At 49.2% G+C, this 141,856-nt stretch overlaps 4 protein-coding genes and 1 long non-coding RNA gene across 6 annotated transcripts in view; 2 read left to right on the top strand and 3 right to left on the bottom strand.

The window, feature by feature from the left end:
• Nucleotides 1-9,390, top strand: part of CRX (cone-rod homeobox) — a 10,053-nt gene extending 663 nt beyond the window's left edge. The window contains exons 2-4 of the mRNA XM_032613898.1: nt 6,795-6,929; nt 7,665-7,816; nt 8,739-9,390. Coding sequence (XP_032469789.1) covers nt 6,830-6,929; nt 7,665-7,816; nt 8,739-9,386 — 900 coding nt within the window. The 5' untranslated portion in view covers nt 6,795-6,829 and the 3' untranslated portion in view covers nt 9,387-9,390. The remainder of the gene's footprint in view (nt 1-6,794; nt 6,930-7,664; nt 7,817-8,738) is intronic.
• Nucleotides 9,391-40,512: 31,122 nt separating this feature from the next.
• Nucleotides 40,513-51,158, bottom strand: CABP5 (calcium binding protein 5). Its single transcript, XM_032613560.1, has 6 exons — nt 50,967-51,158; nt 48,876-48,906; nt 48,235-48,378; nt 47,168-47,277; nt 43,884-44,031; nt 40,513-41,636 (listed from the first exon to the last, which is right to left on the bottom strand). Exons 1-6 carry the CDS (start codon nt 51,027-51,029, stop codon nt 41,611-41,613), a joined length of 522 nt encoding a protein of 173 aa, XP_032469451.1. The 5' UTR covers nt 51,030-51,158; the 3' UTR covers nt 40,513-41,610.
• A 3,695-nt stretch (nt 51,159-54,853) lies between these two features.
• Nucleotides 54,854-96,550, bottom strand: LIG1 (DNA ligase 1). 2 transcript variants are annotated; one of them, XM_032613798.1, is made up of 28 exons: nt 96,426-96,550; nt 86,726-86,796; nt 84,126-84,215; nt 81,578-81,716; nt 80,310-80,436; nt 78,478-78,588; nt 76,631-76,738; nt 75,454-75,570; nt 75,190-75,265; nt 72,308-72,388; nt 71,960-72,016; nt 70,994-71,166; nt 67,940-68,106; nt 67,438-67,514; nt 66,491-66,582; nt 66,158-66,257; nt 65,030-65,115; nt 64,430-64,545; nt 63,336-63,431; nt 61,239-61,349; nt 60,631-60,702; nt 60,062-60,206; nt 59,825-59,907; nt 58,085-58,237; nt 57,921-57,974; nt 57,111-57,254; nt 55,272-55,364; nt 54,854-55,117 (listed from the first exon to the last, which is right to left on the bottom strand). In XM_032613798.1, the coding sequence occupies exons 2-28, from the start codon at nt 86,740-86,742 to the stop codon at nt 55,034-55,036; spliced, it is 2,769 nt and encodes a 922-aa protein (XP_032469689.1). In that variant the 5' UTR covers nt 86,743-86,796; nt 96,426-96,550; the 3' UTR covers nt 54,854-55,033. The 2 variants fall into 2 exon arrangements, with proteins under 2 accessions (XP_032469689.1, XP_032469690.1); XM_032613799.1 differs by lacking the exon at nt 75,454-75,570.
• Nucleotides 96,551-96,692: 142 nt separating this feature from the next.
• Nucleotides 96,693-121,809, top strand: ZSWIM9 (zinc finger SWIM-type containing 9). Its single transcript, XM_032613797.1, has 4 exons — nt 96,693-96,895; nt 97,993-98,268; nt 107,145-107,457; nt 119,253-121,809. The coding sequence occupies exons 1-4, from the start codon at nt 96,711-96,713 to the stop codon at nt 121,440-121,442; spliced, it is 2,964 nt and encodes a 987-aa protein (XP_032469688.1). The 5' UTR covers nt 96,693-96,710; the 3' UTR covers nt 121,443-121,809.
• Nucleotides 121,810-126,955: 5,146 nt separating this feature from the next.
• On the bottom strand, nt 126,956-128,801 carry LOC116743658. Its single transcript, XR_004346831.1, has 2 exons — nt 128,639-128,801; nt 126,956-127,689 (listed from the first exon to the last, which is right to left on the bottom strand). It is a non-coding gene; the product is annotated as an uncharacterized LOC116743658 (long non-coding RNA).
• Between the last annotated feature and the right edge of the window lie 13,055 nt (nt 128,802-141,856).

Here is a 141,856-nt window from a genome sequence, read left to right as displayed (position 1 = left end):
AGACTGCCCGAGGGGGCTGGGAATGCACTGATTTGGGGATAAAGTGGCGGTGAATTGCTTACCTGGGGACCTCATTTTCCCCAGAGGCTCTGGCTTTTCCCAGGTCCAATCTTGGGTGATGAGCACGACACCCTCCTTGTCTCCAGCTGGACAAAGCTGGGGGCGGAGTCTGGCTGGGCTGATGTGGAGCCCCGTGGGTCTGTGCCAGGTCACTCTGAGTCTCAGTTTCCTCATCTGCAAAGTGGGGACAATGACAAGTTGCCACGGTGATCTAGTCAGATGACTCACGGGAAGCCCATGTCACAGGCCTGGGCAGCAGTGACAGAGGAGGGGGCTGGCTTCATCCTGCTTTGGGGGACCCCAAGTAGATTTGGGGAGTCAAGGGCAGGGCTCTGGGGCCCAGATATCTGGTTTCTATTCCTGGCTGTGCCACTCGCCCCCGTGTGTCCTCGAGAATTGACAGAACCTTTCTCAGCTTCAGTTTCCTCATCTGAGAAATGGGCATCTGAGCTCCGCGGGGCTGTGGTGAGCATCCCATCCTAAGAGGTCATGTAGCTTGGTGGTCAAGAGGGCGCAGGCTGGGGGGGCAGGTGCTGGCTCAGCCGCTGACGCGTGTGATGGGATCAGGGACTCTGCTTCTCTGAGCCTCAGTTTCCTCCTCTGTGGAGTGGAGATGACAATAGGACGTACCTCGTGGGAAGCTGTCACTGGATTATTGTTCCCCGAGATCTTATTTCCAAGGTGCCGTGTCTGAACAGTTAGGGATTCCAGCTGGAGGTCCTTATGGTTGGAGGATCTCCTGCCTGACCTGGGGCAGAGACCTTCCTCCCCTCAAGGTTTCGTTTCACCAACCGTAGATTATCTCCAGGACCACCCACAAGATGGGTGTGAGCCTTCAAGCCTCACTTGTCCGAGCACCTGCTCAGGTGAGATCCTGGACCCAGCGGCTGCTGAACCCCAGGAGCCCAGGCACCACCCTAGGGCCCCACTAGTTGGTTCCCAGGGCAGGGATGGTGATTTCCCTGGCTCCACCATTTGGGATTATGAAACATCGTTGCCTTGAAATTCACCCGGCAGGATGAAAAAGGGTTGCTGTCTGGCTCACCGTAAATTGTCAATGAAAGACAGACATTGTAGTCGCTGTCTGTGCCCCTGGGCATTGACACACAAAGCTGTTCAGAGGAGAGAAGCTCTGGAAGCCTCATCCTGTTGCCTAACCCAGAGAAAGGCTTTGGTGGGCATCCGATATCATTTTTGTTGTTATCATTCTTTGCCAACATCGTTTCCACCAAGCGCTTCCTTTTTTTTTAATATATAAGTTTATTTATTTTTTATTTTTGACTGCGTTGGGTCTCCGTTGCTGCACGCGGGCTTTCTCTAGTCGCGGCGGGTGGGGGCTACTCTTCGTTGTGGTGCGCGGGCTTCTCATTGCGGTGGCTTCTCTTGTGGAGCATGGGCTCTAGGTGCGTGGGCTACAGTAGTTGTGGCGCACGGGCTCAGTAGTTGTGGCTCATGGGCTCTAGAGCACAGGCTCAGTAGTTGTGGCGCACGGGCTCAGTAGTTGTGGCTCATGGGCTCTAGAGCGCAGGCTCAGTAGTTGTGGCGCATGGGCTTAGTTGCTCCGTGGCACGTGGGATCTTCCCAGACCAGGGTTCGAACCAGTGTCCCCTGCATTGGCAGGTGGATTCTTAACCACCAGGGAGGTCCCGCTCTTCCTTATTTGATGATCTGAGGAGTGGGCAAACCCTCAGTCTTGGAGGTCATTATCATTATCAGCTGCTTGATTTTGGTCGAGCACCCACCTCCCCCTGAGGCTCAGATCTTCTGCCCGTAGGGTGGGATCAGCCCAGTGAGAGAGATCTAGGCTTTCCTGGAAGACCAACGCCTTAGCCGGGTAACTCCATGTAGATTCTGTGGTAAAGACAGATTCAGTGGAAGTGGAGGCTCTTGTTCCAAGCCCTGCAAATTGTCCCTAGAGGGCAAATTCACCAGCCTCCCTGTTTCCACTCTCTCCGGAGGCTCCAGTGAGAGATCATCACTCCTTGAAGAGGAAGAGGACAGAGGGGACTCAGACTGGGGGCTGGGAGAGCAGGGCCTCCAGGAGGTCCCCAGGGTTGGACTCCTGGGTCCCCACTCACAGCCTGTGAGTGACCCTGGGCAGGTCATAGCACTTGAGACTGAAGATGTTCTTACCTGTAAAATGTGAACATATTAGTAATAGCAGTCTCTCCCTCCCAAGGTTGTGCTGAGGGCTCAATGCCATCCTGCACTGGGAATTATTGTATTAGTTATCTGTGGCTGTGTAACAAGTTAGCCCCAAACTTAGTAGCTTAAAACAATAAATATCTATGATGTTGTATAGTTTCTGAGGTCACAGGAATCCAGGCATGGTGTTGCTGGATGATTCTGGCTCATGGTGTCTCGTGCTGTTGTAGTCAGATGTTATTCGGGGCTGCAGTCATTTGAAGACTCCGCTGAGGCTGGAGAATCAGCTTCCCTGGGGGTTCATTCCCATGGCTGTTGGCAGGAGGCCTCAGTTCTTGCCACACAGACCTCTCCATAGATAGGACTGCTCAAGCATCCTCACCATGGCAGCTCGATTTCCTAGAGAGAGAGGGCCAGCCTCAGAAGTCACACTGTCATTTCCACAATATCCGGTTGGTTGCACACATAGCCCTGCTCCGTGGAAGGAGACAACTTTAGGGTGTAAATACCAGTCACTACCTAGGACACCACTTGATTCTTAGGATTTATGTGGTGGTTTTTACTTTTATGGTTATCATCAGCACTGAGCATCCCCGTGACTTTCCTATCAGGTCCTACATAATCTTAGTCCACTTTCTGCCCTGGTCACTCTGCTCCAGTAACACTGGACACCTTGATTCTCCTCCATAAGACAAAACGATTCCAGCCTCCAGAGCTTTGCACCTGCTGTTCCCTCTGCCTGGAGACCTCAACCCCGAGGTCCTCCCACGGCTGATGTGGAGTCCTGCAGCTCCAAAGTCACCTTCTTAGAGAGACGTCTTCCCCTGATCATTCACCTAAATTAGATGCCTCACCCTCACCCCAAACCCTGTCACTCTCCTATTACCGCATTTAATTTTTCTTGGAGTTCTTGAAATTTTCCGAAAGCATTTTTTTTTCTCTTTTCTTTTTTTTTTAATCCGAAAGCATTTTGATTCTCTAAAAAAAAAAATCTCTTTCCTTGTCCACTATTTGTTTCCCTGACCAGGAACTCGAAGTTCAATCTCATGAGAACAGAGATGCTCGGTGTCTTATTTCTTGCTGTATCCCTAATGACTAGAACTCTCAAAAATATTTACTGAATGGACAGCAGAACTTCAATTTATGATAAATAGAACTCTGCCTACCAAGGGAGGGTTGAGAAGGACAGGGCAGTGAGAGAAGGAAGGGGTGGGAGCTCAAATAAATGTCATCCATTTTTTAAGCATTTATTTATTTTTCAGATATTTATTGGGGGGCACTGGGGACACCGCAGGGAGTGAAACATTCCTAGTCTCTGTTCTCAGGTAGCTGACAGCATTGGGGGAGACGGGTAAACTCATAAATATGGCATATTTAACAGGTGTGATTCCTGAAGAACAGGAGAAAGAAAGTGTGTGTGTGTGTGTGTGTGTGTGTGTGTGTGTGTGTGTGTGTGTGTGTGTGTCTGTAATCCCGTTTAGGGTATGGGCTGGCTTTCCTGGGAAGTTATGTTTGAGTTGTGACCTGGAGGAGGAGAAGAGGTGAGTTAGCTGGTGAGGGGGGTCTTTGGACTGGGGGTAGAGGAGGCATTCCTGGCCTGGAACAGCTTATTGGAAGTTTCCGGAGAGGCCGAGAGGTCTCCTGAGGCCATCTTAACTAGGGCGATAGGGAGCCCTGGAAAGGTTCTTTCTCTCCCTTTTATTTAATTATTTATTTTTTAAAGGAGAACTTTAAATATTTATTTACTTATTATTTATTTCTTTTGGCTGTACCGGGTCTTAGCTGTGGCATGCGGGATCTTCTAGTTGCGGCATGCGGACTTCTTAGTTGTGGCATGCATATGCCATCTAGTTCCCCGACCAGGGATGGAACCCGGGCCCCCTGCATTGGGAGCACAGAGTCTACCCACTGGACCACCAGGGAAGTCTCTCTCTCTCTTTTAAATAGATGGTATTCTTGGTTTTGTTGTTGAAAAGGTAACATACTCACTCATGGTTAAAAAGTAATCCAAACTGTAAAAACAAGGTATGGATATAACACAACTCCCCAGAGGCAGCCACTTTTACTACATATTGTGTCCTTCCTGGGAATTTTCTATGCAGATACAGATATACATTTATATAAATATATTTTATATGTATATATTGCTGCCTTGTTTTTAAAAATCACAAATGGTAGCATGCTATACACACTGTTTTTTTCCTTTGAAATATATATATATATTCAAAGGATATATTCCTTTGAATATAATATATATTGTATATATAATTTGGTAATATATGATATCTAATACAGACACACACGTACCTATTGCCTAAGTGTAATAAAAAATTAAACGCCTGACTCTTAGGCACATGTAATAAGTGCAGGTCAAAGATTTATTTAAATCATGAATGAAGGAACTGGCTGTTTCAAAGGAGAATTCAAAGAACAGAGGTTAATACCATTATTCAGGAAAGGCATGCCAAAAAAAGTTGGTCACTTTAGATATGAAGCTAGTTCAAGTCCTACAGGGCAGCAAAACTAACCTCTGAGGTTATCTTTTCTACCAGAGGCAAATGATTGATAACCAAACTTCTGGAAGTTACCATTTACCTTGTCAGTGTCTGGATCCTAATCGGTAGTGGACAATCAATTGAAAAAAAGTACAGTCCCCTAGAAAAGGAAATAATGCTTGGGTTGGTCTGCTAGATGAGGCTCCAGGACAACCAGGAAGTGACATGCTGTCATCCTTTTGTCTCATTGCCAAGTTTAAGATAATCTTTCTTAACTATATACTAGAGGTCTTTTCAAATCCATTCATAGAGGACAACCTTATACCTTTTAAATGACTTCATAGTATTCTCTTGCATGGATGTGCCATAACCTTAACATAACTTACCTGATTTACATAATTTACTGACTATGTCCCCTTTGGTGGTCATATAGGCTGCTTCCACATTTTGGCAATTATAAATATGCTACATTAAAAGTCCTAGCTTGGGTGGGGAGGAATAAATTAGGAGTTTGGGATTAACAGATATACACTACTCTATATAAAAGAGATAAACAACAAGGACCTACTGTATAGCTCAGGAAACTATATTCAATATCTTGTAATAAACTATAATGGAAAAGAATATGAAAAAAATATATATGTAGAACTGAATCACTTTGCTGTACACCAGAAACTAACACAACATCGTAAATGAACTATACTCCAATAAAAGAAAAATCCTAGCATAAAGTCTATGCAAACATCTGCTTGCAAATAATAATAACTGACCACAGTTTTGTAGCATTTACTACGTGTCAGGTGTTATTTTAAGTATCTGATGCAGATTAATTCATTTGACCCTCACATCAACCTAAAGATGTAAGTTCCATTTTCATTCCCATTTTCTTTTTTTATAAATTTATTTATTTATTTTGTGGCTGTGTTGGGTCTTCATCGTGGCATGTGGGCTTTTCATTGCGGTGACTTCTCTTCTTGCAGATCATGGGCTCTAGGCGCACAGGCTTCAGTAGTTGTGGCACGTGGGCTCAGTAGTTGTGGCTCACGGGCTCTAGAGTGCAGGCTCAGTAGTTGTGGTGCACGGGCTTAGTTGCTTAGTGGCATGTGGGATCTTCTTGGACCAGGGCTTGAACCTGTGTCCCCTGCAGTGGCAGGTGGATTCTTAGCCACTGTGCCACCAGGGAAGTCCCTCATTCCCATTTTCTGATGAGGTGACCGAGGCACATTGAAGGCAAGTTCCTGGCACCAAGGAAAGATGGCATTTTTCTTTGATAAACGTTTCCAATTAGTTCCATCCACATTGCCACCGCCCTGACATGGGAAACCTGTTTCTCCACTCTGAGGCCGGCCCTGGAGTTACCAATCCTCTTTGTTTGATTTTTTTTTTTTAAATGATATTTTATTTATTTATTTTTGGCTGCTTTAGGTCTTTGTTACTGCGCACAGGCTTTCTCTAGTTACGGCGAGCGGGGGCTACTCTTCTTTGCGGTGCGTGGGCTTCTCATTGCAGTGCTTCTCGGCTTCTCTTGTTGCAGAGCACAGGCTGTAGGCGCGCGGGTACCAAGCCTCTTTGATCTTTGCCAAGCTGATGGGTCAAAAACGGTTGCAGAGGATCATCGCTTACTGTCGTTTGACTGTGACTCTCCCTTTGGGTGACCATCTATCCCGATTTATCTGGGACTCTTCCAGATTTGGCACTGAAATTCCACATCCCTAGAAACCCTTCCATCCCTGGCAGACAGGGACAACTGGTCACCCTACTTACCATGATTCTGCGTGAGGCTGAACGTCTTTTTTGTGGTTCTAGAAGAAAAAAGATCTCAGACAAGGGAGTGGCAGGAAGATTTTTTAAAGGATAGAGTAGGAATAAGAGCTTCCATTTACATGCCCGTTACAGCTTTCGCTCTCTGCCTTACAGAGTCTCACTGAAGCTTTGATGACCTTAAGCAGAGGGCTCTTTTATAGGTGGGGAAACTGAGGCAGAGAGAGGGGGATAAGTTGCCCAAGGTCACACACCTAAGAAGAGACTGAGGCAGGATTTGAACCACGTGGTGATGAACTGGGGAGTGTTTGAGTACCCACCCTTCTCTTGCAGGCCCACTGACCTGGGCCCCAGCATCCCTGAGGACCATGATGGCGTATATGAACCCGGGGCCCCACTATTCCGTCAACGCCTTGGCCCTGAGTGGCCCTAGTGTGGATCTGATGCACCAAGCTGTGCCCTACCCAAGTGAGTACCGTCCGTCTCCCTGCCACCCCCAGCTGGCCCCCATCTTCTGGGGGCCTCTGGGGTCCCTTGCCTTCAGGAGTAGGATGGGCACTTACAGGGGTGACATGAGGGCCATACACCAGCCAGATGTGTTCACCTGTAAATGCCAAACACCCCTCCACATCTCTTAGGGATGCAGGCAAGCATAGGGCCAGTCATAGAAATGGAGGATGGTCGTTCCCTCTGGGGTGAAGGAGGGAAGCGATCTGGAAGGGGGACCCAGAGGAATCCCCACCTGTTAGCAATGCTTTATTTCTCAAGGAAGGAAGCACTCTGGTTTTGGTGGCATTATTCTTTAGGTGTTTTTTAAAAACTTGATTAAGTTGACTGTTATGGACCTGCCACTTTTATAGGCTGTATATCCAAGATGTCATGTTTCAACTGCATGTGTTAGTGCAGAAGAAATTTTAGAAAGGGGATGAAGATCAAACTCATATACCTCCTTACATGGCTAAAGCCAGTTCTCCTCAGGGAGAAGCATGAGCCCCCCAATGACAGACAAAGGGGGACCCCATTTCCCAGGGGGACAGAGTGAGGTCTAGAAGTTCAGGGAATCGGCACCCCCTTAGTTTGGGCAGTTGAACACCCAGAAGGAGCTTCTCGGCATCCCATGTACGCTCAGGACCTCACATCAGCAGATGAAGAGAACGGGGTCTCAGGTCACCTGAAGGTCCCATTTTCCCATCCCTACACCAGGCGCCCCGAGAAAGCAGCGGCGGGAACGGACCACCTTCACACGAAGCCAGTTGGAGGAGCTGGAGGCCCTGTTTGCTAAGACTCAGTACCCAGACGTGTATGCCCGTGAGGAGGTGGCTCTGAAGATCAATCTGCCTGAGTCCAGGGTTCAGGTGGGATGTTCTGGTCTCTGGACTCCTCTGGTCCTTCCTGGGACCCAGAGTGAAGGGAAGGGGGAGAGGTTGCAAAGTCACGGCCAAAGTCATAAAGTGTCCTAGTAATCCCTCGCCTCTATTTTTTCGCTGGCGTCTTCTCTTACACTCCTATCCCTTCTCACTCTACTCCAGCAACACTGGCCCCTGGTCCTTCCTCTAGCATGCCCACCAAGCACACTCCTGCCTCAGGACCTTTGCACTCTCTGTTCCCTCTACCTGGAAGGTATATTCCCCATCACCGTCTTCAAGTCTTTATCCACCAATCAAGTCACCTTGCTAGTCAATGAGACCTACACCCCCTTTGGCATTTGAAGCCGCAACCTTCCCCTGCCACCCCACCCTGCTGCCCGCCCTTATCCTGATCAACTGGTTCTTTCATAGTATTTATCACTTTCTAAATACTATGTGATTTGTTTACTTCCTGTTTGTTTTTAGCCTGTCTCTCTCAACTAGAATGTCAGCTTCACTTGTGTGTCCCCAGAGTAGTAGAAGATGGTTAATCCATGCTTATTAACCAATTGGATGGATGGATGGATGGATGGGTAAATGTGTATATGTGCGTTTGTATGATAGTATGTGTGTACATATGGTTGGATGGATGACTGTGTTTATGTATGTATTATTGTATGTATATACGCACATATGTATGTATGTATGATTGTATGTATGTGCATATGGTTGCCTGTATGTGTGTGTGTGTACAGCTCTATGTATGAATGATTGGATGGATGAATGGGTGAGCGCCACATAACTGATTGCAAAGTGGAGAGCTGTGACTCTGGCATGTCTCACCAGTAAGCATCACCATTCCTGGGCACCATGAAGGCTCCCCTGGGCCTCCTTCCCACTCACCCACCCCGACCTCCCCTCTCACCCCCAGGTTTGGTTCAAGAACCGCAGGGCTAAGTGTCGACAGCAGCGGCAGCAGCAGAAACAGCAACAGCAGCCCCCAGGGGCACAAGCCAAGGCTCGTCCTGCCAAGAGGAAGGCAGGCACCTCTCCAAGATCGTCCACGGATGTCTGTCCAGACCCGCTGGGCATCTCAGATTCCTACAGCCCCCCTCTACCCGGGCCCTCAGGCTCCCCCACCACGGCAGTGGCCACGGTGTCCATTTGGAGTCCGGCCTCAGAGTCCCCTTTGCCCGAGGCACAGCGGGCTGGGCTAGTGGCCTCGGGCCCTTCTCTGACGTCGGCGCCCTACGCCATGACCTACGCCCCCGCCTCTGCTTTCTGCTCCTCCCCCTCGGCGTATGGGTCGCCGAGCTCCTATTTCAGTGGCCTGGATCCCTACCTTTCTCCCATGGTGCCCCAGTTGGGGGGCCCGGCTCTCAGCCCCCTTTCTGGTCCCTCCATGGGGCCCTCACTGACCCAGTCCCCCACCTCCCTGTCAGGCCAGAGCTATGGCACCTACAGCCCTGTGGACAGCTTAGAATTCAAGGACCCCACAGGCACCTGGAAATTCACCTACAACCCCATGGATCCCCTGGACTACAAGGATCAGAGTGCCTGGAAGTTTCAGATCTTGTAGAAGATTCTCCTTCTCCACCCCTTGTCCCAACTGCCTCCTTGCACATTGTCTCAACCTGCCCTGGGGCGGCATCCCTGAGAAGGTGGCAGGAGCTGACCATCCCTTCCAAAAGGTCATGGCCTCTTTGGCTCCAGTGCAACTTAACCTAACCCAGTCTACCCCTTTGCTCCTGGGGAGCCCCATAAGTCTTAGTCATTCTCTCAACCCCAGTGCCGTCTCACATGGAGTCCAACCGGCATTTCAAACCATGAGCCCCAGACTCCAGAAACTGGTGCTGAGAATTTGCCCTGAGACAAAATTAAACCAAACGTGCAGCTGATTTGGGGTAATGTTTAGGTCAGAATCACGGTGTCCTTGAACAAACAGGGAGGGAGGCTCGATTCCTTCACTTTCCATTTGGGACACATCTTTAGCATATGAGTAGAGATCCTTCTAGAAACTCCAAAGACAGACTTTACAAAGCCCCAGGATGGAACCTTAGGCCAATTATACAGTTAAGTTCAGAAATTCATTTGACAATTTTACATATTTCATAAATGTCAGGTTTACATGATAGGCTTAGGGGGCTGTTTGATATATATATATTTTTCTTTTCTTCTTCTTCTTCTTCTTAGTTTCTTCTTAAAGACATTTCATCATTCATTCATTTGGACATCGGAAATGGGCATACTTGGTGGAAGAATGGAAGGCAAGTTGCCTGTTTCACATGTTTTGTTTTCTTTTGTTTTTGCATTTTCTAAAGGTGAACTCCACCCACACATTGGAGGAATCGTCATTGTTGTCGTGTGGGGTGCACCGACTATGGTTGTGGGTATTTCAAAGAGAAGAAGAGGTGGACAGGCTTCCCACCTGCAAATATACAAGAGGCGGGGGTGAGAAATGGATTTGGAGGCAGCCCCACATCCCAAACACACATTCCCTCTTCTAGATGTTCTGTTTTCAGTTTCGATTGTGGGATTGGACAATAAATAGAGCTTGGCCTGGGAAGTTTTCCTGGGGCAGCACCATATTTCTTTCAATGCCGTCTGACCCATGGCCACAGAGACAAGCAGTGTGAGAATTTGAAGAAGGATTCAGGCATTCTGACACTCTTGGAAGTTTGGTACTTTGGCACCTACCTCCTCAATCTGAGTTCTCCTTTCATTTTTGGGTGGGGAAGGCAGCAGCCATGAGCCTTTCACTGGCGGGGGGGCGTTTCACAAGGCAAGGGGTGAAAGAAAGTAAGGGGGTGGTGTGCTGGGAGATGCTTAACAATGGATTCCTGAAAGAAGAGGAAAGCCCTGATTTGTAGTGGTTGCCCATTTCCATGGTGTAAATACTGCCACCGTGGCTGATTTCAGGGCATCAAGCTGAGGTCCCTGAACTCAGAGGTGGGAAGAGACACTTGTAGTCTGCGCTCATGAGCCAGGACAAGCAGGCTCCAGGCCCCCAGTGCAGGAAGGAATGTCAGGAGGAAGGCACGGTACAAAGAGAGGCTGACAGCCATCGGACGATTCTTCCGGGTCCAGGTCAGGAAAGGTCCACACAGCCTAGACCCTGGAGGGCACACTGCAATCATTAGAGCCCACAAAGGTGGTTTACTCAATACTTCTCGATCATCTCTCATGGGTCTGAGTCATGCTGGGACATTAGGCCCAGAGTCCACTGTGGGATGCAATGAATAAAGAGAGAAGGACGGTATATGTTGGGGTACGAGATGGGGGATCCAGGCAAAATTTTCAGGGTAGAGACAGGTAGGAGACGACACTGTGCTCTGGATCTGTGCAAAAGTTGGGACCGGGATGCCACGTCCGTCAGTCATTTTGCAGAGACTCCCACTCTCTGAGCTGGAGGCTGGGGTCTCAGGTGTTCCCCATTTATAGAGGAGGGTGTGTCTTGTGCAAACAATTCAAAGGCAGCTCAATAAGGAGGTCCAGGGAGGGCTTGGAGGATGGACATGATGTTCTGGAGGAGGGTGGAAAGTAATAGTGGCTGGATGGGGGAGTCACAGTCACAGGTCAAGACTTCAAGAGACCCCTGTCCTGGTGTCTTCTGAGAGTTCTCTAGGAGTTGGACAGAGGGAGGAGTTGAATCTTTTGGGAGATTCCAGGTTCCTTTCCCTGGGCCAGCCTCCTGAACATTGGTTCTTCAGATGTCCATTGGGGATTCCTAAAGCCAGGAAGAGTGACAAGGGAATTGGGGACAGAGCAAAAGGCAAGGGGCCTCCCTCACTCTGTGTCAGGCCCACTGTCCTCCCCTTTCCCACTCACTGGAACTCCAGGTCTCCCTTCGCTGGCCACCTGTGGAGTGAAAATGATTAAAATGTTGAATCCCGCTTAAAGTCTGGGTGATTTTTTTTTTTGTTTCCATGTAGGTGCAGACCTGAGGAAGTAAAAACAAGGTTTGCTCTGTCCCCACCCCCTCTCCCCCACCTTCTTTCTCTGGGGGCATGGGTGCGTCCATGTGCTTTCTCTGTCTGGTCACCGTCTTTTCCATGATATCTCCCTAAAGCCAATTAGGCAGGGACATGGGCTCCAGACGGCCAGCTTCCACCTGCTGTTACCTCACTGGGCCCCTCCCTCGCTGCAAGGGAGTGATGACCATGCTTCTTGCCTCAGTGGTCCATGTGAGGTTTATTTATTTATAACTGCGTTGGGTCTTGTTGCTGCATGCGGGCTTTTTCTAGTTGCAGCGAGCGGGGGCTACTCTTTGTTGCGGTGCACAGGCTTCTCATTGAGGTAGCTTCTCTTGTCACAGAGCACAGGCTCTAGGCACACGGGCTTTAGTAGTTGCGGCACGCGGGCTCTGTAGTTGCGGCTCATGGGCTTAGTTGTTTCGTGGCATGTGGGATCTTCCCAGACCAGGGATCGAACCCATGTGCCCTGCATTGGCAGGCAGATTCTTAACCACTGCGCCACCAGGGAAGTCCCGGTCCATGTGAGGTTCAAGCCCTCCTCATCAGCCTCTAGACCTCTGCAGCTTCATCTCACACTCCTCCTTTCCCCTTCCATCCTTGCCACTTTCGATTTCCCACCCTTTCTCTTCCATCTCTCTTCTTTTCTCTTTCCTTTTTTTCTTTTCCCGTCCTGACTATTGAGTCTCAGTCTCCCAGGTCCCCATTTCTTTTAGATGATTTTTGTCTTTTTCTTTCTTTCCCCTTATTCTCTTTTCCTTAGTCTTTGCCTTTCTGTTTCTCCAACTCCAAGTCATCAAGCTCTTCTTCTGTCCCTGTCAATTGCTGTGCCCTGGGTTAAAATGTGTGTGTGTGTGTGTGTGTGTGTGTGTGTGTGTGTGTGTGTATCAAACACTGAATTGGTGAGGTCAGACAAACTTGCTCTCTGAGCCTGGCTCAGCCACTTCTGGTCCTATGACCTTGGGCAATTAGTTTCTCCCAACCTCAGTTTCCCCATCTGTAACATGAGGCATTGAGAAGACCTACCTCAAGAGAATTTAATGACATCATATGTTAAGTACTTGGTCCTGAAGCCTGGTCCATGCTAAGAGCCCAGTAAGCGCTTATTTATTTTTATGGTAAGATACACATCGCATGTAATTGACCATTATTAAATTTTAAAGTGTGCAACTCAGTGGTATTAAATACATTCACAGAAGAAACAAGGCATGCAAAGCTATATATCATGTGAATCCATTTATATGAAAAGTCCAGAATAGGTAAATCCATAGAGATGGAAAGCAGATTAGAGTTTGCCAGGGGCTGGGGGAGGGGGGGAAACTGGGGAGTGACTGCTTAATGGGTGAAGGGGTTTCTCTTTGGGGTGATGAAAAAGTTCTGGAATTAGATAATGACCCAGCAATTCCACTTCTAAGTATATACCCCAAAGAATTGAAAACAGGTGCTCAAACAAAAACACGTGCACTCGTGTTCATAGCAGCACTATTCACAATACCCCAAAGGATGGAAACAATCCAAATGCTTACCTTGAAGACATTATGCTAAATGTTTATCTTAACCTAAAATGTTTCCTGAAATTCTACTTGCGCCACGCATAGCACCTTTATTCACAATGGCCTCAAACTGGAAACAATCCAAACGTCCATTAACAGGTGAATGGCTAAAAAAACTGGTGCAACCAGACAATGGAATACTCCTCAGTGGAAGAAACCAGGCTCAAAGCAGAGTCCATATGATATGATTCCACTTACACGAAATTCTAGTAAAGATAAAACCATAGTGGCCGAAAGTGAATAGTGATTGGCAGGATCTGGGGAATCAGTGGATTAGATTCACCGCAAAGGGACAAAAGGGGCCCTTTTTGAGGTACTAGAAATATTCTATATCTTGACTATGGTGGTATTTTCACCCCTGTATGTGATTGCCCAAATTCATCAAGTTGTATGGTTAAAATAGGTGGAATTTATAGTATGTAAATTATAACTCAATACATTGGAAGGGAAAGAAAAGAAAAAATTTACTGAGCAGGTACTATTTGCCAGGACTGGAGAAAGCCAGTCCTAACTCTTTCAATTCTCAAAACAATCCACCAGAAAGATGCTATTATTATCAGATCGATGCTGTGATTATTCTCACTTCACAGATGAGCAAACTGAGGCAAAGGGAGGTCAGGTGACCTGCCCAAGGTCCCACAACTAAGAGGAGGTAGAACTAGGATTATAGTCCTTGTGTTAGGATGCAGACCTTCAGGACGTTCCTGACATTTCCCCCTTCCTCCCCATTTTTGATCCTGTCACTCTCGCTTCTTTCTTGCCTGTCTCTTTCTTCTTTGGTCTCAAGCTCAAGGGTATTTCTCTCTTCTCTTTTCCTCTCTTCGTCTCTCTCCTCACCCCCATACGTCTCTGACCTCCCTCGTGTTCCTCCTGATCTCTGAGCCCCTCCCTGGATGTTTCCTCTGTCCCTGAACAGGACTAATTTAGCAAATGCTCCAATCCTCTTATGATGGTCCAGCCTCAGCAGAACGGCAGGAGAATTAGCGGGGATTAGACACAGACGCATGACCCATGGGGGAAAGGTACTTTGTGGAGACAACTGAATTTTAACCAAGTGAAGCCCTCCTCCACCCTTATCCCCTCCATGTGAAATCATGCCCGGGACACACAATGATAATAAAATCACAGCTAAACTCTTTACGGAGCTCTTTACTATGTGCCAGCCACTTCTCCCGTATTAAATTTCATTACAACCTCACGAAGTAAGGGCCACCCCCCCACCTCCCCTGTTTTATGGCTCAGGAGGGGTTAAGTCACCTTCCCAAGATGATCGGGATCCTGTTCCAGCCATCCCGGTGCTTTTCAAGTTAAAGATGAAGAAACAGAGACTGCGAGATGAGAATGGAATGGCCCTGGGACCACACAGGTTGCAGATGCGCCCCCTGTTTGGTGACTTCAGAGATGATGCTTTCCGCCCCTCAAAATATGGAGAACATGAAAAAGAGGGAAAGAAGTCAAGAGGGTGCAGAAACAGAGCAGAAAATACGTTCTGAGAAAGAGGAACAGAAAGCAGAGCAGAGGAGGAGACTCATTAGGGAAAGAAATGACAAGACAGATGTCAGGAGGGGGAGTGTGTACAAGGTATTATTTCTTCTTTAACTATGTGATAGAATTCAACAGTGAAGCATATGAGCCTGGAGGAGTTTTTTTTGAGGAAGGTTAATTATGTATTTCATTTATTTAACATACATGTAATTGTTCATATTTTTAAATTTCTTTCTGTGTCAGTTTCAGAAAGTTGTATTTCTCCAGGAGTTTGTACATTTCCTCTAAGTTGCCAAGTTTATTGGCATACACTTGTTCATAATATCCTAATTTCCATTTGATTTATCTATAGTATTAAGTGATATGTCAGACATCAGATAAGAAGGAAGATTAAAATCAACCATCTTTAACATCATCTCAATAAGTTAGAAATGAGGGAATAAAGATGAGAGCAGAAATTAATAAAACTAAAAATGTACAACAGAAGAAACAACAAAGACGTAAGTTTTGTTAGAGACTAATAAAATCAATAGCTCCTGAAGTGGCTGGGCCCGTGGGCCGTGGCTGCTGGGCCTGCACGTCCGGAGCCTGTGCTCTGCAACGGGAGAGGCCATGGCGGTGAGAGGCCCGCGTACCACAAAAAAAAAAAAAAAAAATCAATAGCTCCTGAAAAGACTAAGAGAAAAAGAAAGAAATTACCAATATAAAGAAGGGAAAGGGGACATTACTAAAGATCCTACACTAAAAACATTAATGATCATAAGAGGATATTGTGAACAATTTTATGGCAAGAAATTTGAAAATTTAGATGACAAGATCCTAGGAGAACACAACTTACCAAGGCAAGAACACACAAAAATAGAAAATCTGAATAGTGCTATTAAAGAAGAGTAATCCGTAATTTAAGTTTTTCACACAAAGGACACTTCATGCCCATTTGTCTTCACAACAAATTCCACAAAACAATTGAGAAAGAAATTACATTGGTTTTATGCAAACTTCCAGAGAATTGAAAGAGAAGGAACATTTTTCCTTTTATGAGGCCTGTGTAACCTTGATATCAAAAACATGGCAAGAACATTAAAATAAAGGAAAATTATAGGTCATGAGCTTAGATATAGAAACCTTAGACAAAACATTACTAAATGGAATACAGCATATATTACAGAGGAGGGATAATACCTGACCAAGCTGAGTTTATTCCAGGAATGCAAGGGTGGCTTAATATTAAAAAACCAAGGAAGGTAATTTGACACATTAATATAATAAGGAGAAGATAATATCATTTCAATATATGCAGGGGAAGCATTTGATAAAAGTCAAAATCCATTTTTAAGCCATTTTAAATTTTATTTATTTATTTATTTGGCTGTTCCGAGTCCTAGTTGCAGCACATGGGATCTCCGTTGCTGCATACAGGAGCTGTGCTGCAGCATACGGATCTTTAGTTGTGGCATGTGGGATCTTTAGTTGCAGCATGAGAACTCTTAGTTGTGGCATGTGGGATCTAGTTCCCTGACCAGAGATCGAACCCAGGCCCCCTGCATTGGAAGGGTGGAGTCTTAGCCTCTGGACCACCAGGGAAGTCCCTCAAAATCCATTTTTGACTAAAAAGAACAAACTCTTAGAAAAGAGGAACAGAAGCAAATACCTTAATTTAATAAAGGGTATCTGCAAAAAATCTCATAGAAAACATTATGTTTCATGTTTTCTTTTGTTTTGTTTGTTTGTTTTTTGCGATACGCGGGCCTCTCACTGTTGTGGCCTCTCCCGTTGCGGAGGCTCCGGACGCACAGGCTCCGCGGCATGTGGGATCTTCGCGGATCGGGGCACGAACCCGTGTGCCCCGCATCGGCAGGCGGACTCTCAACCACTGCGCCACCAGGGAAGTCCAATCCTGGTGCTTTCTTGATGGTCTCTGGCCGACTGTATTGGCAGCAATCACCAAGTCTGTCTCAAAAACAAACCTAAACTCCCAAAACATGAGAAAACCAGATTCCCAAACCCCTCAGCTACCAATTCAAGGCATGGAGCCTCTTCTCAATCTTTGCTCATCTAGGGACTTCCCTGGTGGTCCAGTGGTAAAGAATCCGCCTTCCAATGCAGGGGACGCGGGTTCGATCCCTGGTTGAGGAACTAAGATCCCACAGGCCACGGGGCAACTAAGCCCGCTCACCACAACTACTGAGCTCGCACGCCTCAACTAGAGAGCCTGCGTGCCACAACTACAGAACCCACATGTCCTGGAGCCTGCGTGCCACAGCTAGAGAAGAGAAAACCTGCACGCCACTACTAGGGAGAAGCCCGCGTGCCAAAAGAAGAGCCCACTCGCCGCAACTAAGACCTGATGCAGCCAAAAAGATATATATATATATATCTTTGCCCAGCTAGACATCACAATGTTCCATTTAATTTCCTTTAAAAAGTAGGGAGGGCTTTATCTACCTTGGTGCAAGGTGGACGGAAGAAAAATCTCCCATGAGAATTCATAACCACGAGCCAGTTATTCATACCATTTGTGCCCTAAATTTACTCTTCCTATGTGGGGGAAAAAATCTAGAGCTAAGAATTGAGTTTAAAGTGCTCCCGGTGTGTAATCCCCAAGGCAAACGGCAGAAGCAAATTTAAATCCTTTTAACCCAAAACTTTGTTGCATGTTCGAATTTCTAAAGTTTAATGGGGAAAAAAAAAAAGGCAGCAAGTGTGTATAAATTCCAAAATGGTAGTGTGGGAAAAATGGGTTGAAAAAAAAAAAATCTAAGGGAAAAAACCACACACAAAAAGTAGGGAGACTGTCGGGGGGGTAGTGGGGAGGGCAAGGGAAAGATAGGGAGTCTGGGATTAGCAGATGCAAACTATTATATATAGAATGGATAAACAACAAGGTCCGACTGTATAGCACAGGGAACTGGATTCAGTATCCTGTGATAAACCATAATGGAAAAGAATATGAAAAACAATGTCTATATATGTATAACTGAATCATTGTGCTGTAGAGCAGAAATTAACACAACATTGTAAATCAACTATACTTCAATAAAATAAAATTTAAAAAAGTAGGGAGAAGGCGGCCTCGAGTCACGTCTTACAGATCAAGGACATTACTAGATTCTCCCCTGTCGACAGCAGCACCATCGACTGTCTCGGTGACCAATGTGTTCCCAGCTGCCCAAGGAGCAGAAAAGGTGTCCACTTATGGCAGAATGTTGCCAGAAACGGAGCTGAGTATATGTCCACTTATGGTAGAATGTTCCCATGGGCAGCAGTTCAGAGTGACGTAAATCGAATAACAAGTTCTCTCTGCTTTGTTTCACGTTGTACTTGATCACTTGTTTCATTGTCATCTCCCACTGATGATAAGAAAAGTCCCCTGGGGATGAGCATATTAAGCTGTGTCCCCCCCTGACCCCAGGAGACCCTGACACAAGCCAGGAGTTCAGTCTGATGTTTAGCTCCAGGTCTATGCAGCCGGGAGAGGCAGAAAGCTGGGCTCCTGAGACCCAAGATCCTGAGTCACACAGGCAATCCAGACCCAGTTCATTCATCCCAAAAGGGAAGAGGGCAGGACCCAGGCTGTCTTAACACACAGGGCTATTAGCAGCTCCCAGGAAAGGCCCAGCGAGTAGTAGCTGCTCAATAAAGAAAGGATTAATCAATGATTGCATCTCCTGCAAGGGAGTGAGTCTGAGGGTGGGGCAAGACAGGGTGGGTTCCAGGACCCTTAGGGTGTGCCCAGGTGGGCACAGCATAAAGCTGGGATGCAAGCCCCAGGCCCTGTGAGCAGAGCCTCAGATGCAGACGCAGAGCAGCAGTGAGGAGGAAGCGAGAACCCAAGTCGCTCATGGGTGAGTCTGGGCCGCCAGGAGGGCTCTGGGCCGGCGGTGGGGTTGTGCAAGGGGTGTCCTAGGGCCAAGGCTGGGAGGCCTCCTGGGCATCCAGAGAAGGGCTCAGCTGTCTGAGAGCGCTTCTTGCGCTGTGCTGTGGGGAGGGCTTAGCGGAGTCTGGGGAATGGAATTACATTACTGGGGTGAGATGAGCAGAGAGCCTGGCACGCAGTGGTCCCCTGTAAACGTCAGGGTGGCTCCAGCCCTTGGATGGGAGAGGGGGAGCCCTAAGGAGCCTGTCCTGCGTGCCTTCCCAGGCTGGGAGACCTGGAGTACTCCAGGAGCTGTGATCAGGCCCATTTCAAAGCTGTGTTCACTGAGGCCCAGAGAGGTACAGGGGCTGGGGCTGAAGTACAGAGAACTTGAGTCTGACCAAGAACATCTGGTCCCGATGCCTCAGGCTTCTCCACGCACTGCCTGCCGCCCTCAGGCCTGAGCCCCCTCACAAGGCGCTCCAGCTGCTCACAAGGGCCTGGCGCAGGTAGGGAGAGGGTGCCAGGCGGGCTGGGGGCTGTTGCTGGGGCTTATGTGACCCTGCTTCCCCCTTGGCCAGGCCCCACACGGAGTTCAGGACCCCCAAAGAGGAAGCGGCAGGAGCGCACGGTGTACACCAAAGAGCAACTGGACGTGCTCAAGGAATACTTCCAGAAGAATGAATACCCCGGCTACCAGGACCGCCTGCGCCTGGCGACCAGGCTCAGCCTAGAGGAGCACAAACTGCAGGTCTGACGCGCCCCCCACCAGGCCCCGCCCTTCCCCGCCCCCCGCAAGACGCGCTCCCACCTCGCCGCCTATCAAGTGCCCTGCCCCTGGGCCACCTTTCCGCCCTCTCCCCTCTGCAGGAGGGGATCAGCAAGGCCAAAGCGGTCCGGTGCTGCCCTGGGTCACGCAGCAAGCAAGGGGTCTCCCGGGTGCGGACCCAGGGCTGGACCCCGAGTCCGCCTCAACCCTGTGCCATACAAGCCCTCCAACCCCACCCGGCCGGGACTGACGCCCCCCGTGGTCTCCCCGTGCCCAGACCTCAGGGCCTCTGAACCCGCGAACCTCTCGGTCAGACCCCTTCCTGGGCCCCAGGCCCTCCTGCCCTCTGCACCCCTCCCCGGCGGCCTCCTGAACACCACGGGCAACAAATTAGGTCTGGCAGGGGGAGGGGGAGGGATGGCCGGTTTCTCACCGGGACGGGGCGACTTCACACCCGGGGCAGAGGAGAATGCGCGTAGCCTCTTGCCTCTTACGCCTCGTCCCGGTCCCCTGTGTACCCAGGTGTGGTTCAAGAACCGCCGGGCCCAACGCTCCCGGCTGGAGCGACTGGCCAAGGGCCGAAGCCAGAGGGCCCGCGTTGCTCCCACGGACCCCGGGATCCCCTGCGCCCCCGGCCCCGCGCCTGCCCCTGTCATTGCCGCTGCCGCCGCAGTTGCCGGCCCCGCATTCCCAGACTGCCCGGGATTCCGCAGCCTGCCTCCGCGCAGCCCCGCGGGGATGCTCCCAGAGCCAGAGCCCAGCATCTCCAGCCACGGCCGGGCCATGTGGGCCCCGGCACAAGGCGCCCAGGCGCCCGTCCAGGCTGCTTCAGCCCCGGCCCCGGCCCCAGTCTGGCCTCTGGACCCCTACGCCCCCAACTTTGGCCCAGATCCTTTTCCAATTCCAGTGATATTCTCACGCCAAGACCCTTCCTTGCCGACGTCTGGGTACCAAACAGAAGATAGCTTTGTGGATGAGAACGACTTAGGCCCCGGCCGGTTACTGAATTTATAGGGTCATCTTTCTCCGCAAAGTCCTGCAGACCCCGCGAGGCCAGAGAGAACTAGCGCGTTATGGGCGCGGATGCGGGAAGCGGTGGCCGCTTGTCTTCACAGCTCGTTACTCTCAGCCACTTGTCCGCACCTCCCTTGATCCAGCCTGGGGAGGGGGCATTTTTGCGTCACTGTGAGGCCATCACGGGTCGCGCAGCTCTGAATGTCGTCCCCCCCGTTAGTATTTGGGGGGCACGTGGGCATTTCTGTCAATGCCTCAGTCAGAGGTGGAATTACTTTCGCAGTGTACATTTCGCTTTCGTGGATGCTCCCAAGAACTTTCTATAGGACCTTCACCGGCCTCATAGTGAATTTAATTAAAATCGCGTTAAATCTTTATCTTCCCTGGATGTCTAGAAATTTTTGTTTTGGCTTGTACCTACCCTTGCTTGTAGTTTCAAATAAGTGTGAATTTGAAAAGGTGCATTAGGGCTTCCCTGGTGGCGCAGTGGTTGAGAGTCCGCCTGCCGGTGCAGGGGACACGGGTTCGCGTCCCGGTCCGGGAAGATCTCACATGCCGCGGAGCGGCTGGGCCCGTGAGCCATGGCCACTGAGCCTGCGCGTCCGGAGCCTGTGCGCCGCAACGGGAGAGGCCACAACAGTGAGAGGCCCGCGTACCGCATAAAAACAAAACAAAACAAAAAAAGTGCATTAAATCCATAAACGGTTTTGGAATTAATTGATATCTTTACAATACTGAGCTTTCCTATCTAGGTATATTACTTATTTATTCATCCATTTGGTTGCCTACAAAGACTCTCCATTAAGTGTTATTATTTAACCACAGTAGTCTTACGTATATCTCTCTGTAGGTTTATTTCTAGCACTTTGTTATTGCCTGACATTTTAGATGGTATTGAAATGTTATTTTATAATTTTTATTTTATGATTATAATTTAATTTTACATTTTAAATTAGAAATTTTTAATTTTATATAGGATATGACTGAAATGTTTATTTTGTATCCAGGGACCTGGCTCAGTTTTTTTAAAAATTCTAACAACTTATCTGGATGTTGTTTTGGCCTTGGTAATTTGAAAATTCATAAAGTTCATGGTCATCTGGTAAACACTGTTTCCTACAGAGCCAGGGAGTGTTATCCCCTCCTTTGGTTTTACCAAACGCTGTAGGAATATCTCTCATCTTTTCTCTGCCCCACTGTCTTTCCGTCTCCTCATTCCGCTACCGCCCTCCTGTGGCCATCCTGGCCCCTGAGTGTCCCCACAGCCGGTCCTCTGACCCTGTCCTGGTCCCATTTAGCAAATGCTCCAATCCTCTTAGGCCAGGCCGGCCTCAGCAGAGCAGAGAGAGAATTAGATCAGATTTGGTAGGGGGACACTCACGTGACAGGCTCTGGGGTGGAGTGCTGGGGGGAAGGGAGAGGCAGACTGCCAGGATATAATGAAAGCCCCTTTTGCTTACCCGACAGACTCTGGTGAGAATGTACACACACAAGACCACCGAAACCCCACCCACTCAAACCCTGACATTGTAGCCAAGGGCAGGGAGGATCTAATTTTCCGTCTATTCCAGGAGAAGAAGCTGAGGTGGGGAAGTCCCTATGGGCATTCTGGGGACAGGGGAGGAGGGAGATAAGATTCAGCTTCACCCTGGGCAGGTTGAGTCAATCACCAGTGGGCAATGATTTAATCAATTATGCTTATGTAATGAAGCCTCCATAAAAACCTAAAAGGATGGGAGGGTTCAGAGAGCTTCTATGTTGGTGAACCAAGACACAGCCAAAGGCTGCCTAGCCAGGTCCAAACTCTTGAGTACAGAAGCTCTTTTGTTTGGGTCCTATGTATCTCTCCATCCAACTGTTGATTTTCTTTAATATCCTTTGTAATAAACTAGTAATCTAGTAAGTGAACTGGTTTCCTGAGTTCTATGAGCCACTAGCAAATTAATCAAACCCAAGCAGTGGGGTCATGGGAACCTCTGATTTATATCCAGGTGGTCAGAAGCACAGACAACCTGGGTTTGTGACCGAAGTAAGGACAGTCTTGTGGGACTGAGGTCTTAACCTACGGAATCTGATGCTTTCTCTGGGTAGATAGTATCAGAATTGAGTTGAATTGTAGGACACCCAGCTTGTGTCGGGAGAAATGTGGGGAAAAAACCCCGCATACCACATATCAGAATTGGTGTCAGGATTGTATCCTAGCTTGGAAAAGAAGCTTTCTGTGTTTCTATCTGTGCTTCAGTTCTTCTCTCCTAGAAAAACATTCTCACTTTCTCTATATCCTGTGTTCTCAGCTTATCTATCATAATTTGCTCAAACATGGGCCAAAGGCACTTGACCTTGATATGAAATTTATAACTTCCCCTTTTACTATGGAAATGTCTTTTGAACAGATTTTTGAAAAGATATAACAGGGAATTCCCTGGAAGTCCAGTGGTTAGGAATGGCGTTTTCACTGTAATGGCCTGGGTTCAATCCCTGGTCAGGGAACGAAGGTCTGGGACCAGTTGGTATCTGTGAATCATCCTTGAAGCTCATGCTGGAATCATCCATGTAGACAAAAGCGTCTGGCTAGGAATTCTCTTGGGCTATTTTTTTCGTCAGGGGTGCTGACATCTGGCAAGGAAAACCTGTCATGAATTCCCTTGGAGTGCCCATTTTCCAGCCCCCTTGATGTATCTCTCTGGAAATGCAGTTCCTTTAGTGTCCTAAGGTTTTGTTATCATGTATAAGCCAGAACTCTGCTACAAGACCCAAGGTCCAGAGCAGGACCTCTGTTGCTTGGGTCTAAGGTCAATATTTCCTGGGACTTAAATTTCCAAGGTTTCTTCATTGGTACGTGGAAAAGGGTTAAAATCGACTTTCTGCAGGGCTGCAGACAAGTCAGGATATTGGTATTAGTTGACAGCAATAAAGAGTTTGGTATTGGTCGTTCTTGATTGGATAAGAAACAGGTGTGTGTGGGATTGTTAGGGCACAAATAAGCAAGATATTGGGACAGTGGTAAGGTTTACAGGATATGTCTTCATCACCCACCACTATTGATTGGACTTTCCTGGATTTCCCGTGAGAGCTGAAGCACAGTCCAGACTACTTTATACACCAAATGGCAAGATCAAATATAGCATTGAAGGGGGGGGGTGTTCTCTTCATGTCTGGGTTTCCATCATGTAGTTTAACTATTGCTCTTTTTCTGAAAGAGCTGCTTGACGCTAAGCAGTGGCTAGGGCTGCAAAGTTCACCCAGGATCAGTTCAATAAGAAATAGGACCTCCAACCTTTGAAGACTGGACTTCAATGCTGGGCAAAAAAAAAGTCAGGGAACGTGAACTGTTCAATATAGAACAGATGACTGCAACATAGCCTAGAAGGGTCAAAGAACAGGCAGACGAGGACACCAATAAAGATTCCATAATGTTACTCTAGGTGACAAGTAACGGTGGCTCTGGTTAGTAAAGCACCGATGGAAGGGGTGGAAAATAAATACTCGTTAACAAAGGTGTATTAGCTGGTTACTATGTGGCAAGCACCGCTCTAGGGCCTGGAGTCAACAACGAACAACTCAAAGAACTTAAATTTTAGTGGGGAGACACATGGAATAAACAAATCAATAGAATACGTACTCATCAGTGATGAGTTTTTTTGAGAAAAACCGCCAAATTTCAAGTATCCGAGAACGCCTAGAAATTCTGCATAATTAAAAGTATAGAGATCCTACGGCAATGCATACATTTTGAGACAGATAGGACAAGAGAATTAAGGGAGTTTTAGAAAGATGCATCTGAAAAATGGTGGAGAGTCAGGACTGTATTGTCCAGGAAGCCAATGAAAGCTGACTTTCAGAAAGCCACAAATTAGGAGAGTAGAGGAGAAGAATATGAGTGCTCTGTGTTAGTATAAGAGAGGTCCTGGAGACTCAGAAAACAGCTAGGATAGTTTCTGATGGGGTAGGCATAAAGGTTGGCTGAGGCTCTGCTGTTTTGCAAGATAGGTATGTGGACTTAGAAAATTCAGGTTCCAATGGTGATGGAGCCTTATAACCACGCGTTGGTGAGATGTAGAGACATCAAGTTGGGTTAAAAAAAAAAAAAAAAAAGAGGTCTGATGCAACAGTCTGGCAACCCCAGCTTCCATATTTTATATTCACTCACCATTTCTTTGGATGAACCATTCAAAATATTGTTCCAGGGACTCTGGTCTCTTAACAAATGTTGCAATCCTCCAGAAAAAAATAACCAGACACAAAAAACATCTCTGGGATTTCTGGTGAGGTAAATCACCTTAAAGAGAAAAATAGGATAATGAAAAATCAATACAGTCATTTTCCAACCTTCTTGAACTTCATAAAAATGGAGATTCCTAGAAAATGCCCTTTAAATATCAATGGATTCTTTTCATAAATTAGTTATTGCACTCATTCATCAAATATGTATTTTAAAGTTCCTACGAACCAGTCACTGGGGTGATACTAAGGATATGACAAAGGAAGAGAAAAGTATTGTCTTTCCCCTCTGGGATATTATAGTCTACTTATAATGGGAAGCACTGGAAGGTTTTAATATGTGAGTGATATTATATTTGTGTACTATAGTTTAAAGATTACTAATAGGAGAATACATTAACAAATTATGCTATCCTTATAGATACACAGCAATATATATCCAAACATACACACAACATCATGAATGAATCTCATGGACCTTATCGTTGGGGGAAATCATGGAGGTTTGACCCATTGAGGCATTGACCCGTGAGCTGGACCCAGGCAATTGGAGGCACCTTACCCCTCCCCCTGTCCTTGGAAGGCGTGTTCCACTTGCTCTCCCTGCACTAGAAGCTGCCTAAGGATAGAGCCTTGAGATAGCGATGTGGTGTTGAAACCATCCGGATTGTGTACATGACTCAAGCCAGGTAAAGTCTATATAAACTTTTAAGATTGGGTGAGCAGGTGAAGAAATCAACCCGTCTTGTGGCTGCCTAAGACCTGCCTCATAAGCAAGTTCCCTTGCTTATTAAACCTGCCACCTACCAACCTGGAACGGTCTGCCTCTTTCCTTGATCTCTTCCCGCCCTCTGCCTATGCGGTCCAGTTTCAGATTATACCCAGCAAGCTCTTGAGGAGGCTGTGCACCAACAACTACGTTGAGTGAAAGAAGTCAGATGTTCATAGGGCATGAGTCTACGTATATGAAGTTCAAGGACAAGCAGAACTAATCTATAGAATTAAAAGTCAGGAGAGGGACTTCCCTGGTGGTCCAGTGCTTAAGACTTCGCCTTCCAATGCAGGGGGCAAGGGTTCAATCTCTGGTCGGGGAACAAAGATCCCACATGCCTCACGGCCAAAAAACCAAAACATAAAACAGAAGCATATTGTAACAAATTCAATAAAGACTTTAGAAATGGTCCACATCAAAATAAAAATCTAAAAAAAAAAAAAAGTCAGGGGAGTGGTTTACCTCTGTGGGTGGGCATTGATTGGGGAGGAGCATGAGGAAACATTCTGGGGGAGTAGAAATGCTCTAAATCTGGATCTGAAAGGTAGTCACCTAGTTATGTACGTATGTAAAGATTCAACAAGCTAATACCTAAGATTAGTGCACATACACAGACACATACACAGGCAAGAATGCCTGGCATTGGTATATCTGAGTTATACTCTGGATTCTGCATCAGCTTTCTTTGCAACATTATTCTAGGCCCCATCTCTCTCTAGGCCTCATTTTCCCCATGCAGGCATTTAACAAACACCGATAAGTCACACGTCAATAAGTGTATTATAAATAATCTTGGAAAGTGATGGGTTAAAAAGAAAAAACTTAATTGTGTTGTGACACACTGTAAAATTTCCGAAGGGCTGAATATTATTCTAAGCTTCACATTTATTTTTTAAAATTGAAGTAGAGTTCATTTACAATATTATATTAGCTTCAAGGGTACAACATAGTGGTTCAATAGTTTTATAGATTATACCTCATTTAAAATTATTAAAAAATAATGGCTAGGACTTCCCTAGTGGTTGAGACTTCACCTTCCAATGAGGGGGATGCGGGTTGGATCCCCGGTCGGGGAGCTAGAATCCCACATGCCTCATGGCCAAAGGGCCAAAGCATAAAACAGAAGCAATATTGTAACAGATTCAATAAAGACTTGAAAACAAATCCACATTAAAAAAAAAAAGTCCAAAAAGAAAAAGTAATGGCTATACTTCCTTGTGCTGTACAATGTATCCTTGTTGCTTCACGATCTAATTTAAGCGTAAAACATTAAAAAAAAATCACAAACCAATTAGCACCTTCCAGGAAATTATGTTTCTAAAAACAATCTGAGATATGCTAGATCCTGGATATTCATGGTCCCTTCTGGGCATCATCTGTCAGCCCCATGAGAGAGTCATGTGTCTGTTAAACTCAATAGACAGCTGTATATAGAAAGACATAGTGGTTAGAAAAACCAGCCATGGGCTTCCCTGGTGGCACAGTGGTTAAGAATCTGCCTGCCATTGCAGGGGACACGGGTTCGAGCCCTGGTCCGGGAACATCTCACATGTCGCGAAGTAAGCTCGTGTGCCACAACTGCTGAAGCCTGCGCGTCTAGAGCCCGTGCTCCACAACAAGAGAAGCCACCGCAATGAGAAGCCCGCGCACCGCAACGAAGAGCAGCCTCCGCTCGCCGCAACTAGAGAAAGCTTGCGTGCAGCAACGAAGACCCAATGCAGCCAATAAATAAATAAAATTTAAAAATTCTTTTTAAAGGCTGGAAGAAAATTACACTGAGATACCTGCCCAGCAATTGCTTGAGACAACAGTTAAATCAACTAATCAAGTTAAAGATTGACAAATGTCCTGAGTCCCTTTGCTTGACCCCTCACTGGGGACCTCAAAGCCTTCTACACAAAAATGGATAAAATGGCTGGGGGATCAAAAGGAAACTTTCTGGGACTCCTTGTAAGACCAAGACTTGTTGATGGGGCCCTAACGGAAGCTGAAGATAAAGGTATAAGTGTTGATAGAATTGAGATGAAAGTTTATAATGATCGGTGTATTTGAAAGGGCTTTATATAAGATGGTTACCTCTCTCTTGCCTAACTATATTATGGGATAGACATTATGTCTTACTGGGGAATGGTTCCCCTGCCTGATGTTATAAGACAGGGCATATAAATCTGCTCCTCAGGCAACATATTTTTTAAATTTGCTTTTGGCTGTGTTGGGTCTTTGCTGCTGCGTGTGGACTTTCTCTAGTGGCGGCGAGCAGGGGCTACTTGTAGTTGCAGCACGTGGGCTCAGTAGTTGTGGCTCACAGGCTCTAGAGTGCAGGCTCAGTAGTTGTAGTGCACGGGCTTAGTTGCTCCATGGCATGTGGGATCTTCCTGCACCAGGGCTCAAACCCGTGTTCCCTACATTGGCAGGTGGATTCTTAACCACTGCGCCACCAGGGAAGCCCTGCTTCTCAGGCAATATTAATTAAACATACTAAAGGAAACCAATAGGGTTACCTGAGCCCACACACTATAAAGTAAAAACTGGGAGCTCATATTCAGGGACCAATAAAAGCAAATTTTAGGGCTTCCCTGGTGGCGCAGTGGTTGAGAGTCCACCTGCCGATGCAGGGGACACGGGTTCGTGCCCCGGTCCAGGAATATCCCGCATGCTGCGGAGCGCCTGGGCCCGTGAGCCATGGCCACTGAGCCTGCGTGTCCGGAGCCTGTGTTCCTCAGCGGGAGAGGAAAAAAAAAAAAAGCAAATTTTAAAAAACGTAGTTGGGTAAATCAATCTTTTGATAACAATTAGGAAGCAGACCAGTTCTTTGGGAAATTAAAAGCAACTGTCTTTGTCTTGCAAATCTCTACAAATCAGAAATGTAAATATAGCCCACAATGACATGAGACTGAACCTAATTCACTCAATCAGGTAGAATCTGAAACCAAAGGAAAAAAAGGATTAGGGGAGTAAATGAGGTCTTTTTTTTTTTTTTTTAAACAAATTTTAAAACCATTTGAAAAATAAAATGTCTATAAATAGGTTTTTTATGATCACTTTTTTTCACAATCCCTTTATCTTTGTTATAGTATATAAAGATGTAATCTATTAGGAAAGCATCCGATAAAACACTAAAAAGGAAAATATTGGTGCTATAAACTCAAGTACACATAAACATGTGTATATACATTTATATTTCCTTGTTTTTTGTTTGTTTTTTTTTCCTTGCCCCCTCCCCTCCTATTTCCTTGTATTTTCCAATAAGGTAATAAACTGCAAACATTCTAAAAGGACAATAGAAAACTTTTTAAATATCCTTGGAACCTTCAGAGAACATTTTTGTTTTGTTGAGACTTCCCAGCTCCTCATGAAGTTCCAAAACGATAAATAATTGAGCAATTTCAATTGTTGTTTTGCCAAAAGGTACTGTGTGTGTTTTTCTGTTCATCCATCATGACTTGTGAAATTCAGCTGTGTCCTTTGTCCTAGCTAGCTAGAGCTGGGAAAATACAAAGCCATTCCATTATGGCTCAGAGAGGACTTTAAAAAATTTTTTTATTTTATTGAAGTGTAGTTGATTTACAATGTTGTATTAATTTCTGCTGTACAGCAAAGTGATTCATATAATATGTATATATATATCTGTATATATATATATTTTAACATTCTTTCCCTTTATGGTTTATTACAGGATATTGAATATAGTTCCCTGTGCCATACAGTAGCACCTTGTTTATCCATCCTATATATAATAGTTTACATCTGCTAATACCAAACTCCCAATCCATCCCTCCCCCCCACTCTTGGCAACCACAGGTCTGTTCTCTATATCTGTACTTCTGTTTCTGTTTCATAGATGAGTTCATTGGTGTCATATTTTAGATTCCACACATAAGTGATATCATATGTTATTTGCTTTTTTCTTTCTAACTTCACTTAGTATGATAATCTTTAGGTCCATCCATATTGCTGCAAACGGCATTATTTCATTCAAAAAGAGGCCTTTTTAAACTCAAACTGCTGCAAAGTCTCCCTCACCCCAAACTGAATTCACAGAGAAATATGTTTAGGACTATTAATAAATAATGTTTGTTGCCACACTAAAAAGTTTTCTGTAAAAAAGCACAAGTTTTTAGAAATCATAAATAGTGTCTATAATTTTGCCAATCTACAGAATGCTCATGTAAAAGACAGTTTGTAATTGCTTACACCTTAGTTAAAATAAAATTTGAGTAAATACATTTTAATATTAAAAGTAAGCTGGTACAAAACTAGAATTTTATGTTCTCTCTGTGTTAAGGGAACAAAGGTTTTTTGGAATATTGATCTGCTTTTGACAACGGACTGTAAAGTTTCTTTACCTTTTCAATAATCTGTGGTAGCTTTCTGTATTGCCTTTAAATTTTTTTATTGTCACTTTGGTTGAATGAATAAGTACTGTTTCACAATAACCTATGATCTTATTTGACCAACATGGTCAAATAAGAGGTGATAAACCTTCTTAGGTTATACTGTATGAGTAAATATCATTAATACAGATATTCCAAAATTTATATGGAATTCTTAAAAATCTGGTATGTCCTGGTGTAATGTTATCAGTAATAATTCTAGTTATTGTCTTAAAATGTTGTATGTCACAGAAATAACCAAGTTTCTTTTCAATTGCGTTATAATCAGATCTTTAACCATGCCACTTTAAGTCTTTTGTCATTTATAGACAGTCATTGTTTTACTCCGATGCTCTTACAAAAGGAGGATCTTCAAGACGGTTCATAAAATCGACTTTTTGACAAATAAGGTTTCTGATGACTTTCAGATCGTACCATTGAACTGGGTAAGAAATTAAAAATTCTAATGGAAAACCTGATGGCTTCCTCCAGATCAATAGGAATTAATTCCATGGGACTGAATGAACTGATAAATATGATTTATAATCTTATGACTGCCTGAAATATTACTGGCTTTAATCTTTGTTTTCCAGAAGCCCTGTCCTCTTATGCGAAATATATCTTACAGCAAAATGATAAACTGTACCTTTGTAAACAAAGATGAAACATTTATCTTTTTCTCTCTACCTGATCCCTCCAGATTTTGGCTTCTCCAGCTGACTCCCCTCCGGACTTGATGGCTTATTGCGATCCAGATTAAAACTAGTTATACTAATCATTTTAATTTGCTCTCTCTTTGTGGTTTTCAAACTGTTTATGCTTTGTGTCTTTCTCTGCTATACTATGACCTTATTAATGTTACTAGCTATATTATTTATATCCTGTCTATTCTATAAGATTGCTGTCTCTTGCATTACCCAAGGTGTAATCGGGCCTCTGACAAAATGAATGATGGCCGAATGTCTTAAGGCAATTGATCACATATACAACTATATAGAATAATTGTAATTGTGCAACTCTAGGTATAGGAGGAAGCAACAAGGGAAAACAGTATCAGCATCACGATGGACTAGTAAGACAGACAATCCAGAAAACTTTAGTTTATCAACAGGGTCTAATCCAAAAATAGCATATTGAGTCTCCTATCAATGAAATTCTCCTCTGACCTAGGAATGAGACATCATAGAGCTGTGATACAAATTGGTCACCAGATGCCTCCCAAACCTTGGTCAGAGTTATGACCAACAGGGGATACTGTAAACAAAGAATATTGCCTGCCATTCCAGTTCTACAAGGATCAAGCCATTAGCCCCTGCAGCTGCCCACCCATGGTACACCTCAAGAGAATTCAGGATGGAGAAAAACAGGCAGAATTCTTTGCTTTGGATACTGGCCCTAGATAGTTAAGACTGCATATCTAAGGAATAATTTCAACGAATCCAGATTCTTGCATCTTCCCATAGATAAAAAGGCACCAAAGTGATTAACTTGCGAAATCTGTTCTTTGTAATTCACAGTACTCTCTTGATGTTCAACTACATGTTTTTCTTTCCAGCAACAACAAGAACAAACAAAAACACCTGGTGTATATCTTTGCTCCTCTCTTACCTCTTTGGAGCAGTTCCTCAGAGCTATATAAAGGCTGTCTCCCAGGCTAGAGTCCTCACTCAGTAAGATCCCTGAATAAAACTTAACTCACAAGATTTCAGTCGTGCGTTTTTCTTTGGTTGAGAGTTCCAATGGATAGCGCTGAGTATGTGATATTCAAGCAAACGCTAATTTATTCTTTTATCCTATCAAGGAAATTGTGCAAGGAAACGATATAACCTATGATCTTATTTGACCAAGTATTTTAAAAACCTTTTGATATCTTTAACAAACTTCCCCAAGTCAAATTCTAAATGAATTTCTTTTGCTTAGGAGGTGGAGGTATGAAACAGATTCAGTCCCTGATCTCCCTGAACTTCTGGGGGGGGACAGGTGAGAATGCAGGTCATTTCAAAGTAGCAGGTGAAAACATTGAAGAGCCTGAGGAAGCCCTCAGGGGAGCCCCTCGCCCAAGCCTTGTGAGAGAGGTGCAAGGGCTAGAGCAAGCCTTAGACCTCAGTCTGGGCATTGTGGACATTTTGGCCCAGATCGTCCTTTGTCGTGCAGGCTGTCCTGTGTACCTATAGCATGCTTAGCAGTATTCCTGGTCTCTACCCACTAGATGGCAGTAGCACCCCTTCCCCCAGTTAGGACAACCAAAAACGTTCCACATGGCCCCTGGTAGAGAATCAGTGTCTTGAGGAAGGTATGTGAAAGCTGATATTCTCAAGAATAAGGACAAGTTACCCAGGCAAAGTGGGTGAGTGCCTCTCTGAGGCAGAGAGAAAGGACAGACTATCACCTGGAAGTATATTATAATAGATGCCATCTTCCAAATGGACACATATTTCCATCTTTCACGTTCATTATTCTGAATCCTGAAAGCAAGAACATACTGCAATTGCAATAGCAATAATATAAACAACAACAGCAACAATAGCTGGTGTATTTGAGGTCTTCATGCTATTGATTACCAGCCTTCAGTAAGAGAAGGAAGTGGATTTACACATTGGCTGTCTGAATCCAGAATGCATGCTCTTAATTACAACACTGTAATTATCAGTTTGATCCAACAGGAAGAAAGAGAGGAGATGAGAAAGAATGAAAGAGGACTTCCCTGGTGGCGCAGTGGTTGAGAGTCCGCCTGCCGCTGCAGGAGACGCGGGTTCGTGCCCCGGTCTGGGAAGATCCCACGTGCCGCGGAGCGGCTGGCCCCATGAGCCATGGCCACTGAGCCTGCGCGTCCGGAGCCTGTGCTCCGCAACGGGAGAGGCCACAGCGGTGAGAGGCCCGCGTACCGCAAAACAAAAACAAAAACAAAACAAAAAAACAAAGAAAGGCAAAACCAGCTTTAGCCTCCTGGATAAGTAAGGCTCAGAAAGGCTAAGCATTGTGGCTTGTGGTCAGCCAGTATGTGGAGAGGACAGATCTTAATCCCAGTTCCTATGCATGGGGTTGTTCCACTTTAGAATTCCTTTCCCATCTGCCATCTCCGGAGGGATCTGGGAAGAGCGCTTTATAAGAGAGAGAAGGGATTGGAAGAGTGACTTCCCTTAAGGAGGCAGGTATCCTGGTGCAGGGCAATCCGAGATGAGGAACAAACCATCCCGGAGATCAAGCATCATAACAACGTCAGGAAGGGAGGGGATTAATGCTCATCCTTCAGCGCCTGTCTGTGCTGAGATCTTTGCAGACATTACTTCACTTATGCCCCATTTGCAAAACGTAGGAAAACTGGGTACTGCTTAGAAACACATTTGTCTTTTCTAAATAGAGATGAGAAAACAGAATACAGGAGACGTGGAAGAACTGATAAAGGCATGGAGAAGCTGAGTCTCTCCTGTCTGACACGTAGGATCTTTCTTTTTCTATTTCTCTATTTTGCTGGACTGATAGATCTTTTTGGGGCTCTCCCGTTGCGGAGCACAGGCTCCGGACGCGCAGGCTCAGCGGCCGTGGCTCACGGGCCCAGCCGCTCCGCGGCATGTGGGACCTTCCCAGACCGGGGCACGAACCCGTGTCCCACGGCATCGGCAGGCGGACTCTCAACCACTGCGCCACCAGGGAAGGCCTGGACTGATAGATCTTAACAGAACCTCTGGCTGCTCTGCAGGTAATGAGGTCACCTGTCAATCATGAGTAAGCCACGTGGCTGACATCACGTGCAGAGCTGAGAGACATCTCACGCAACTTCATGGCGTGGGAATCATATCCCCGGTTTGACATCTGGGGAAACTGAGGCTCCAAGAGGCAACATCATTTGTCAGAGTTACGTGGCTTGTGCCGATGTGGAAGGGCACAGATTCAATCCGGGCAGTCTGACATCAAGCCGTCTTGCTCTTCCCCAACCCATTGTTAGCGAGGTCTTACAGGTCCCTTCATAGGAAGCCTGGTCTCTTCAGAGTCACAAGTTCAACTCTTACTCTGTACCCATGAACGTACTTCATCGCTGACACTTGCTAGTAGTTTTACAGTAGCTCTGGAAAACCACTTTTGCTCTCTGAGCTTGCACGCCAGATCTCTAAAACGTTTGGGCTACCTGCATCCAATTTGAGAGCCCAGTGAATACTCTTTTTTTTTTTTTGTAATTCCAATTAATCATCTCCCATCACACCATAGTCTATCACTCTTACTGTCCAGGATACCTACCAACAAAATCAGTGGAATGTGAGGCCAGTTTTCCATACCTATTATAATTATTATTTTCTATACCTATTATTTAATGGGCTAATATTTGTGGCAGATATTTGAGTTCTTGTCATTGATTAGGGAAGATAGTTTGTGCATCTTTGACTTTGTCTCTTTTTTTTTTTTTTTGGTGAATTTTAAAAAATACTCAGTGCTAATTATAACTTCTCCCCAAGATAATGGGAGGTTATATTCCTGAATAGTTAGGTTACAGAGGCGGTGATGAATGTGTGCTGAGTTGGTGAGGTACATTCTAGAGATTCATCCCACCCCACACCCTAAAGCCATGGGCAGGATACTGCGAGCGGGACCCAGAACATCCAACCACCTGGACGGGCTGAAGTAAACATCAGAGAGAAACCATTATTCCTTTCTTGTTCAACTGAATAGTCATTATGCTCCAAGGTGTTCAACCAACTGTGATAAACTATTTTTCAAAACCAAAGTTGGTGTCTAGCCAACAGTACTGGGAGGGATGGGGTGAGGATGAAAAGACAACTTGACCGAAGTCATGAATGTACCAAGAGGCAGAGCTTGACTTGCACTCTAGAGATTCCATATGCATACCTCTAACCACAGGGAATGGATGGTCTGGTTACCTGTTGGGATGCATGGCCTTCCTCCTCTACTCCTGTGAAACAAGTGGAGGTGAGTATACTGGGAAATGATGGGGAGGGTTTGGAAACTGGAAAGAATGAATGGACCAAAGTAAAGATTACTGGATCCAAGTAGAGAGGAGATACCTTAGTAGAAATCTCAGACAGACATGGGGTTTGGACCATGGATCTGCCACTTTTTCTCTGTGTGACCTTGGTCATGCAATGTAACCTCTCTGAAGTCAGTTCTCAACCTTGAAAGAGGAATAATGGCATTTACCTAATGGCTATTTTTTTTTTTTTTTTTTGCGGTACACGGGCCTCTTACCGCTGTGGCCTCTCCCGTTGTGGAGCACAGGCTCCGGACGCGCAGGCTCAGCGGCCATGGCTCACGGGCCCAGCCGCTCCGCGGCATGTGGGATCTTCCCGGACCGGGGCATGAACCCGCATCCCCTGCATCGGCAGGCGGACTCTCAACCACTGCGTCACCAGGGAAGCCCTAATGGGGCTATTTTTAAGATTAAATAAAATAACAAGACATAAGCATCTTTCATAGACTCAGCACGGGGTAGGGGGAATGCAAATATTTTAATTTAAAAGGGGGGACTCTATAATTCCAATGGACTGAAACTTCAGACCCCCCTACTTGGACACTCCTTTTATATTCATTTTTTTTTAATTGTGGTAGAACATAAAATATACCATCTTAACCATTTTTTAAGTGTACAATGCAGTAGTGTTAAGTACATTCATTTGTTGTGCAACCAATATCTCCAGCACTCTTCATTTTGCAAAATTAAAGCTCTGTACCCATTATACAACTCCCACCCCCCCTCCCTCTTGTCCTTGGCAACCACCATTATATTTTCTGACTCTATAAATTTGACTGCTCTAGGTACCTCATACAAGTGGAATCAGACAGTATTTGTCTTTTTGTGATTGGCTTGTTTCACTCAGTATAACGTCAACAGGATTTATCCATGTTGTAGAACGTGTCAGAATTTCCTTTCCTTTTAAAGATGGTTGATGTTGCTTTGTATATGGATATATACACCACATTTTGTTTATCCATTCACTCATTGAAGGACACTTGGCTTCTTTCCACCATTTGGCTGTTGTGGAAAATGCTGTTATGAACACGGGTGTTACAAGTATCTCTTTGAGAACCTGCTTTCAACTCTTTTGAGTGTACGCTCAGAATTGCTGTGTCATGTGGTAATTCTCTTTTTAATTTTTGGAGGGACTACCATACTAATTTCCATAGCAGCTGTACCATTTTACATTCCCACCGGCAGTGCATTAAGGTTCCAAATTTTCCACATCCTTGCCAACTTGTTATTCTCTGCTTTTTTAAAAAATAAGATCCATTCTGATGGGTGTGAGGCTACACACAATGTACCCAGGAATCTAAATTAACCACTCAAAGATTGTATGGTAAGTGTGGAGGCAGAACAAAGAGAGACCTCGATTATACATAGTTCTCTCAAGCTATGGTGAAACATTCTCCATATTAGAGTCTTTTTCTGCCCGACACAATTTTCTCCCTTGGATAAGGTTCAAGAAACATTCCCATATTCATGCACTTTGATCCCATGAAGTCTCTTCAACGATCACATTCGATATTCCAGAGATTCCTAGTTTGGAGCCACTTGGCAAGCACTAGAGTCCATGAAGCCCTGGATCTGCATAGAAGAGATGTCTAATTGCCAGCATAGTGAGGATATGTACTGTAACAGACACACTGCAAATTATCAGCTGCTTAACACAATAATGATTTATTTCTTGTTCCTACAAAGTCCAATGAGTGTACAACCGGTCAGCAGGGATCCAAGCTCCTTCCATCCCAGGGCTCCACCATCCCCTAGGGCATCAGAGGACTCTGTGGATTTTTTGCTTTTAGCTGATAGACAAGGATCAAGAGAGCCTGGAGCGTCTTGGAGGAGAGTTTTTTTGGCCAGGACCCACATGATCCTTAACTGCAAGGGAGTCTGGGAAATGTAGTTTAGCAGTGGGTTTGGGAGGGAAACAAAGCTGGTTTTCGTAAACACACAACAGTCTCTACCACAAGAGCATACGAGCGATTTCCTAGAAAGAAGGGTCGGGTTCTCAAAAGAACTGACAAGTCCCTAGAAGGTTAAGAATGTACAGTTTATTCAGACAATGTACTTGAGTGTCAGCTTTTCTAGTTATTGTCTCATTTTGGTCCTGCCTTCCTGAGACCCTACCCCCGTTCCTGCGCTGAAACTTGGTATCCCCAAGTCCCCCGTGCACATATTTACAGACTAATTTATTCAATACACATTTACTGAGCGATTCCTCAGTGCCAGGCTCTGTGCTATGGGCCAGAAACATAGCAAGAAATAAAACTCATGCCCTCCACTCAGAGAGCTCACAGTGAATGGAAGTGATAGATACATAAACAGATAATATTATTTTAAAAATTGGTAAGTACATTTATAAAGATTGGATCAGAGTATTTTTTTTTTTTTTTGCGGTACGCAGGCCTCTCACTGTTGCGGCCTCTCCCATTGCGGAGCACAGGCTCCGGACGTGCAGGCTCAGTGGCCATGGCTCATGGGCCCAGCCACTCCGCGGCATGTGGGATCTTCCCGGACCGGGGCACGAACCCGTGTCCCCTGCATCGGCAGGCGGACTCTCAACCACTGCGCCACCAGGGAAGCCCTGGATCAGAGTATTATAAGGATGAGGAAGAGTATTCATCCGGGCTGAACCAAGTCTTAATGAATGAGTAGCAGGGAGGAGAGTCATTGTGGAGAGGATGAAGGGCATGAGAAAAACTCTAAAGACAAAGAACTCTTTGTAAGGTCAAGAAAATGTTAATCTGGGAGTGAGAACAGAGAGGTCAGCAGGGCTCCGATTATGGAAGAGTTTAAGCCAGTTAAGAAGATTAGACCATCTGCTGGATTACTTTACAGATGGCTAATAGTATCTATTATGTGTTGATTTTTACTAACAACTCCCAAGGATAAACTTAATCCTATGTACAGGGGGTACCTGCCTGCCCTCCCTGCTACCACCAGCATCCCCAGTGTTCCTGGTTGAGGAAAATCACTGATGATGATGATAGCTGACTTTGGTTGAGTAGCAGTAATGCTCCAGCTACCCTTCTAAGAACTTTCTAGATATTAACCGGTTTCAACTTTACCAAACTAAGACCAAACAGTTCTGAGACCCAGAAGAGATCCAGAGGTGGAAGATTCAATTTACTTAAGGATTCCTAATTGCATCAACCCATTGGTGAGTCTCAAAAATGGAGGTCTGCCGTTTCTACTCTCTCCCAACCCATCTCTCATCCCTATCATGGCCTCTAATCAGGGTAAGGATCTGATCCAGAGCAACAATGGGGCTACTAGGTTATAGATCTTGAAGAGAGAGACCGTGTCTTGCCCATCTGTATTAGTAACGGACTAACTGCTGTAATAAACAATTCCCAAATGTCAGTGGATTAACTCAACAGAGGTTCACGTTGAACTTGTCTAAACTTCAGCGTGGGTGTTTGGTGGGCCGCCTCTTTTGTTGTGATTCAGAGACACAGGATCCTTCCGTTTTGTGGCTCCACCATCCCCTAGGGCCTCAGCATTCTCGGCAGGGTCCTCTTTATCAGAGTTTCTCAGCGTTGGCACTGTTGACATTTGGGATGACTCTTTGCTCGGAACTCCTGTTTTGTGCATGGTAAGATGTTTAGCAATATCCCTGCCCTTTACCCAGTAGATATCAGTAGCACAGCTACCAGTTCCTCCCTCTACCTCTTGTAACAACCAAAACTGTCACCAAACATTGTCTAATTGTCTCATATCCTCTGGGGGGGCGGTCATAATTGCCCCTTCTCCATTGGGAACCACTATTCTATACCCAGTTGGCAGACAGAGGAACAAAGGAGTATGGAGGGCTGCTTGGGACTTGTGTATTTTATGAGCCAGGAAATTATAACATCATTTTCACCCACATTCTATGAATCATAATTTAGTCCATGGCCCCACCTGACTAAAAGAGAGGCTGAAAAATGGATTCTAGCTATTAGCTCAGAAAGAAAAGGATGCTGGGTTTGGGTAGTACATGGAAGCTTTGCCTCACCATCTCTGTAACATGAGCTAACATACATGCACACACATGCAGGAAGACAGGCACGTACATACATGCACACATGTGCGTGCACACAACCTATCAGAGTATCTTACACATAGTACTCCATCATTATATCTTTGAGGGAGGGAGGGAGGAAGGAGGAAACGCGGCGAGGGGAAGGCAAGGAGGGAAGCTGTAATCCTGAACTAGCAGGTGAAAAGTCCAAGTCCTCCTTCTGGTTCTGCTCCAAAAAAAGGTATTAACTTTAAATCATTCCTTATCTTATATGGGTCTTCATTTCCTTCTCCACGAAATGAAGAATTTGGGCTAGAACCGCACTTCTTAAGATGTGTTTCGGGGACCATTAGTCTCTAGCACTATTGAGTAGTGGGGAAAAAAAAAAAGAATATCTCAGTATACTCTATACCACTCCTGTTAATACAATCCTCAACTGCATATGGACCCTTCTGATGAATCCCTCATTAAAAAAACTTGTTTAACTCTATTTCACGTGGTGTTTCCCAAACTTATTTTATTGTCAGTTATTTCTCGAACATCTGCTATGAGTAAGTCACTATTCTAGGTTCTGAGGATACGTGGTGTAAAAGATCAAGCCCCTGTCCTCGTACAGAAGAATAGAAAGGTCAAGAGTTGTGTTTCCTAAACTTCTAAGTGTCACCCCCTCCGTCCTTGCCACATCGGCATGCCACCAGAAATATTCTGTACTCAACATTTTTCTTCGAATGTGCTCACTTCAATACATTTATTTTTTCAATTTATTTATTTTTGGCTGTGTTGGGTCTTCGTTGCTGTGTGAGGGCTTTCTCTAGTTGTGGTGAGCGGGGGCTACTCTGTAGTCGTGGTGCGCGGGCTTCTCATTGTCGTGGCTTCTCTTATTGCGGAGCGGGGGCTCTAGGTGCATGGGCTTCGGTAGTTGTGGCACGTGGACTCAGTAGTTGTGGCTCATAGGCTCTAGAGCGCAGGTTCAGTAGTTGTGGTGCAAGGGCTTAGTTGCTGCGCGGCATGTGGGATCTTCCCGGACCGGGGCACGGACCCGTGTCCCCTGCATCGGCAGGCGGACTCTCAAACACTGCACCACCAGGGAAGCACCGACATTTTTTTTAAATGCTAGAAAAGAGGTCCCCAGGGAATTCCTTGGCGATCCAGTGGTTAGGACTCTGCGTTTCCACTGCAGGGGACATGGGTTCAATCCCTGGTCGGGGAAGTAAGATCCCACAATCCGCCTGGTGCGGCCATAAAAAAAAGAATTAAAAAAAAAAAGTCCCCAAACATGCTTAAGACATATAAATGGGGGCAAAGTTCTGCCAAAAGTACATATACGGACACAGTCAGGGCCGAGAGATAGTTAATTCCATATCACTGTTTTGAACAAAGTAAAGAATGCAACCCCTGCTTTTTTTAAAAAATAAATTTATTTATTTATTTATCTTTGGCTGCATTGGGTTTTTGTTGCAGTGCGCGGGCTTCTCATTGCGGTGGCTTCTCTTGTTGCAGAGCACGGGCTCTAGGTGTGCGGGTTTCAGTAGTTGTGGCACACGGGCTCGGTAGTTGTGGCTCGCGGGATCTAGAGCACAGGTTCAGTAGTTGTGGCGCAAGGGCTCAGTTGCTGCGCAGCATGTGGGATCTTCCCGGACCAGGGCTCGAACCAGTGTCCCCTGCGTTGGCAGGTGGATTCTTAACCACTGCGCCACCGGGGAAGCCCTGGTTCCACTTGTTTAAATTTAAATTAAAATTTTAGAAAAGGAGGCTATTAAACCAGGTGACCCATTCTCTACGTCTACTTAATGGACTTCAAAAGTGAGAAAAACTCAGAGGAAGGTGTCAAATGAACTCTTTATTTGGAGGACCTTTGAGTTACTAAAGTGTCCTGCTAGCAGGCAGAGGTAAGGAGGAATATATCTTTCCAGTTTCCCAGCACAGATCAGGGTCAGGAGGTGAGGGATGGAATCTAACAGAGGGAACCTCCCTGAGCGGCCCAGGGCAGAGCCACACAGAGGCAGGGGGCATCCAGGAATGGCTTTGCAGGACCGGCTGAGCCGAGGATTTGGAAGAACCCATCCTCTCTCTCTGCATGATGTCATTTCCAGGGGGATTAATTCCCTGGGGGATCAGCTTGCTCTAAACCTTGATAATCCAGATCTGTGATTTAATTCAGTGGCCTGAGTATCTGACACAAGGAGAAGGAAGTAGGAGGCTAGAGAGATAAAAACAGACTGTGCTTCCAAGAAATCAAGGAGAGGTGGGGGGCGGGCGGTAACCTCACTTGGATGCCTCTTTAATTAACCAGTCCCATGCCCAGCCTTATCAAGAACACTGTTTCTAGCCTCATGACTGACATGCCTCCTTCCACTGAGAGAAAGAAACTGAGGAGATTTGAAGCAGGTGAAGCAAGAAGGGGGAATGGTAGACTCTGTGCTGAACTCTTTGAGTCTAACGGGAAAAGACGACGTTAACCCAGAGGAACTGCGGGAAGAGGCTCTGGCAGGTTATAGGGATTTAGGATGACGTGAAGTCCAAAGATGTCATTAGTCTTTGGAATCTGGGGAGCGGCAACTAGACTGTTCCGTTCACATTTCCACACGCAGACTCTTCCTTCTTAAACCAGTTCCAGAGATGTAACTCCTACCCCACCTAAACCCACCTAACCCCTACGATAGCCAAAGCTTTCGTTTCTAGTCTAACCTCAATCCATAGCGCTGCAATGCCAGTCTCCCACCCTCTCTCCTTTGAGGGCCCATGGGGATGTGGTCCTCCACTAGGGCTTGATCCGCGTTGACCAGGTGGAGAGTGACGTGGGATTCCAGAACCTCCTCAACGAGACAACATCTTCACAAACTCTGCAAAACCAAAATTTCTGGTGAGGCACCTCTTTGTTGGTTTTTTTTTTTTTCTTCATTTGCTTTTTAAAATAATTTTTTTATTGGAGTATAGTTGATTTACAGTGTTGTGTTAGTTTCAGGTGTACAGCAAAGTGATTCAGTTATACATATAGATATATTCTTCCTTTTTCAGATTGTTTTCCCTTTAGATTACTACAGAACATTGAGTAGAGTTCCCTGTGCTACTGCAGTAGGTCCTTGTTGTTTATGTCTTTTATATATAGTAGTGTGTGTGTATGTTAATCCCAAGCTCCTAATTTATCCCTCCCCCCTCAGTGAGGTACCTATTTGTAAGAGTATCTGCCATTATTTTTTCCAGCCTTTACTATGTGTCAGGAAGCACTGGTGATCTTTGGGAAATTAATAACTTGACCCCTCTATGCCTTGATTTCTTCATCTACAAAATGGGAATCATAGGCTTGCTATTTACCTTCTATGATTTTTAAGATGGTTAAACAATAGAATGCTTAGAAGACACAGTCAGTGTTCAATAAATAGCCATTATGAGTCTCTGATTTCAACTTTTCAACCGATCTTGGAGGGGTAAGTACCATTTCACAGGTAAGCAAACTGAGGCTGGTGAGGTTAACCAACATGGCTGAGATCACGTGGATGGTGAATGGAGAACCCTGGAATGAACCCATGACTTTGCTAGGACTCAATGTCAGGTGGACTTATTGGTCCCACCCAGGTCTCGAGGCCCCTCTGTCCTTCCCTTGCCTGTGATTGGCCTGAGGAACTATTGCCTCAAACCATTGTACCTCTCCCAGATTTTCATTGATTCCTACTCTGCACCTGAGCCTGGCTAGATCCAGCAGGCATCCAGCAAACATTTGCTATGTCGCAGCCATGCAACAAACGTCTACTAAGTTTCTGTGCTGGGAATTTCACAGCAGAGATGGGTTAGAGAACTCCCTCTGCCCCACAGAAATTCACAACCCAGGAGGCAAATGTAACTCAAGGTCTGCAGTCATAACTTCCTTTGGAGAAGAAGAGAAAAATCCCTGTAAGTCTTCACAGCTGGGACTACTACACCACATAAGGATGAAGGGAAGCATCTTAGCAGAGGTTGCACTGGCACAAACTCCTGAGAGATGGATAGGATTTGAAAATGCATTGATAACACGGGAAAAGTGTGGTAAGTGGAAGGAACATCAGGGAGAAAGGAACAGAAGTTGGAGAACACGGAGCAGTACCAAGTGTACACCAGAGCATAAAAATTCAGAGAGTGGTTGTAGAAGATAGAGGCTGGGTGGGTGGGTAACTGGGGCAGCATCATGGATGCACTTGAATATCAGACTAAGAATTTGAACCAGAGAATGTCACGATGAGAACTTGACGTGCCCTATTGATGTCTCCCACAAAAATGATCCCCCCCTCCCATCCGCTCAAGACTCCAATATTTCTCATTTATCCAATCACTCAAAACACATGTGCTGAGCTCTCTGCTGGGAATTGGGGTATAATGATGAAAGATTTAGTCTGTGGCCTCAGAAGGAAACAGGCAATCAACGATTGGAAGCTATTGTGATGTCATGTGCCAGTATCACTGCAGAGGCAAGTGTGGGTGTTACGGGGGCACCGAGGGATCCCGAGCCTGGAAAGAAAGATGGGGCCCCAACCAGGGGCATAACTAAGACTTAGCCAGAGGAAAGAGGAAAGGGTTTTACAGACAGGACATGAGAAATGACAGCAAGGGGTCCTTAGTGCATGATTTCTTTTAGTTTTTCTCTAAAATTGGGAAGAAAGGTATCATCTTTACTCCTGTTTTGCAGATGTGAAAACTGACACTACAAGAGAGGAAGTGACTAGGATAAGGCCACCTAGTTAGTAAGAGGTGATCCTGAATTTGAAACCCATGAATCTGACCCCAGCATCCCAGCGGCTAACTAATCCACTCTCCCTCTGATGGGACATTATTTTCCTATGATAAAGGCATGCAGGGAACAAAGAAGGGATGGGAGAGGTGGAGTAGGAATGGGCTTCTGGACAGGGTGTTCCAAGGAGTGGCCAAGACAGAAACAAGGAGAGGTGAGAGGCACTGAGCTCTTGGAAATGACATGGGCAGAAAGGGATGAAACAAACACCTCCAAAATCTAACCCCCCTCCTCCAACCTCAAACTGGGGGAAGAGTGAGAAGGAATGGCTGACTTGCAAAAGAGTCACACTGGGGAGATGGAGGTGGCTGCCCCTACACAACATCACCTTCAAAGTCGACGGTGCCATCTCCGTTAATGTCGGCTTCCTGGACAACCTCGGAGATCTCCTGGGGAGTGAGCTTGTCCCCCAGGAGCCTCTGCATGGCCTGCTGCAGCTCCCCCAGGGTGATCTCCCCGTCTCCGTTGGCATCAAACTGAATTGGAGCACAGGGGATAATATTAGCAACAATGACCACAACAATAATAATAATAGCACTGTTTATTAATCACTTACTGTGAGTCAAGAACTCAGCTAAAGACAACCAACAAGGGCTTCCCTGGTGGCGCAGTGGTTGAGAGTCTGCCTGGCGATGCAGGGGACACAGGTTCGTGCCCCGGTCTGGGAAGATCCCACATGCTGTGGAGCGGCTGGGCCTGTGAGCCATGGCCGCTGAGCCTGTGCATCCGGAGCCTGTGCTCCGCAACAGGAGAGGCCACAACAGTGAGAGGCCGTGTACCACAAAAAAAAAAAAAAAAAAAAAAAAAAAAAAAGACAACCAACAAGGACCTACTGTATAGCACAGGGAGCTATACTCAGTATGTTGTAATGACCTATAATGGAAGGGAATGAAAAAAAAAAAGAATATATACATTTATATATTAAAACAAGAATATATACCTTTATATATATATATAACTGAATCACTTTACTGAATACCTGAAACTAACACGACATTGTAAATCATTGTAAATTTCACCGCTGTGGCCCTGGGTCCAATCCCCATAGGGGAACTACAATCCCACAAGCCACGTGGTGTAGCCAAAACAAACAAACAAAACTCAGCTGAGAGCTTTTGCACAAGCTCCTTGAAGGCAGGTTCAAGGAGTCTCGTTCCTTGCTCCATGCTTAGCCCTCTCTATGCTGCACACCTTTAACTAATCCACTAGAAAGTCTTAGAACATAAGTTCTATGTCCAAACGTATCTGGGAGCCAACTGCCCTTCTCCAGCTACATCGATGCTAACTAACCTGGTTCAAACCACGATCACCTTGTGCCTGATTATGGCGACAGCCTCCTACTTGGTCTTCCAGCTCCCACTGTGGTCCTACATAATCTGTCCTCCACACGTTGGGACTTGGCATTCGTGTTCATTTAAAACACCAATCAGATCTTGTCCCTCCCTGGCTTAAAGTCCTCTGGTGGCTTCCTATCCCACTCAGAAGAAAATCCTGACACCGCTCTGTGACACGCAAACTCCTATGGGATGGGGTCCTGGCTTTAGCAACTCTTGTTTATTTCATGCTGCTCTCTCCAGCTCATGCCTCTCCAAATACTCCAGGCTTCTTGCTCTTCCTCAGACATGCCTTCCTGCCTTTCAGTGTTTGTACCTGCTGCTTTCTAATCCTGGGGTGTGATTTCCCCTAGAGCAGTGCACTGCCCAAAGGAAATACAATGTGAACCTCATGGGTAATTTAAAATTTTCTAACAGCCTCCTACTGCCACATACACAAATTTTAAGGGAACAAGTGAAATTAATTTTTTATAATTGATTTTACTTAATCTAGCTAATATATCATTTAAAAAATTTTAAATGTAGTCAGTTTAAAAATTATTAATGAACTATGTTACATTCTCTTTTTTTTTCTGGGATCAAACCATTTTATTTACCCAACGTCCTTCTTCTGGCTGGGATCTCTCCAGCTTCACAGTCACTGAAAAGCTGTTATATTCCTTTTATGCATACTGGATTTCATAAGACTTAGTTTAATACCATGCTAAGGACTTACTTAGTATTCCTTAGCATGGTTAGTTAACACACCTACCCTCCAAAGATACTTAAACTAAGCTACTAAATCTTAATCCAGCGTGTATTTTATACTCACAGCACGTCTCAATTCAGACACTAAATGTTATCAGAAATACTTGATCTGCATGTAGGTTTCATGAAATATATAGTTGAAAAGGTAGATTTGCATACCCAAGTTGTTCCAAATGAAAGTTTTCCGATAATTGCATTGAGTATTCATTTTTAGATTCAAATGAATTGAAATTATACTCAATTGAATACAAATGGAAATTAATTTAATTGAAACGAATCAAAATTAAATACAATTACGTGTATACAATGGAATATTACTCAGCCATAAAAACGAATGAAATAATGCCATTTGCAGCAACATGGATGGATCTAGAGATTATCATACTAAGTGAAGTAAGTCAGAAAGAGAAAGACAAATATCATATGATATCACTTATATGTGGAATCTAAAATACGACACAAATGAACATATCTATGAAACAAAAACAGACTCGAAGACACAGAGAACAGACTTGTGGTTGCCAAGGGGGAGGGGGTGGGGGAGGGAAGGATTGGGAGTTTGGGATTAGCAGGTGCAAACTGTTATATAAAGGATGGATAAACATGGTCCTCCTGTATAGCACGGGGAACAATATTCAATATTCTGTGATAAACCATAATGGAAAAGAATAGGAAAAGGAATGTCTATATATGTATAACTGAATCATTGTGCTGTACAGCAGAAATTAACACAGCATTGTAAATCAACTATACTTCAATAAAATTTTTAAAAATTAAGTACAATTAAAAATTCAGTCACACAAGCCACATTTCAGGCCAGCGGCTACCACTGTGGACAGAGCATTTTCATGATCACAGGAAGTTCTATTGGACGATGCAGCTCTAGATCTTTACATGAAGCTGAGACAGAAAACCACACAGCTAGTAGGCAGAGATCCTCCTGGGATTTGGACCCATGTTTGCCTGACTCCAGGGTGTCCCCTTCCCAACACTATACTCTTCTTTATTTTTGCCTCACATAGTTGAAAGCTGTCTGAGAGAGAAGGGCATTTTATCAAGGAATCTAAGTGAATTTCAGCAAGCCCCTTACCCTCCCTGGATCTCATCTTTTTAAAGCATCCCTACAACAAGTACTTTCAACCAGACGATGTCTTGCAGCTTCTTTCTGGGATCTCAAATTCTTGGATTCCCTCTTCCTGTCACAGGCATGAGGATTAGAGGTTCTAGCATGTGTTTCGTAGATTGCAGGATCTTGGATAAGGTACGCAATTTCCATGAGCCTCAGTTTCCTCATATGTAGTATTGGGATACATGACTACTTACTCCTAGTGTTACTTGTGAGGACAAAATTAGATGAAATAGGTAGAGGACCTTGTCCATTGCAGGTGCTTGAAATATGTTATTTTCCTTCCCTATAAATCCCACCATAGTTAGAAAAAATAACTGGTTTTGGTGGGTTCTGTCCATGGTTAATGGCTAATCATAGACCTCTTGGGTCTCCCTCAACCACCTCCAACATTATGAAACTTACTTCCTTGAAAGCATCTCGCATCTCCTGGACACCAATCATCCCAGCTGTTTCTGCAAGCAATTTGGGGGCCATCAGCTCCACAAAATCGTCAAAATCTACACGGCCACCCACTGAGGACAGAAGAGGCAGGTCTAGTGAGATTCCATATGCCCCCAACCCTCCATTACCTCACTTTGCCCTTCAACTCTGTTCAAGAAATAGATCTGCTCCAATCTCTCTGCCTTCTAAGAGCTTCCTTTCTTAGCCAACTCATGCCCTCCTGTCCCTCTCATCTAAACAGGAGTGGATGGGGTGCCGTATGGTGGAAGTAACTAACTGTTGGTGCGACCTTGAGAAAATCTCTTAACTGGTTCAGATCTAGGTTCCCTCCTCTGCAGATCTGGAGAAGGGAGAATATGAATTAAATGAGCACTAAATCCCTTCCCGATATGAATACTATCACCTCCTTGAATCTAGCATTGTTTACTCAGTAACATGCCCAGAAGCAAACCCCGTAGCAATTTTATCCCAGCTTCGGTGACAAAACCAGCTTGTCTCCATCTAAAAACCCATCTTTTTTGTAACATTATTCACCAACGTTAGGCTCCAACTCCAAGTTTGTTTCCAGCATCAACTACAGCTCCAACGTTGCCCTCCACTGACGAATCTTAGTGATGATAGTAATAACTTACATTTAATAAGCATTTACTAGAAGCTAAGCCTTTACCTGTGTTAACATCTTTATCCCTTCCTTTCTACAATCCCACAAGGTAAGGAGTGATATCATCTTCACTGAGTGGATGGGGAAACTGAGACTCAAGAGTGGGGGCTAACTCCACTTCTTATACGACTACAATTAGTAAATAACAGAACTGGGACTTGAACTCAAATCTATCCCTAAAAGTCACGCTTTTAACCACTTCAAATGTTGCCTCCCTAAGTAGAGTCTGAACTGTTTCCTTCCAGACTTCTGGCCCCTCTTCCCTCCTCCCTATCTCCAACTCTACTCTCAACCTCCATATATCCTTCCCAAGTCCACCCTTAGCCCTCCCCTAAACCCAGTCATTCCTCCCACCACCTGGCCTCACAGTTCATGCGGATTTGCTGGCCCAGTTCAATCAGTTCCATCTCCGTGGGCATGTAACCCATTGTCCTCATGAGATTCCCCAAATCCTTACAAGAGATGAACCCATCTCGGTCCTTGTCAAACTCAAGAAATGCTTCCCGGAGCTCTGAAAGTTAAGAGAGAAGAACTTTGGGGAAGTTGAAACAGTCACTGGGGAAGAGTAGCATCGCTTGAAACTACCAGTGAGGCACTGACTAAAGACTCCTCAAAAAAGAATACATTATAAAATTTTTTAAAAGGAGTGATGTGTGAAATGTGTTAGCAAAAAGAATAGTTCCTGAGACCACTAAACGACAGCACTGAAGTCCTTCACATTTTTGGGTGAAGTTATGGGAAACTTTGAAACTACCAAGAGAAAAAAACAAGTTTGGACTCATCCTAAAACTCAGGCATCATTTGTGGATCTCTGAGACACTTGGGCATGGGGATGGTTTCTAAACACTTGGGGAAGTACTTAAACTGCCACAAAATCACAGTTGAGTGGGAAGAGAGTGTGATGTAAAATTTTCATGTCAAGGGGTTTATATTGAAATGCACAAAGGAACAGAGAGCAGGTAAGTGGGTGGATGGCAAAGTGGGGGCATTTAGGGGAGAGAGCTTTACCTTCAATCTCATCTGGTCCCAGTGGTCTTTCCTAGAAAGGAATGCAGGGGGCAGGGGATTTGGAGAGAGGATCAGGGATCCACATTCACTTCTTGAAACACATCTCATCCTCATCCTTTCCTGTTTCTCTTCCCTTCTTGCTCCCGTCTACCCCTCTCACCTTCTTTCTCCCAGCTCCTGACTCCCATTCCATGGCTATGTTTTCCTCCTGTTTTTCCTCACCCCTTCTCATTTCCTCTCTCCCATCCTTGAATCTTGGTCTCTCTCCTCCTGCCTTTCCCAAATAGACATCCATCCTGCTGTGCTGAAATGGGTCCTGGAGGCCATGGAATCCAATCCCCTTCTTCTCCAGATGAAGAAAGCCAGACTTAGAATCACAGCTCACATATTTAGTTTGCTGACTGTGCCAGGCTTCCACAATCATTTCATTTAAACTTCTTTGAGGTAGAGCCAAATATCATTCCCATCTTATTTAAGAGGGAGTCGAGGGACAGAGAGGTTAAGGAACCTGCCTGAGGTCACACAGCTCATAAGTGGCAGACGTTAAATCATTCCTTTGAGGTCGTGCAGAAATTCAGGTGTGTTGGGAGCTGGGATTTGAATGCAGGTCTACTGGCTGCCAGGTCAGAATTCTTTCTACTATACCCCACTGGCTGTTTTTCCACCTGCCTCCATGGTTAGAATCCCTTGGCTGTGGGAGCTGTGTTCAGTGGCACGCAGACAGGATGATCACTGCCAGCATGACCAATTCCTAAAACCTTTCATGTTGCCACCACCCACTCCTGGACATAACTGAAGGGTCAGGCTTGGGTACATGGCACATCACCTGGAAAATTCCATCAACCCCTGGCCTCTGTCACCCCCTTTTCTCCCTTTATCCTTGGAGATTTCCCCCCAGCTTCTCTTTCTTACTATCCCCTTCTCCCCAAATCTCTCTTAATCTTTCTCTCTCTCTCATGATCTTAAAAACTAACAATTAAAATCATGCCCGTTGGGGCTTCCCTGGTGGCGCAGCGGTTGGGAGTCCGCCTGCCGATGCAGGGGACGCGGGTTCGTGCCCCGGTCGGGGAAGATCCCACGTGCCGCGGAGCGGCTGGGCCCGTGAGCCATGGCCGCTGAGCCTGCGCGTTCGGAGCCTGTGCTCCGCAACGGGAGAGGCCACAACAGTGAGAGCCCCGCGTACCACAAAAAAAAAAAAAAAAAAAAAAAAATCGTGCCCGTTGGAATCCAACAGACATGACTCTGCCACTTACTAATTGTATAAGCTTAAAGCAAGGGACTTCATGACTCAGAGCTTTAGTATCCAGTCTGTAAAATAGGGATGAAAGTATTATGAACCTCATGAGTCATTCTGAGGATTAAGTGACATCAGGAATGCAAAGCCCTTTGCACAAGTCTGAGCTCACAGCGATGACTTAATAAGTGGCATCTGGGTTTCCCTGGTGTCGCAGTGGTTGAGAATCTGCCTGCCAATGCAGGGGACACGGGTTCGAGCCCTGGTCTGGGAGGATCCCACCTGCCGCGGAGCAACTAGCTCCGTGAGCCACAACTACTGAGCCTGCGCGTCTGGAGCCTGTGCTCCGCAACAAGAGAGGCCGCCATAGTGAGAGGCCCGCGCACCGCGATGAAGAGTGGCCCCCGCTTGCCGCAAGTAGAGAAAGCCCTCGCACAGAAACGAAGACCCAACACAGCCAAAAATAAATTAATTAATTAAAACTCCTACCCCCAACATCTTCTTTAAAAAAAAAAAAAAGAGTGGCATCTATTGTTATCAGCACCTCCAGCACCATCACCACCTTCATCACTATGGGTGTCAAAGAAAAGACTGATAGTGATCATCAACAATGACATCATCCTAGTTCCCCTTTCCTTTTTCTTTTTCTTCTGCTTCATCTTCCACCTTTTGGTCCTGACTTCTGATTTCACACTCACCCATCTTACTGACCCACGTGTCCCCATGATGCTCCCTGGAATTCTTCTACCTTCTCAGTTCATGCTCTCCCCACCTGCTCCCCTATTGTCCCTTCTCTTCCCCGCATCCCAGCTCCCTTTGCCCTGCCCACCATCCTCCCTCATTGTCCCCAGACTCACCCGCTGTTTCTCAGCGATGCCTTTTCTTAAGAAGATGCAGGCGGGGCCCGTGGGAAACTGCATGGAGGGGGCAGGGCAGAGCTCACCAGGCGCCAATCTCAAGACAGCTCCCCCACTTCCTGTCCCCCGTGGCGGCTCAGCCTCCTTTCCTTCTCTACCACTCCTTTGCCAACTCTTCCTGCCTCTCTTGGCCTCTCCCTCGGTCACCCTGGCTCCCTTAGAGCTGTGTGACAGCTGGGTCAGAAATCTCTACTCGGGTTGGGGAGGGATCCCAGTTGTTCTTGCCTCCCCATCTGGCTTGAGAATGGAGGCGGAGCCAGTGTCAGGCTCTGACCTTTTATCCCCAGAATAGAACTGGAAGGATAGTTTTGAAAATGAGGATTAGAGCAGAGGGCATCGATTCACACAATGTTTCAACACGCACGTTGAGTGATCAGTCTAAGCCTGGCCTCTGCTGGCCTTTGTGTGTGTGAAGATGGAGAGGACATCTGGCCTCCAGGAGCTCTAGGGTAAGCCAGGAATGTGTGTAAACGAGTAGAATGCAAAAACTGCGTGACGACCTGACTTCAGGGATAGACATGCACAGTGGCTCAGAGGGGGATGTTTGCCCTTCCTCTAGCTCCTCTCTTCCCTTCCTTTCTTCCTGCATAGTTCAGGGGGGAGGGGCAAGGTAGCCATCCATGCTGGTGGGGGTGGTCAGAGCCCAAGGAGGCGATAAGGGTGCCTGCACGGAATGGGGAGGGGACTGGGGGCCATCTGTGTGGGGAACGAGACCTTAAATAGGAGAGTGGAGCAAGGGGGAGTCGCCACAATTCTTTCCACTATACCCCCTCAGGCAGGGGGGTGGGGGGGTGGAGGGAGGTGGCGTGCAGCCCCGCCCAGAGCGTCAGGGCCTCCTCCGAGGAACCCACGGAAGAGCAGCCTGGTGTGGAATCCTGGAGCATGAGCTGGGTGATGAGGATTTCTACACGCAAGTCTCACATCACCTAGGGGAAGGGTTTGCACCATGAGCAGAGTGAAGGCAGCACGGTGTAGGGTGTTGAAGCCAGATCGTGGCGAGAAAGGCATCCCCACAGGGGTGGGATGGCAACGGAGAAGGGAGATGGGTTACATGTGGAATTGTATTGAGGCTAATGGGAATCAAGTTGCTCGCTGTTGGAAAAGGAGTTCCAGTTACAGTATAGAAAGGGGAAAAGGTAGAATGAGCTCTGTGGTGTTGGATTGGAATGGGAGCGGGGATTGGTATATACTCATGGATTTCAACTTACAGAGAGGGATATACAAAGAAACACAGACGTCAGTGTGTGTGTAGGGACACGGGAACATATATTCTCTAGCTAAGGGGACCCAGAAGCAGTGACACCGTAGCATTAATGAACACCTCTACCATCCAGATGCTGACTTCTAAATACCATTCTCCACTAAATACGAACCAAGTCTCCCAGAAGCAATGGCTGATTTCATGTCTGGAGCGGGACAAGTGTTAATATTAGAAGGTGAGCCTAAAATTTACATCTTGTTGTGTCATAAAGCAAGAATGTGCTCAAAGAGTTATGACGGCATGTCAAAAGAACACAGACGTCAGCTTGAAGAAGTTCCACTGGCCATTTGAAAATTAAAACAAATTATATAGGATAAATAGGAAACCAGGAGTCCATACAAATATAGATAAGTGGAAAGTTTGATATTTACATAGCTCAAAGTACCTCCTCACAAAATACTAATCTCAAAGGAGAGTCCCTTTATAGTGGGGAAACTTGGCAGACACTTTCTTTTCCTTTTTTTTTTTTTTAAATATTTATTTATTTATTTGGCTGTGCCGGGTCCCAGTTGCGGCACTCGGGATCCTCGCTTCCGCGTGCAGGATCTTCGTTGAGGGCGTGTGGGATCCAGTTCCCTGACCAGGGATCGAACCGGAGCCCCCTGCATTGGGAGTGTGGAGTCTTAACCACTGGACCACCAGGGAAGTCCCTGGCAGACACTTTTTTTTTTTTTAACATCTTTATTGGCGTATAATTGCTTTACAATGGTGTGTTCGATTCTACTTTATAACAAAGTGAATCAATTATACATATACATATGTTCCCATATCTACACTTTCTTAAATGATTAAAATGAACGTCATCAGTAACATAACCAAGATGACACATTCCAATTCATACGCAATTATGAATTTTTGCTCTTGCAAACCTCCCTGGCTCCCCTCCTGCAGACTCTTCCCAGAGCCCAGCTCCAAGAATCATCTCCCCTTGATTGATTCCAACAATTTTTAGGAGGAACAGGACTTCACCAGGGGGAGTATGGTCTCCGCTGCTCCCCTCAGCTCCAGGCTCATCTCTTCAGGGTCTGCGAAATCCTGCCATCGGCATGATCTTTTCACCCCTAGACCGTACTGTGTCGCTTCTCTGACTGCAGGATAAGGTCACACCCTCCCAGGGGCACACAGGTCGGGCTTGCCACGAGGCACTTTATTTAGTTGGGGGCTGAGTGTAGGGTCTCTTGCAGACTGCCCAGACCAAACCCTGGCCCCCCATTCCCTAGATGGTAGACCTGGGGAAAGTAACTTACATCCCTGTGCCTGTGTCCTCATCTGCTTAATGGGGACAATAAAAGCACCTACCTAATGGGGTTGTCATGAAGGTCATTGATGAGTGAGGACATCCCTGCCCAGCCCTGGCAGAGGGACATGGCAGCCCTGGCTGGTTGAGTGTGTTCACAGGGGCCCCACAGGCAGGGGCATGGGGAGGAAGGGCATGTCCCTGGCCCCTCTTTCTTCAGGAAGACCCCGGTCCATGCCTAAGGGAACCGTGGGGATCCATGCAGAGCCGGACTGTCACTCACTGGAATCCCCAGACATAGAGTACTTAACACCTAATCAAACATTTTGCCTTAAATGTTTTATTTGAACTTGATAAATATGGATGCACATTAACTGCCAATCCTTTAAGGAAGAGATCTTTCAACTATGAGAAACAAACCCCATTTTTACAGTGGTGTGATCACAACAGGATTTTGCTATTTTTTTCTCCCACCTCCACCCCACCCCCAGGACAAGAAGCTCAGTTAGGTTAAGGGTTGTCAGGGCGGCTTTCTCTTGTGACTCTCCTGGTTCGTTCCTCATGACCACAAGGTGGCAGCCCCAGCACCAACCGTCACACCCACAGTCAGGGCAGGAAGAAAGGAAAGGGCTGCCACAACCAGGTCTCCTTTTTGATCAGGAAAAGTAGCACTGACTGTACTCCGGGCACTGTGCTATGGGCTGGGGGATGTAAGGATGGGGAAAACAGATAGGTCCACTGCCTGCCCTCACAGGTCCGGTCTGGAAAGCTGTGCTGAGGATTCAGAGGCCAGGCGTGGTCACTAGTTAGCGGGTGGCAGAGCTGGGAGTCTCACACACAAGTCACCGCACTTAACAGTCTCCCAACAGGATGGGGACCGTCCTGGAAAGGTGTGGGGCCTGAAGCCAGACTGCTGAGTCAGAAGCCTGGTGTGGTCCTCCCAGCAGCAGCCCTGGGCAAGCTACTTCCCCTCTCTGTGCTTCCTCATCTGTGAAACAGGCTCTCGACGTGCCTACCTGGTAGGCTTGCTGGGAGGTTAAAGGAATTAATATAGAGAGTTTGGACGGCCACTGTCCAGCAAAACAGCCATTCGGCACATGTGGCTATTTAAACGGAAATTAAACATTGAGTCCTCAGTCGTACTGACCCCATTTCACAGCCACACGTGGCTGGTGACTGTCACACCGCCCAGCGCAGACGTGGCACATTTCCATCACTGCAGAGTTCTACTGCAAGGCCCCAGTTCCGACAGTTGTAACACACTGTTACACGCTATCAAAGGGTGAGCTGTTATGGCTGTACCCCCAGAGCCCAGCACGGACACAGAGCAGGTGTTTAACAATTATTTATTGAAAAGAATGACAGAACCCCAGACCCCAGCTGAAACCATCCCCTCCCACACACACACCTGACTATCAAAACCCGCACCCGGCAACACCAGATTGCTGAGCACCTGAGGCGACGCCCCTGGGCCCCCTCCGCCCCCAGCCCCCGGGGAGAGCAGGGGGCCTAGTAGAAATCTTCCAGGTCGGAGTCTGGCTCTGCGCCTTGCTGGTTCTGAATCTGACTTTGCTTCCGGTACAGACAGGCCACCTGAAGCGAGAGGGTGGGTGGTGGGAGGGTCAGAAGCCCTGGGGCTGCCCCACCCCATGCCAAGCCAGGCCAGAGCCCACCTTCTCCAAAAAGCAGGCCTGGCCAGGCAAGCCCACCCCTGGGCCAACCACCCACCCTCTACCGCGGGCCTCACCTGGGCACTGGTGGTGGCCTCCTCCGGCTTCTTGTCCTCACGGACGCAGATGAACCGAGGGAAGCGGAGGGAGATTCCCTTCTCGCTATCCACCTGTGGAGGTGAGGCGCGGGGTGGGTGGAGTGGTGACGGGGACCAAGCAACAGTCCAGCCTGCTCCCCAGGCAGCAATTCCCCATCCAAAGTCTCCTCCCCACTCCTGCACCTCTGGCCTGTTTCCTGATCCATACAATGGGGCTAAGCGATGGGTCGTTGTAAAAATTAAATCCGGTCATTTAGTGCTTGGGGCCGCTCCCCCGAGCAGGAGCGTGTAAGAAACACAGGCAGCTGTGGCTGTGCTTTATGCTGTTGTTATTATTATTAGGGCCAAGAGGGGTGGATTCTAGAACCAGACTGTGAGGTTCAAATCCCAGCTCCCGAGAGCCTCGTGACCCTGGGCCACTTACGCTCCCTGGGGCTCTATTTTCCCATCTGTGAAATGGGATGGTCAGTGTCTTGGCGAGGATGAGTGTGAACAAGTGACATGCCTGCTTCACCTAAATGCTCGATAAATGCTGTTCCCATCTCTTTATTACCAGGGGCCCCCGACTCCCCGAGACGGTGCAGGAGTGAGAAATTTCAAGAAGGAAACTAGATAAAAAGTATGAGCGTTGCCTTTACATGGAAGTCAGCTGCTAAGCAGAAAAGCACATGCTAGCTTTTGAAGGATCAGAAAAAATCCCAAAGGGAGTATGCACTTTAAGATTTCCTGTTCCTCGGTCAACTATATTTTAATTAAAAACAAAAAACCTCCAAATTGATGTTTCTAAGAATCCATAAAGAGAAAACAATATAATTTGCATTTTAACAATGTTATTAAGATTTGGGATCTCTGTGGATTTTAGGGTTGAACACCTTGATTGACAATAAGCTGAATTTTTGTGCTAATAAAAGACATATCTGCAACAGTAAAAAAAAAAAATTCCTGATCTTCGGAAGGAGGATGCTAAGAGCTCTCCTAGTGATGGTGGGGGAGTGTTTCCCCGGGGACACTGATCCTCTAGCAGATGCGGAGGACAGAACCACCATGAGAGAAATTAGCCAAGGAATGTTAAAACTTGGTAGCGTGCAAACTGACTACAGCTGAGAAAGAAACGCAGTAGTGGACCTAAATGCTCAGCAGGAAGTATCCTAAATTTTTACTGAAAAGAACTGTTTTCAAAAATTACTTAAGAGCAGAATGTGAGATTATGATATTTAAGAAAGAGATTAAAAAAAATGATACCGATGAACTTATATACAAAACAGAAATAGACCCACAGACACAGAAAACAAACTTATGGTTTACCAAAGGGGGAAGGGGGGGTGAGGGATAAATTAGGAATTTGGGATTAACGGATATACACTACTATATATAAAGTAGATAAACAATAAGAACGTACTATATAGCACAGAGAACTACTCAATATTTTGTAGTAACAAAGGGAAAAAAATCTGAAAAAGAATATATATATATATAAAACTGAATTACTTTGCTGTACACCCTGAAACTAACACAACATGGTAAATCAACTATACTCCAATAAGAATATAAAATTAAAAAAATAAAAATAAAAAAATTTTTTAAATCAAAGAAAGCAATTTCACGGTTTTCTTTCTACTCCTGGGGAATTTCTTTTTTTAAATTTTTTAATAAGACTTTGACCTCATTATCTGAAACCCAAATACAACGCAAGCTCCAGTCTTCCTAAGCATCACCCAGGAAGCTCAGACATGGGCTCCAAGATCCCCTCCCCCCGTTTCCCCACCCTCCCAGCTGGTTCCTTCGGAGGGTCTATTCCAGGGTCCCCCAGTTACTCACCAGGCCCCGGGCAGCCGGGTAGATGGGGGAGAGGGAGAGGTCTGCGCACTTCACCTCCCACACGGCGCTGGGGTCCAGCCAGTGGTCAGGGGCCACGGCGCCGTCGGCCCGGACATAGGAGCGTGGGGTGGGCAGCACCAGGGCCTGCAGCCAGTGGCGGGAATAAGGGAGAGAGGGTCTTGGATCTCAAAGTCAAGGCTGAGGGGAGGGTTGCAGGGGTGGGACTGGAGAGTGAGGAAAGAGGGAGGAAGACGGGGGAAGGGGATAGATACAGATGCCCCTCCAAGTAAAAAGCTGGTGGTAGGTGGAGCTGGGGGGTGATGGGGGAAACGGGAGAAAGGAAGAAACGACAGAGACCCGGGGAGCTGAGACAAGAAATTAAAGGCAGAGAGAGTCAGAGAGAGGAACCGAGACCCAGAGACGGGGAGTCAGAGACCTAGAGGGGAGGGGGGAACAAGAATGGGACAGACAGGACCAGAGACACCAACACACAGGAAAGCCAGAGCACGCCCCAAATGCCTGGGACCAGGACAGCAAACTCCGCGATGACCAGGGGCTCCACTGGCATCCTAAGGGCGAACTCGGGGAACGAGCAACACGCCCTCCCTGAGCCTGTCTCGGCGCGGCCGAGGCACTGAGCCCGGAGGCTCTGGCCGGTAGCTGGCAGGGCTGGGACGGGAACTTGGACGTGCTGCACTACTCGGAAGCCAGCTCCGCAGTGCCAGCTCCGCAGTGCCGGGCCCGTGCCCCGAGCCTCCCGGAGGGCGAGAGCCCCAGGCACACACGGGGGTGGGGGCGGGGGGGGCTCACCTGGAGGGTCTGGTGATGCCCCTCTAGCTCCTCGTCGCTGAAGCCCGTTCCGAGCTGCGAGGAGGACAGGGGAGTCAGAGGCGCCACGTGCTCCCAGCACCCGGCCCCGAGGCTGAGTCACACCCACTCCCTTCCCGCTTCTGCGGCCCCCCAGCTCCCGGCACCTTGCATATGGCCTGCAGTTCCTCGCTCTCCTCGTCGTAGGCGGCCAGCAGGAAGCCCCCGTACCGGCCGGCCCGCTTTCCCCGGCCCAGGTAGGCGCCGATCACCACGAGGTCCAGGGTGTCGCCCACGCCGTCCAGGTAGTCCTTCTTCAGCTGGGAGGAGGGAAGGTGGGGGGTGAGGGTGGGACGCTCGGGTGTGGCTCCCACCGCTGGAGCTTAAGCAGAGGCACGAGGAGGGGCTGGGTGAGAAGACCCATGACAGTCACCGGGAGGAGACTGGACGTGGAACAGGTTTCTGGGCTGCAAGGGTTGATGAGAAAGAGGGGACTCAAATGCGAAGAGGAGGCAGGATCGAGGGGACAGGTCAGGTGGGGAGACCTCAGGGGTCACCCCGGAACCCCCCTCTGTTCGATATGGAGGCACATTCCACTCCTTCACACAGAGAACATTTACCCATTCATTCCAAAAACATTAATTAAGTGCCAACTGTGTGCCAGGCAGGAGCTCAGCCGTGGGGATACAACAGCGAGTATTTCTTGAGACTGGCAAGGTTTGTGCCTGCACAGCCGCTTACAGCTTAGTGGGGGCGGGACAGACCATAAACAGCTAAAAAACACACAGGGAGGGATTTCCCTGGTGGTCCAGGGTAAGACTCCGCGCTCCCAACGCAGGGGGCCCAGGTTCGATTCCCGGTCAGGGAACTAGATCCCGCAGGCAGGCCGCACCGAAGTCCGCATGCCGCAACGAAGATCCCCTGTGCCGCAACTAAGACCCGAGCAGCCAAAATAAGTAAGTAAATATTTAAAAAAACAAACAAACAAAAAAACACACACAGGGAAACCCTGTCCACAGGATCCGCCAGCTCAGTGTCCGACTATCTCCCGCTTGGTCTCCTGGCCCCCTCCTCACTGCTGCCTCCCTGCTCAAGCTCCCATCACCTCTTACCGGACAGCTGCCTTCCGCCTGCCTGCTCCCACTTCTGCCCAGCACCCCCGCACCCGTCCACCACCCACGGAGCGGCCGGAGGACTTGTGCCAAACGACAATCAGACCAGGTGACTTCCCCCTTAAAACCTCCGCTGGCTTCCTGAAACCCTTGGAGGAAAACCCAGTTTTCTTTTACCACCCACTGCTGGGTGATCTGGGACCCACTCTCTGCCCTGACCTCACCTCACGCCTCGATGGTCCTCGACCCCTGCACACACCAAGCTTGTTCCTACCCCAGGGCCTCTGCACTTGCTGCCCGCGCCCAACCCCCACCTACATGCTCCACCTCTGATCTTCACGTGACCGACCACTTCCTGTCATCCATGTCTCAACCCAGACACTGCCTCTGGAAAGGCTTTTCCCAATCACCCAAAGTACTGCAGACCCTCCCTGGCCCCAAGTGGACTTGCTTTCTTCATAGCACTCATCACTCCCCGACTTTATCCCGTTTGCATCCTGGCTGACTTCCTGGCGGAAGGCAAGCTCAGAGGGAACAGAAAGCTCCTTGGGCTCCCTCACCCCCACATCTGGGGTGCCCAGCCGGGCAGTTCTCCACCAGTCCTTGGTGAATTTGCTGGTGGCGACTCACTAGGGGAGCAGAGCCGAGGCTGGCTGCAGTGGGAGGCGGGAGGGACTGAGCAAAGGGCTCTGGGGCTCAAATGGGGTGGCTGTGGGGACTGGGCATGGACCACCCAGCAGAGGCAGGCTTCCGGTCCCCAGCTCAGCAAGAAAGGGGGGCGGGGGCAGGCGGCACCTTGAGCCAGTTGTGCGACCTCTTGGCGATCTCGTAGGTGGCGTCCACATCCAGGGTCTTCACCATCAGCCCCTCGCAGGAGTCTGGGGGACACATGAGAGCCCTGTGAAGCCCCGGCTCACAGCGTCACAACAGACGCAGGCAGGGTTCTGGTCCAGTCGTCCAGGGTGGGGCTGGGATGGGTGCAGATCTTGGGGGGTGGGCGGAGGGGGCGCAGACCTTGGCAGATGCCCTCACCTTTCACCGACTGCTCCAAGAACTCGGCGATCTGGTCCGTGTCCTTGGTGTCTAGAGAGGTGGCAAAGACAAACTCGCCCTCCGTCTCCACGAAGTTCTGCCGGAGCAGCTGCCGGCGTCGGGAAAGGGGCTCACGTACCAGGGACTGTGGGGCAGGATGAGAGAGATGGGGCACCATCATGGAAATAAAGAGAAGGAACCCCGACCCCGGGAGAAGCAGGAAGCGGACGGGTCACATGTCATCACGCGGCTTATGGAAATGAATGTGAAGAGGGGCATTGGTTTATATTTTTGCCAATTCTCTAATGTCTGGCTTAACAGAGGCTGGATTCTCACATCTGCTTCTGCATTCGGACAGCTACAAAATGTCGTTCAGGTTGCAGGACAGGAAGAAAATCCTCCTCGCACAGATGTTGGGAAAGGGAGGGCCTTACAGTCCACATTTTGAGAACCACTGCCCGAGTGTGGCCTCTGGGCTCAGTGATGAAACTCTAACCGCTGGCTCCCAAGCTCTCCCCCCTCACCTCAAGTCATGCCCCAGCTGACCTGGACACGAGGCCAGAACTCACCTCTCCATTGAGGTAGATGAGGTCGAAGGCGTACAGACACACCTGCACCTGGATCTCTGCCGCGTCCACCTCCTGGGTCAGGGCAGGATGGAGACCAGGAGCGGGGGAAGGTGAGACGGGGCCCAGTTGGGTCCCTTCCCATTATGCCCGAGGCAGACACCCGTCACCTGCCATCCCCCCCTTCTCCCCAGCCAACAGGCCGCACACCTGTGAGGGCATCAATGCTGCCAGCCACACGCACTGAATTGTCATGGCTCTTGGCTAATCCCAACCACCTCCACTGCTAGGTATTTGCTCTCCCAGCCTCCCTCGCAGCTAATGGGGGTGACATGACACAACTCTGGCCAATGAGAGTAAAGAAGATTGCTGGGGTGCAGGTTGTGGGGGCTCCTAGAACAGATCTTTCATAATAAAACAGATGTTGGAAAAGAGGCCTTCCCTCCTTCCAACTTGGCATGCTGGGATAAGAATGTGATGGCTGGAGCTGTGGCAGCCACCCTGCAAAAGGCTGAGAGAACTACAACCCAACTGATAGCTCTATCTCTCTGGGATTGCACAGGACTGGGTGGAAGATGAGGGCAGGCGGTGGAGGGGCGGGCAGAGGCCACCTTGCGTTTGCGGGTGGTGAGCACTTGGAATGGCTGGATCTGCTTCTTTTCCCGGTCCCAAGCCACAGCTTCCGCGTCCAGGATGAAGGATGTGACTGATGGGAGTTTAATCTGAAAGGTGAAGAGGGGACCCAGGACTGGTTAGAAGTGGTGGATGAGGCCGAAAGACAGACGCAGAGAAACAAGTATCTTTTTCCTTCTGAAGCTCTGAAGATCCACTGACAAACTGACGTCAACCTTAAAGAGACACATGTGAACACAGACCCCTTCTCTTGTTCCCCACCGAGAGGGGGAAAAAAACTATGTTTTCTGAGGACTTACTATTTGGTCCCACAAGCTGGAAACCAAGGAGCCTTTGTCATCTTCCTCTTCCTCCCACTTCACACTCAATTACCCCGTGAACTTGTCCGTTTCCGCTCTGAAACTGCTAAGCTGTCCACCTGTCACCACCTTGCTGAGCCCAGTCCAGCCTAAACCACAGCATCCTACTGGTCTCCCCGCTCCTGCACTGACCCCGTCCAATCCACTCTCCTCACAGCAGCCAAGCTGCTCTTGGCAAACCCCAAATCTGATCACTTCTCATCCCTGCTAAAAACCATCCCACAGCTCCCCAAAGCCGTAGGACCTCTCCTTGGTCAGCCCGTGGCCCTTCCTCGCCTCACCTGTCCCCCTCAGACTCACGCTCTGTACCCCAATGCACTAGCCTTTCTGTTTCTTGAATGGGCTGTGCCCCTCCAACCACCGGGCCTTTGCACATGCTGTTTACTCTAGAATCTGCACGACTCCAGGGGCACCATTCCCACTGTACCCTGGGCTGTGCTTGGTGATGGCCTTGCTTTCCTGACACCAAGTCTAAGTCTTATTCTTTTAAAGGCTCCAATGAATGCTGGACCTTTTCTTAAGCGCCCGATCTCTGAGTATACTCATAGAGGCAGCAGCGGGACTCTGATGATGTGCCTGCCCCGCCGTCTCTGTTAAAGCCCCAGCCTCCAGCACAGGGCTCAGCACAGGGCAGTCGCCCAACAAATACTTGTTGAATGAATGAGCGAAAGAAGCCAGATACAAAAGACCCTGTACTATCACCACGTATCTGGAGCTCTAGCAGAGGCAAAAACGAACCTGTCCCAACGAAAAAGCAGATCAGTAGCTGTTGCCTCAGGAGATGGCTGATGGGGGTGGGGACAGGGGCCTACTTGGCATGGGGCATGGGGAAACATTCTGGAGTGACGAAAACACGGAAACGTTTTACATGCCGATTATGTGGGTGTATGAACTTGTCAAAACTCTTCAAACTCTATCAGAACCTTTTACAAAGCTACACCTTAAGCTGGTTTAAAACATCAGTGCTTGGCATGTACCAGGAACTCCTTTAATGCCTGTGCCGTATACTGTTACTTCTGTCCTGCTGCTTTAGGAAAGAGCAAGTTTCCTTATTAATTAGGGAAGGCAGGAGAATGGCTCTCTGACTCCTAAAAAAGCCCCCAAACCGCCCCCTTGAGGGCAGAGACGTCCCCGGCTCCAGGGCCTTTGAGACCCAGCCCTAGTTAGGCTGTGGGGCCAGTCTGCAGGCTGCCTTCACCCTCATCCCAAACCCTCTCTCCCTGTCAGAGAGCAAGATTCTGGCTTCCCCAGCCTCTGCTGCACCAGAGTGGCCATGGCAACCAGTGCTGGACAAGGACCCCCATGCTGGAGTCAGCCGGGGGTGGTAGGAGGTACCCAGAAAAGCACTAACTTTGTGGGAAGGGATAGAAGCTGGAACCCCTTTCCTGACTGTCTGGAAGCGTGGTGGCTACTTGGAGACCATAGGGGACAGGCACTGGGATGAAATGGAACCAGCCAAGGACAGTAGAGGACAGAGGACCAAGCTGGGTTTGGGAGGACCCTGGTGCTCAGCTGAGCCAGCCTAGGGCCACCCGCCTTCAGATTTGAGAAGAAAATAACATCTGCAGTTGTTCCATTACTTGCAGCCCAACACACTCCAATCTCCTTCCCATCAACCCCTGCTGTGCCGAGCTGGCCTGGCTGGGCCTCAGTTCCCTGCACCCGTAAGTGCAGCCCCAGCCCCCACGTGAGTGAGAGGCAGCGGCAGGTGCCCACCTTGTGGATGCGGCTGATGATATCGGGGTACCTTCCGGTATTGTCCTCCTGATTCCTGCTGAAGATCTTCACCTCCCCGCCTTCCAAAACGTGGATCTGCCACAGTGGGGGAGCAGAGAGGGACTCAGGGCCGGGTCTGCCCCCAGGGGCCCCTCCTTTCTCTTCTTCACCCCACTTTCACTGGCAGACGGTTCCAGCAGCTCTGGAGGAGGTACTGGTGCAGAGACCTGAGTGAATCCTCTCCTTGGTTCAAACAGCACGTCCCAGCCCTGTGTGTGCAAGTCCCCGCCACCCCTGCTGCATCTCCAATCCCTGCCCTCCTCCCCCTGCAAGCACAGGCACCAGACTCTGGTGCATGTGTTGGTCTGTCTGGATGCTGTTAGGCCGCAAACATCATTCTGGGTTTTATGATTTTCATTTATTCATTTTACTACGTCTGGGCCACAGTCCTTGTTGAGTAGTGCCACATATGTGCCACCTAACACGTATATTATCCCAAGAAATAGCAGTGTGTGTGTATGACGTAATACATGACTTTAAATATATGTATGTATTTTTAAAATCACTGTCACTATGGTAACTCAGTTTGTTCATTTTCTTCTCAGCACGGTATTTCAGAGATCCATCTGCGTTGTTAAGCGTCTACTGAACCCACCGTGTGTAGCCTCCTCAAGGCACCACAGGGTGGCGCCCACCAAGCTCACTTATCCATCCCCAGGTGAGGATCAGGGCGGAGCCGGCCCCAACTCCCCCCAGGACAGAAGAGCCACAAGGAGCATCCTTACAGCCCAGACCAAGGACATCTCCGGCCCTGGGAGGCACCCGTTACATGAATACACCCACCAGCAGGGCACGAGTGCAGCCAACGCTGCTTGAGCTCCCACTGCCGTGGGTCAGGACTGTGACGATATCATCAAAACTGATTCTCAGAGAAGCCAGTCAGGTGGCTATGAGCGCGGATTGCCCGGAGATGGGAACTATAGCCCCGAGAGACGCACACGACCAGATGGCCTGGGAACTCAGGTCTGAGGGACCCCACGGCCCTGCTCGACGGCATGCCCCTTTCTGCAGAAGGGATGTGTCCACCCCCTTACCTGTGCCCTCTGTCCATCGTATTTGTACTCGCAGGTGAAAGCTGCCTCCTCAAAGCGCCTCAGGACCTCGCTGACGCCCCGGGTTGGGTGGGCCAACATTGGTTTCAGGGGGACCCCTGGGGGGGTTGCGATGAGAGTGAGGTCAGGTAGACGGGGTGGGGGGCACATTAGGGTGCCAACCTCAGGATGACGAAGTGACGAGACAGAGGGAACCTGGGTGGCTGAGCCCTGGAGTGCCGCGCAGCCCCTCCCTGGCCTCCTGCCTCCCTCTGGACTCTTACGTACAAGAAAACAAGAGTCTGTCTGCCTGCCTGCCTCGCCTTTTGGGGTATCTCTGGTGTAGCAGCTCTAACACAGAAGTGGGAACTCCGAGCAGAAAAAGAACGGCTTTTGGCACAGGGGACAGGACTGACTTTGGAGGAGAGGGTCCTGCGGCTTCTGAGACGGGTGTGCTCTGGGCAGCGGGCCCTCCCATGGCCGCCCTGGAGGGCAGAAGCCAAGGCCAGGTGGAGGGAGCGGAGCCGGAAGGCGGCCAGCCCAGCGCCTGGGGCCCAGGGTGAGGCTATAGACCGACTCCAGGGGGGCCCGTGGGGCCGGTACCTGGGCTCAGCCTGCAGTGCTCTGGGAGCCGCTCCACACCATGCTCCAGCAACACGGGGACAATCCGGTCCAGGTCGGGCACCTCGCTGGGGTGGGGGGCGAGAACACGGTGGGGCATGTGTTTCTAGAACTCTGCTCTCTGGCTCCAAGATCCACCTCTGCCTGCCACCTGGCCCCAGGGCCTACTCCTGCCTATCCCCGACTCCCCTTGTCGCCCTGTTTCTGTCGCAGTCCTCCCTCAGTGTCACTATATATCACTCTGACTCTGTCTCCCTTGAGCCGGGCCCACCATTGCTCCCCAGTCTGTCATCATGAGATGAGCGATTCTCTACTGGGGCTACATGTCACAGCCACTCAAGGATGTGTTCAAAAAAGTGTTTCTTCAAGGCCAGCCTCCACTTGCAAAGATTCCAGCCTCCACTTGCAAAGATTCTGATTTAACTAGCCTGGGCAGGCCTGAGAGCGACAGTCTGTAGGTGCCCACGCAGGGGCAGAGTTAAGGCTGCCACCCTGGCCCCAGAGGCTCTGCAGGGCTTGTCTATCTTGTGTACCCAGCACCCAAGGGGCCTGGCCCAGAGCAGGTGCCCCGTGGGCATTTGTGTAACGGCTCGTTTGCCCTCCTGCCGCTGACACTCCATCTGGGCTGTCACCGTCCCGCTGTGGCCAGCCCTGGGTCGGTAGCTAGCCAGGTCCCTCCATGTGGCTCTCTCTGGAGCCCTCACCATCACTCCACAGACGTCCTCTCTGTGACTGTCACGACCCCTCACTGTGCGTCAGTCACTAGCCCCCATCTGGGGCTCTCGTGGCCTTTCCACATGCGCAGTCCTGTTTGGAACTTGAAAACCTCTTGATACCTCCTCCTCTTCTCTGTGTCTGCATCTCTCCCTGTCCCTGTGTCACTGACCCTTCACTGTTGGCCATCTTCCCGATCTTTGTCATCATCCCTGTGCCCAGCACCAGTCTCGTCTGGATCACCACCCAGTGCTCTGTCACTAGCCCTGTGATGGTCACGGATGCTTGCTGGCTGCTGGCCCCTCCCACTTCACCCATGACCCCTCGGGCCCTTCCCCCCACCCCCCTCTGGCTCCCCCCACCCCCCTCGCTCTGCCCAGGGCCCCTGGAACTCACCAGAACGTCTGCTTCAGGATCATGCCTTGCTCCTCCAGCCATGTCTTTCTGGCCTCTGCTGTCTTGCCCTTCCCAGCATCCACCACGGCTGGGGGGAATTCTAAGACAAGCCCCAGCAGAAGAGGCTTTGGGATGGGCCCAACCCTGCTCAGCCACCCGAGTCCACGGTGGGTGGTGGCGCCGGGGATGGTGTCCGCAGGGGAGAGAAGGCTGGAGTGGCAGTGGGAGGTGGGAACCACGTGTAGGGGTGGGCGTGGGCATGGACTTCTGACAAGGAGAAGGGCAGCCAGGTTAACTCGAGTGGTGGGCACGGGGCCGGCCACGGGGGCTCACCTTGACCTGGCGGGGTGAGGCTCACAGCCTGGGCGAGGGCCGCCAGCACTGACTGCTCTGCCAGCCCGAGGCGCAGCCGTCCACTCAGGGCTCTGGGGAGACAGCAGGTAACGGGGAGTGGGCTTGTCCGTATCTGTCCGACCCCGCCCTCTACCCTTTGCTCCTCTCTCCTCCAGTCTCCCCAACCTCGACCCTCTCCTCAAAACCAGAGCAACCAGAGCCGGAAGTGACCTGAGATCACACAGCCCCGCTTAACAGAGGAGGAAACAGGCCGGCCAGTAACCACCGTGACTGCTGGCAGCGCCTGCGGACAGAACTAGGGGCCCTGCAGGCGTCTCTGCCTCTCTTCTCAGCTGCCCTCTGAGAAACTGGAGTGGCTCGGGGAAGGTGGGAGCTGGGCCTGGAACTGGAAGGCAGCCTGCCCCAGGGGTGCCAGAGTGTGATGGTCAGGAACCTGTCCCCGCCACATGCCTTGCTTTGAGCCAGCAACCTCAGGCAGTAAGCTTCACCTCCCTGTGCCTCCATCTCCCCTTCTGTAAACTGGGGTGAGGCTAACAGGGCCCACCTCCAAGAGCTGCAGGGAGGAAGAAAGCACGTGGCATGGGGCAGGGTACCCAAGAAACACTCCAACGACTATGTGGGACAACTACTTCAAGGATGGCTACCACTTGGCTACCTTGCTTACCGTCCCCACTCAGGCCAAGGCAGACATCACTAATCAAGCGTGACACTCTTCACCCACGAGCTCCCACCCTTCTCCAGGCAGTGCTACTGAGAAGAAGAGCAGGCTGTGAAAGGAAACCTATGTTCCCATCCCGCCCCCTCAGGGCCCAGGCTCCTCTCTCACGCTGTTCTCATCCAAGGGCGGTCGGGGCACTAGCAGTGATACAGCTGCCAGTCCTTCTCCACCTTCACCTCTCCCCAGCCTCACAGGCCCCCATACTCACCTGGCGATGAATCGTGCTTCTGAGTGGCGGCAGGCCACAAAGAGGCCTTTGATGACGTCCATCTTCTTGGCTGTGGACTGAAGATATGGGGGAAGGGCAGTCAGTGCCTGGGGTGAAGGGAGGGGAGGGGACCACACCTCCCGCCAACCATGATGCCTGGGGAGCTGCCACCCTTGGCATACCTGCCCCCCATCACCCTCCTCGCTCCCCCATTCCACGGCCACGCGCTCACAGCGTGGTGAAAAGCTCGCTCTCTTCTTGCCTCCCACCCTAGCTTTGCTCAGCACATGTTTATGGAGCCGTGCGTGTCCCACGGCCTGCACTAGATCAGGGCTAGACTCTCAGGAAGAGGTTCCCTCGGTCTTGAGAGCAGCAGAAGGAAAGGAAGCTCTGATCCCACAAGCAGGACCAAGGCGATCCAGCCCTGAACAGTCTAACCAGAGCCTTTTGGGTCCCCAGCGGAAAAGGGTCTGGAGAGGGGGTGAGCCGCCTGCCCACTCACAGCGCTGCCGGCCAGCTGCGCGATGTCCCGGAACTTGGTGAAGACGCCGGAGGCGGTGAGGGCGGGTGGGGGCAGCATGAGCCTCTGGGTGCTGCGGCTGCTCTCGGCCACCAGCCCCACGTCGCCCTTCTCGGCCGCCTCGGCCCGGACCGACTCGAGCTGCCGGCCTTGGGGGGCGGAGAGAGAGGGTGCTGAGGGCAAGGAGAGGTGTGGCCACACGGCTCCCGGCTCCAGGCGGCCTAGATGATGAACCCGTCTACACCAGAGGGGATGTCTGGGGTGGTGTCATCAGTGTGTAGACGGGACTTAAAGCCTTGGGGTGGAATGCGATCACCAGGGGAGCAAGTGTAGACGGAGAAGGTGGCCAAGGAACCCTCTGCCTGTCCTCCAGTTGCTCACTAACATCCTCCGGCAGAGCCCAATGGGCCTTTGCTTGTTTTCTGTCACCTTATCCTCTTGAAGTCATCAATTTAAATACAGTGGAGGTGCTCTGGCCTTACTTATTGTCTAGGCTGGGTCCCATGGACGCCCCTTGCTGTAAGAGTAGGCGGCTGGACCCCTATGTTCATAGCAGCACTAGTCACAATAACTAAAACATGGAAACAACCTAAGTGTCCATCAACAGATGAAGGGATAAAGACGTGGCACATACATACAGTGGGGTACTACTCAACCATATAAAAAGAACGAAACAGTGCCCTTTGCAGCAACGTGGATGCAGCTAGAGACTACCATACTAGGTGAAGTCAGACAGGGAAAGACAAATACCATGTGATATCACCTATACGCGGAACCTAAAATATGACACACATGAACTTATCTACGAAACAGAAACAGACTCACTGACACAGAGAACAGACTTGTGGTTGCCAAGGGCAGTGGGTGGGGTAGGGAAGGAGTGGGAGTTTGGGATTAGCAGACGCAAACTATTATATATGGGATGGATAAACAACAAGGTCCTACTGTATAGCACAGGGAACTACAGTCAATATCCTGTGATAAACCATAATGGAAAAGAATAGGAAACAGAATGTATATATATTGGGTTGGCCAAAAAGTTTGTTTGGTTAGTGAATACATTGTTTAATAAAACTCTTGGTGAAAATGAAAAATGTGTCTTTTATTTTTACTTAAAACCGAACAAACTTTTTGGCCAACCCAACATATGTATAACTGAGTCACTTTGCTGTACAGCAGAAATTAACACAACATTGTAAATCAACTCTACTGCAATAAAATACATTTTAAAAAGAGCAGGAGGCTGGGAAGGTGGAGGCAAGTTATCACAACAGCTCTGCCTAGCAGTTCTCAACCTATCAGAACCACAGGCCCTTCCCAGGACAGGCATTTTTGTGTCACTCCTCTCTACTCCGGAAGAAATGCAGAGATGACACAACTTACCCACACGTATCAGGTCAGCACAATGCCCCAACTCATGTACGAAGGAAACAGAGGGAAAGCAACTCACAATGAAACAGCACGCATTTCAATCTCTGGCCGCGTGGCCAGAGATTTTTTTTTTTTTTGACAACGACCTACACTTATCTATTCCATAGCATCGCTGACACTCAAAATACAAAGCAGGTTCTGGTGTCTGGATCCACCCCAACTCACTTCCAAAACAATTATATTCCAAAGGTTTATCTGGAAGCCACGAGGACACATGACCGAGTTGCCAGGCCCTGTGCCTGGAAGTGGTATCGCCTGACCAACTCTCCACACCCCTTGGGCCGGGCAGCCGAGGGGGGCCTGAGGAGACGCGTGTGAGCGTGAACACGGAAGGGCGGAAACGGCCTCGGCCCCTCGGTCCTGTCTGGCAGCGAGGCCGGGCGGCACTGGCTGCCGCCTACTCTCCACTCCTCACTATGTAAGGAGGAGAAATCCTTCTTCCTTTGTGCCAGCGTGGCTGGGTTTTGTGTTACTGGCAGAGGGAAGTATCCTAGTGGACACAGTCTGCAGTGGGTCTGGTGCGATGTCAGCACCTAACAAATGTGTCTTGAGAGAACGTGTGGGAGGGTTCTGATCTCAGCTCCTCTGGTTCCGACGACCCCATGACTCTCTTCCATTCCTGGTCAATCTTCCTCAGGCACCTTGTCCTCTCATGAAACCCTCAAACCTCTTCTTCCTTAAGCGCTGGTGCTGCGCAAGGTGTGACTCAGAGCCCCGCCCCTCTCCTCCCCAGAGACCCTCTCCCTGGGCATGAGAACTGGCCAGCACACAACCAGGCTTCCGAAGCTCAGGGCTCCCAGATCCTGCTCTGTGACCCAGATCTCCTGAGCTTCGTCTCCTCGATTGTTGGGTGGCCCACAGATACAGGTTGGTCCCAAGCTGAATTTAGTAACTTCCCCTGGACTGGCCCGCCCCTCAAGGTGTCCTGACCTGGTGGCGGATCCATCATGATGGACCCGGGGGTATTCTTCTCACCTCCTCCATCCCTGACCCCCGCAGGCAGTTCCCTCCTGGGCCCCGTCTCCCTTCTCTTGCCCTCTCCTCTGCTGCCCACAGCTCCCCTGGACCTCTGCCCCACTTCCTCCCCGGCCTCCTGGTTTCCTGTCCATCCTCCACACGGGCCTAGAACTGACCCTGCCCTTTGCCTGCTCAGGACCTTTCCACAGCTCCCCGACGCCGTCACAATAAACACGGAGCATTCCAGGCCCTTGGTGGGCAGGAGGCCCTGTCCACATGGCCAGCCAGCCTCTCCTAAGCACTGAGGGCTCGGCCCTCGGAGGCTGCCGGCCCCACCCACACCCTGCTCTTTCCTCATCTCCTCTCGTGACTCTGCTGGTCAAAGCCCTCCTACCTCCACAAGCCCCAGCCCTCAGTCCCGGCCCCCGTCCTGCTCTGGGCCTGCAGCACCTCCTCCCACCCTGACCGGGTCTTGGTGCAGACCTGGTCCTGCTTTCCCCACGCACCCTGCTCGCTGCCCTCGCTCTCCCCGTCTCTCCACCTTCCCAGTCCCCCTCCATCATCTCCCAGGTGCTCCCGGCCTCTCCACTCCCTCCCTCGAAGCTCCCCCCACCACCGCTGGGGCTTCCACCACAGCGCCCCCCTCACCTGTGGCCTGGGCCACCGCCTTGAGGAGGATGCCGTCGCCAATGCCGAGCTCCAGGCCCTGCTGGGGCGGCCCCAGGCGGTTGAGGCAGAGGTAGAGGACAGGGAGGAGGTCAGCAGGTGACAGGGCCGCCACGGAGCGCAGGAGGTTGCTCAGTGTCTCCACCATCCGGAGCCTGCAGGAGGGGATGGGGCGGGGGGATGTGTGTGACCACCTGGCGTTTCAGGACCAATGTGGGGCGGCGGTGGCAGGATAAAAGGAATCCGGGAACAGAGACGAGGAGGGGGCTCACGACCAGTGCCCGGTGTGTGACCCGAGCCACAGGCACCGTCACAGGCTGCTGGGGGGAAAAGGAATTCCATTTGACCGTCATCTGTAGAGAAGTAACAGCTGATGCATATGGACTGTTTTCTAGGTGCAGGCACTGGTGTTAAGCTCTCTGCATTCTCTAACTCCCTGAACTCTCACAGCTCCCCTGAGCTAGATATTGTTTGATTTTACAGGCAAAGGAACGGAGGTGTGGACAGATCGTGTAACTTGCCCAAGGTCACAGAGCTAGTATCAGACTGAGATGGGGTTCTCGCTACAAACAAGACCTGGATTTCCTCTAACGTCGAGGCATGTCAGCCAGGTGGCGGCTACTTCTGACTACTTAGGCTAGACTCCGTTCCTGCCACCAGGAGGCGGGGGCTGTTTCCTCATGCCAGGGGTCTGGGTTCACCCTCACATCTTGCTCTGACCCACAAATGAGGCAGAAATGATGGCTGGGCCTCCTGAGCCTGGGCCTCCAGAGGGCCTGCAGCCATTCTCGTGGCCATGCCCGTGGCTTGTGATCTCGTGTGTCAGGGTGAAGCTGAGAGAGGAGAGGTTAAAAGGATTAAGCAGCTGGAGGCACAGAAGCTGCCAGAGAGACAGAGCCTGAAGGGCCTTCACCCAGCGGCCCCGGCCAGGCCGGCCTGGTTAATTACCGCGCAGAAACCTCTTCGATCTTCTCAAACGTCCGGGCCACAGCCAGGTAAGGGACTCTGCGGGAGGAAAAGAGAAAACAAGAGCTGTGCGTACACCCACGCTGCCCCTCCAGCCACCTTCCTCCCCACACCTCCCTGGGGACAGCCTTGCTAAATCCCCAGATGCACGCAACCCCCCCCAGCCACTGCCCAGGGCTTTCTCTCGGTCCCCTTCAGAGCTGCCGATGGTCCCCCCAAAACATGGAGGGGAGAGATTTGCCAGTTTTCTCCCACTGAAGCCTCCGGAGACAGGGCCTCCCGCAGTGCCAGGGACTGGAGAAGGACAGTCTGGGGAGGGCCAAGCCTCACCTCTGGCCCACCTTCCAGCAAGCATCGTCGACGGGATGGTAGTTGTTCTTGGCAGGATTGTAGCTGGATGGGTCCAGGTGTCTGTGGAGGGAAAAGGGAGACTGTAGGGTAGATGCCTGGGTCGAAGGGAAGTCATTCCTCCCGCTAATATTTATTGAGCACCTACTAAGTGCCAGGTACTATTCCAGGCACAAGGGCACAGAAGTGACTGAAAACAAGTTTGCTAACCTGGAGCTCACATTCCAGAGGGAGAGTCAGGGGGAAAAGACAAACACAAAACGTAAGTGAATAAATCATTTTAGATAAAAAATATTTTAGAAAACCAAGTAGGGGGAGGAATCACGATGGTAGGTGCTACTTCAGAGGGCGGTAGGGGAAGGCCAGAGGAGATGTTTGGGCAGAATGATGTGAGGAGTGAGCACTGTGGGTACCAGAGAGAAGAGCGTTCCAAGCGGGGGGAACGGTGAGTGCAAAGGCCCTGCGGCAGACACACGCCTGGCATGTTTGAGGAAAAGAAAAGGAGTCAGCGTGGCTGGAGTGAAGCAGCGTGACCTGAATGCTTTTCAAAGTCCACTCCAAGAGGCAAGGACCTCCCCCGGCCTCTCGGCCAATCCCTCCCTCATACTCTGGCTGGAACAGCAGGAGGAGGGTACAGTCCCTGGGTGCCACAAAGAGCCAGGCACCGTGTTAAGAGCACTACATCTGCTAGCAATCAGCCCTGTAGGCAGGGACTCTTCTACCCTCCATATCCAGATAAGGAAACTGGGCACAGAGTGGTTAAGTAGCTCACCTGAGGTCACACAGCTAGTAAGCAGCACAGTTCCAGAGACTGTTCTAAACCTCTACATTATACATGCCTCTAGAAATGCCTCACTGACCCCAATAGAGCCACCACAGTCACGCTCATTTGGGTTAAAATCCCTGCTCCATCACTGACCAGCTGTGTCGTGGTGAGGAAGCAGCTTCCCTCTCTGAACCACAGTGTCTCCATCTATACGATGGAGCCACCAGGAGTCCCTACCCTGACACGTTGTCATGAGGTTAAGGAAGAAATTATGGTGAGGGTTCCCACTCCTTGGTGCACTCTGTGGGGAGCATTTTTAGAACAACACCAACTCCCCAGCCTCAGGCCTATTTCTCTACCGAACGTGGGGGGACAGAAGGGCGAGGGAGAAGACTTCAGATTTTTTTCGGCTCTTCAGCAGATCCTGATGCACAGACAGGGCTGAAGATGGCTGAGCTGGACGGAGCATGCTCAGTGAGCTGTAAGGACTCAGCATTTGGTAAGTGGTAGCCCTCCTGGTCCTTCCTATCATTACAATGAGAGACAGCAGAGCGTGGTGGGTAAGAAGTTCTACAGCCGCACTGCCTGGTTCAAATCCCAGCTCCACCATACACCCCGTCTGCGACCTCAGCAAGGCAATCAAAATTAGTAACAATAACAATAACCGTAATAATAATAGCAGCCACAGCTTGCTGAGCTTGGGCATGGCCAGGCCCGAGTCTAAATGCTCCAAACCCTCAGGAGGAAACTGGCCCAGAAAGGCTAAGCCACTTGGCCAAGGCCGCACAGCTGACAAAGGTAGAGCTGGGATTTCTAACCTCTCCACAATACTGTCCTGCCTCCAAGCCTCACTTTTCTCACCTGTGAAATGGGGATATCAACAGAAACGACGCACAAAGTCGCTGTGAGGCTTCGATGCATTAGGATATGGAAGGCACACTGCCTGCTGCCTGGCACACCGTTGACAGTGGATAAAAGTGTGTGTTTTTGCCACTGATAAGTCCCCATTTTAAAAGCAAAGAAATTGGAGGCCCTGAAAGTTTGTCTCCTGGAGGCAGCCATCAGCAATCAGACTGGGAATATGGCATAAGCAAAACCATCACAGGGCGTCCCTGGTGGCACAGGGGCTGAGAATCCGCCTGCCAACGCAGGGGACACGGGTTCAAGCCCTGGTCCAGGAAGATCCCACACGCCGCGGAGCAACTAAGCCCGTGCGCCGCAACTACTGAACCTGTGCTCTAGAGCCCATGAGACACAACTACTGAGCCCGCGTGCCACAACTACTGAAGCCCGCGCGCCTAGAGCCTGTGCTCCACAACAAGAGAAGCCACCGCAATAGAAGCCCACACACCGCAATGAAGAGTAGCCCCCACTCACAGCAACTAGAGAAAGCCCACACGCAGCAACGCAGCCAAAACTAAATATTAATTAATTAATTAAAAACAAAACAGAAAACGATCATAGTATCACATGAAATAAAAATCAGGACATAAAACTTCATGTCAGACAACGATTTTGTTAGAGAAACTTATTTATAAATAACCTAAGCATGGACACAGGCCCAGAAGGCAAGATGGGGCAGTGCTGAAAAAGAGGCCAGGCTTAGGAACCAAGTGGACCCAGGTTTCAGGCTGGTCCTACCCCCGCCTCCCTGTGTGACCCAGGGAAGATGACCTAACTTCTCTGGGCTACTAGTCTCAACGTCTGTGCAATGGCTAAAATACCTGCTTCTTCTGCAGGACTACTGCAGAGATGAAGTAAAAAGGCGTAACAGAAACCTTCAGCACCGGATCTGACACACAGTAGGCGCCCAAGAAAAGGAGCCGGCCGTTCCTACAGTGCAGTCACATGCTGAAATGGGGCCATTTAATCTCAGTAATCAGGTCTCAACTGGGGTACAAAATTGCCATTAAGAATCCCCCCAAAATTTTTATTAGAATAATTAAACCCTAATCACAAAATTTTAAGGCTGAAAGAATGTTTGGTGACTACCGGTCTCATTTTCGGAGGCCTACCTACAATCAGGTCAGAGAGATCTTGGACTCACTGCCTTATTCTGTTTAATCTGCTGGCATCTCTACAATAGATCCTGACTCACCCCTTGGTCTCGTCCTTTCTCAGAGCACTGGGCCCCTCTTCTTTTGCTTCTTGTTTGATTGCTGGCTTCCGGGGAGCTGGGAATGAAGCAGGGAAATGGTGGGTCCTTTCTCCTTCTGACAGCCCCTGCCTGCCAACCACTCTCCAGCCAGCATTGCGAGAGGCGAGTTAGACTTTCTAACCCACAGGAAGGCCGCACTCTCTGGAGAAAGATCCACCCGCCTCTCCCCAGCGCAACCCTGCAAGGTGAGGGGGAGAAACTCACAGAAGAAACTGCTGAGCGTCTTGGGAGCTTTGGGGGGAGGCTTAGCCTGGCCGTCCTCCTGTGGTCCCTGCTTCACGGCCACCTTGGGCTCTGAAACGCTTTCTGTTGGGGGCTTTGCTTTGAAAGCGAGAGAGGTCAGATGGTGATGCAAACTATTTTTTTTAACCTCAAGGTCATTCTGACCCTGAAGATGGAAAACATAATCAATTCTGCCCTTTTCCTTTCCATAGTTTCATTTTGGAGCCCCTCAGGCCTGATGCTTTAGGACTAACTAGTGGAATTCTAGCACCTGGCCTGAGATTGGAGACTTACGGATGGTGGGAAAAAAATCTCGGTACGATAAGAAGAAAATATTCCCACTTCTGCAGGTGCAGAAAATCAGATACGATCCTGCATCCTAAAAATATCCCCACAGCGTTCTTTCTGCCATGGGAGTCTTCTGGACACCTCCCTGCAGGAACTGTTCTATGGCCTGGAGGGTAACTTTAACCTCTAAAATCTTGTAACTCACCCTGGTTATCTAACTTAAAAAAATTATTGCTCGGGACTTCCCTGGTGGTCCAGTGGTTAGGATTCTGCACTTCTACCGCAGGAGGAGCAGGTTCGATCCCTGGTTGGGGAACTAAGATCCCACATGCCGTGTGGTGTGGCCAAAAAAATTTTTTTTAATTAAAAAATTTTTAAATTATTGCTCAATTAATAACATACAGTGCCTACAATTTCTGAAAGATATTTTGCTGGAAGATGACTGGCTCTTTTTTTCCTCACATGCACAGAGGAAAAATAACAATAAAAATAATAATAGCGGACTTCCCTGATGGTCCAGTGGTTAAGACTCTGCACTCCCAACTCAGGGGACCCGGGTTCGATCCCTGGTCAGGGAACTAAACTAGATCCTGCATGACACAACTAAAAGATCCTGCACTCGGCAGTGAAGATCCTGCATGCCACAACTACGCCCCAGCGCAGCCAAATAAATAAATAAATATTAAAAAAAAATAATAATAATAGCAATAGAACCTATAATTTCCCCTAGAATTTGCATTTAGACAACACACTGGAGAATCTTATTTAAGTCTTATCTCATCTGAGCCTTAAATTAACTGTCCTCCAAAGACATCTGACCCCCAAAACCAGAGAGGTGGGGCTTCAGGGAGGAAGAGGACCAGAAACTCACTGGAGGTCTTCAGGGGCTCAGGGGGTGACCTGGGCTGGTCCCCTTCTTCTGCTTCCTTCTTGTTGCCCCCTTCAGGCTCTGTGAGGCTTTCTGTCGGTGTCTCTAATTCTGAGGACCGATTAAAAAAAAAAGCCAGATGGCAAAAAGTCACTATGACCACTCCCCACAAAGGGCATTTCGATTCCCAAGACACTCTGCCCCCGTTTTCTCTTCGCCGTGCTGACTGAACGTCTGTGAAGTGACGAGAGGTGTGAGAGCCCGCTCCTGGTCAGCCCTGAACCAGGCAGGGCCCTCGAGGGAAACCAACTCCGATGCTCACCTGGGCAGCTAAGAAACAGAGAGGGCCAGTCTTTTCTTATAAACCATTATTTTAGAATTATTCACTGCAAAATAGAACTGGAAAGGGTTCAAAATGCCAACAGTGACTTGTTAGAGATAAAAATAAAGGTGTTGGTTTTTTTTTTAAGCTGACTGGAAAAAAAAAAAACCCACCTCCAGGGTAATAATAAAAACTGCATCAACTAACTTGGGAAAAATCTGCCTCAGTAGAAAGAAGCCCCACCTCACCCCCCAAAATCCCCAGACACAGACAATGGCTAAAACTGCATGATTTATAGTAAAATTTGTTACTGACTAAAAATTGCCAACTGGAAATCAAATCTCCACCAAACTCAGATCTTCCCTGGGAAAGATAAACCTAATAAGGACCTTTTATTAAACAAACACATTGACAGTGGCAAAGGCTACGATTATTATGATCTCACACACACAGGCCCCAAATGATCAATGGATCAGGTCTTTATGGGTGTGTTTCCCATGGAGGACATTTTACATTTTCAAGGGAAATTGGTGACATCTGCTGGACACCGTATGACCTACTAGCTCAGGGTATTTTGCTTGTCAGTATTAGATCACATTCCTGGCAATTCCTGACGTTAGCTTTCTGCAAGGCTGGGTACTCACTGGTGGTGTGATAAAAACCAAGTACTGCACAAAAATCACCAAGGAAAGTGGCAGTGTTCAACTGGATTCCAAAGTCTGAGCAATTGTGCAGTGCCCAGGAGACATCACAATTAGTAACTAATTATGATTATTTAACAGTGAAATTAAATATTATTTTTCCTTTCAACGTTATACGTTGAATTATAAAATAATATGTTATATTATTTTCTCAAATGCCCAAGTTGCTAGAACATAAATAAATAGTTGTTCAGACTTAACAAACCGAACAGTAAAGGTATTGGCCTTGAGGCACCGTGAAAAAGTTGCTAAGGCACCATGGGCCCTGGAAGTTTGCAAACCTCTCTGCTTTCTGGTAAGATTTACAACAAAAAACATACCATTTAGAGGAAAATATATTCCATATGAGAAACATAAAAATAGAAGAGAAAAATGAGAAGCTGCATATGAATTCGTACTGAATTAAGATGGCCAAACAAATGTATTCCAGAATGTTTTCATGACAAAAGTCCCCGGGTGGGGCTGTGGGATTCTGACAGACTCATGTGGATTCTTGGACAGAGGTGTCAAATCAGTGAGTCCTCACAGCCTGCCCTCTCAGACAGGCCCCCCCCTCCAGATCACACTTGCGTGCGCACACACACACACACACACACACACACACACACGCAGTCAGTCCCACGGGCCCCTGCCCCTCCAGATCACACTTTCTCTCTCTCTCTCTCTCTCTCTCTCTCACACACACACACACACACACACACACACACACACACGCACGCAGTCAGTCCCACAGGCCCCTGCCCCTCCAGATCACACTTTCTCTCTCTCACACACACACACACACACACACACACACACAGAGTCAGTCCCCAACCCCAGGGCCTTACCTTCTTCCTCCTCCTCCTCCTCCTTCCTCTTCTTCTTGGTTCCTCCGTCCTCGTCCTTGCCCTGCTCTTGCAGGACATCCTGAAATGTCCGTTTGGAAAGCTGCTTCCGGGCTGGGAAGGCAAAGGGCTCAGTGTGGCCTCCTTGCTGGCCCGCCTGCCCCACCCCGGTGAGCTCAGACCCCGCGATGGTGGGGCCCTGAGAAGGCTCTGGGCCCCTGCCCTCCTCCGCCTGCCCACAGCCACGGCTCCCGTGCAGGCCGCTGCTGCTTCCTGGCTGTGTGACCCCGAGCAGGTTCCTTCATCTTAGGAGCCAACAGCCACCCTCCTCTCTGCCTCACCTCTCACCACACACTATCCTCAAACCCTTCCTGCTCCCCAAATTACACCTTGTTGCCCAGAGACGCCGAGGTGTATGGGATTCCCCCACGTGCCGTGCTGTTCCCACCTGGAGGCCTTTGCACGGGCTGTCTTGGCTGCAACACTTCCCAACCGCCCTTTCTCATCATAGCCAACCCTAACTCATCTTCCAAGACTCAGGCCAGATGGCACCTCCTCTGGGCCCCCTCAATCCAGAGCTCCCCTAGCATCCGGCGTTACCACTATTTTTCCTTATACCAGCACCATCGTGGAAATATGCAGTGAGCCACGTACATCATCTTTAACTTTCTAGTGGCTACACTGAGAAAAGGAAAAAGAACCAGGAGAATTGTTTGAATAATATCGTTTACTTAACCCAATAAATCCAAAATATGATGGTTCCAACATGTTTTGAATATTCAAAGAAATGAGTAACATTCCTTTTTCTACGCTAAGTCTTCAAAATCCGATGCACTTAAAAGCATGTCTCCATTGGGCACTAAATTTTCATCAGAAATACTCGATGTGTTTAGATTTCATGGAATTTACCGTTGAGAAAGTAGCTTCACATATCCGAGCTGATCAAATTATTGCAAGGCTTCAATAACTGAAACTAGAGTCAGCTTTCCGATTTAAATTGAATTAAAGTAGCATTAAAAATTCAATTCCTCTACTGTACAGCACAGGGAACTCTACTCAATACTCTGTAATGACCTACACAGGAAAAGAGTCTAAAAACGGGTGAATATACGTATACGTATAACTGACTCGCTTTGCTGTACAGCAGCAACTAACAATACTGTAAATCAATCATGCTCCAATAAAAATTTTTTTAAAATTTTAGTTCCTCAATCACCACGGTTCAGGATCTCAGCAGGCCGTATCACCCTGCGTCATGTGGGGGGGTCTCTCCCCTGTCCCTCCCCTGTGTAAAAATCTTCCCAACCCCCCTGGTGACAGAGGCACCGCTCCTCCGTCGGGCTGAGCACCAACACACCTACCATCAGTGCCCCCAAGGCCTTTTCCCCTCCTCAGTCCCTGCTCACTCCTCTTCTGTCCCTCAGGGCTCAGCTTGGTTAAGCTCTCTCCTAGAAGTCTCCCTTGAGTCAGGGGCCCTCCCCTGGGCTCCCACAGTAAGCTGTGTGGCCTCCAGCACTGCACACATCACAGTGACAATAACTGGCATTTACTGAGCGCTTACTGTAGGCTGGGCCCAGTTCCAGGCTCTTACACGTATTCACTTTTAATCCTCCCAACATCTCTGGGTGGGAGGTACTGTAATTATCAGTCGTTTTAGGGATAAAGCCCAGAGAAGGGAAGTCATTTGCCCAAGGTCACACAGCCAGTGGATGGTGGAGCCGTGCTCTTAACCACAATGCTAAAATCGGAGCTGTCACAAGGATGGCTGAATGATGCAGAAATCCAAGTGTGTACAAAGACAGGCAACTGAAAGGGCGAGGCCAGGGGGTCCTTACCCGTGCGACGCTTCGGGATCCCTGACGGGGAGACGACCGTGGGAGAGGTGCTAGAGTGGGAAGGGCTGTTCTCAGGCAGTGTGCCAGGACTGGGAGGGGAGACTGGTGGGGAATCTGGAGCACGCTTCTGGAAGGGGAGAGAAAGAGCAATTCCTGAGTGAGAGGAGGAAGGAGGGAGCACCCAGCTACGTCATTTTCCAAGCACTTGAGAGTACAGAGGGACTCAGCCCCACTTAGGCCTCATCCCCTCTTACCTGGGCCATCCCTCCACCATCCTGCGTAGTTTTATGGTCCCAGACTGTCCCTATTATGGACCCCAATAAAAATTCTTTTTTTTCTAAAGTAACAGAATCTTTGATTTTTAGCTAGGCATAATACAGCCCAACTAAAAACTATACTTCCCAGGATCCCTTGCAGCTAGGTGTGCTCAGGAGCCGGAGGACTACACTTCCCAGCCTCCCTTACATCTAGGTGTGGTCAGAAGCCCCAGGTCTACACAATGCAATGTAAGGATATACAGGTCCACTGGTTCAGATAACATTCACCTAAAGGCAAGTGGAGTGCCCTGCTCTTCCCACTGGCTGAATGTGGGCATTCACTTGGACAAGGGCATCTAGGGATGGCAAGCAACAGTATAGAAGCACCCTGGGGCAGAGTTAGCTGAGGAAAAGATGAAGATGACAGGGAAGAAGCAGCTTCTGAGGGGCCTTGGAGGCTCTGTAAGGACCAGCTTTGGCCTGAGCTGGCAACGCCAGGGGGTTTGAGCAGCAGGGGGACAGGAGCTCACTTCACCATCGACAGACTGAGAAGTGCTGCACTTCAGACATTATCCTCAGAGCAGCCAACAGGCATGAAATGACTTAAATGAGAGGAGCAAGTGAGCCGATGCACTTGAAGGTAGAAAGCCCTCCCACCACAGGAGAGACTGGACGGATTTCCGAGCCCTTCCTCTGTAGCAGGCATTCTTCCCTGATCCGTATGTGAATCGACTCACTGCACCTTCACGGCCACCCCACGAGGCGAGGGCTATCTATCGGGAGCTGCTCGTGCCAGCTGAGGTGCCCAGGCACCCCAGGCCAGGGAGCCGAGCCCAGCCGCCGGGCAGAGGCGGGGTTAGGAGCACAGAGACCAGGCAGGACCTCTCAACTCCTCCACCCGCTGGGGCATCATCTCCAGAATACTCCTGAGCAGCCACTGCACTCAGCTCCAAAGGCCAATGGGAATGATGGTTTCTTCTGGTAAATGTGGGCAGGCTGCTGGGGCCCTACCTGGATTCTGGGGGGCTTGGGGGCTTCCTCCTCCTCGTCCTCCCCTTCGCTGCCCAGGACCCGGGCCGTCTTCCTCCCTGGCCTCTTCACTGGAGAGTCGCCCTCAGGTTCCACTCTATTCCGCTCCTTCAGCGCCACCCTGGAGGATGAGAAAATGGAGGTTTTATTCCAGCAGATAGAGTGGGGACGCTACTCCCAAATTCTCCAGCCCCTTCATTATGTTTCATTCCCTTCCTTGCCTTTCAAGCATTCAATGAACATTTTCTAGAGGCCTCCTCAGTATATACTTTTAGTCACGCATCCACCCATCCCGCTCTCTGGAGGCCTCCTGTGTGCCCACCCTGTGATGGGTGATGCTGAGGAGCACGTGAAGTCCCTACTGAGGGCGGAGACTGGCCTCCAACATCCCTTTGGAGACGCTCTTTCAGTCATGTAAGCCCGAGTCCCCTGGGTAGGGACTACATTTCCCAGCCTCCCCTGCAGCCAGGTATGGCCATGTGATGAGTTCTGACCAATAGGATGTTGACGCTTGCAACCTGCTCCTGACTGCTCGTCCTCACTGCTCTCTTATCCCTAGAACTTCGACTTGCTGACCCCTTTGACAATGCAGGTGAAGGCAGGACAGAGCAGAGAGAGAGGGAGAGAAAGAACCTGGGTCCCAGTACCACCAAGTGGTACAGAGTCGCCTAGCTGCCCCAAACTGCTTAAACAGCTCAGAATCTTTCAAGTGAGAAAGAGGCAATTTTAACTTTAACCAAGTCACCATGACTCTGGTTACTGGTAAAGCAGCCCAACGACTCCCCTAACACCAGCTCTGAGGCACTCCCAGTCTGGTGAGGAACACAGACACGGCCGTCAAAATACAACCAATATGGCTGCTGATGGAAGTCACTTAAGGGGCTCAGAACACAGCTGATTCCTACCGGTTTCTGCACTCATAAAGCTCGCGGTCTGGACAAAGACCAAGATGTACACAAACACCTCCCTACTTAGGTCAATGACGGCACGCTCTTGTCATGGAACATTAAAGGGAATAAAGTGAGTTTAGATGAAGTGTGTGGCTCTAAGACATTTTTTTGTGGGGAGAGAAAGCAGACTGTCAAATCTGTGAGAGGAGTTGCTGTTGATTTTATTCACTGCTAAACCCACAGAGTCTAGGTGCCCGGCACATAGTAGATTCTCAGTAGATATTTGTTGACTAAATGAATTATGCAGTGTGATTCCATGAATGTAAAAGATATGTGTTTGCCCATATGTACCTGCAACTTGCATACAGAATAATCCTGCTTTTCCTATTTAAAATGTGTATTATTATCTGTTGTATGTCAGGCATGTGCCAGCTACTTGAGATGTAACAGTGACCAAAATGAGAGTCCCTGCCGTCCAATATATAAGTGTGAGAAACACTTATTCATTCAGCAGTTATCTACTGAGCACCTACTGTGTGTCATAACTAACTGTATTAGGCACACGTATGTTTTTATGCATAGAAAAAAGGTATGGAAGGATATACCTCAAATTGGTAATAGTAGTGCCTCTGGAGAGTAAAACTGGAAGCACTTCAAATTTTTATTTACCTACTTCTGAGCTGATGTATTAATAATTACCATGTGTAATTCCACATGTGGGCATCTATGCTAGAAAAAAAAATCTGCACGTGTGCCCGAGAAGTCACACATACAGACTAAATTGCCGCATGGATTGTTTCAGCCCACAAGTGGAAACAACCTAAATACCCATCGGTAGGGGGACGTTAAATAATTTCTACAGCACATCCATAAAACGGAACACAAAGCAGAAGGTAAAAGGGATCCGAGGGTCCTTTGTGTTCAGGAGTGGCAAAGATCTCTAAGTCATACTGTCACTGAGGAGAGCAAGTTCAGGAACCATATACACAGTATGATCTCTATTTTTCAGGACATTAAAACATGTCACGGAAAATAAAACCACACACAATAAGTGTGTATATATAGCAGTGCAAACACAAAAGGGGCAGATCTAAAAGTCGAGAGTGTTGCTAAATTATGACCTCATTCTTACCACTTACTGAGCGTCTTTTATGAACCAGGCACCGTTATAAGTCGTTAGTGTGTTAATGCATCAAATCCACACAGAAAGCCTGATATAGATCACGATACCCTGCTACCCGTGAGGAAACTGGGGTACAGGAAGTGAAGTTACTTGCCCAGGCTCCCAAACTGGGGATGTGAGCTAAATCTACCCTGAGTGCATGCTTTGGAAAGCTGACCGGTCCAGGGGCAGGGTCTTCCCGAGAATCTGTGACAAGGACGCTGGAGGAAAGAACATTGTTCTCTTCTATTTAGATGCGGCCAGTGGCAGGGTCTCTGCCTCATGCAGTCTGCTCCAGAATGAAGTCAAGACACTGGGACGGAGCCCTGAAGACAACTCTGAGGCCCTGGATCCAGCTGTGCCTGAAGATGACCCTACCTTTGGCTTGTCCAGTTACCGGAGTCAAAAATTTCCCTGTGCGGCCCTGAGATATTCTGAGCCAGGAACAGATTCACCACATCCCAGCCCCAGAACGTACTTTGGAGGGGACTCTGTTTCTCTGGTGCTGTTGGGTATCTCCTTCTCTGGCTTCTTCACTTTGCCCTCTTTCTTGGGCGGGAAAAATGACCTGGAGGAGCAGAGGGTGGGGTGCGGAAAAGTGAATGATAACAGAACCAATAACCCCTCTAACACACACCACGTTCCACAGCTTCCAATGCCCGTCCCCGTCCCAGGACGCAACAGAAGACTTCAAACAACCCCCTTAGACCAATAAGGAAAACTGAGGCTTATCAGATGGAGGAGGCAACGCTCTGCTTATTTTTCTGCCCCAACTTGCCACTCACCTGAGACAGGACACATCCCGATTTCCATTCCACAGGGATTAATTATGCACTTACTATGTGCCAAGGCCTGTCCTTGGAAGCTAGGGGCAGGGCAATGACCCAGACACATATGCCCCTGCCCTGGAGGGGCTGACACTCTAGTGGGGTAGGCAGACATTAGCAAATAGGTAAATATAAAATGTCCAAAGGCATTACGTGCTCTGAAAAAGATAAATGTGCCCTCCCCTCTCCCTGAGCCTGATGAGGCTGAGTGGCTTGCCCCAGAGAGCAGAGTACTGAGAGGGGAAAAACAGGGGCTTGACGGCGCAGGGACCTGGACAAGCAAGGAAGGTTAACATTGCCTACGATGTCTTGGGGACGTCGTGCGCCCCCAATATGAGGCAATGAGAGGGCACCTCACCTCAGTGCCCAAAACCCCAGGCTAATTATGAGAATATCGGACAGACCAAACCGGGGGTAAGGCTACAGGTGTCATGACAAAGAAAGCCTGAGAAACTGTCACCCAGAAGAGGCATGACAGCTAAATGCAACATGGCTCCAAATCAGATCCTGGAACAGAAAAGGACATTAACAGATAAACTGGTGAAATGCAAATGAAGTCTGGAGCTTAGTTAAAAGGAATGTATCCCTGTTGGTTCCTTATTGTGACCAATGGACCACAGTGATGTAAAGTGTCAACAACGGAAACCGGGTGAAGGGTGTACAGGGACTCTCTGTACAACTTTACAACTTCCTGGTACGTCTAAAATAATTCCAAAATTAAAAGTTTACTTAATCTTTAAAAAATAAAATAGGGACTTCCTTGATGGCCCAGTGGTTAACATTCTGCGCTCCCAGTGCAGGGGGCATGGGTTTGATCCCTGGTCAGGGAATTAAGATCCCACGTGCCACACGGCACGGCCAAAAAAGGAAAAAATTTAAAAATAAAATAAAATAAAGCAAGGTGACAGAAAGCAATCAACAGTGCTGTCATCCCAGGAGAGACTGTTCCCAGATTTCTCATCACCTGAGAAAAATGCAGCATAGAATCTGTGTAAGCCACCCACTCCCAGGTCTCTGTGGGTGACATCCAGGTCTGGATCTGTCTAGAATCCATCCCCTCCGTCTGGGAATAGCTCTCCACGTTCCTCTTGTGATGCCCGTTCCCCCACATTCTCTCAGTCCCTATGGTTCGCGTGGGTCTGCCCTTTCACCCACAACCAGGGCACAGGCCCTGGGCCTGGCCACTCAAGGCCCTGCATCCCTGGGGCTACGACAGTGGCTGGCTCAGGGACCGGCATGTGGCCCAAGGTGGGCCAATGAAACTTAACTCTAGACATTGTTGTGACAGCTGGGAGAGAGACCACCTCTTTCCACCGGGATTGCTGACTCTAGGATACTAAAAGCCTAAGGAAGACAGCCTGCCAGAGTGACACAACATCCAAGAAAGCAGAGCTGAACGATGGAGACAGAGTCCCAGTGAGAAAGTCTGGACAACTGCATCTGACTATTAAAGCCAAGTTTCGGGCTTCCCTGGTGGCGCAGTGGTTGAGAATCTGCCTGCCAATGCAGGGGACACGGGTTTAAGCACTGGTCCCGGAGGATCCCACATGCCGCGGAGCAACTAGGCCCGTGAGCCACAACTACTGAGCCTGCGCGTCTGGAGCCTGTGCTCCGCAACAAGAGAGGCAGTGACAGTGAGAGGCCTACGCACCGCGATGAGGAGTGGTCCCCGCTCGCCACAACTGGAGAAAGCCCTCGCACAGAAACAAAGACCCAACACAGCCAAAAATTAATTAATTAATTAATTAATTTTTTAAAAAGCCAAGTTTCCACTACACAAGCCAAAGAATTCCTTTTCTGTTTTTCCTGAAGCCAGCCTGACTGAGTACCGGGTTCCTCAAGCTGGGCATTACGGGCCTTTCAGGCCAGATCACTCTTCGCTGTGGAGGGCTACCCGGGGCATTGTAGGATGTTTAGCAGCCTGCCTGGCCTCTATCCACTAGATGCTAGTGGGAAATTCCCTCTCCCCCCAGGTGGTGACAACCAAAAATGTCTGTTGTTCCCTGGGGGACAAAACTGTCCCTGATTGAGAACCAGGGGTCAGGGTCTCTGAACCTTGCAACTAAAAATTCTGGTTACTACACTACCTATTTTTCCGATCCCCTTTCCCACTTTCCGTACTGCTCAACTCCTGGAAATCCCTACATGAAGACTAACCCGAGTTCTTCTACGATAAGGCGCAGAGTCAGAGAGGGGAGCGGAGAACTTGGAGTATGTAAGCCGGTGGCAGGGGTGTGGGGAGGGTACTTACATAATACTTCTCTGCATGATGGCGTCAGAATCCTCCCCTCCCCTGTCCTCCTCTTCTCCAGTGCGCAGTTCCTGAAGTAGACATCCAAATACTTGGTGAGGATACTGATTGTGCGGGGATCAAGACAGGAACTTTCACACATTGAGGTTTGGGGAAATCACCCTGAAATCTACATCACCTGGCTTGAACTTGACACTCACTGAACAGCCCATCATATGGCCTGTCAAACGTACAACGTGCAGCTGCTTTAACCAACTAAAGAAGAGAATGCATTTACCAGAAATAAAGAACGTCCACTCTGAAGACAGGGATAAATGTCTCCCTTCCTATGACAGCCGGGCTAGTAGCCCTTCAAAGACAAGGTTCCCTTCCCAGGTGCCACGGCCATACTGACTCACTGTGTCTGCATGCTAATCTTTTTTTTTCCTCTTTTTGAAACCTTGAAGGAACGTACTCCCGGTCGTGTTTGATGTACGTTCTTTGTTCTAACAAGATAGAAAACTGTGCTGAAAACCATGCTTCTCTGGAGCAGTTCCTCAGAACTGAGAGGCTGTCTCCTGAACTATAGTCCTCCGTTTGGCTCAAATAAAACTCTTTTTTTTCTATTCCCATTATAGATCGTTTCTCAATTATTTACATTGACACTTCTTTTCAGAAAGAAAAAACCCCCACAAAATCAGAAACATGAGTTTCCCCATCAAGAAGAAACTCCAGTTTTTACAGACCAGAATGATTTGCTGGTGAGATTTATTAGTGAAGAAAAGGGGTCTGAGTCAGAGAACAGGCGCTTCCTTTACCGTATGGAGCCTGCTTTTTGTCTAATACAATGACATACTGAAGACCAAAAGGTTTTGTTCAGTTGGGTTTCTTTTTTAGCTAAATTTTCAGGTTAGTGAAAAAAATTTTTGCATTGATTATATAATATGCTACAATGGCTGTGAGACATGGCAGTTCATTAAATCATACCCACAGGGCTAAATAAATCAGCTGTTGAGCTGTTTCTAAGGTATACCATTAACACCCTCGTGGGGGGCACACCAATCTCAAAAGGGTGCTGACTGGATGATTCCATTTACATGACACTCTCCAAAGGACAAAACTCACATGGAGATGAGCAATTGCCAGGGGGCGGGGGCTATGAAGGGGCAGGTAGCACAGGGAGTTCCTCTGGGGAGACGGCACTGTTCTGTATCTCAATTGTGGTGGTGCATCCACAGATCTCTGCATGGGATTAAACTGCATAGACAGAGACAGTCACACACACACAGGAGCGCATGTAAAAACAGAACAAGGGCTAGAATCCAGCTAACAGTACTGTCCAAGGCTAATTTCCTGGTTTTAATACTGGATTACACTAATATAAGATGTCACGGGCTTCCCTGTGGTGCAGTGGTTAAGAATCCGCCTGCCAATTCAGGGGACACGGGTTTGAGCCTTGGTCTGGGAAGACCCCACATGCCACGGAGCAACTAAGCCCGTGCATCACAACTACTGAGCCCACAAGCCACAACTACTGAAGCCCGTGCGCCTAGAGCCTGTGCTCTACAACAAGAGAAGCCACTGCAATGAGAAGCCTGCGCACTGCAACAAAGAGTAGCCCCCGCTCGCCACAACTAGAGAAAGCCCGCGTGCAGCAATGAAGACCCAATGCAGCCAAAAATAAAGTTAAAAATAAATCTAAAAAAAAAATGATGTCACCTCTGGGGGAAGATGGGTGTACTATTTTTACAACTTCCTGTGAGTCTCTAATTATTTCAAAATAAAAAGTAAAAAACAAAACAGAATGAAGGCACTATTACTGCTATAGAAAGAAGGCCTAGATCTAGTAACATTTTAACTAAAAACAATAAATAATAAAGGAGGCAGAACAGTGGATATAATATGCTATTGATTTTGCAAGACAAGGGAAAATAAGAATATACATATTCGTTAGTACTGCTTATTTCAGCCAATCAGAAACTCTGGAAAGATAACCAAGAAAGCAACAGGGAGGGTGGGAGGGAGGGAGATGTAAGAGGGAAGACATATGGGAACATATGTATATGTATAACTGATTCACTTTGTTATAAAGCAGAAACTAACACACCATTGTAAAGCAATTATACCCCAATAAAGATGCTAAAAAAAAAAAAAAGAAAGCAACAGAAGTGGCTGGGGCCCGACAAGGTGACGGGGCTGTGAGCCGAACTGGTCACTGTGTACCTCTGTCCTGATTTTATTTTGAACCATACATATTTATTACCTGTTCGACTTTTTTTTAAAATAGTAAATCTAAGCCCCAGATAACTTTTCTAATTCTCTTTCTCAGCCCCCCACTGGCTCTTCCCTCTGGTGAGACCCTGCCCCCCCACCCAGGGCCAGTCCCCTTTGACCCAGCTCTGAGGTGAAAGGCTGCCAGGAAGCCTCCCGGGGGCACCTGCTGGAAGAGCAGCTCACTCTCCTGGCCTCTCACAGTGGTTAATTAGTACTTCTCTCATCACACTTATTGCACCCACCCCGTGGTCCCCAGATTACGTTCAGTTTAACTTTCCAAACAGACATGGGGCTTTGGAGCCATGAGGCTGTGCCTGGTTCACTCCCATCTCCTCCAAAAATTATTTCCCAACCTTCAGACATTCTTCATACCACCCTGGCAATTTCCACCATATCTAGGGAAACCCTGGATTTTTTTTTCACTGAATTATTTTTTCTGTGAAAGAATCAACTTCTTATGAACTGGGGTGCTTAGTGGGCGGTAGGCACTCTTTCAAAACTTTATATGAATTAATTCATGCAAAAGCTATTACAATTCATCATTGTCCTGATTTTACAAATGAGGTGACAGAAGCACAGAGAGGTCGAGTAACCTGCTCAAGGTCACACAGCCTTATGAGTCGCAGGGCCAGGATCCAAAGCCAGATGTCTGGCTCCAGAGTCCGTGTCCTTAACCACTAACATTCTGAGGGTGAGGAAGGAAGGGGTCCCTCCATATTGGGATCGAGGGAGATGGAGGTGGCCCTAGATCTGGGGGCTGTTGAGATAACAACTGTACCAACGATAATGTGACCCCACACTACCCAACCACCCACTCAAGCATTTCCAACTGTTATCCCCATGTCACCGAAGAGAAAAGTGAGGCACAGAAAGGTTAAATCACTTGTCCTGAATCACAGAGCTCGTGAGCAGCAAACGGGGGATCCAAATTCAGACAACCTGGCTCCAGATCCTAGGCACCCTGCACTCCCATTTCTGTCACTCCCACAGACAGAACAGCAACGCCTGCCACAAATAGGAGACAGCCGCAAAAATAAAAAGAACAAAACCAGATGATTAGGTTGTAGTTAAAAGCACTGGCTGCTGGAGGCTCTGAGCCCAGACCTGCTGCTCTCTGTTTGTTCAAAGCGCTAACTAGCCAAGTGCTGGAGGGGGCTGTGAAAGGCACCCTGCACCAAACGGAGCCTTTCTAAGACAAACTGGAAGAGAATATAAAGGGATTAACTTTCTCCTTATGAGCGTTAGTGTTATTTAATGTCATACCCATACACCACTTCCAGTTTCCTTAAGTAATTCTGTTAATTTTTTAATGTGTGAAACTCAAATCAGAAAAAGCCTTTACTGCTTAAAGAAGCATGCTGAAATAAATAGGGACAAAATGTCATGATGTCTGTAAACTAGTTCAAATATTTCAGCAAATGCCTGAAGTTTGCTTTAAAATAATTCAGGGGTTTTGGGGGGAATTAAGGAGCATATAGACGAAATAAGAATGAACTATTTTGATAATTCCTGGGGCTGGGTAATGGGTACACAGGGATTCATGACACTACTCTCTACTTTTGTGTATGTTTGAAACTTCTACAATAAACGTTAAATTTTTTTATTCAGAAAATCAGACGGTGCAAACATAGCAAAATGTTAACAGCTGTAAAATCGAGGTGGTGGCATATTATCCTAGTTGCTCTACTTTTCTGTCTGAAAGTTTTTATGAGTCAAAGGCGAAAAAGTAACCTAAAATTGGGAATAAAAATATAATTTGCGTATACAGCCCAAAGCTCAGAATTCATGAAAATCAATAAGGTAGTGAATAACCCAGCCCCTTTCCCCCTCAAAAAACACTAGTATTGGTACGAGTCCCTCACTTGAGAAAGTTCTAATCTATCCTGGACATGAATTATCTGTCAAAGTCAAGATCTTTTCTTCCCAACCAGCCAGGGAGCCCCTAAATTCACTTCCACACAAGGAAGAACAGAGCCTCACGCAGAAGTCACTGCAGGGCTCCCAAGACTTTCAGTCTCTGGGACAATACAGGAAAGGAAACCCAGTCCCAGCTCTTGAAAAACCTCACAGGCCCCACTGTCAAAGATATGCAAAGTACGGGACGTCCCTGGTGGTCCAGTGGTTAATGCTCCGCGCTAACAATGCAAGGAGCAAGGGGTTCGATCCCTGCTGGGGGAACTAAGATCCCCACACGCCGGAGCGGCCAAAAAAAAAAAAAATGTGCAAAGTAAATAAGGATGAAATAGGACTCAGGACTCCAACAAGGAGACTGGAAAAAATGAAGGAAGGAACGAACAAACAAACGAATTAACGAACTCGACTAAAACCCAATTTCTTGATTCGAAGCTCAGGGCTCAGGGCCCTGGCATTAAATAAAATACCACTTATATGCTGATTTATATCTCAAACAGCCTATTTATTCTCCAACCACCACCCCTAAGTTGCCAGCCAACTTCCTTTAGGAACCCAACTCCATAAGTTTCCCAGTCCTTCCCTAAGTCTACAAACCAGTCAATCCTCCTCTTCACTCTCCTTCCGCATCACGTCCCCCCTTCCTGCCTTGACTCGGGTGGATTCCGGTGCACCATTACCGTCTTTCGTCGCTCTCTTGCTCTTAACTCCCGCCCTCCGTCTCACCGTGCAAAACCCCAAAGCTGCTGATTCCAGCCAACTTTCCACCTACCCTGTGCCTGCGCCCGCAGAACGGACATGGACTGGTCCCCACGGGTCCTTCGGACTGCGGTCCAATTCTCTCCATTCCCCCAGACCCTTCAACCCTCCTGCTCTCCCAGACCGTACTTCACACCAGCTTCTCCAGCCGCCAGCACCGCCTCCACTCTCCTCCTCGTCGGAGGAAATGGCAGCAATTGGGAGAAAGACAAGTTCCCACCACTTTATCTGCCTCCGCAACTGCGCCTGCGCGCAGGCGCTCCGACTCCCAGCTGTCGGTACTGAGACCACCCAGCTGTGCCCTCACTGAAGGCCAGACAGACCCTCGACCTGCGCACCAGATCTTATGCCCTCTCACTTCCTCAAAACCTATGCTCCAGCACGCCTCTCCCTTCTCTCCTGCATCATCGACTTTTCTCTACTAGACCATCCCTATCGGTTTACAATTCTGCTGTGACTCCTCCTACCTAAACAAACAAAAATCCCTCTCTTGACCCACCCACGTGCTCCTAGCAGCTATCGCCCCATTTCTCTGCTCCCCTTTTCAGAGAAGTCATAGAAAGAACTGTCCCAAGGCACCACCTCCAGTGTCTCTCCTCCCATCCCCGCCTGAACCTTTAAGTTTTCCCACATCACTCAGCTGGACCTTGCTCATCAAGGGGACTGAGGACCTCTGGGCTGCTAAATCCAAAAGTCATTTCTTGTTCCTCATCTTGGCCCATAAGCAGCATTAGAAACATCTGACTCCTTGCTCCACTGAAATTCTTCCTTCAAACCACACCCTCACCTCAGTGTCTACTATTTCCTGGATTCCTGTGAGGGGTTTTCCTTAGCCACTGCGGGGAGAAGAGTAAGTGCCCCCAAAGATGTCCCCGCGCTAATCCTGGACCTGTGGATATGTTACCTTACGTGGCAAGAGACTGCAGATGTGATTAAGCGTTCTGGGTGGGGAGAGTACTGTGGATTATACAGGTGGGCCCAGTGTAATCACTTACAAATGGGGCTCCCCTGGTGGCGCAGTGGTTGAGAGTCCGCCTGCCGATGCAGGGGACACGGGTTCGTGCCCCGGTCCGGAAAGATCCCACATGCCGCGGAGGGGCTGGGCCCGTGAGCCATGGCCACTGAGCCTGCGCGTCTGGAGCCTGTGCTCCGCAACGGGAGAGGCCGCAGCAGTGAGACGGCCGCGTACCGCAAAAAAAAAAAAAAAAGATGACAAGTGATCCTTGTAAGTGGAAGAAGGGGCTTAGAGTCAGAGATTGGAGATGCTACCTTGCTGGCTTTGAAGATGGAGGAAGGGGCCACCAGTCAAGGAATGCAAGTGGCCTCTAAAAGCTGGAAAAAGCAAGGAAATGATTTTCCCTAAAGCCCCCAGAAGGTATGTAGCCCTGCCACCGCCTCGATTTTAGGGAAACCAATTTTAGACTTCTGGCCTCGGAAACTGTAGGAGAAAAAAAATGTGTGCCGTTTTAAGCCACTCAGTTCCTGGTAATATGTTACAGCAGCAACAGAAAATGTAGCAACTCACTTTCTAACGGTTGCAGTGCCCAAGGCCCAATCCCTCCTCTCTGTCCTATTTACACCCACTCCGTTGGAGACCTTATCCAGTTTGATGGCTTAAACATACTCTGGGATGATGACGACCCCAAAATGTCTACCTCTAGCTGTGACTTCCCCTATAAACTCAAGGACTCATATTTCTAGTTCTCTGTGCTGCTATCTCCATCTGGATTTCTAACCAACATCTCAGACTCAATGGGACCAAATCCAAACTCTTAGAAAAGACACACACACACACGCATACACACACTTTTATCCCTCCTCCAACCAATGTTCTCCGTCTCAGCACTGGTAGCTTTTTACACCCAGCTGCACAGGTCAAAAACCTTGGTGTCCACTACATACCTATTATTTAATTATCAAACAAGTGACAATACCAAGGGCTGGGGAAGATGCGGAGCAACTGGAACTCTCATATATTTCTGGTGGGAATGCAAAATGGTCCAGTCACTTTTGGAAAAGTTTGGCAGTTTCTCAAACCGTTAAGCATACATTTACCATATTGACCCGGCAATCCCACTTCTGGGTATCTACCCAGTGAAATCCTACATTCACACAAAAACCTGTAGCCTAATGTTTACAGCAATGGGTCTGTTTATAATCGCCAAAAACTGTAAAAAAACCCAAATGTCCTTCAATGGGTGAATGGATGAACAAACTGTGGTACATCATACAATGCATTTAATTGCTGGCTAGTATTCCATTGTAGAATATTCTAAACTTTGTTTACGCTTACTCGGCAATAAAAAGGAGTGATCTACTGATACACTACAGGAATGGAGAGGAATCAGTGGTGGCCAGACGGAGGGCTTAAAGGGAGCCCCAGAATCACTTTTAGGGGTGATGGAACGGTTCTGTACCTTGATTGTGGTGGTGGTGACATAACTCTAAATGTTTCAAAATTAACAGAACTATACACCGGAAAGAGTAAATTTTACTATATGTAATTTTTAAAATTATTATAAAAAAAATCAGTGGAGTTACCAATGATTCAGGTCCGGCTACCGCCACCCCTGGCCTGTTGTACTGTCCCCTCCCTCTTTTTCTTCACAGCACATGGCACAACCTGACCTTATAAATTAGAATTTGTCTCACCCTCTAGAGCAGTGCTTCAAACAGGACTATCTGCCTGACAGAAATTGTTCTCTATCCGCATTGTCCAGAAAGGGAGCTCTAGCCATATGTGGCTTCGGAGCATTTGAAAGGCAGCTAGTGCGACTGAGGCACTGAGTTTTTCATTTGTTTCGAATTAACTTGAATTTCAATAGCTACTACTATGTATAAAATAGATAGTCAACACGGACCTACTGTATAGCACAGGGAACTCTACTCACTATTCTGTTATAATCTATATAGGAAAAGAATCTGAAAACGAACGGATATATGTATAACTGAATCACTTTGCTGTACACCTGCAACTAACACAATATTATAAATCAGCTATACCCCAGTATAAAATAAAAATTAAATTAAAAAAATAATAAAAGTAATACCTACTCATAAAAAAAGTTCAATAGCTACACGTGGCTAATGGCTACTGTTTTAAGCAGTGCAGGTCTCAAATGTAAGTTCCATAAAGATAGGGATTTTGTCTATTTGTTCAAAGATATGGCCACGGGACCTAAAACAGTGCTGGCACTGAATGCACTGGCCCACACACACTCCTTTGATTACTAAAAACTGGGATAACAAAAACATTACTGAAGAATTTATGGTTTATAAGCAAGATCTTTCAAACCTGGAGACCATGGTAACAAGGGGGATGTAAAAGGGTGTTTAGGGGTGAATAGTCTGAGGATGACAGGCCAGAAGGCTCAAGTCTGCATTTCTTCTATTTAGTAAAAGCTCACATTTCCTGACCTGTCCCCTATCCTCACCCGACCCCTGTGAAATATTTTACACCTTTCCCGTAAATATGCTACTCTCCCTCCTGCTCTGAGGTTTAAAACAGCTCAGCATTCCCCCAAAAGACAACTCAGGAAGCTGAGACAGGAGAGGTTGAAACTGCCTTGTCCAGGGCCACACAGCTGGTCGATGACGGATACTATAAACGAAGGGTGCCAGTTCTGAGAACCGCCAGGGATTCACGTTTAAAATATACCCACCGCACTCCCAGACCTACTGAATCAGAATCCTGGGAATGGAGGGGGAAAATCTGCAGGCCTACCGAGCTCCCAGGGAATCCTAAGATAAGATGAAATTAAGGAGGTCTTACTTAACACGTCCTTCTTGCCTTTTACTCGTGCCTTCTTCTCAGGCTGCCTAATAAGTCAGAGATTCAAACGGGCTGCAAAGGGGATGGTGGCCAAGGAGTGATGGCCTTAATCCCATTTTCTGCTAGCTCCCCTCACTGACTCTCCTCAGCTTTCAGATGCCAGCTCTCCTTTCCAAACGCCCCCTCTTCCTCCCAAATACCCTCCCCCTTACCCTTGAAGCTACCCCCTCACTTAAGGGCCTCAAGATCCTTCTCTCTTCCCTCCCCAAGTTCTTCCGGCCCTCCCTCCACCATCTCAGGTAACAATTAGCCCAGACCTTTCAGCTAACCTCCTCTATGGCCCCACCCCCTCCCAGGCCTTGGCCTCCTCCTCGCTGTCCAGCCGCCCCTTCACTGCTCTTCCCTTGGCCCTGCCCCCTCATCAGGCATACACAAAGCCAGAGCTCCCCCCGTCCAGAAGGTTCGAGACCTTTCATAAGGCCTTTGCCTAGGCCTAGCTCTTACCACTGATTTCCTCTGGCCTCACCTCCATCTACCTGGGCTCACCCCTTAAAGCTGACCCCTCTCCTTCAACGTTTCCCCCGGCCCCGCCCACTGTTAAACTTTTCCCTAGCCCCACCCCCTTCCAGGTGGGCCCACCTCCCCCGACCCGTCCAACTTCCGGATGGCCTCGCCCACCGACAGCCTTTTCCCCGCCCCTCATCCCTGTATAACCACGCCCCTTCCAGGTAGTCCCGCCCCTCCAGGCCTCTCTTCAGACCCTGTCCCGTACAAGGGTTTCGGCCCTCGTCTACCTTCTACCCGGCCCTGAACCTCCAGCGGACGCAGCCCCGCCCCCTCCAGCAGCCTGCTGCCCGCGCTCTCCCCTCCGCAGCGCGCTCCCCGCTGCCTCAGCGACCCCTACGTCCACTCTCTGCAGCCGACCAGGCGAAGGCATGAGCCCCGAGTTTACGACACGCACGCCGTTCCCCAACACTAAAGGCCCTCACGGCCGGCGCCACTTGCCTCGCGCCGAGCCCGCGCGCCGCTGTCCTGAGCGTCACACCCGGAACCGCTCGGCGCTACACTGCAGTCCCAAATTCGCGCCACGGACTTCGCGCGCAGACTTCGGCGGGCGGGGGCGGGGCCGAGTCGAGGGGCGGGGCCGGGCGACGTCCGCGCCGCCGCCACACGGAGGGCGCTGGGAGTTGTAGTCTCCAAGACGCGAGAGTGCCAGGAAAGGGGGTGAAGTGGGGCAAGCCCTCCCGCAGAGCACGCTGGGAAACAGCCCCGAGCCTTCTGTTGCTCTGGATGAGTGGGTGTGGCTGGCGGTCGGCGGAGCGACCGGCGGGAAAAGGGAGATTCGGTGGAAGCCGCTGCGCGACGCACGGCGGGAAGAGAGGCGGGAGGCCGCGCGGGGCATCCCGGGAGCAAGGGCCGGGCCGGGCCTCGGCGCGGGGCATTGTGGGATGTGGACGCCGCTCCGGGGCGGGTAGGTGAGTGGGGAGGGGCGGGAAGGGTGCACATCTGGGGGAGGGGAGAGGCACAGCTGGGTGGGACAGCCGGGATGGGAGGTGCCAAGGCAGGCAGGGCTGGGAGGGGTTGCGGAGGCTGGAGCCGGTTGGGAGGGGCTTCATGAGGAGGGAGGCGCAGCTGGACGTGGGGGAGCATTTGGGGTGATGAAGTCCATCTAAGGACGACGGGCCATGCTAGGACGAGGACCCATATCTGGGGGAGGATGATAGACGTAGATGGGAGGAGGGGGCCACAGCTGGGCTCGGCGGTGCATCTGGGCAGGTGGGGACCACAGATGAATATTGGTGACACTTCTGAGAATTGGCCACAAGTGAATGGGGCACACACCTGTACGCGAAGGGGCCATACTAGATGTGGGGAATAAGTCTGGATATAGGAGCATCTCTGGGAAGCAGAGGCACAGCTGGATGTGGCAACTCATATAGGGGTCACATGTTGGAGAGGAGCAACATCTGCCCAGTATCTGAGACACATCTGGGGAGGAGGGAGCCACAGGTGCATGAAGAATATGACTGGGCTTGAGAGGTCCGTGACTGGATGTGCAGAGCACATCCGGAGATGGAGCATCTTTAGAGGCGGGCACAGCTGGATGTGGGTTATAGCCCCTGTGTACGCTCATGGAAGGGGGAGTTCCAGATGAATGGAGGCACTAGAGGTTACCGCCAAATGTAGGAGGCACATCTGGAAGGGGAGGCGGTCCTACCTGGAAGCCGGGAACACATTCGAGGAGGTGTCCACAATTGAGTTTAAGAATCATATGTTGGGAGAGGGACCCCAACTGTGCCTAGGGATCACATTTATGGAGGAGGTGACCAGAACTGGAGTTAGAGATCAGGATGACAGGTTCCAGCTGTCCCAGGAATAAAGCAGGGGGGTGGAAGGAGACCATAGATGGGCTAGAGGTTCATGTATAGAGATTAACGGGTATATCCCGCCCCAGGCCCCACCTGGATAGAGGCATCAGCACCGAAGAGGCAGGCCGAGAATGGAGGAAGCAGGACGCCTTGGGAGGGGATGGATCTGATACCCGCGTGTCCTCCCCACCCCTCCCACCCAGGCGCCCCAGGATGGAGCCCCCACCCGGCACGGCAACGGGGCAGGAGGAACAGGAGCTGCGGGAGAGGGCCTTCTTCTCGTGGGCCGAGTTCAGCCGCTTCTTCGACGCGTGGTGCCAACAGCGGCTGGCGCTCTTCTTCGTCAAGAGCTCCATGCACCTGGCGCGCTGCCGCTGGGCCAGCGCGCCCCCGCTCTACACTCTCATCGATGTGCTCAAGTACAGCTACGTGCGGCTGGTGTGCAAGGACGTGCGCGCGCCCAGCCGGCCCGCCGTGGGGTGCGTGAGCTGAGCCTCCTGTCCTGCTGGGGGCTGGGGGGGAAGGGCGGCCCGGGGGAGGGGGAGGCAGTGAGCCCTCACCCCAGAGACTGGGAGGGGAGAGGTGCCAACTAAAACCGCTAAATACACCTTGAAGAGAAGCCGAGAGGGTCAAGGAGGGAAGCTTCCTGAGATGGAGACAGAGCCATTTTGCTGGAGGGACCGAGGCACAGACAGAGGGTGGGTTCCACTTAGGGATTTTAACAGAGACCCGTGGAGAGGCAGGGAGCGAGATAGACACACACACCCAAGAGACATTAAAAAAGAAAATTCCAGAAACATGGAGACATGGCACCAGAGACACCAGCCAGCCAGAAAAACAGGTGAGAGCCAGATTTGGGACACCTACAAAGAGATCAGAGGCTGAGCTGCAGAGAAAGCCACAGGACAAAAATAGAAAAAAAAAAAAAAGAAATCCATCCATTCAGTAAATACAGGGCCAGGTCCCATGCTGGGAACTAGGGATATTTCATTTGGGTGAGTGGGGAGTTTAGCACTACAGACAAATTCCCCACCCTTCTGGAACTTTCGTACCGGACAGAAGACTGACATGATATGAACAAGGTCACGAATAGTTCCCTCCGACTGTAACGCTACAAAGGGCTTGAAGAATCCAAGAGGGCTAGGGAACATACCCAAGTGGCCAGGGGTGTTCTAATTGACCCCAATTTTAAACATTCCCCATACAATGTTGGGTTCCCAGCTTCCCTTCAAGCTCGGGAAGAGGCTGAGACCTTGTTCTCTTGTGGCAGATGACCACCCCAATTAGACGGGGCATTGGCGCTCAGGTTGGCCCCAGACTCCACTGCTCTCTGCCACCTCATCCTTTGCTACATCCTTGTTTTGCCTGTCTGGCCCCTGTCTGTGTGTGAGTTGGAGACCCTTGGGTGGGAGCCACGGACAGAGGGGTGCACTTAAGAACACAGGCTCTGCCTGCTGGCTGCTTGAGACCAGCTCCACAACTTCCTGGGTGGGTCTCTTTGGGCAACAGATTTCTCATCTCCAAGCCTCAGTTTCCTCATCTCTGAAAGGGGGTTAGCGTAGTACTTGCCTCGTGGGGCTGTTAAGAGGTTACCGTGAGCAGGAAGGCGTTTACCCAGTGCCTGGAACACGGGGCGGCTGGGTACAGGAGAGCTGTTACAGGAGTCAAGAGCACAGACCAGGGAGCTGGCAGCCTGGGTGCCCACCATGGCTCTACTGCTGATCAGCCTATGACAATGAGCTCGTGACGTCCCCTTTCTGGGCCTCAGCTGCCTCCCTGGGAAAAGGCGAGAAGTAATAGTATTGATCGCGTAGGTTTTGTGAGGATTAAATGAGCGAATACATGCCAGTCATTCAGAAGAGAGCCCAGGTGAGCACTTGGTACCAGTTAATTAAACATTTATTGTGAGAATTACGGCTCTCAGTAGCTTACTCACTGCTTATTCTGGAAACAGACTTGGAGATCCGGAAGCAGAACAGGATCAAACACCCATCATCACCCAGATACCTAGAACACGAGAGCTTGCCGGAAGCTTAGGCCCAATCTGGAATCTCTCCTTGTTAACAGAACCCAATGCAAAGCAACAGACACTTGCTGAGTCCCTACTGTGTGTATGCTCTTCGAGGGGTGTGTGGAACCCAGACAGCAGGTCTCTGCCCTTGAGCAGCTCAGGATCTAATGTAGGAGACAAAGACACCCCCCCACAAAAAAAATGGCCCAAAGTAGTGAGAAAGATGTTGAAGAGGGAGATGGAGGAGGATAAAAGAGGAATGGTCAGCTCTACTGAGAGTTTCCAGGGTGGATCTAGAAGGCTTCCAGGAAGAGGTGACCAGTAAGTGGAGCCTTGAAGGATTTTCTTTGTTTATATATTTGTGTATGTACAGTATTTGACTTAAACACATGGCACATATTACATGCAGGTACTGTCCCTCTACAAATATCGGAGGGGAGCCAGGGGGCAGAAGGGATGGGAGGGAGTGACAGGCCAGCCAGGAGGCAAGGACAGTGCCTTGGGCTCGGGCCTGGTGACTGGGTGGACAGTGGGATGTTCCCTGGATGGGGATCCCATCACTTCTGAGCCCCTCCATCCCTCTAGCTGCTCAGGCAGGGTCTGACCAGTGTCACAGCCCAGGGACCGAGGACAGAGTCTGGAGAATTAGTATATTAGAAAAGGCAGGACATGTGGCTGGCATGGTGTCAGGTCCAGACCTGCGGGGCTGAGTCCAAGGGCTGGGACTTTATCCTAGGGCACTGGGGACCCCTGGGAGGGCTGTGAGCAGGGTCAGCTCTGGGGGTAGGAAGACCCTCTGGGGTCTCATGGGGGATGGACTGGAGGAGAGAAACCAGAGGCCAGGCAGGTGGCTGGAGCTAGGGTCCAGGGAACTCACAGAAGGGCCATCTTTCCAGCCGCTCCTTCCGCCTTTCCTGGAGGTTGCACAGTGACCTCCAAATCACCATCCCTGCCTCTTCCCCCCTCCAGCTCTGGTGCTCTCCCACTCTCCCCCAGCCTCTCACGGCACTTCCGTTGCTAGAACAGGATTGCCAACCTTTCCCAACATACACCAGCCTTTGGAAACACAAAGATCTTGAGAACCTGAAAGATCCAGAAGAAATGGACAAGTGGAGTGCAAAACAAAGCAATGGTACTTTTTAAATCTTTTTGGCTGCACCACGTGGCTTGCGGGATCTTCCCAGACCAGGGATTGAACCCAGGTCACAGCAGTGAAAGCCCGGAATCCTCACCACTAAGCCACCAGGGAAGTCCTAGCAATGGTACTTTTAGAAGAAAAAAAGATGTTTGAAAATAGCAGCGACTTTTTTAACTGTTTACCAGGCGCCAGCCCCTTTTCTAACCATATACATAATTTAATCCTCTTATTGAATCCTCTCAACAACCCTGCAAGGTCAGTATTATTATTAGCCCCAATTTCCAGGAAACTGAGGCACAGAGAGGTTAAAGGATTTTCCCAAGATAACACAGCTGCTAAGAGGGAAAACCAGGATTTGGACCCACACAGTTTGACCACAAAACCCATGTTTTTAATTACCATTCTATCTCCCTCTTCCTCCCTCCCTCCCTCTCCTCTCTCTTTATTTCACTCATGGATCGTTATTATGAGAGTTGAATGTGCCGACACCCTAAGGATATTTTGGTCCTAGGTACCATGTGTTTGTTCATTCATCCAAGAGGTTCGTTTTGAGCACCTACTATGTGCAGGGTGTATATGTTTTAGATGCTGGGATTTCAGTGGGAGTACTCCACATTCAGTGGGGAGCATTCATTACAGATGGGCATCAATCAAATCATCACCCCAATATGTGATGGAATCTGCCTGGGGATGGTCAGGGAAGGCTTCCTGGAGGAGTGATGCTGTGAAGGATGAGTAGGACTTAACTAGATGAAGGGAAAGGATGTTTCGTGAAGAGGGAGAGAACTTACAGTAAGATGGTTGCAATGGAAATGTGAAAAAAGTGGATGATTTGGAGAGTTTAAAAGACATGATAGGACTTGGTTTTGGTGGTTTTGGTGGGATGAGTGATGAGTGGTGTGCCTGGGCACCTGGGTTTCAGACAAGGGGATACAGTCATTTACTCATCATTTGTTTACTGAACTGAGCACCTCCCGGGGGCCAGGAGCTGTTCTAGGTGCTGAGGATACAGCAGTAAACAAAACAGACTAAAATTCCTGCCCAAGTGGAGTTTACAGTTACGGGGGTGGGGGTGGGGGTGATATTATTCCCCTAGATAGATGGAGAGAAATGGCCTATTGAGGCTGCCGTAGACCATTGTGTGGGATACTGGGAACCCACAGAGGGGACATGCCATTCTCTGGTAAGATGCACGGCTTCCCAGAAGAGGTAAGCTCCCCTGAGCGGGGGTTTGTTCTAGGGGCTGAAACACCCAGGCCCAAAGAGGTCAAACCAGAGAGTTTCCCCAAAGCCCGTGAATTTTTCTAGACAAAGGTACTGGGTAGAACCCCGTGAACTTGCCATTTTGGTAGGTCAGAAATGGCTGTGTGTTGGAAATTTGTTTGAGTTGCATCTGATACCATCATGGTGGCTCCACATTTGTATTTTATTTAGAATGATTTTACACTTTCAATTTTTCTGAATTTGCATTATTTTTGTTACTTTCAGTTAGGCAAAAAGTCTCAAATGCTTATGTAGATTTTTTAAATCTGTCAGGCTCCGGGGTTTTACTCCGTGCATAGAGGAGAAGAGGGGTGTGTCAAGGATCCCCTTCTGACTTAACAAAGACAATTCCTAAGTATTTAGACTGGAGGTTCTCAGGGTGGATCCTAAGAAGGATCCCCCTCCTCAGGGACTGTTTAGAAAGAACGTAGGAGCATTTTGGGGGTGGGGTGTACTACTGGCATTTACCCCCTGGGAGCCAGGCTTCTTAACTATATGCCAGGCCCCAGATGGTCTATGTTACAAGGGTTGGCAAACTAGGAGCCCTTGGGCCAAATGCAACCTGCAGCTCATCTTTGTAAGTAAAGATTTATTAACACACAGCCACACCCATTCATTTACATATCACCCATGGTTGTGTCTGCAGTATAGCAACAGGACATATCTACCGTCTGGCCCTTGGCACAACAAGTTTGCTGACCCCTGCTCTATAAACGTGAAATCTACCAAAAATGCTGATCTCACCTCCCCTTGGAGAAACATGGACCTGCTTTCAGACAACAGATGCCAATTTAAATATTATCAGGGAAATATACTCTGATTTTCTTTTCCTCTATTCTCTTTTTGTGTTTTGTTTTGTTTTTGTTTTTTAAATATTTATTTACTTGGCTGCATTGGGTCTTGGTTGCAGGTCTTAGCTGTGGCACGCAGGATCTTTCGTTGCAGCACACGGGCTTCTCTCTGTTTGTGGCGCGTGGGCTCAGTAGTCGCGGCGCTCTTTCATTTTCTGCCATGCTGGATGTCACTCCCTAAATTGATGTTAGGTGATGGGCCATGCCCTTCAGTTTGAAAACCGCTGTTCGGGACAGACTTGCTCACACACAAAGAGATGTATAAGAGAGTGTTCGCTCAAGTGTTGTTTGTAAGAAGGGAGAACTGGAGACAACATAACAGTTGGCGGAGTTGCAGAGTGGAATATTAGGCAGCAAGTAATGAAACGTAAAAGTCTCGAAGAGCTGAGGAGTGAAAAAGCAAGCTACAAAAGGATATATAGAGTGGGATGCTTATATTTGTTTCCTGTTGCTGCTGTAACAAATAACTACAAATGTAGCGGCTTAAAATAATACAAACGTCTGACCTAACACCTCTGAAGGTCAGAAGTCCAACCCGGGTCTCACTGGGCTAAATCAAGGTGTCTGCAGGACTGCGTTTCTTCTGGAAGCTTGAGGGGAGAATCCGTTTTGCTGCCTTTTCCAGCTTCTAGAGGCCACCCACTTTCCTTGGCTTGCAGCCTCTTCCTCCACTTTTAAAGCCAAGAGCGTAGCATCTTTCAATCTTTCTCTGACTCTGACGTTTCCGCTTCCCTCTTCCCCTTATAAGGACCCTGTGATTACCTTGGGCCCAGTATCTTCTCCTCATCTCAAGATCCGAATTTAATCATGTCTGCAAAGTCCATTTGCCATGTACAGTAACATTGCCCAGCTCCTGTGACTAGGATGTAAATATCCTTGGGGGGGGGGGCTGTCATTCCGCCCAACATCATGCTAGAAAACAAAAATTTCCCAAGTAAACTTCTACTTATTTATTTATTTGGCTGCGCCAGGTCTTAGTTGCGGCATGCGGGATCTAGTTCCCTGACCGGGGGTCAAACCCAGACCCCCTGCTTTGGGAGCACGGAATCTTAACCACTGGACCACCAGAGAAGTCCCCCAAGTATACTTTTAAGAAAGGCGAAACAGGGCTTCCCTGGTGGCGCAGTGGTTGGGAGCCCGCCTGCCAATGCGGGGGACGCGGGTTCGTGCCCCGGTCCGGGAGGATCCCACGTGCCGCGGAGCGGCTGGGCCCGTGAGCCATGGCCGCTGAGCCTGCTGCGTCCGGAGCCTGTGCTCCGCAGCAGGAGAGCCCACAACAGTGAGAGGCCCGCGTACCGGGAAAAAAAAAAAAAAGAAAGGCGTAACACACATTCAGAAAAGTGCACACATCCTGCATGTACAACTTGATGAATTTTCCCCAAGTAAAATGCACATGTAACCAGCACCCAGTACAAGAGACAGAATACATCCAGTGCCAAGAAGCCCCCCTCCATCATCCCCCCCATAACCACTCAGGGTAACCATTGTCCACTCTTTGGCCAGCAGAGGTTAGCTTTGCCTGTCGTTGAACTTTCTATAAACTACAACCACGTGGCGGGTCTTCTTTTGTGTCAGACTTCTTTCATCCAGCATGTTTGTGAGATCATCCATGTTTGGGGGGAGAGCAATGGTTTGTTGATCCTTATTGTTGATTAGTACGTTATTTTTAGGAATATATCACAACTTGTTTTCCTATTCTGTTCCGTGTTTGGGTTGTTTCCAGTATTTGGCTAATATGAATGGTGCCGTTATGAACATTCTAGTACACATCTTTCGGTGCTCATCTGCAGGCATTTATCTTGAGTGGAAATGCTATTCACAGAGGAGGTACATGCTCAGCTTCAGGAGATACTGCCACTCCGTTTTTCAAAAGTGACTGTACCATTTCACACTCCCATCAACCACATCTGAGAGTTCCAGTTGCTCCACGTCCTCACCAACAGTTGATGTTATCAGTCTCTTTTATCTGCTGGTGTAAAGTGGCCTCTCCCTAGGGTTTTTTGTTTTTAATGAAATATACCTGATGTATAATGTTGTGTTAGTTTCAGGTGTGCAGCAAAATGATCCAGCTACCCACAATATATATATTCTTTTTCAGATTCTTTTCCATTATAGGTTATCACAAGATATTGAGTATAGTTCCCTGAGCTATACAGTAGGTCCTTGTTGGTTATCTATTTTATGTATAGTAGCGTGTATATTTAATCCCAAACTCCTAATTTATCCCTCTCCCCCCTTTTGCCTTTGGTAACCATAATTTTTTGTGTGTGTGCGTGGTACGCGGGCCTCTTACTGTTGTGGCCTCTCCCGTTGCGGAGCACAGGCTCCGGACACGCAGGCTCAGTGGCCATGGCTGACGGGCCTAGCCGCTTCGCGGCATGTGGGATCTTCCCGGACCGGGGCACGAACCCGTGTCCCCTGCATCGGCAGGCGGACTCTCAACCGCTGCGCCACCAGGGAAGCCCCATAACTTTGTTTTTTATGTCTGTGAGTCTGTTTCATGAATAAGTTCATTTGTATCATTTTTTTAGATTCCACATATAAGCAATATCATATGATATGTGTCTTTCTCTGTCTGACTTACTTCACTTAGTATGATCATCTCTAGGTCCATCCGTGTTGCTGCAAATGGCATTATTTCATTCTTTTTTGTGGCTGAGTAATATTCCATTGTGTATATATACCACCCTAGGGTTTTGATTCGTGTTCCCTTGATGCCTAATGAGTTTGAGCCCCTTTTCATGTGTACACAGTTTTAAAACCTGGTAACATACCTTCCACTGTTTTTTTTAAAAAATGTGTATTTTTAAATATTTATTTATTTTTGGATGCATTAGGTCTTCGTTGCTGCACACAGGCTTTCTCTAGTTGTGGTGAGCGGGGGCTACTCTTCGTTGCGGTGTGCGGGCTTCTCATTGCGGTGGCTTCTCTTGTTGCGGAGCACAGGCTCTAGGTGCGCGGGCTTCAGTAGTTGTGGCTCGCGGGCTCTAGAGCGCAGGCTCGGTAGTTGGGGTACATGGGCTTAGTTGCTCCGTGGCATGTGTTTATAGATACATTAAAACATATGTGGGAATGCTCAATACCTAATTTGGTTAGTGGCTACCTCTGGGGTCAGAAGGAGGGAGGGGACTTTGTTGGGACAGCGTTCACAGAAGGCCTCAGCTTGCAGTGTTGTTATCACTAAATCAAAAGCGGATACAGGAGTATATGAAATGTTTTATTTCTTAAAGTTGATTGAGGTAAGTATAATAAACTATGCATTCACTTTTAATTGAGCTGGGGGGGGTGGGTGCAGAATTCTAGCAAACGTACAGCACTCCCCCATGTTCCAGACAGTGTTTTTCAGTGCTTTCCAGGTATCAATTCTTTTAATCCTCACAACAACCCTATGAGAAAGGTATGATAATTATTATTCCCTTTTAAGAGGAAACTGAGGGCTTCCCTGGTGGCGCAGTGGTTGAGAGTCCGCCTGCCGATGCAGGGGACACGGGTTCATGCCCAAGTCCGGGAAGATCCCACATGCTGTGGAGCGGCTGGGCCCGTGAGCCATGGCCCCTAAACCATGGCAGCTGAGCCTGCACGTCCAGAGCCTGTGCCCCGGAGACGGAGAGGCCACAACAGTGAGAGGCCCGCATACTTCAAAAAAAAAAAAAAAAAGAGGAAACTGAGGCCCAGAGACCTGAAGGGACCTGCCCAAGGTCACAGAGCTGGCATATTCTTAAGGCCCTCTACTCTTCTCTATGCTTGAAACAATTTATTTTTAATTTTTATTGAAATATAATTGATTTACAATGTTGTGTTAGTTTCAGGTGTGCAGCAAAGTGATTCAGTTATATATGTATTCTTTTTTTTAGATTCTTTTCCATGATAGGTTATTATACGATATAGAGTATAGTTCCTTGTTGGTTATCTATTTTATATATGGTACTGTGTATATTTTAATCCCAAACTCCTAATGAATCCCTTCCCCTCCTTGAAACAATTCTTAATGTTCAAAAATCATAATAAGAGTAAAGGAGAGAGGAGAGAGAAGGCAGAAGAGGGCAGGCAGCAGGGTGATGTGACTGGCGGCCGTGGTCGTTCCTCCCGCAGGTCCCCCCAGCCCGGCTGCCCGGCTTTCATCATCGTCAAGCTGAGCCCGCTGCGGGACCGCCTCGTGGTGACAGAGTGCCAGCTGACCCACTCACACCCGGCCTGCCCGCTCGAGTTCGCCTACTACTTCCGCCCGGGCCACCTGCTGGCCAACGCCTGCCTTCCCGTGCGCACCACCAACAAGATCTCCAAGCAGTTCGTGGCCCCGGCCGACGTGCGCCGCCTGCTCTCCTACTGCAAGGGCCGCGACCACGGAGTCCTGGACGCCCTGCACGTGCTCGAGGGGCTCTTCCGCACCGACCCCGAGGCCAAGGTGGGGTCTCGGGAGAAGCAGGCGGTGGGGGCGGGGGGGGCGGGGCGCGGCTGCGGAGAGGCACGCCCAAGACTCGCGGGCCGTTCATTCATTCATCCATCCGCCCACTCATCCATTCACGCCTTTCATTCATTCCTTCGCGTATTCATTCAAGATTTATCGAGGCATGGGGTGGTGGTCGGGGGCGGCCGCCTGTAAGATGTGGCCCCGTCCCTACCCTCAGAGAACTCATCCCCTAAGGCAGCGCCCTCCACTAGAACTTTCTGCGGTGATGCGAATACCTTGTGATTCCGCGCTGTCCAGTATGGTAGCCCCGAAGCCACACGTGGTTATTGGGAGCTTGCCCTGCGGCCAGTAGGACTGAGGAACAGAATTTTTAAATGGTATTTCATTTTCACGAATTGAAATGTAAATAGCCACTTGCAGCGATTGGCTACTACAACCTTGCATGTCCGGGGAGAAACCAATCATAGACGCATCCAAATATGGTATCAGGTCATTAGGGTTGGGCTAGGAGGAAGAGGATCCAGAGTGATGGAAAGTGCTATTTTAAAAAAAAAAATTTGTTTTTAACTGAAACGACACACATAGAATATGCACAAATGAGAAGTATAGAGTTTGGTGAGTGTTTACAAAGTTAAAAACACCCCTGTGCCCACCACCCAGATCATGTCTTAGTTAGGGAGGGTGCTACATGACATAATACGATGGATTGGAGAGGAGAATGGTAAAGAATAATAGGGCGAGGGCATGGACAATTGTAAGGGTGCTATTTTAATGTGAGTGGTCAGGGAAGGCCTCTGTGAGGACATGATGGTGAAGCAAAGGAGACAGACTGGAGGGAGGGGATCCCCCATTCTGTCTTCAGAAGGAAGTGAGTTCCAGGCAGAAGGAAGAGCCAGTGCGAAGGCTCAGAGGCTGGAACGAGATCCGTGTGCTGGAGGAACGGTGAGAATACTGCTCCTCCACGAGGAATCTTTCTTCTGCTTTGATCCAACTTTAGGGCTAGGGTGGGTTTGGAGGGAAGGATAGAAGGAAGGAAGGAAGGAAGGAAGGAAGGGAGGGAGGGAGGAAGGAAGGGAAGGAAAGAAAGAAAATTGGTTTCTCCTTCGGGCTGTGCTTTTCTCTCATGCATGGAAGAGGTCCCAACTCAGGGTTGAGATGAGGCGTGATCCCACTCTCCAGAATCAAGTCCAGAGCACTCCCCCCATCTCCATCTCATGCCCAGTAACCAGCCCTCTTTCAAGCCACCAACAGAAACCCAGCCCTCTATCCATACATAGTATTGATAATAATTTAGGAAACGTTTATCAGGCACTTAGTACGTGCTGGGCACTACCCTAAGTGCTTTATAAATTGTAATCCATTTAAATACCACTAGCACACTATGAGAAAGGAATCCACCATTCTCATCTTCACTTTACAAATAAGGAAACTGAAGCACAGAGAGGGCCAGTAACTGGCCCGAGGTCACACAGCTACTTAACCACAGAGCTGGACTTCAGACCCACACAGTCTGGATCCAAGGCCATGCTCTTCACCACTCTGCTATTCCCCAGTTTGGAAATGAGGTTCGGGCCCCTCCCGGTCAGTTCTAGCTCTACCCTGGAAACACCCTATGTAGGGTCGCCCCTGCAAGAAGCAGCATATTCATAATGGAAAGCTGTCAATGTCAAGGGATCATCCTTTTAACGCCCAGTTTGGACGCTGTCATGAAATCTACCCTAAACCAAGTTTGGCTCCTGGATCTGTGATTTGCCCCACCTTGATTTTTTTTTTTTTTTTTTAAATGTATTTATTTTTATTTATTTTATTTTTTTTTGGCTGTGTTGGGTTTTCTCCAGTTGCAGCGAGCACAGGCTACTCTCTGTTGTGGTGCACACACTTCTCACTGCGGTGGCTTCTCTTGTTTTGGAGCACGGGCTCTAGAGCACAGGCTCAGTAGTTGTGGCTCACGGGCTTAGCTACTCCGCAGCATGTGGGATGTTCCCGGACCAGGGCTTGAACCCGTGTCCCCTGCATTGGCAGGCGGATTCTTAACCACTGTGCCACCAGGGAAGCCCCTTAATTTTTTTTTTTTTTTTTTTTAATCGCATTATAGTTGATTTACAATATTGTGTTAGTTTCAGGTGTACAGCAAAGTGATTCAGTTATACATATAAACATATCTCTTCTTTTTCAGATTCTTTTCCCTTATAGGTTATTACAAAATGTTGAGTATAGTTCCCCATACTATACAGTAGGTCCTTGTTGGTTATCTATTTTATATATAGTAGTGTATATATGTTAATCCCAACCTCCTAATTTATTCCTCCCCCTGCCTTTCCCCTTTGGTAACCATAAGTTTGTTTTCTATGTCCGTGGGTCTATTTCTGTGGGTTTTTTTGTTTTGTTTTGTTTTTTTGCGGTACGCGGGCCTCTCACTGTTGTGGCCTCTCCCGTTGCGGAGCACAGGCTCTGGACGCGCAGGCTCAGTGGCCAAGGCTCACAGGCCCAGCCACTCCGTGGCATGTGGGATCTTCTCGGACCGGGGCACGAACCCGTGTCCCCTGCATCGGCAGGCGGACTCTCAACCATTGCGCCACCAGGGAAGCCCCCACCTTAATATTTTTAAAAGAAATGAAGAAGTTCTAGAAAACCAAGAGACAGACCAGTGAAAGGGTTATTCCTTTTTTAAAACATTTAAATTGGCTTTTTGAATATGTAAGACATTCACATGGTCCTAAATTCAAAAGGTACAAAAGGGTATGTAGTGAAAAGTACCCTTGTCACCTCCTGCCCCTCAGGGCCCCTCCTCAGAGGCCGCTGGAGTATCAGTGGCTTATCCATCTTTTATATATCTTTCTGTTCTATGGCCCAGTGCTGTCCAGTGAAACTTTCTGTGATGCTAGAAATGATGTGTGTCTGCGCTGTCCAGTAGGGTAGCTGGTGTGGCTATTGAGTGCTTGAAATATGGCCAGTATGACTAAGGAACTGAATTCTTGATTTTTTATTATTTTTATTTATTTATTTTTTTTGTCACAATGGACGGCGTGTGGGATCTTAGTTCCCCGACCAGGGATTGAACCCGTGCCCCCTGCAGTGGAAGCATGGCGTCTTAACCAGTGGACCGCCAGGGAAGTCCCCTGAATTCTTAATTTAACTTAATTAATGGAAATTTCGACAGTCCCATGTGGCTAGTGGCTTCTGGATGGAACAGCACAGCTCTATACACAGATACATTTGCATGTCTTTATTTTTAACCTTATTTCCCCTTGTCCCCTCCCCCAGCAAGGTTGCACGTTATACCCACATTTTTGCATCTTGCTTTGTATACTGAGGCGTGCCAGATGGTAGCATCTTTTGTTCTTCCTCTGGGGCCGGTCAAATCACCCTGAGAAAACTCCAGCCACTTGGCTGGCTGGCAGGTTAAGGCCAGGCTGCCAGCTTCTGGGATCCATGTTGGGGAAGAGAGCTGGGGAGCTGGCCCTCCATCAGTAAGATGCACAGAACAACCACTCCCCCCTCTTCCGCCAGCAGATGGGCCCGATGTCCCCAGGGCCAGCAACCCTCTCTGTTTTACCGCCTCCACAGAATAAATCTCCAGCCACCTGGGGGTGAGAAAAAGCTTAACAGATCTAACTGCTTCTAAAACAGCCCTCATATCTTTTGTTTTAACCTCCCCACACTGCCAGGGTTTGCCAGTTCCTTTTGAGGACTCTGCTATTGGTCCCAACTGATGGGGTTTTTTGGGGAGGTTGCTTTTGTTTTCTTTTTTGTTGGGGGGAGCGGTGGTCAGCTTGTCCATCTGCTTTCCAACTTCTGAAGTTTGGGTCCTGTTGTCTCCTTTCCTAATGCCTCTATAACTTAAAAAAAAAATTCCTTTTCTATAGAGGTACTTGAAGGTCAGGAAGGAGTGAAACTAGCAGGATGTGTTCAGTCTGTCACCTTTACATGGAAGTTTCACCTGGCTTTTTTCACTTATAAGATATAGCAAAAGAGCTCTGGGTGTTATTCTCTCTGCTTCCAGCAGTTTCCTGAAGGAGCGATTATATTTGAGAAGTTGAATGCCAGGGACCTCCCGCGTTGAGGTCGTTCACTTGCTCTTGGGAGGGGGTCAGACAAGAAGAGTGTACCCCAAAGCCACAACCACCGTTTGTGGGCAAGACTGAGTGGCTGCTTCAGCCCAGGAGGTGTTAAGACCTTTTATAATCTGCCCTGAGGCCGTGATGATGGGCTGAGGAATCTAATCCCATCTCCTTTCTGGCAGGCTCCAGGGTAACCAGCAAGCCAACTGGCTTTCTGGGTGAAGACGGATCCTGCACAGAAACGTTGCAGCCCTCTCTCATGTGTACGCTTTGGCTTCTGAGAAAGGCGAAAGTTGCTCTGAGTGTGCTACTTTTAAGAATACTAACTGGTCAGCTGGTACAATCTCAGCAGAGGACTCTTTGTCAATATCTGTCAGAATGACCAAGCCGTTCACCCTTTGACCACTCCCTCTCCCACTGCTGGGAATTTATCCTGCAGATGTAGTTGCGCAGATGCTGAATGATTTCCACGCAAGGTTAATCACCGGGGTTCGTGAAAGTAAGATTGGAAACAGCCAAACCCCACCCATGGGTAATGGTTACATGACTGGAATACTATGTAGCTTTAAGCAAGAGTGAGAACAATTCTAGGAACGGATCTGAACAGATCTCTCAGTTACAAAAAAAAAAAAAAAAAGCAAGGAGCAAAACAATGTACATGGTATATTGTATGTATAAAACGGAGAAAATAAGAATATAAAGGTGGCTTGCTTGTATTCACATAAAGAAAATCTAGAAGAACAGCAAGAGATGTGGATGGACATAAGAATAACGAATGGGGCTTCCCTGGTGGCGCAGTGGTTGAGAGTCCGCCTGCCGATGCAGGGGACACGGGTTCATGCCCCGGTCCGGGAAGATCCCACATGCCGCGGAACGGCTGGGCCCGTGAGCCATGGCCGCTGAGCGGTTAGAAAATAGAAGTAGGAAGAGGACCCAGTGCTGGATAGCTTTCTATTATTTGACTTTGGGACCTTGTGAATTTTGGCACATTTGAATAATTCATTTTAAAAGAGAAGATAAAAAATAGACAATAGTCCCAATGTGCCACACTGATCTGTTTCTCTCTAGAAAAGAAAAATTCGGGATGAGCGATGAGTGTCCTAAGATGTGACAGTCAGGATGGCCTGGGTTTTGCCTTAGTAACAACCAGCCCTGGAATCTCAGTGGCTTACCTCACTGAACTTTATTTCTTGCTCATTGGCCAAAGCAAGTCACGTGACCGTGGAGAACTGCAGCGGGGCAGAGAGATGCAGTCCTGCCAAGTGCCCAGGACAGGAGAAACCCACCATTACTTGGCACAGGGAGAAAGACAACCACAGGCTTATAGAGCTGTTTCGCTGAGGGTCTCCCAGAGCCCTGTCTGAATCTGGGGCTTGTGTTTCGCCTGCTCTGTAGTTACCCTGGACTCTTGTGACTCAGTCTCAGCCTTTCTGCCTCTTCCTGGCTCCCCAAGGGAATCTTCTCTGTGTCCAATAGCCTATTTTTACATCAGGCCAGCCACTTTGGGGGTGATACAGTAGCAGCTAAAAACTTGATTTTATTTGTACAGATATACACTAAAAACTTTATATACATTCTAGCTGTGCCACTTCCTGGCTGGGGAACATCCAGTAAGTTGTGAACAAGTTATGTAACTTCTCCAGACCTTGGTTTGTTCATCTATAGAATGGGGATAATAATAGACACTACATCATAGTTGTTAGGGTTGTTGTGTGAGGGTGAGTGAGTGTGTGTGTGTGTGTGTGTGTGTGTAAGGAACAGTGCCCGGAAAGTAGGAAGCTCTATATGGTTTAGCTATTTAGCTATTATTTTTATTCCCTCATTTTTGGCGGGGGAACAGTCTAGAGAATAGTATTATTCTGTTCACATGAAAAAGGCGTCTGTGTACCTGAACGTAGGAAGAGGTGTGGGTAGGGAGTGTTGTGTGGCATGGTTTCTGATGTCCACATTTGTGGAATCTGGTCTATGGTTAATGCATCCCTGTGCCACCGATTTGCGTGTCTAAGATGGTACTCCCGATCATTCCCATCCTCCAGTCTGCTCCTCCCTGGGCTGCTCCATCCCCGCTTGTGCCCCTCCATCCCCGCTTGTGCCCCGCCATCCACTCTGCGCCTCAACCCAGAAGCCTGCGTGTCAGGCCCGTGCGATCACTTTCGTGAAGAGTCTAGTGGTCAGCTGTACAGGCCCTGGGCCCAAACTGCCTGGATTCAAATCCCAGCTCTGGTGTTTACTACCCGTGTGACCCCAGGCAAGCAACTGAACCTCTCTGTGCCTCAGTTTCCCCATCTGAAAAATGGGGATAGTGATAACAGGACCTGGTGTGCAGGATTGTTGTGGAGGTTGAAAGAGTTAATGCCTTGGAACTGGGGGGTTAGTTCTCCCCAGGACTTTACACACGTGAAATCTCCTGTTCATATTTATTCATCTTTCGTTTGCAGGCTCTCTCTTCCCACTCAGAGGTGTCTTATTGGCCCTCCTCAGTGCTTGAGCAGCACTTGGCATGTCTGATTTGCTCAGTAAACATCTGGTAGAGAAATTCATTCATTTATGTATCCCCCTCCCACCTTCATCACATGTCACCACACCCCTCCAGTGTCACCCACACATCTCCGTCCACACCTTGTTTCCCCCCCCCCCCACCATCCTTTATGACCTGGACTTGAATCCCAGCCCTACTGCTTGTTAGCACCATGATCTGGAGCAAGTCACTTCCCTGGTGTAGTCAGGGACCCTAAGACCACCCTCAGGTTCAATGGGGACTCACAGAACTCAGCAAAGCCATTATACTCACGGTTACAGTTTATTAAAGGATACAGAGTACACTCAGCAAAGGGGCGCATGGGGTGGGGTCCAGGAGAGACCAGTGGTCTCTCCCAGTGGAGGTATATGGACAGTGCTTATTTCTCCCAGCAACAGTGTGTGACAACGCGCACGGAGTATTGCCCACCAGGGAAGCTCACCCGAGCCTCGAGTCCAGGGTTTGTATTGGGGTTTGGTCGTGTAGATATGACTGCCTGGGTGGCTGACCTCAGTCTCCAGCCCCTCTGGAGGTCAAGCCCAAGGCCCCCACTATAAACCAGTTGTTATCAAGAGACTATTTAGAGTGGCCCAAGCCCCCCAAGTGAACAAAGACACTCTGTCGGGCAGGACATTCCAAGGGCTTAGAGGCTGTCTCCTAGGAGTCAGGAAAGAGCCAGACCTTTCTTTGGAAGGTGTGGGGTTTGGATAACCCAGACTTGCTGAGTTAATCCTTTACTGCAAACCTGGAATCTCTCAGCCTCAGTTTCCCTATCTGCAATATAAGGAAAATAATGGTCCCCTCTCAGCAATCACCCTCGCTCAGTCAGAGGACCCCACACTGGGAATTCCCTGGCGGTCCAGTCGTTAAGACTCGGCGCTTTCACTGCCCCATGGGCCTGGGTTTGATGCCTGGTTGGGGAACTAAGATCCCACAAGCAACCACACACCAACCTCTGTCCCATTAGCCTTTCTTTTTAGCATGTCCTCCACGCTCAGATGATAATAATAATAATAACAGCTATCACTCAATACACACTGACCTCGTGCCAGGCACTGATCTCCATGCTTCATGCAGATAAGCCCATTTAATCCTCATAGCAACTTTATAAGGTCAATGCAGTTACACTCCCCATCTTTGTGGATGGGAACAGCTCAGGCACAGAGAAGTTCAGACACTTTCCCTAAGTCACACAGCTGATGCATAAATCCTCACAGTTAGTAAGAGGAAGAACCTGGATTTGGATCCCTACGGTCTGGCTCCAGGATCCAGGAACCCTTAACTATCCAGTCATTGGGCCTCTCGGCTGAAAGCAACACTAGTCGTGTTATTGTTCATGGAGACTTGGCCAGTGCAACAGGGCAGGACTTGCACCTGCCTCATTCAGTCCCTTCTCTCTCCTCAAGGCTAACACAGTGTCAAGCACACAGTAGGTGCTCAGTAAATGCAGTTTAATGAACAAATGGCTGTGCAAGAAAAGCTTATGTGCCCTCTTTAGAAAGAAAACTCAAGATCAGAAATCTAGGTTTTCTCTTTAAGAATGAAAGTCAGCTTTTAATTAGGCAAGTGCTGGCCAGCTCCAGAAAAGTCTCAAGGCAAATACGTTTTGCTGTTTTTACTTTTCTCTTATTCCTTTTCCCAAGGAGAAAAAGGTAAGAACTTACCTAATACTATAGAAACATGTAAGGTTTTTTTTTTTTAACCCATTATGCCTATTAAAAGTTTCTTTTTTTCAAATTGAAGTATAATTGATTTACAATGTTGTGTTAATTTCTGCTGTACAGAACAGTGATTCTGTTATACACACATATACATTCTTTTCCATTATGGTTTATCACGGGATGTTGAATATAATTTCCTATGCTATACAGTAGGACCTTGTTGTTTATCCTTTTTTTTTTTTTTTTGGAGCTGTAATTGACCTATAACATTCTGTTAGCCTCAGGTGTACAACATAATGATTTGATATTTGTATATACTGTGAAATGATCACCCCAGTAAGTCTAGTTAACATCCGATGACTTTTATCTTTACGTTAGTTTCTAGACCAGCACCGTCGAATAGAACGTTCTGTGGTGATGGAAATGTCCTCTATCTGCACTGCCCCATAGACACTAGCCTCACGTGGCTGTTGAGCAGTGAAATATGACCAGTGTGACTGAGCAAGCTGATTTTTATATCTTTTAAAATCTTAATTTAAATATAAATAGCTACTGTATCGGACAAAACTGTCCTAGATGGAAATATCTGCTAAGATAAATTAAATCATAAAGTAATAGTAGGTGTAAAAATTAATGATGGGTGAAAAAAATGATAGTGATATTGTAACCAATTCAGTGGTAAGCTGACTAGGCTTTTCTATAAAATTTATTGAATGCCTCTTCTATTTAAAATGCTGAATGTATAATTTTAGGGTGAGGAAAGCAATTTTCTTGCTCCTTTTGGACTCCACTGGACTTTTTTTTTTTTTTCTTAATAGAGTTGGTTTGTTGTTGTTGGCTTTTTGGGTTTTGTTTTTGGTTTTTTTTTTTTGGTCTTAAAAGTGGAGAACTGTGCATTGCATTTTAACTGGTTTCATAGGACGAGGTCCGATTATGGCAGAATGGTTTGTGGAGAGATCTGTGTTTAAACTGTATTCCAATCCTGGTTCTGCAGCTGTGGGCCAGCTCTGCAGGGCCTGGCTGAAACAGTCTTAGCCATCTGCCTGGTATAGGGGACCCTAGCTCATCGCTGCTAATCTCCCTACCCCATTAAGTGGCTTTTGTGCAAAAATAATGAGGCCAGAGTGGCTGAGGCCAAGGCAGACGAGAAGGACAGAGATGAGGCCCAAGGGCCCGATCGCCCAGTGCACAGCTGTGGCCTGAACTCTGGATTTGACTTGAAGGGTGATGGGAAATTCTGGGAAAGGTTTTTAAGGAGGGGAGGGGTTGATCTGGTCAGTCTTGAAAATGCCCCCCAGCAGCGGTGTGGGGGACAGGGAGAGACAGGGAGCCCAGGCAGAAGCGGCTACAATAATCCAGGTGACAGATGGTGATGGCTCTGACCAGTGGCCGTGGGGGTGGGGAGAAGGGGTCAGATTCTGAAGGTCGCCGCTAGGATCTGGGGATGGGCTGCATGCGGAAGAGCTAAGAATCAGCCCTGAGTGCCGGAGCCTGAGCTGTAAAGTGGGTGGTGGAGCCATTGCGGAAGAGACAGCCGACCAAGGAGGGGCAGGTTGGTGGGGAGTGAGAATCAAGGGTGCCTTCGGGCCATCAGTCTCAAGGGACAAGTGAGCTGTCTAAGGGTCCATGTTGCTGCAGACAGGTAAGTAGGTGGGTCTGGAGCCTGGAGATACAGAACTGCGAGTTACCAGCTTAGAGATGCTAAAGGCCATGTAACTGGATGAGATCACCTTGGCTGAGCCTAGAGACGAGAGAGGAGAGGGGAGAGCCTGGACGAGCTCTGCAGCGCATTAGAGGTGGAGCAGAGGAGGAGGGGCAAGCAAAGGAGACTGCAGAGGAGATGGCTGGGAAGAAGGAGGAAAGCCACGAGTTTTTCAGGGTGACAGAAGCCAAAAGAGACCTACGTTCCAGAAGGGGGACAGGGTCACTGTACTGAATGCTGCTGAGCGCTCACGTGAGACGGTAACGATAGCTGGGATTTGATACATGCCAGGCATCATTCCAAGCTTTGGACACGGATAATCTCTATTTAGCCTCACCGCAAGCGTTAAATAGACATATATTCCCATTTTGCATAAAAGGAAACTGAAGCTAAAATGCCAGAGGAGGGAACTCCCTAGCGGTCCAGTGGTTAGGACTCCACGCTTCAACTACGATCCCACAAGCCAGCTCGGCGCAGCCAAAAAAAAAATGCCAGGGAAAGTGACTTGCCGGAGGTCTCACAGCTAGGAAGAGACAAAACCAGGATTCAGAACTAGGATTCCAAGCCAGGATTCCCTGAACTTCCACTCCAGAGACACGGCCAGTGGATATCACTGCACATTCTCACATTCACACATTCATTCACTCACTCGTTCGGGATGTATTGAGCTGTGGCTCAGGCCAGGAGCCATTCAAAGCATCAAGGGATGCAAAAGCCAAATGAAGCAATCTCCTTGTGGGGCTTACATCTTAGGGAGGGCAAACAGGCAATAAGCAAAGCAGCAGATAACGATGGAACACGCTTCAGGGTGGTAAGTGCCACGGCCGGAAGCATCCAGAGAGAGCTGTGGTGTCCGCTAAGACGGGCTGGTCAGAGAAGACCTTCACGAGCACGTGATCTTTAAGCAGGGATGATAGTTATAGTAATAAGGAACACTTCAAGATCACTTACTATTTGTTGGGTGAGTACTGTTCAAAAATATTAATATTTGTGCCAGGCAACGTTCCAAATCCTTTAATTCATTTCATCCGTCCAATCACACTCTCATCGTCATCATTTTGCAAATGAGACAGGGGTCAGGGAAGTTGCGGAAAGCCACACAGCCAGGAAATGGGGGCTCCAGGGTCTCAGCCCAGGCCGTCTGGCTCCAGACGCTATGCTGGACTCAACCCTCCATGCATGAAAGAATGACTCTTCAGTTCCCAGAAGGGGAAACTGGGAAAGGAGGAGGTTAAGGAGGAAGCTGAGGCACAGAGAGCTCAAGTCACGTAGTTAAAAGCGTTGGTGAGGCCGGGACTCAAACCCAAGCAATCTGGCTCCACAGTCTATGCGTTTTACTTCTAGACCAGTGGCTCTCAAACTTGAGCGCGCGTGGGAATCCCCGGGAGGGCTTGTCAAAGCAGATTGCTGGGCCCCTCCTCGGGAATTTCTGACTCAGCAGGGCTGCGGTGGGCCTGAGAGTATGCATTTCTGTCAAGGTCCCAGCAGGCGATGCTGACGCTGCTGCTCCAGAGCCTATACTTTGAGAACCACTGCCCTAGAGCGCCTCTGACCGCAGGAAGGAATGAATACCCGGTTCCTAGTAGGGGGAACTGAGGCTCAGAGAGGCTGTCTAGTGGGCAAAACCACACAGCTCTTAGACGGTGGTGCCGGCATCGGAAACCCAGGCAATCCGGAATCCGCGTTTTTAATCATTCCCCTGCACTGCCTCCTGCTGGTCAGAAATGCACGCACGCATGAAAGAATGAATGAACGGAGTCCCGTTTCCCCAGGGCGGGGAAATCGTGGGCGGGGCGACCCAGGGCACCTCCTGACCTCTTTCCCCGCCTCTCCGCCCCCGCCCGCAGGTGAAGCTGGTGTTCGTGGAGGACCAGGCGGTGGTAGAGACCGTGTTCTTCCTGACATCGCGCACCCGGGCGATGCTGCGGCGCTTCCCGCGCATGCTCCTGGTGGACCGGCTGCCGGGGCTGCAGGGCGCGCTGGATCTGCTGGCGGTGCTGTGCGTGGACGGCGCGGGCCGCGCGCGTCAGGCCGCCTGCTGCGTGGCGCGGCCCGGCACTCCGAGCCTGCTGCGCTTCGCGCTGGCCTCGCTGCTGCAGAGCGCGCCCGACGTCAAGGGCCGTGTGCGCTGCCTCACGGCCGGGCCCGAAGTGGCGGCACAGTTGCCCGCCGTGCGCCAGCTGCTGCCGGGCGCGCGCGTGCAGATCTGCCGGGCGCAGGGCCTGGAGACGCTCTTCAGCAAGGCGCAGGAGCTGGGCGGCGCCGGCCGCGAGGACCCGGGCCTGTGGCCGCGCCTGTGTCGCCTGGCGGGCGCGTTGTCGCCCGCCGCCTACGCCGAGGCGCTGGCCGAGCTGCGCGCCCACGGCCCGGCCGCCTTCGTCGATTACTTCGAGAGCAACTGGGCGCCGCGCCGGGACATGTGGGTGCGTTTCCGCGCCTTCGAGGCGGCCCGCGACCTGGACGCGTGCGCCCTGGTGCGCGGCCACCGCCGGCGCCTGCTGCGCCGCCTGAGCCCCTCGCGCAGCGTGGCGCAGTGCCTGCGCGACCTGGTGGCCATGCAGTGGGCCGACGCGGCTGGGGAGGCGGCGCCGGATGTGTCCGACGATGGGGGCGCTTGGCTGGAGGGTGAGCTGGGGAGGGGAGCCCAAGTGGAGAACGAGAGGATGAAGGGTGTGGAAACCGGAAACTGGGGCGGGGCGCGGAAGGAAGGAATTTTTAGGAGAGAAGCCCAGTTAGAGAAGGAGTGGGCCAGAGGGCTGGAGACCAGAGACCGGGAAGGGGCTCAGGTAGAAAGTGAGAAGGGGAGAGGGTTGCAAATCCGAGACTGGAGAGGGGTCCACTTGGAGAACCAGAAGGTGAGAGGGCTAGAGGGGAGTGTCTGGAGAGGGTCCCAGTTGGAGAACGAGCACCTGAGAGGGCCCGCGATCAGAGACTGGAGGGGGGGCCCGCTGGAGGCTGAGAAAGACTGGGGTCTGGAAGGTTATATCTGGAGGGGGGCCCAGGTGGAGGACCAGAGGTTGAGAGGATTGGAAGAGTATACCTGGAGGCTGGCCCAGCTGGAGGACGGAAGGATTAGGCTGCTGGAGACCCCAGACGGGAGGGGGACCCTGTTCGATTATGAGAGAGCCAGCAGTCTTGACGGGAGCTCCTGGAGGGGGGCCCAGTTGCACGATGAGAGGGTAAGTGGACTGAAAACCAGAGACTGGAAGGGGCTGCATTTGGAAGCAGAGAAGGAAAGGGGGCTGGAGGTCAGAAACTGGAGGAGGGTCCATGTGGAGAAGCCCTCGGAATTGGTCCCCGAGAACGGAGACCTAAGGGGGCCCCAAGGGGGAGATGTGAGGCAGAGAGGGCCAGAGACTAGAGAAGAGCGAGCAGTGAGGTTGGGTGTCAAAAGAAGAAGGGACCTGGAGGATGTAGTTCTGGTCCAGCTTGGGGACACAAGGGTGACAGGCCTGGAGAATGGAGATGGAGGGGGAGCCCAGGCTGGGGGCCCCAAGAGCAGAGGAGGGCAGGGGATGGAGTGTGGGGACACAGCAGGGGGCCGTCTAGGGCTGGGGAATGGAGTCACGTGCAGCACTCCTGTGGGGACTGTGTTGGAGGGTGACTCAGAGTGGGCAGTGACAGGGAGGATGTACCTGGCGGCCGGAGAGAGCGCACAGGAAGGAAGCGGAGGAGAAGGCCCCAGGGAATCAAAGAGGCCTTGCTGCCCCTCGGAGGAGGAGGAAGTGGACTGGGAGCCCCTGGCCAAGTTCCGAGCGGCCTGCGGGCCAGAGCTGGCAGAGCTGGTGGCCGAAGAGCTGGCCTTCGCCCGGCAGCACGGCACCCGCGGTTTCCATTGGACAGGAGCTGGCTTTGCCCTGAAGGACGGCACCTCGGACTTCTTCCTGGACGGAGCCCTGACGCGCTGCAGCTGCTCCATCCATGCCGCCCGGCGTCTGCCCTGCCGCCACCTCTTCGCCGCGCGCCTGCTCACAGGGGCAGCCTTATTCCACATGGACCTGCTCAGGGATTGCTGGGGGAGAGCCCCCGAGCCCTGAGCCTGCTCGCGCCTGCCCGTCACCCTCCACGGTGGGGGCGGGAGGGCATCCTTCGATCCCAAAGATAATGGGGCTGAGCCCAAGGAGGCCACCCCAGTCCCCCCGTCCACCTCCTGGGGCATCCAGCGGCTTCATCTGGGCAGTTTGCCTCTCTGGGTCCGAGGGGAGGCAGACGGTGTGGGTCTCGGAGGTCCTGGAGCCGCAGCTGTGGCAGATGGTGGTGACCAGGGTGGATTCTGAGGGCTTCCCTCCAGAGAGGAAATGTGTGGTGAGAGGGTGTAGACAGGGTCAGGTCCGGCCAGGAGAAGGAAGGGGATAAAGCTGGGGGAGGGGAGGACACCAGGTTGTGGGGAGAGCCTGGCAGGAGGAGGGAAAAACGGGGGGTAATGAAGAAGAGGGAAGGGGAGGAAAGACAAAGGGGACACAGACATGGAGGAGAGAGGACAAGAAAAGAGGCAGAAATGGAAAAGAAATGGGGACAAATGGGAAGGGAGGAAAGGAGAGGGGGTGGGGGAGGGGAGGAGGAGACAAGGATGGAGGAGAGGGAAGAAAAAAAGGAGATGGCAAAGAAAAGGCATGGGAGAGGGGGGAGAGAAGAAACGAGAGGGGAATGACTTGGGGATTTCTCTAAGGCCTGGAGTCTTGGATCCCCTTCACCTTCTGGTTGGTCATTCCCGGAAGAGGCAGAATAAGAGGGGCCCTGGGAGTCTGGTGGGATGGGCTGGCGGCTCTGCAGTGGGGGAGGGGAACCCTCTGGACGTCTGTGCTTCAAGATTGGAATAAAACAGTATTTTGGTTTCTGTGCTGAGTTCTTGGCTTGTGGGGGAGGGTGGGAGGCCCAGACCCAGAGGGCAATTGAGATGGTCCAGCATTCCTTGACTTTTTCTATCGACAGGCCCTACTGTCGATGGAATGCAGGGACCCAAAATGAATCCATCTTCATGGCAGCTCAGGCCTCATCCTCCCTTGCCTGGACCAGTATGCCATGGGAACAGCTTGCCAACATCCGTGGATCCTCCAATGAATGACTAGTCCGTGCCAATCTCGGCCACTATGCCAGTGATTGGTTTATGAATGGGCGTGGGGCCTGATCCTGCCCAATGGGTCCGCTTAGGGCAGGGAGGCTTCTAAAGTTTCTCTCAATCCTAAGGAGAAGCCCCAGAATGAGACGGTTAGGCCTAAACCTGCTTGCAAGCCTCTTGATAGGATGTGAGAATGAAGGATGTCATTGAGGATGACAGAGCTAAGAGATGAGGAGAATCTGGGGAGCCCCCCTGGCGGTCCAGTGGTTAGGACTCTGCGCTCTCACTGCCAAGGGCCCAGGTTTGATCCCTAGGCGGGGAACTAAGATCCCATAAGTCATGCTGCAAAAAAATAAAATGAAAAGAAAGAATAAAGAAAATCTGCATCTGGCTGAGTCCCTAAAGTCTGCCCTATGGGGTTGGGGGCGGCAGCTTCCTAAGTAAGATAAAAGATATTTTAATACTAATGGCAGTTTGAGTTGGGATTTCTGTTATCTCAACTGGTGCGGGGGACTGCAGGTGATAGAAATTCAGGTGGAAATAGCTCAGCACTTCTTAAACTTTATGAACAGATGAATCACCAGTCGGTCTGCGGTGGGGCCCAAGATTGTGGAAGGTTCTCCGATGACGTGGTTGCTGCTGGATTGTGGAGCACACTTTGAGTAGCAACGAAGGAGCTTAATGTAAAAGGTCATCCAGCCATTCACGTCGCTGGGAAATTAAAGTCTTCAAGGGCAGCTGAATTCAGGGGCTCAAATAATGTCAGGTTTCTCCCTTGTGCTTCTGCCCTTTATGTCACGGCTTCCTTCAAAGGAAAGCTATCCCCTTTGACTGAGAAAGATAGCGACTTGAAGCCGTAATCTCATATCCTCAGATCTTGATCCCCAAAGACCTTTCTACCAGCATCCCAGCATCAAATGTCAAAGACGAGGCTGATTGGGTTTACTAAGTGTATCAGTATCAATTATCTATGGTTACGTCGATGCTGTGTAACAACCATGACACTTCAAAAATATTTAGTGATAAGCATTTATTGTTTGTGCCTTTTATTGTTTCTTGTTTATGTGCTCAAGCTTGAGCAGGCCTCAGGAAATTGATTACCCAGAGACCATGTTAAAACACAGACATCCCTCCCACCCCGAATTTCTGATTGAGTAGGTCTGAGGTAGGGCCTGAGAAGTTGCATGTCTAATCAGTTCCCAAATAATGCTGAGGCTTCTGCTTCAAAGACCATGCGTGGAGGGTCTGCTCTGAGCCGTCACCCTGGACATCTGCCCATTCTTGTAGCAGACTGACAGGGCAGACAGAATGTACATGCGCGTGCACACAGGGGAGGACCCTGAGATAAACCAAATACAGATCCAGAACCAGGCAAAGCAAGATGATTGGCCAAAGGAAACCCAGAAGAAATGCCCCATATAAGTCATTCAAACTGCCACAAGGGCGCGACTCTCTGAGCCCGCCAGTTTGTGCCTATTCACACATACTCTTTTTCCTCCTAATAAACACTTTACTTGTTTCACTACTTTCCGTTTCTCTGTGGGAATACATTTCTACAAAGCTGACGGGCCAGGGGCCTTGTCACTGGCCACTGGTCTAGTGGCTAGGATTCAGTGCTCTCACTGCAATGGCCTGACTTCAATCTCTGGCTGGGAACCAAAATCCTGCTTCAAGCCGCTGAAGGCGGAGGTCACCAAAGATCAAAAAGAGGCAGGAGGAATCTTGGGCAGACAAACCCAATAGCAGTCCAGTGCAGACCGATGTCCCAAAGCTCCCCACTTGACTCTTTTATCCTTAGACTCTTGGATGTGGGTTAGGGAGAGTCCTAGGGAGGGAAAGAGCTCAAGCCATACCATAAATTGAAGAAGGGTTAGTAGAGGGGGGTCAGGGTGTGAAAAAGGGAGAGATGTTAATAGTGACCATCGGGACTTATAGGTACAGGAAGAGGTGAGTCTTTATCCTGGGAGCAGTGGGAAGCCATTCAAAAATTTTCAAGCAGGAGCATGGCTTGATTGGATGTACAAAAATAAAATTACCCCTGGCGGCTTTATTGTGACAAATGGATCGGTTGTGAGTCCAGAGAAGGAAGAGATTTATGGTTAGCAAAACGGGACAGAGAAGTAGTTTCTTCACAGAACCGGATTTTTTTTTTTTTTTTTTTTGGCTGTGCTGGGTCTTTGTTGTGGCGCAGGCTTAGTTGGCCCACAGCATATGGGATCTTAGTTCCCCGACTAGGGATCGAACCCACCTCCCCTGGCCTGGAAGACGGATTCTGAACCACTGGACCACCAGGGAAGTCCCTCAGAACCGGCTCTTGAAGGATGCATTTGACAGGGAGAGAACGGGGAAGCGCATTCTCAGCAGAGGGAGCAGCGTGTGTAACAGTCTGCCTTTGGGGAAGGCAAGAGAAAAATCCAAAGGTCAGTGACCCTTGGACCTCTACATGCCCCACGTGCCCAGCACAATCCCTCAGGCCTCTACTCAAATGTCACCTGCTTCTAAAAGCCATCCCTGAACAGTCCATTTAAAGAGTCATCTCATCCCTTTTCTCTGCTTTATTCTTCACAACAATTAACACTGCCTGAAGTTATGCCACACATGTCGACCAGTTTAGCACTGTAGTTAAGCTTACAGAGTATGAATCCAGATGGTCCTAGTTCACATCCCAGCTCTACTCCTTGCTATGTGCCCTTCTGTTGCTTAATCTGTTTGTTACAGTTTGGCGATAATAATAGTACCGGTCTCACAGGGCTTTGTGAGATAGATGAATTCGGGTGTGTACCAATGTTCTCACATGATCTGCATTTCCACTTCTCCCGAAGCATCTCAATAACCTATTAACATACCGTTTTCTCTAGCGATTTGTGTTCATCGTTGTTATTAATAGTCAATCTCCCCCCATCAAATTATAAACTCTATTTTGTTTCCCATTGTATCTCCAGTGCCTAGAACAATGTCCGGTGCAAAGTAAGCCCTGAGCAAGAAAGATGAAAGAATAAAAATGGCAGACTGGCTACTAGGGCTGGTGCTTCATCACGCTTCATTGTTGCTATGGTGACAGTGGAGCCTGCCCGACGAGTCTCAGCTTCAGTAACCTTGTTTCTATCCGGCTCACCCATTGGCCACCTGCGTCTCCAGCTGTTGCAGCCAGAAAACTACAACTCCCGGCAGGCTGAGCGCCTCCAACGCGGTCCGCTAAGCGTGGGCGCCTGCGCAGTAGAATCTACCACCCGACATTCCCCAGGAGTGTGTACCTGCTGCAGGGCGCCTAGTCGGATAGGGGCAGAAGAATGGGGAGGACGCTTTGCTCTCGCTGAGAATTGTGGGGCTCCCTAGTCTCTCCCGGCTCTCTTGGGTCCGAAGGGTCTGGGTCCCAGAACAGCCATCTCAGCGTGGGGTGGTGGCGTGGTGGAGACCTCTCCGGTTTCCATGGTGATGGGCCAGGCTAGGCGCGCGTGATGGCTGCGGGTGCGTTGCCATGGTAACCCTGGAGCGAAAGGGGGCGGGGTGAGATGAAGGTGTTTAAGGACTGTCTTGGGAGGAAATAGAGTAACTGCAGAGGAACTGAGGTGCTCATGGAGGAACGGAGAGTGTGATGGGGGAATCGGTGTGACATAGGTGGTGTTGGAGAGATGCTAAGGGATTGGGAGTGTTTTGGTGAATCATAGGTAAAAGGAACCGAGAACTGGGTTGTTTGAACATTTGTACAGTTGTTACAGGATTCTTATAGGGGCGAGTGGAGGCTTGTAGGGAACACTGAGATGTTTTGGGAGAATGGGGGAATTATAAGAAGAGTTTGATGTTTTGAGGTGTAATGGGAAGTTGTATAGCTATGTTGTCTAATACCCTAGCAGGTAGCCACATGTGGCTAAAGTAAATTAATTAAAATGAAATATAATTAAAAATTCAGTTCCTCAGTCACACTCACTCCATTTCAAATACTCAATGTCTCCACTGTATTGGACACTGAAGATCTACAACATTTCCATCATCGGAGAAAGTTCTTTTGGCCAGTGCTGATAAATAGGGTGAATTGGGATGTTATGGCGAATGTGGAGTTTCCCGGTTCCTAACTGTCCAGCCATATCTCTTATCACTTGCCCTCCTGCCTCACCTACAGCGGGCTCCACCCCGTTCCCCAAACAGGACCAGCTTATTCCAATTTTTGCCCCTGCCGTTCCCTGCCTGGATTGCCCATCCAACTCTTTACCTTTCAGACTTAAATGTCACCTCCCAGAAGAGGATACCCTGGACAGCCCTATTTAAAGTAGCCACCACCCCATTCCCACCACCAGCAACTATTCCATTCCCCTTTCAGAAACTTTATCAGGATCTAAAATTATCTTGTCCATCATTTGTCATTTAATTGTCCATCTTCCCCACTAGGGGGAGGTCTTGTGCTGTTTACCATGAAAAATTCCAGGGCCCGGAAGTGTGCCTGGCACAGAGGGGACACTCCATAAATTATGTTGATGAAATGCATAGAGGCGATTCAGAATTTGGAAGCAGTGATATTACAGGGGAGATTGGGGGTATTAGAGAAACATATTCATAGTGGAGCTGGGGGACATAGAAGAGGAATAGATACCAGGAATTCAGGTGATAAAAGAGGAACTGGGGCGCAAGGGATACATTAGAAAACAAATGAGGGGGTGGTAGAGGAGGACTTGGGATGTTCCATGGAATACATTGTTATTTGAAGAATTATTAAACGCCCAGTGCCTCAGTCTCCTCATCTTTAAAATGGAAATAACAGTAGTATCCATCTCATAAGTTTCTTGGAGGAATAACTGAGGTAACACATGGGATGTGTTTGGAAGACTGTCATCATCAAAATTATTACTGAAGTTGAAGCAGGAGTTGGGATACACAGAGTCCTGCCTCCCTGCCCCACCCCGTCCCCCAACTTGGCCTCATGCACCTGGGAAGAACTCTGGGGTTCCAAAAAAATGGTTTGAAATCCAGTCTGCTGAAGCACGCCATCTCAGACTATGGGCCTGTGTTTTTGTAGCAACAATTGGCAGGAGACGGGTAGCAGTAACTCTTCTCTGTGTGGATAGTAAAGAACTCTCTTTGGGGCTTCTCTGGTGGCGCAGTGGTTGAGAGTCCGCCTGCCGATGCAGGGTACACGGTTTCGTGCCCCGGTCCAGGAAGATTCCACATGCCACGGGGCCGCTGGGCCCGTGAGCCATGGCCGCTGAGCCTGAGCGTCCGGAGCCTGTGCTCTGCAACGGGAGAGGCCACAACAGTGAGAGGCCCGCGTACCGCAAAAAAAAAAAAAAAAAAAAAAAAAAAAAGAACTCTCTTCATAGCTCCCCATATGGCCTTCTTCACTCATCAACATCCTATACCTGCCCCCCATGGTGATACTTAATTAGCCCTGAACTGCATTGTGCCAGGTGGTTTACCTAGAGGATCACCCCAAACACCCCATTGTGCCCGTTTTCCAGCTGGGGAAATTAAATGAGAGTGGTTCAGGAACTTGCCTGAGGACACAGCAGAGAGGAGGGTAGCTTCCCGCTCAACCTCCACCCCTGCACTTCTTCAGTGGTTCTCATTTTAGCAGAAAGAGTGCTTGGATGAAGCCATGCACAGCAGGCTCCCAATACGGCTGTCACGCACTTGTTGACGCTCCTTCTCGCTGAACCTCAGTCTCTTCATGTGGAAAATGGGGATAATAGTAACTAACCAAGGCTGTTTTGAGAACTGAAAATAATGTGCTTATACTTGGCCCATGCTAAGTACATCCGTAACTGGTTGTTACTATATATCTGCCCTTCCCGTTTCTTTTTGAGAGACTGAAGCAGTGGGTTGACGTTTGAGGGGAATTTGGTGACGCTGCAGAGGGAGTGAAGACTCCCCTTTTCAACCTTCTGAGAAAAACCAGCCACGGTACCAGAAATGCACTACGCATGCGCATTCAGGTGGCCGGAAGCGCCGCTGCCCCGAGTCCTCCAGTAAATGGAGACCCCGGTGAACCGGCAGTATACCTGGACCGAAAGGTGAGGCGGCGAAGTTTGGGAAGATACGGGTCGAATCTGAAAGGCACCGGGGGAGCCAGAGGTCTGGTCAGTCCCTAGTTGAAGGGACTCCCTTCATGCCTCTCCCCGCACACACAGACTCGGGTAATGGTCTCGCCCGATTCCCGTTCCCTTCTATCACTCCAGGACATACCAAGTTTCCAGCAGAGGGGTGGGAGGAGCCGGCCTGAGTGAGGAAGGGCCCATTTGGCGGGTGAGATCATTGTCACGGAAGTCAGGAGAAAAATGGGGGGAAGTGGGGGTCCAAACGGGAGAAGAGTGAAGAGGCCTTCAGGAGACCCTTGTGTGCAGTGGGCGGGGCCTGGAAGACCTTTGTCAGGGAAAGAAGGCGGGGATCTCTGGATGGGCGAGTTCATTGGGTGGGGAGGTGGGAGGTTCGGATGGACGAGTTCATTGTGTGTCCGACTGAGGGGGATGAATGGTTGGGAGAGACCATTGTTTGCATGGGGAGATTTGGGCAGTGCTTGCGAGTGACCTCTGCGTGTATGAATGCGGAGGGTCACGGTGAGTGTGTGCGCGGGTAACAGGTTTGAACTGTGCCTTGAAGCAGGAGTTAGATTCTGACAGAGGCTCTGAGATGTGGGCCAACAACAGGTGCAAACGCCCCATGATGGAAGAGTTAAGGATCCACTTGCAGAAGGAGGGTCTGCCCATTGGAATGTAAGGTCCGTGGGCAAATACATCGAGAGTGATGCTGGAGAGTATGCAGGGGACATATCAAAGGGGACTGGACTGCCAGGCTGAGGGGCCTGACGCTGTCCCACGATCCTGGGGAGCCATGGGAGGGTTGTGAGCAGGACAGGAGCAAGATAAGCTCTGGGTATAGAAAGACCTGTCTGGGGCTGTGTGGGAGACGGACTGGATCAGGGAGGTTGGAGGTGAGAGGTCAGAGAGGAGGCTGGGGTGATGATCCCGGAGGAGAGGAGAAGACCTGAGCTGGGACTTCCCTGGCAGTCCAGTGGTTAAGACTCCGTGCTTCCACTGCAAGGGAAGAGGGTTCGATCCCTGGTCAGGGAACTAAGATCCCACATGCGTGTGGCGCAGCCAAAAAACAGACAAACAAAAAAAGACCTGAGCTGTGGCAGGGGCCATGGGGACAGAGGGGAGAATAAAAGACAGAAAACGTGGGAAGGTTGGGAGACTGACAGATCAGGGAGGGGGTAGGAAGGAGGAGGACAGAGGGATGAGAACTCCCTGGGAACCTGACCCAGCGATTGGGTGGCAGTGAGGCTGCTGGGACAGTGATGGGCACAGATGGGGACCCCAGGAGGAGGGGCGTGCTTGCAGGAGGACTCTGAGGTCTGCACAGATGTCATGAGTGTGAGGGGTCTGCAGGTCATCCAGGGGGCTTGGGAGTGAGGTTCCGGTGCTGTCAGCTGTGGTTGGCCCTGGGTACTGTGAGGCTCATTGGGCTAGCTGGGGAGAGGGAAGTGAAGTGAGGAAGACAAAGGTTCAGTCCAAGAGGCCATATTGTGAAGGGCCTTGAATGCCAGGTTGAGGGGCTCAATTTTTTTTTTTTCTTTTTTAAAGATTTATTTATTTTTGGCTGCATCTGGTCTTAGTTGCAGCGCCTAGGCTCTTCGCTGTGGTGCACGGGCTTCTCTGTAGTTGTGGCATGCGGGTTTTCTCTTCTCTAGTTGAGGCACGCGGGCTTAGTTGCCCCGCGGCATGTGGGATCTCAGTTCCCCGACCAGGGATCGAACCGGGCGTTCCCTGCTTTGTAAGGTGGATTCCTTACCACTGGACCACCGGGGAAGTCCCGAGGGGCTCATTTTTCTACTGGGGGTTCTGGGGAGCCATGGGAGGAAAGTGAGCAGGGAAGAGGCAGGAGCAGCTCTGGAGGCCAGAAAGACTCCTCTAGGGCCACGTGGGGGATGGACTGGAGAGGGGAGACTGGAGGCAGGGAGGCCTGGAGGAGGCTGGGTGAAGACACACATGAGCTGGTTTCAGGGCTATGGGGTTGGAGAGTACAATGTGTAGCTGTTGGTGGAGGCCATGGGAATATCTGCCGTCCCTCCGAGGAGGGTCTTGGAGAGAGACGGCCTCCCTGGGCCCCCAGGGCAGATGAGACTTTGAAGGAGACCTCTCTCCCAACTCCAGCAGCTTAGAGAACACCCTCACTGTCACCTCTCTTCTCTCTTCCTCAGCCCCCTTGGAGCTGACCGACGACAGCCCCACCTCACCCTCACTTCAGCCTCCAGAGCCAGGGACTGGGTCTGGGACAGACCGCACCCCATGAAGGCGGGAGATGGAGAAGCAGGTCCTGGAGACCCCCCAGACTTTCTGGGGTTCAGTCCATCTCAACTGAGGATACACCCTGAGGAGCCTGAGGTCCCAGAAGAAGAGGTGAGCCCCCCGACGCCCACCCACCCCAGGAGTCAGGTCTCAGCAGGAACAGAGATTTAGGCAGCTGTGAATTTGACTCCCAGATCTATCACTTCCTGGCTTTGTGTCTTGGCCCATGGACACGCTGCTCTGAGCCTTAGTTTCTGCTTCTGTGAGAATGAAACCTTCCCTGTTGTGGGGATGCCAGGAGATGGTGTCAGATTCAGAGCAGTTGCACAATGAACGTATTCATTATTTCTGTGCCTAGAACGGTGATGGATGTACGATTGTGCTGGATCTCAAACTTGACAGCCATTTGAGAAAATGAGCGCTCCCTCGCTCCCTCCTCCGTGTACACCTTTCAGGTCTTTGCTTCAGTGTCACCTTCTCAGCGGGCCTTCCCAGGTCATCCCCTTTAACGTGGCATTCCCATCCCACCCCAGGCATTTCCTATCCCCTTTCCCTCCTTTACTTCTCAGGCTTTCCTGAAACGTTTGCCTTCAAGCTAGTCTTCATAAAAAACCCTAACTCGGGCTTCCCTGGTGGCGCAGTGGTTGAGAGTCCGCCTGCCGATGTAGGGGACGCGGGTTCGTGCCCCGGTACGGGAAGATCCCACGTGCCGCGGAGTGGCTGGGCCCGTGAGCCATGGCCGCTGAGCCTGCGCGTCCGGAGCCTGTGCTCCGCAACGGGCGAGGCCACAGCGGTGAGAGGCCTGTGTACCGCAAAAAAAAAAAAAAAGTAAAAACCCTAACTCTAGGGCTTCCCTGGTGGCGCAGTGGTTAAGAATCCGCCTGCCAATGCATGGGTCCCCATCTATCAAATGAAGGTTCATTATTACAAGGGTATGATATTGTGAGTTCAAATCCCACCTCTGCCTCTTACCAGCTCTATGATCTGATCCGGATATTTCTTAATTTCTGAGCCTCAGTTTTGTCATCTGTCAGATGGGGATTATAAAAGTCCTCTCCTCATAGAGTGAGCTCAGGGAGTTAATACACACAAATTGCTCAGAACAGTGCCTACACCCTCTAAGTATCAAATAAATATTAGCTAATAACTTTATCTCTAACACCATCCCCAAATTCACAGATGAGTATGGGTTTGTGAGGGCTGCTTTGGTGTTACTTTCCAGATTCAAATCTTGACTCTTCCACTCCCAAGCTCTGTGACCTCGGGCAAGTGACTCACCTTCTCTGAGCTTCAGTCTCCCTGCAGACGACTGGGTTATTGTGAGCACTCAGTCTGGTGCCTAGTATCCAGAAGGTGCTGAATAAACGCCAAATAAAAGGTGTTTTTTTTTTAGCTGTGTCCCCTCTGTGGAGTCTTGGCTGCAAATGGCATGTATTGGTTTCCCATGAAACCAATTACCACAAATTTGGTGACTTAAAACTACACACATTTATTCACTTACAGTCTGGAGATCAGAAGTTCAAAATGAATTTCACTGAGCCACAATCGAGGTGTCAGCAGGGCTGTGCTCCCTCGGAGACGTTAGAGGAGAAACCATTTCCTTGCCTTTTCTATCTTCTAGAGCTGCATTCCTTGGCTCCGGATCCCTTCTTCCATCTTCAGAGCCAGCAGCTTAGTATTTTGGTTCAGTGGTCACATCACCTTCTTCTTTTGCATCAAATCTCCCTCTGCTTCCCTCTTATAAGGACACTTATGATTACCTTCACAGTCACCCAGATAATCCAGGATAATCTCCCCATCTCAAGATCCTGAATTTAATCACATCTGCAAAGTCCCTATTACCATTTAAGGCAACATTCACAAGTTCTAGATATTTAGGACCAGGATATATTTAGAGGCCATTATTCAGCCTACCATATGACAGAAAACCCCAACTCAAACTTGCTTAAGCAACAAAAGGTAATATATTGCCTCACCTAACCAAAGAGTGGAGGAAAGGATGCTTCAGGTGAAGCTAGATCTAGGTGCTGTCTAGATCTAGGAAGCTGTCTCTTTTCTTGGGACTGTTTTCCTCTATGGATATTTCATTGCCAGGTTGACTCTTCCCGCAGGGTGCAAAAGATGGACACAGGCAGTTCCAGGCTCATATCCAAAGATAAGTGCTATGGAGAAAAGTAAAGCCAGGAAGCAGGTAGGAAGAATCGGAGGGGTAGCATGAGTTTCGATTTCAGATAGAGTGGTAAGGAGAGGCCTCAGGGAAAAGTGACATTGGACCAAAGACCTGACCAAGGTGAGGGAGGAACTGTGCGTCTGTGGAGGGGAAGAGGGTTCCAGGCACCAAGTCCATTGAGGAGGCCTTGAGTGTGGCCAGAGCCTAGTGAGCCAGAGGAGAAGGCAAGAGATGAGGTCAAAGGGGGGACACAGGCGGGTCATGCAGGGCCTCCTGGGTCGTGAGGACTTGGGCTTTTCCCTGAGTTAGAGGGGAACCAGGGGAGGCCTCTGAGCTGAGAAGGGACCTGAGCTGACTTAGGTGTTAACGGGCGCCTTCTGGCGGCTGCGTGGGGAACAGACCTGAGGGGTGGACGGCCGAGGCAGGGAACCCGGAGAAGAGACCACAGCGATAGCCCGGGAGAGAGATGATTTCGGCTCACGGGAGGGTGCTGGCTGTGGAGACGGTGCGAAGTGGCCCGATTCTGCCTGTATTTTCAAGTTAGAGCCAACAGGCTTGATGAGAGATTAGATGAAGGTGTGTGAAAAAGGGGTGTCAGGTTTTTGCCCCGAGCACTTGGAAGGAAAGGAGGAGCTGCCTTTTGCTGAAATGAAGGCGTCAGGAGGGACGGGGCGGGGGGGGGAGCAGAATTTCAATCTTAACCCATTCAATCCGCATTTGCCGCTCCAGGAGGGCGGTCCCATTATCTGCCCATTTTACAGATGAGGCGGCTGCAGCCCCAAATCCACAGTCATGTCTGAGCAGGGGTGGGATGGGGGGATGACCCGAGGACTAAGCCCATTCCTCTCTTCCAGGCGCCCGGAGGAGACGAGGCGGAGGCTCCGGCCCTGGTGCAGCTCATCGACGAGCACGGGACGTACTCGACTGCGCGCCTGGTTCCCGACGTTTCTGCGGAGGAGCGCTCAGGTAAGGAGGAGCCAGGCTCGCTTCGCAGCGGCTCCGAGGGCCTGGAGGGGCTGGCGCGGCCCAGGCAGTTCAGCTGCGCGGCCTGCGGGAGGGCCTTCAAGCGCGCGTGGGAGCTGCTGAGCCCCGAGGTGGTGCACACGGCGGCGCGGCCCTTTCGCTGCGGCCTGTGTGCGGCCGCCTTCAAACGCCACTCGGACTGCAAGGGCCCGCGGCCGGTGCACAGCGACGAGCGGCCGCACGGTTGCGATGCCTGCGGCAAGCGCTTCAAGCGAGCCAGCAACCCGCAGGTGCGGAGAGGGGGGCGGGGCCGACGAGAGGCCGGGGTACGCGAAAGGGGCAGGGGAGAGTGGTGGACCGAGGTGGGCGGGGCCTGTTGCGAGGGGCGGGGCCTGCGGGGAAAAGGCAGGGCAAGGCAATGGACCTAAGGTAGGGCCAGGTATGAAGGGAGGGGTGGAGGTGTCTGGGACCAGAGTGAGCGGGGCCTTGGACTGGGGGTGAGTGGGAGCCGGTGGGGAGAGGCAGAGCCCACCGGAAGAGGGAGAGCAGAGCTGGGCCTGAAGGGAAAGTGGGCGGGGTGACCAGGAGGCCGAGGCGGGGAGGGGTTAAGTGTATGTGGAGGTGAGCTAGAAGGTAGAAGAATCCCAGGAAAGATGTGAGGGGAGAGGCTTAGAGAAAGTGGTCTTGGCACTCAGGGAGGTAGCAGCTGGGATGATCATGAGATGATGGGAAATTGGGGATGGGTTTTCGAGGAAGGTAAGAAGGAGATAGGGGTCAGATTTGGAGGAGAAGGTACTGGAAGGGGAGGCTTCCATGGCTGGGGAGGGGTGGGGAGGGGGGAGGTGTGTTGAGGGCCATGATGGGAGTAAAGGAGAGGCTGGGAGTTAGCCTGGAGGCAGCCCGGCTCTCAGAGCTACCCTGGATCTCTCCTGTTACTGGATGCTGCTGTGACCCTCTCCTGCTGCCCCTTCTTGTGTGGCCAAGGGGACAAGAGAGCCTGGGATTCCCTACCCAAGGGGCCCAAAGGCTGCTTCCAGGGCTCTCTGGATCCACCATCCCCAGGGTGCACTTTGCCCCACCTGTGTTCACAACCTCCAGGCTGGGCGGGTGGAAGGGAGGCTTGGACTGGGCTGTCCTTCTGTGGGTGCGATAGCCCCCGAGGCCTGGGAAACCCCCGCCAGCTCTCCTGGGCCACCAGGTTCTAGTGTGGAACTCCGAGGATTCTAAAGAATATAAATTTGAACCTGGCCTTCCAGGTCATTGTGAAGGTCTATTTGTCAGAGGGGGGAGGAAGAACATATTTTATTTAATAGTTTGGTTTGTAATTTTAAAAATTTTAGACAATTGGTATGTGTATCTTCATTTGGTCTCTTTCTCGGCAACCTGCAAGGAGTAGGGGTGAATCTACCTGGAGAGGCATGTCCTGCAGAGGTGAGCCACTGTTCCTCACTCCCGGTGCTGTCCTCTTCCCCAGGAGCACCGCCACCTCCACATGGGCGAGCGCCCCTTCCCCTGCCCATCCTGCCCGAAGCGCTTCAAGACCCCCTACAAGCTGCACTGCCACGAGCCTCTGCACGCCCCTTCGCGGCCCTTCCCCTGCCGGGACTGCAGCAAGGCCTTCGCGGCAGGGCCGGCCCTGCTTCTGCACCGGCGGCGGCACTGTGAGGACAAGCCGCACTCCTGCAGGGTGTGCAGCGAGCGCTTCATCCACCGCCACAGGCTGCGGGTGCACGAGCGCATGCATATGGGCGATCGGCCCTTCGTCTGCCTGCTGCGCACCAAGGCCTTCAAGCAGTCCAACGCGCTGGCCTCTCACCTCCACGTGCATTCGGGCGAGCGGCCTTACCCTAGCTAGGTGGCTAGCTGCTGCCATCCTGGACAGCACAGGTCTAAGGTATGAAGGCATGAAGGGTGCCCGGTAGTGGCTGTGACATTTGAAGAACTGCCACTGATGCCCATGTAAGCCACTTAATATACTGAATATTCTTGAGAAGGGCTTTGCAGAGGGCCTTTAACGAAACCTTTTTTTTTTTTTAATCCCCTGCAGAGCCAAGACGAAAGTTTATAAATCTCATTCCAGGGTAGTAAGTGCACACACCCAACCGAGCACACTGGTTATGTGGCATAAATGTACATGGTAATAACGTTAATCAAATCAGAGCTGCTGCCACGTATAACCTGTTAGGTGGCCCTGTAGCTGTGTCAGTGTTCCTCATTTACTAAAATGTCAGTGTGGTAATGAGGTCATCTGGTGGTGAGGATGTCCCATTGGTGGCTTGTGGCATAAAGAATATGAGGGTAGCCACAAATGCAGGTAGGAGCTGTAGGAGCCTTTCTTGAATGTGAGCGCTTCTCGATCCTCCTCCACCACCTGTACGTAGACCTTTGGTACTAAGGCCTTGCTGGTGACTCTTGTCAGATTTATAGAAGTTCACAGATGGATGGATAACTGTTCACTGTGGACACCCTGGGTTATGTCCTTGCAGGCATAGCACAGCAAAACCATTGGTGCTGAGATCTTCTAGTTGGTGGTGTATGGCATTTTAGGAACAAGCATTTGGCCAGACATGGGCGTGACCTGCACTTCAGGTGGGCGTCCCATCTCTGTTGGCTGCTTCTTGGTCCCCATCTGTCAGATCAACTTGTAATGGTTGGAGGCCTTTCCACACCATCCACAGTGTTCCCTTCGACCCTAGCATCAGCTCCATGAGGCCTACCTTTGGATGGACGTCCACTCTCATAGACCTTGCCTTGCAGGTGGCTGGAAGTGTGATAAGATAGCTTATGGGATGGTGGCCACAGTGGTGTCCAGAATATCTGAGTCGTCCCATCCCAGCTCTGAGATCAGCTCTGCAGACAGTATTTTTTTAAGCAAGTGATAGCCCAGGTATCATGCAGCTGATGCCAAAGATGTCCCTTGGGTGCTGAAGAGGTCCCCTGGGTACTGAAGGTGTCCCCTGGGTGCTAAAGATGTCCCCTGGGTGGTTTGTGGGATTTTTCAGAACATCAGTATTGCCTCCCACCCACACCCTACTCTCAGCCCTTCACAGATGTGCTCTCTGAAGAGAGAGCTGAACTTACGGACAAAGTTCAGCCCAGGGAAGTGTGTCACGGTCACTGGGGCTGTGATCTTGGTGATCTGGGACATTTCCAGAACACCTTCAACTCTCCCTCTCCCACCTCTTGGTCTGGCCTCAGCTCCATGGATTCTCACCTTCTGAATGCTGTTTCTTTCAAGTCCCCAGTTTCACCTCCATAATATGTTAGAGGTTCCCCCCACTCTGGGAATTTATGTAAACACTTAATAGCATTGGGGGAGGAGCTAGGGATTTGCCTGGGAGGCATAAGGTGGGTCCTATCCATGTGGCATCACAGTTTAAGGTCAAGTCCTTAAAGGTCTTAGACCTCCCCGCCCTAATATGCAGCTGTGCCTTTGACAGGCTTGCATTTTAAATTTTATCAAATGTCTTATTGGCATCTATTAAGATGATTCTGATTTTTCTCATTTGACCTAATAATATGATAGACTATAGTACATTAAGAAGAGCAGAGATATCCTTACATTCCTAGAATAAATCTCACCTGCTTATAGTATCCTCTGTTTTAATGATTTCTCTTCACCAATATTTTATTTAAGCATCTAAATTCATAAGTGAGGACTTCCCTGGTGGTGCAGTGGTTAAGAATCCGCCTGCCAATGCAGGGGACATGGGTTCGAGCCCTGGTCTGGGAAGATCCCACATGCCGTGGAGCAGCTAAGCCCGTGCGCTGCAACTACTGAGCCTACGCTCTAGAGCCTGCGAGCCACAACTACTGAAGCCCACGCGCCCAGAGCCTGTGGTCTACAACAGGAGAAGCTACAGCAATGAGAAACCCGCGCACCGCAACAAAGACCCAATGCAGACAAAAATAAATAAATAAATAGATAGATACATAAATAAATAAATAAAATAAAAAGCAGAAACCTGTTCTGGGGGAAGATGTCATGTGGTACATTTACAGTCATTTTATCTATAATGTCAGACTTAAAACTAAAACTTCATCAGCAGGGGTAGAAGCAGAAAATTTGATAAATAATTAGAAAAAAAAAAACTGATGATGGAAAGAGATCAATATATTACCCAGATTGTAATGAGCAGGGAACACTTCAAATTAACTGTGGCTAAGCTGCTAAAGAAAATAGGGAAGATCAAAAAGCAGATGAAATAAGGGCACATTTCAACAGAGAATTGGAATCTAGACAAGAATCAAATCAAGATTTTGGGCAAATGCAAAATCTGAAACTAAAGTTAATTGAATAGGTTTAATTGTATACTGGGTCCTGAACAAGATGATAAGATGGGATTCATGAATACAATGACAGGTCAATAGGAAATAGCCAAATGGAAGCACGGAGAGCAATTGAAAAAACAAAACAAAACAATACAAAACAAAAAACAGAAGAGAATAAATGATAAAAGATATAAGGAACATATATATATATGAATATAAGCCATACATACATATAACTTAAGTACCAAAATGAGAGGAGAAACACATTGAGGCAGAAGCAAAATTTGAAGTAATAATGGCTAAGAATTGTCCCAAACTGATGAAAGACATTAACTCAAAGATTCAAGAAGGGCTTCCCTGGTGGCGCAGTGGTTGCGAGTCCGCCTGCCGATGCATGGGACGCGGGTTCGTGCCCCGGTCGGGGAGGATCCCACATGCCGCGGAGCGGCTGGGCCCGTGAGCCATGGCCGCTGAGCCTGCGCGTCCGGAGCCTGTGCTCCGCAACGGGAGAAGCCACAACAGTGAGAGGCCCGCGTACAGCATAAAAAAAAAAAAAAAAAGATTCAAGAAACTCAGCAAAATCCAAACAGGAAATACACAAAGAAAACCACACCTGGGCACATCATAGTCAAACTGTTGAAAATCAAAGCAAGGACTAAATTTTTAAAGAAGCCAGAGGACATTCAGGTTTGTTTCCATGTCTCGGCTATTGTGAATAATGCTGCAATGTACGTGGGAGAGCAAGTATCTCTTCAAGATCCTGATTTTGATTCCTTTGGACAAATACCCAGAGGTGGGATTGCTGGATCATATTGGGTTGGCCAAAAGGTTCATTTGGGTTTTTCCATAAGATGTTACAGAACAATAGTTCTGTTTTTAGTTTTCTGAGAACCTTCCATACTGTTTTCCAAAATGACTGTCCCAATTTGCGTTTCCACTAATAGTGCACAAAGGTCCCTTTTTTCCATATCTGGTTTTGATTTGCATTTCCCTGATAAATTAGTGATGTTGAGAATGTTTTCATATACTGTTGGCCATTTGTGTATCTTCTTTGGAAAAAAAAGCCTATTTGGGTTCTTTGCCCTTTTTTAATCAGTTTTTTCTTTCTTTCTTTTGCTATTGAGTTGTATGATTTCCTCTGATATTTTAGAAATTAATATGCATACATAAAATTAATCCAGCTATTCACATACGCTTGGTACAATTTAACGTATGGCTGTTACATCTCAATCAAAAGAAGGAAATGCAATGAACTTGTGCTAGCCCACTGGATAGACTAGTGACCTAACCTTTGGCCAGTCCCTTCTTTGTTGTGAATAGTATTTTCTTCAGAGAGGTGTTTTTTCATAGATCAAAGAATCCTTAGGAAGTCTAACAAAATAAGTAGTTTACCTGTCCTGGAAGAGTGCCATTTGTCAAAGTTCATTAAGTATTTGTTTGTTGGTTTGTTTTAAGTTTTCTTTTTTTTTCTCGCGGTACGCGGGCCTCTCACTGTTGTGGCCTCTCCCGTTGCGGAGCACAGGCTCCGGACGCGCAGGCTCAGCGGCCATGGATCACGGGCCCAGCTGCTCCACGACATGTGGGATCTTCCCGGACCGGGGCACGAACCCGCATCCCCTGCATTGGCAGGCGGACTCTCAACCACTGCGCCACCAGGGAAGCCCTGTCAAATGAGAATTTTAAACACTGGGTTTAACAGACAGAGGCCCCTTCTAAGTACTTTACAAATATTAACTCATTTAATGCTCACGACAACCCTATGAAGTGGGTGCTATTAGTCCCGTTTTGTAGCAGGGGAAACTGGGGCACAGGGAGGCTAAGCAAGCTGCCCAAGGTCACAGCCGGCTGGGGGCGGGCGAGATTCTACCTCGTGCCCTCCTGCACCGGACTAGGTGGGTAGGCTTCCCTGTACTGGTGGGGTCTTGAATTTGGGATCTTGTCCGTCCTCCCCCATCAGGATGTGAGCTCTGGGTGGGGGCACCTCGTCTGGTGCACACAGGCATTTAATGAACATTGTGGAATCAAGAAGGGATGAGTGGATATCTTAGGATGGCCACATCCCTTCGTGACCGCCTGCGCTCTCCTGCTGTGCTCTGCTCGGGGAATTCTATTCGTGGTCAAGACGTTTAGTCCCAGTAAACTCGATCCTCGGGGCGAGGGGGGACCCCAAGGAAATCACCAGCTTGGGCTGAGTCAGGACGGAGAAGAATCCGCTCACGGCGGGGCACGGGCGCCACCTGGCGGCGGAGTTCTGCTAAGACAGAGCCGCTGGGAGACCCGGAACGTTTGCTTTGGGTGAAGTGGAATCGACATCTGAAAGGGAGTTGATATCGGGTGTTATTAGTGGGCAGTCGTCTGAAAATCAGTGTATGATGATGGGTGCCATCTACCAGTGGCTTCCAAACTTTTCTGGCCGTGACGCGCAGTAAGAAATCATTTCACATTAACATGGTTTCATCAAATACCACCCTGTACTGCATGATGGTTTTTATTCTCCTGTATTCCTATTTTTAAATGTTGGTCAGATCCCCTGATCACACCTCCAGGGATTCCCCCTCTGACTTCAAGATGAACGGAGCTCAGAGAGGTGAAGACACTTGTCCAAATCCACACAGGTTGTATGCGACAGTGCCAGTTTCTGCCTCAGTCCTAAAGCAGAGAAATCACTAAATGCTCCAAATTTCACTGCCATTGAGTACAATTTAATTTAGTCCTTTCTCCATTTTGCCAATAAGATTGAGCTGCACTGGTCTGCTGTTTTCTTATTACTGTATAATGTAAATGAATGACATTCCCGAGCTCAGGCTTAAAAAACGCCAAGTCTTCTTATGTTACAAAATGAATCTGAGACGGCAGTAAAGAATCTACATTGAGGTGGCACTCACAGCATCATTGCCAACACCACTGTCACCATCACCGCCATCACCATCGTCACCACGGTCGTCATCATAATCATCACGTCCCCTTCTCTGTCACCATCAGCATCACACCGTGATCATCGTCACTGTCACCACCTTCATTCACCATCATCACCGCCATCCCCACTACGGCCATCACCAACATCGCCACCACTGTCACCGCCACAGAAATCACCCCCACTTGAAAGCAGGCATCAGCAGCCCACTCTTTGTCTCCTAGCTACAGCCTTGGCCCAGCAAGCCTGCGTCCTCCATCCCTCTCTCCACCCTGAGCCACAGGGGATGTGACTATGACCCCGAGGGTAGTGCTGTCTTACTTGGGAACCAAGAGGATTCTGGGTTTGATTCTCTGACTTTTCTTTAAGTGACCTCAGTTCTATTCTGAGCTTGTTGCCACAAGGTTGACCATCCATAGATGGTGAGCCCAGCCCCTGGACCAGGGGAGGCTCTGCTCAGTGTAGCTCTAGGACCCTTGAGGTGGCTGAGACTCGGGGTGGGGTGTTTAAGGCTGAATGCCTCCTGCTATAGGGGTTTGAGACCACTTTGGGAGGGGAGACCTGAGGGTCTGGGTTCTCTGTACTCATTGTCCTGTCTTAGGAGAGAAAGAGGAAGTCCCTCTGGGATGGCAAATAGGGCCGGTCGTCATGACTCTGCCCCCCGCCAAGATGAGACTTCCCAGGTCCCAAAGGAGAAAGTGAGAATGACAGCCTAACTTTCAGAAGTCACATCCTAGGGAGCTGCCATTTCCATCGTCTTCCTGAAGTACCCGTTTTTAAATTTCTTGTTCACTGTT

The sequence above is a fragment of the Phocoena sinus genome, chromosome 19 (genome assembly GCF_008692025.1).
Source record: "Phocoena sinus isolate mPhoSin1 chromosome 19, mPhoSin1.pri, whole genome shotgun sequence".
In the NCBI taxonomy this organism is placed as follows: domain Eukaryota; kingdom Metazoa; phylum Chordata; class Mammalia; order Artiodactyla; family Phocoenidae; genus Phocoena; species Phocoena sinus.
Note: the sequence above shows the minus strand (reverse complement) of the source record. Positions and strands in the feature narration are given on the sequence as shown.

Excerpts from the sequence above, each read along its gene's own strand:
- CABP5 (XM_032613560.1), bottom strand. The coding sequence starts at position 51,029 with ATGCAGTTTCCCACGGGCCCCGCCTGCATCTTCTTAAGAAAAGGCATC. Across the intron at positions 48,379-48,875 it reads GGGACCAGATGAGATTGAAG|AGCTCCGGGAAGCATTTCTT; the intron begins GTAAAGCTCTCT and ends CTTAACTTTCAG. Across the intron at positions 47,278-48,234 it reads CCAGCAAATCCGCATGAACT|TGGGTGGCCGTGTAGATTTT; the intron begins GTGAGGCCAGGT and ends TTCTGTCCTCAG.
- LIG1 (XM_032613798.1), bottom strand. Across the intron at positions 72,389-75,189 it reads AGAAAGGACGAGACCAAGGG|ACACCTGGACCCATCCAGCT; the intron begins GTGAGTCAGGAT and ends TTCCCTCCACAG. Across the intron at positions 67,515-67,939 it reads CGCAGCTGGCCGGCAGCGCT|TCCACAGCCAAGAAGATGGA; the intron begins GTGAGTGGGCAG and ends CCATATCTTCAG.
- ZSWIM9 (XM_032613797.1), top strand. The coding sequence starts at position 96,711 with ATGAGTGGGTGTGGCTGGCGGTCGGCGGAGCGACCGGCGGGAAAAGGG. Across the intron at positions 96,896-97,992 it reads CGCCGCTCCGGGGCGGGTAG|GCGCCCCAGGATGGAGCCCC; the intron begins GTGAGTGGGGAG and ends CCTCCCACCCAG. Across the intron at positions 107,458-119,252 it reads GCACCGACCCCGAGGCCAAG|GTGAAGCTGGTGTTCGTGGA; the intron begins GTGGGGTCTCGG and ends CCCCGCCCGCAG.